At 55.9% G+C, this 130,879-nt stretch overlaps 3 protein-coding genes across 4 annotated transcripts; 2 read left to right on the forward strand and 1 right to left on the reverse strand.

Moving 5' to 3' along the window:
* Positions 1 to 273: 273 nt before the first annotated feature.
* On the forward strand, positions 274 to 36,311 carry GRIK5 (glutamate ionotropic receptor kainate type subunit 5). Its single transcript, XM_085564454.1, has 19 exons — positions 274 to 371; positions 2,432 to 2,596; positions 3,728 to 3,825; positions 6,009 to 6,174; positions 7,485 to 7,663; positions 9,619 to 9,672; positions 10,512 to 10,673; positions 14,363 to 14,515; positions 18,076 to 18,180; positions 18,843 to 18,950; positions 20,741 to 20,935; positions 24,155 to 24,268; positions 27,968 to 28,077; positions 30,256 to 30,429; positions 33,023 to 33,188; positions 33,961 to 34,186; positions 34,295 to 34,423; positions 35,065 to 35,186; positions 35,826 to 36,311. The coding sequence occupies exons 1-19, from the start codon at positions 368 to 370 to the stop codon at positions 36,294 to 36,296; spliced, it is 2,901 nt and encodes a 966-aa protein (XP_085420580.1). The 5' UTR covers positions 274 to 367; the 3' UTR covers positions 36,297 to 36,311.
* Positions 36,312 to 39,335: 3,024 nt separating this feature from the next.
* Positions 39,336 to 94,158, forward strand: ATP1A3 (ATPase Na+/K+ transporting subunit alpha 3). Of its 2 annotated transcripts, none has more exons than XM_077789801.2 (23): positions 39,336 to 39,509; positions 47,609 to 47,731; positions 49,029 to 49,088; positions 51,879 to 52,082; positions 54,622 to 54,735; positions 54,963 to 55,097; positions 58,118 to 58,235; positions 61,455 to 61,723; positions 64,594 to 64,792; positions 66,360 to 66,469; positions 68,431 to 68,565; positions 70,202 to 70,394; positions 72,724 to 72,899; positions 74,519 to 74,655; positions 77,249 to 77,399; positions 79,551 to 79,719; positions 81,226 to 81,380; positions 82,883 to 83,006; positions 86,304 to 86,449; positions 88,159 to 88,289; positions 90,737 to 90,838; positions 92,662 to 92,753; positions 93,630 to 94,158. In XM_077789801.2, the coding sequence occupies exons 1-23, from the start codon at positions 39,504 to 39,506 to the stop codon at positions 93,656 to 93,658; spliced, it is 3,078 nt and encodes a 1,025-aa protein (XP_077645927.1). In that variant the 5' UTR covers positions 39,336 to 39,503; the 3' UTR covers positions 93,659 to 94,158. The 2 variants fall into 2 exon arrangements, with proteins under 2 accessions (XP_077645927.1, XP_077645928.1); XM_077789802.2 differs by having other exon boundaries at positions 47,648 to 47,731.
* A 786-nt stretch (positions 94,159 to 94,944) lies between these two features.
* On the reverse strand, positions 94,945 to 104,504 carry RABAC1 (Rab acceptor 1). The gene is made up of 6 exons (XM_077789785.2): positions 104,459 to 104,504; positions 102,117 to 102,195; positions 100,569 to 100,766; positions 99,111 to 99,202; positions 97,847 to 97,948; positions 94,945 to 95,930 (listed from the first exon to the last, which is right to left on the reverse strand). The coding sequence occupies exons 2-6, from the start codon at positions 102,185 to 102,187 to the stop codon at positions 95,842 to 95,844; spliced, it is 552 nt and encodes a 183-aa protein (XP_077645911.1). The 5' UTR covers positions 102,188 to 102,195; positions 104,459 to 104,504; the 3' UTR covers positions 94,945 to 95,841.
* Between the last annotated feature and the right edge of the window lie 26,375 nt (positions 104,505 to 130,879).

Here is a 130,879-nt window from a genome sequence, read left to right on the forward strand (position 1 = left end):
TTTGGGCCCATTTTGGGCCCATTTTGGGCCCATTTTGGGCTCATTTTGGGCGCATTTTGGGGTTAATTTGGGGTTATTTTGGGCTCATTTTGGGGTTAATTTGGGCTCACTTTGGGGTTAATTTGGGGTTATTTTGGGCCCATTTTGGGCCGATTTTGGGCTCATTTTGGGCCGCTTTCGGGCCGGCTCCGGGGTCCCCCCCTGACCCTCGCCCCTCCCCCCGCGGTTGGCAGCGGCCGGAGCCCCCCCCGCCCCTCCCCCATGCGGAGGGGGCGATGCGGCGCCCCTCCCCCCCGCGCTGCCGCTGCTGCTGCTGCTCGTGGCCGCCAGAGGGAGCCCGGGCGCCGCCGCGGCCGCCGCGCTGCGCATGGGTGAGTTGGGGGGTTTTTGGGGGTTTTTGGGGGGGTTTGGGGTCATTTTGGGTGGTTTTGGTTTTTTATGGTTTTTTAATCGGGGGTTCATGCGGTTATTTTGGGTTATTTTGGGTTATTTTGGGTTATTTTGGGTTATTTTGGGGTTTTGGGGGGTTTGGGGGGGTTATGCGGCTCGTGGCCGCCAGAGGGAGCCCGGGCGCCGCGCTGCGCTTGGGTGAGTTTGGGGCGATTTGGGGTTTTTTTGGGGTTTTTGTGGGGTTTGGGGTCATTTTGGGTGGTATTGGTTTTTAATGGGTTTTTAATGGGGGTTCATACGGTTATTTTGGGTTATTTTGGGTTATTTGGGGGTTTTTTGGGGGTTTGGGGGGTTTTTGCCGTTTGTGGCCGCCAGAGGGAGCCCGTGCGCCGCGCCGCGCTTGGGTGAGAGTTTGGGGCGATTTGGGGTTTTTTTGGGGTTTTTGTGGGGTTTGGGGTCATTTTGGGTGGTATTGGTTTTTAATGGGTTTTTAATGGGGGTTCATGCGGTTATTTTGGGTTATTTTGGGTTATTTTTGGGGTTTTTGGGGTTTTGGGGGGGGTTATGCGGTTCGTGGCCGCCAGAGGGAGCCCGTGCGCCTCGCCGCACATGGGTGAGAGTTTGGGGCGATTTGGGGTTTTTTTGGGGGTTTTGTGGGGTTTGGGGTCATTTTGGGTGTTTTTGGTTTTTTATGTTTTTTTAATGGGGGTTCATACGGTTATTTGGGGTTATTTTGGGTTATTTTGGGGTTTTGGGGGGTTTGGGGGGTTTATGCCGTTTGTGGCCGCCAGAGGGAGCCCGTGCGCCGCGCTGCGCTTGGGTGAGTTTGGGGCGATTTGGGTTTTTTTTTGAGTTTTTGTGGGGTTTGGGGTTTTTTGGGTTATTTTGGGGTTTTTGTGGTTTTTTACTGTGGTTTTATACGGTTATTTTGGGTTATTTTGGGTCATTTTGGAGTTTTTTGGGGGTTTGGGGGGTTTATGCCGTTTGTGGCCGCCAGAGGGAGCCCGTGCGCCGCGCTGCGCTTGGGTGAGTTTGGGGCGATTTGGGTTTTTTTTTGAGTTTTTGTGGGGTTTGGGGTTTTTTGGGTTATTTTGGGGTTTTTGTGGTTTTTTACTGTGGTTTTATACGGTTATTTTGGGTTATTTTGGGTCATTTTGGAGTTTTTTGGGGGTTGGGGGGGTTATGCGGCTCGTGGCCGCCAGAGGGAGCCCGTGCGCCGCGCTGCGCTTGGGTGAGTTTGGGGCGATTTGGGGTTTTTTGGGGGGATTTGAAATGGAATTTGCGGGTTTTTAATAGGATTTGGGGTTTTTTTTGGTGGGATTTTGGGGTTTTCATGGCGGCTTTGCGGTTTTTGGTAGGATTTATGGGGGATTTGTGGGGTTTTATAGTGTTAATTTTGGATTTTTTTGGGGTTAGTTTGGGGTTTTGGTGGAGTTTTTGTGGGATTTATGTTTTTTTACTGGTTTTGGGGGTAATTTTTGGGTAATTTTTTGGGTTTTTTTTGGGGGGATTTTTGGGGTTTTGGGGTTTTTTGGGGTGCCTGACCCGTTCCTGCCCCCAGCCGCCATCCTGGACGAGCGGGGCGGCTGCGGGCGGGGGGATTTGGGGTGTTTTTGGGGGATTTTGGGGTGGGTTTTTTTGGTTTTTTGGGTAATTTTGGGGTGTTTTTTTGGGTTTTTGGGTTTTTTGGGGTGCCTGACCCGTTCCTGTCCCCCACAGCCGTCATACTGGACGAGCGGGGCGGCTGCGGGCGGGGGGCGGTCTCTGTGGTATTTGGGGTTTTTGGGGGATTTTTGGGGGTTTTTTTGGGTTTTTTGTCTAATTTTGGGGTGTTTTTTTTGGTTTTTGGGTTTTTTGGGGTGCCTGACCCGTTCCTGTCCCCCCCCAGCCGCCATCCTGGACGAGCGGGGCGGCTGCGGGCGGGGGGAGGTCTCTGTGGTATTTGGGGTTTTTGGGGTGGGTTTTTTTTGTTTTTTTGGGTAATTTTGGGGTTTTTTTTTGGGTTTTTTGGGGTGCCTGACCCGTTCCTGTCCCCCCCCAGCCGCCATCCTGGACGAGCGGGGCGGCTGCGGGCGGGGGGAGCGCCTGGCGCTGGCGCTGGCCCGGGAGCGCCTCAATGGCCCGGGCGGGGGGCGGCCCCCGGCGCGCCTGGAGCTGGAGGTGTTCGAGCTGGCCCGGGACAGCCAGTACGAGACCACGGACACCAGTACGGCCCGGGACGGACTGGGAGGGACTGGGAGGGACTGGGACAGACTGGGACAGACTGGGGAGCTGGCCCGGGACAGCCAGTACGAGACCACGGACACCAGTACGGCCCGGGACGGACTGGGAGGGACTGGGAGGGACTGGGACGGACTGGGACAGACTGGGACGGACTGGGAGGGACAGACTGGGACAGCCAGTACGAGACCACGGACACCAGTACGGACCGGGACAGACTGGGAGGGACTGGGAGGGACTGGGACAGACTGGGACAGACTGGGGAGCTGGCCCGGGACAGCCAGTACGAGACCACGGACACCAGTACGGCCCGGGACAGACTGGGAGGGACTGGGACAGACTGGGAGGGACTGGGAGGGACTGGGACAGACTGGGACAGACTGGGGAGCTGGCCCGGGACAGCCAGTACGAGACCACGGACACCAGTACGGCCCGGGACAGACTGGGAGGGACTGGGAGGGACTGGGACAGACTGGGACAGACTGGGGAGCTGGCCCGGGACAGCCAGTACGAGACCACGGACACCAGTACGGCCCGGGACAGACTGGGAGGGACTGGGACGGACTGGGAGGGACTGGGAGGGACTGGGAGGGACTGGGAGGGACAGACTGGGACAGCCAGTACGAGACCACGGACACCAGTACGGCCCGGGACAGACTGGGACAGACTGGGAGGGACTGGGACAGACTGGGGCAAACTGGGACAGACTGGGACAGACTGGGACAAACTGGGAGGGACTGGGAGGGACAGACTGGGACAGCCAGTACGAGACCACGGACACCAGTACGGCCCAGGCTAACTGGGACAGACTGGGGCAAACTGGGAGGGAACTGGGAGGGACTGGGGGGGCTGGGAGGGTTCGGGACTGGGATTGGGGGGGATTCGGGGGATTTGGGGCTCGGGGGGTTTTGGGGTTCAGATTTGGGGTTCCGGGGGGGTTTGGGGTCCCCCTGACGCCCCCTCCCCCGCAGTGTGCCAGATCCTGCCCAAGGGGGGTCAGGGATGAATTTGGGGGGATTTGGGGGGATTTGGGGCTCGGGGGGGTTCCGGGGGTTTTGGGGTTCAGATTTGGGGTCCGGGGGGTTTTGGGGTCCCCCTGACGCCCCCTCCCCCGCAGTGTGCCAGATCCTGCCCAAGGGGGTGGTCTCGGTGCTGGGTCCGGCCGCCAGCCCGGCCGCCGCGGCCACCGTGAGCCACATCTGCGGCGAGAAGGAGGTGAGCCCCAAAACCCCCAAAATACCCCAAAATCACCCCAAAAATACCCCAAAAAACCCCACCGTGAGCCACATCTGCGGCGAGAAGGAGGTGAGCCCCAAAATCCCCAAAATACCCCAAAATCACCCCAAAAATACCCCAAAAAACCCCACCGTGAGCCACATCTGCGGAGAGAAGGAGGTGAGCCCCAAAATCCCCAAAATACCCCAAAATCACCCCAAAAATACCCCAAAAAACCCCACCGTGAGCCACATCTGCGGAGAGAAGGAGGTGAGCCCCAAAAACTCCCAAATCACCCCAAAAACACCCCAAAATCACCCAAAAAACCCCACCGTGAGCCACATCTGCGGAGAGAAGGAGGTGAGCCCCAAAATCCCCAAAATACCCCAAAATCACCCCAAAAACACCCCAAAATCACCCCAAAAACCCCACCGTGAGCCACATCTGCGGCGAGAAGGAGGTGAGCCCCAAAAACTCCCAAATCACCCCAAAATCACCCCAAAATCACCCAAAAACACCCCAAAATCACCCCAAAAAACCCCACCATGAGCCACATCTGCAGGGAGAAGGAGGTGAGCCCCAAAAACTCCCAAAAACACCCCAAAATCACCCCAAAAACACCCCAAAATCACCCAAAAATCACCCCCAAATTGACCTGGGACCCCCAAAACCCAGCCAGGATCCCCCAGATTCAAATCCCCCAAAACCCCAAATGTCCCCAAAATGTCCCAAAATGTCCCAAATGTCCTTTTAGGGTGGATTTTGGGGCTGATTTTGGGGTGGATTTTGGGGTTTTGGGGTGGATTTTCGGGGTGGATTTTGGGGCCAGTTTTGGGGTGGATTTTTGGGATTCTGGGGCTGATTTTGGGGCTGCTTTTGGTGTGGATTTTGGGGCCAATTTTGGGGTTTTGGGGAATGTTTTGGTGCTGATTTTGGGGTGGATTTTGGGGTTTTAGGGATGATTTTGGGGCCGATTTGGGGCCCAATTTTGGGGCCGATTTTGGGGTGGATTTTGGGGTTTTGTGGCTGATTTTGGGGCTGATTTTGGGGTGGATTTTGGGGTGGATTTTGGGGTTTTAGGGCCAATTTTGGGGCTGATTTCAGGGGTGGGTTTTGGGGTTTTGGGGATGATTTTGGGTCTGATTTGGGGCTGATTTTGGGGTGGATTTTGAGGTTTTGGGGCAAATTTTGGGACCGATTTCGGGGAGGACTTTGGTCTTTTGGGGCTGATTTTGGGGCCGATTTTGGGGTGAATTTTGGGGTGGATTTTGGGGTTTTAGGGATGATTTTGGGTCTGATTTTGGGGTGAATTTTGGGGTGGATTTTGGGGTTTTGGGGCTGATTTTGGGGCTGATTTTGGGGTGAATTTTGGGGTGGATTTTGGGGTTTTAGGGCCAATTTTGGGGCTGATTTCGGGGAGGACTTTGGGGTTTTGGGGCTGATTTTGGGGCCGATTTTGGGACCGATTTTGGGGTGGATTTTGGGGTTTTAGGGATGATTTTGGGGTGAATTTCAGGGTGGGTTTTGGGCTTTTAGGGCCAATTTTGGGGCTGATTTTGGGGTGGCTTTTGGGGTTTTGGGGCTGAATTTGGGGCCGATTTCGGGGTGGGTTTTGGGGCCGATTTTGGTCTTTTGGGGCCGATTTTGGGGCCTATTTCGGGGAGGACTGGGCTTTTAGGGCTAATTTTGGAGCCGATTTTGGGGTGGATTTTGGGGTTTTAGGGATGATTTTGGGTCTGATTTTGGGGTGGATTTTGGGACTGATTTTGAGGTTTTGGGGCCAATTTTGGGGTGAATTTTGGGGTGGCTTTTGGGGTTTTGGGGCTGAATTTGGGGCCGATTTCGGGGAGGGTTTTGGGGCCAATTTTGGTCTTTTAGGGCTGATTTTGGGGCTGATTTTGAGGCCGATTTTGGTCTTTTGGGGCCAATTTTGGGGAGGACTTTGGGCTTTTAGGGCTGATTTTGGGGCCGATTTTGGGGTGAATTTTTGGCTTTTAGGGCCGATGAATTCGGGGTGGCTTTGCCCCTCCCCAACATCCCCAATCCCCCAATCCCCCCAAACCCCCCAAATACCCCAAACCCCCCAAATCCCCCAAACCCCCCAAATACCCCAAACCCCCCAAATACCCCAAACCCCCGAAATGTCCCAAAACCGCCCGAAATCGCCCCAAAACCGCCCGCAGATCCCGCACATCCGCGTGGGCCCCGAGGAGGCGCCGCGGCCGCCGCTGCTGCGCCTGGCGGCGCTGAGCCTCCACCCCAGCGACGAGGACGTGAGCCGGGCGCTGGGCGGGCTCCTGCGCAGCCTGCGGGCGCCGCCGGCCTCGCTGATCTGCGCCCGCCCCGAGTGTGAGTTATCGATCACCTATTGGTTATTGATCAGCTATCGATCGGGTATTGATTGGGGTTTAGGGGGCTCACCGGGGTTCCTCGGGCGCTGGGCGGGCTCCTGCGCAGCCTGCGGGCGCCGCCGGCCTCGCTGATCTGCGCCCGCCCCGAGTGTGAGTTATCGATCACCTATTGGTTATTGATCAGCTATCGATCGGGTATTGATTGGGGTTTAGGGGGCTCATCGGGGTTCCTCGGGCGCTGGGCGGGCTCCTGCGCAGCCTGCGGGCGCCGCCGGCCTCGCTGATCTGCGCCCGCCCCGAGTGTGAGTTATCGATCACCTATTGGTTATTGATCAGTTATTGATTATTGATTGGGAGTTTATTGGAGATTTCTTGGGGATTTACCGGGGCTGATTTTGGGATTTTTGGGGCAGATTTTGGGCGGATTCTGGTGCTGATTTCAGGGCAGATTTTTGGGCCAATTTTGAGGGTTTTGGGACAGATTTTGGGGCAGATTTTGTGGCCAGTTTTGGGGCTGATTTCGATGCCGTATTTGGGGTGTTTTGGGCTGATTTTGGGCCGATTTTTGGGATTTTTTTGGGCTGATTTCGGCCGATTTCGGGTCTCAGGCCTGCTGCGGCTGGAGGAGCTGGTGCGGCAGTTCCTGATCTCCCTCGAGTCCCTTTTGGGATTTTGGGGCAGATTTTGGGGCAGGTTTCAGGGATTTTTGTGGCTGATTTTGGGCCGATTTTTGGGCTGATTTTCAGGATTTTTTTGGGTTAATTTTGTCTCATTTCGGGTCTCAGGCCTGCTGCGGCTGGAGGAGCTGGTGCGGCAGTTCCTCATCTCCCGCGAGTCCCTTTTGGGACAGATTTTGGGGCAGGTTTCGATGCTGATTTTGGGGCAGGTTTGGGCTATTTCGGGGCAGATTTTTGGGATTTTTTTGGGCTGATTTCGGCCGATTTCGGGTCTCAGGCCTGCTGCGGCTGGAGGAGCTGGTGCGGCAGTTCCTGATCTCCCGCGAGTCCCTTTTGGGATTTTGGGGCAGATTTTGGGGCAGGTTTCAGGGATTTTTGTGGCTGATTTTGGGCCGATTTTTGGGCTGATTTTCAGGATTTTTTTGGGTTAATTTTGTCTCATTTCGGGTCTCAGGCCTGCTGCAGCTGGAGGAGCTGGTGCGGCAGTTCCTCATCTCCTGCCAGTCCCTTTTGGGATTTTGGGACAGATTTTGGGGCAGGTTTCGATGCTGATTTTGGGGCAGGTTTGGGGTGTTTCGGGGCAGATTTTTGGGATTTTTTTGGGCTGATTTCGGCCGATTTCGGGTCTCAGGCCTGCTGCGGCTGGAGGAGCTGGTGCGGCAGTTCCTGATCTCCCGCGAGTCGCTCTCGGTGCGCGTGCTGGACGCGGAGCAGGACCCGACGCCGCTGCTGAAGGAAATCCGCGACGACAAAGTGCCGACCATCGTCATCGACGGCAGCGCCGCCACCGCCGCGCTCGTGCTCGCCAAGGTCCGCGGCGCTTTCGGGGGAATTCTGGAAATTTTGGGCGATTTGGGGAGGTTTTGGGGGATTCGTGGTCATTCTGGGGAGGTTTCGCGGTGATTCGGGGGGTTTCGGGGACGGTTTTTGGACGATTTTTGAGAGCTCTGGGGTGGTTTTGTTGCGGCTTTTGGGAGGTCTGGGGTGGTTTTTGGGAATTTTGGGGTGATTTTTGGGAATTTTGGGGTGGTTTTTGGGGAGATTTTTGGGTTATTTTTGGGAATTTTGGGGAGGTTTTTGGGAATTTTGGGGTGATTTTTGGGAATTTTGGTGTGGTTTTTGGGGATTTTGGGGTGGGTTTTGGGAATTTTGGGGTGGTTTTTGGGAATTTTGGGGTGGTTTTTGGGGATTTTGGGGTGATTTTTGGGAATTTTGGGGTGGTTTTTGGGAATTTTGGGGAGGTTTTGGGGAATTTTGGGGTGGTTTTTGGGAATTTTGGGGAGGTTTTGGGGAATTTTGGGGAGGTTTTGGGGAGATTTTTGGGTTATTTTTGGGAATTTTGGGGAGGTTTTGGGGAATTTTGGGGAGGTTTTGGGGAGATTTTTGGGTTATTTTTGGGAATTTTGGGGAGGTTTTTGGGAATTTTGGGGAGGTTTTGGGGAATTTTGGGGTGATTTTTGGGAATTTTGGTGTGGTTTTTGGGAATTTTGGGGAGGTTTTGGGGAATTTTGGGGTGGTTTTTGGGAATTTTGGGGAGGTTTTTGGGAATTTTGGGGTGGTTTTTGGGGAATTTTGGGGAGGTTTTGGGGAGATTTTTGGGTAATTTTGGTTGATTTGGGGAGTTTTGGGGAGATTTTGGGGGATTTTTTAGGAGATTTTAGAGTGACCTTTTGGGATATTTTGGGGGGATTTTGGGGAGATTTTGGGTAATTTTGGTTGATTTGGGGAGTTTTGGGGAGATTTTCAGGCATTTTTTGGGAGATTTTGGAGTGGCCTTTTGGGATGTTTTGGGGGGATTTTGGGGAATTTTGGGGTTTTTTTTGGGGAGACTCTGGGGTGATTTTTTGGGGGGGCATTTTGGGACATTTCGGGGTGAATTTTTGGGCTGTTTTGGTTTGATTTTTTTGGGGGATTTTCGGAGGAGTTGGGGGATTTTTGGGGTGATTTTTTGGGGTGATTTTTTGGGGGGAATTTTGGGAGATTTTTGAGTGATTTTTGGGGGAATTTTGGGGAATTTTGGGGTTTTTTTTGGGAGATTTTGGGGTGATTTTTTTGGGGGATTTTGGTGTGATTTTTTGGGGGAATTTTTTGGGAGGATTTTGGGAGATTTTAGAGTGATTTTTTGGGGGGATTTTGGGAGTTTTTTTTGGGAGATTTTGGGTAATTTTTTGGGGGAGGTTGGGGGAATTTTTGGGTTAATTTTTGGGGGGATTTTGGGGTAATTTTTGGGCAGATTTTGGGATGATTTTTGGGGGACATTTTTGTGGATTTTGGGGTGATGTTTTGGGGGATTTTGGTGTGATTTTTTGGGGGAATTTTTTGGGAGGATTTTGGGGTGATATTTTGGGGAGATTTTAGTGGATTTTGGGGTGATGTTTTGGGGGATTTGGGGGTGATTTTGGGGGGATTTTGGGGGATTTTGGCGTGATATTTTGGGGAGATTTTAGTGGATTTTGGGGTTATATTTTGGGGGATTTGGGGGTGATTTTGGGGTGATTTTGGGGGATTTTGGGGTGATATTTTGGGGTGATTTTGGGGGATTTTGGGGTTATATTTTGGGGGATTTTGGGGTGATGTTTTGGGGGATTTGGGAGTGATTTTGGGGTGATTTTGGGGGATTTTGGCGTGATATTTTGGGGACATTTTTGTGGATTTTGGGGTGATGTTTTGGGGGATTTGGGGGTGATTTTGGGGTGATTTTGGGGGATTTTGGGGTGATATTTTGGGGGATTTGGGGGGGTCAGACCCACCCTGGTGCCCCCCAGGCCTCGGAGCTGGGGATGACGTCGACGTTCTACAAATACATCCTGACCACCATGGTGAGTGACCCCTGACCCCCGAGTGACCCCTGACCCCTGAGTGACCCCTGACCCCTGAGTGACCCTGAGTGACTCCGAGTGACCCCTGAGTGACCCCTGAGTGACCCTAAGTGACCACTGACCCCTGAGTGACCCCTGACCCCTGAGTGACCCTGAGTGACCCTGAGTGACCACTGACCCCTGAGTGACCCCTGACCCCTGAGTGACCCCTGAGTGACCCCTGACCCCTGAGTGACCCTGAGTGACCCCGAGTGACCCCTAAGTGACCACTGACCCCTGAGTGACCCCACTGACCACACGGTGACCCCACTGTCCCCAATTTACCCCCAGTGACCAAATGACCCCAAATGTCCCAAAATGACCCCAAAATGACCCAAAATGACCCAAAATGACCCAAATTCTCCCGAAATGCCGGCAGGACTTCCCGCTGCTGCGGCTGGACGCGCTGCCGGCCGCCCCGGCCACAGTGACCCCAAAATGACCCAAAATCACCCAAAATGACCCCAAATGTCCCAAAATGACCCAAAATCACCCAAAATGACCCCAAAATGACCCAAAATGACCCCAAATGACCCCAAATGACCCCAAATGACCCAAAATGATCCAAAGTTACCCCAAAACACCCGCAGGACTTCCCGCTGCTGCGGCTGGACGCGCTGCCGGCCGCCCCGGCCACGGTGACCCCAAAATGACCCAAAATGGCCCCAAATGGCCCAAAATGACCCAAAATCACCCAAAGTTACCCCAAAATGACCCAAAATGACCCAAATGACCCAAAATCACCCAAAATGACCCCAAATGACCCAAAATGATCCAAAGTTACCCCAAAACACCCGCAGGACTTCCCGCTGCTGCGGCTGGACGCGCTGCCGGCCGCCCCGGCCACCGTTTTGGGCTTCTCCATGTTCAACACGAGCCATCGCTTCTACCCCGAGTTCGTGCGCAGCCTCAACATGTCCTGGCGGGAGAGCTGCGAGCTGGGGCCCTACCCCGGCCCCGCGGTGAGCGCGACCCCAAAATACCAAAAATACCCAAAAATACCCAAAAATACCCAAAAAACCCGGGGGAATTGGGGAATCTGGGGCAGGGCACAGAAATCCCCCGGGGGAACCCAAAAAACCCCAAGAGGAACCCGGCCCTGCGGTGAGCGCGACCCCAAAATACCCCAAAATACCCAAAAATACCCAAAAATACTCAAAAATACCCAAAAATACCCAAAAAACCCGGGGGAATTGGGGAATCTGGGGCAGGACACAGAAATCCCCCGGGGGAACCCAAAAAACCCCAGCAGGAACCCGGCCCCGCGGTGAGCGCGACCCCAAAATATCCAAAATACCCAAAAATACCCAAAAATACCCAAAAATACCCAAAAATCCCCAGGGGGAACCTAAAATACCCAAAAACCCCAGGGGGGACCCAAAAATACCCAAAATCCCCAGGGGGAGCCCAAAAATCCCGGGGGGAACCCAAAAAACCCCAAGAGGAACCCGGCCCTGCGGTGAACGTGACCCCAAAATATCCAAAAATCTCAGGGGGACCCAAAAATATCCAAAAACCCTGCGGGGGACCCAAAAATCTGTGAGGGGACACAAAAATACCCAAAAATACCCCAAAAATACCCAAAAATACCCAAAAATACCCAAAAATACCTGGGGGGACCCAAAAATCCAGGGGGAATTGGGGAATCTGGGGCAGGATACAGAAATCCCCCGGGGGAACCCAAAAAACCCCAAGAGGATCCCGACCCCGCGGTGAGCGCGACCCCAAAATATCCAAAAATACCCCAAAATACCCCAAAATACCCCAAAAATACCCAAAAATACCCAAAAACCCCAGGCGGGACCCAAAAATACCCAAAAATCCCCAGGGGGAACCTAAAATACTCAAAAACCCCGGGGGGGACCCAAAATACCCCAAAATCCCCAGGGGGAGCCCAAAAATCCCGGGGGGAACCCAAAAAACCCCAAGAGGAACCCGGCCCTGCGGTGAACGCAACCCCAAAATATCCAAAAATCTCAGGGGGACCCAAAAATATCCAAAAACCCTGCGGGGGACCCAAAAATCTGTGAGGGGACACAAAAATACCCCAAAATACCCAAAAATACCCAAAAAACCCGGAGGGACCCAAAAATCCCGGGGGAATTGGGGAATCTGGGGCAGGACACAGAAATCCCCCGGGGGAACCCAAAAAACCCCAGCAGGAACCCGGCCCCGCGGTGAGCGCGACCCCAAAATACCCCAAAATACCCAAAAATACCCAAAAATACTCAAAAATACCCAAAAATACCCAAAAAACCCGGGGGAATTGGGGAATCTGGGGCAGGACACAGAAATCCCCCGGGGGAACCCAAAAAACCCCAGCAGGAACCCGGCCCCGCGGTGAGCGCGACCCCAAAATATCCAAAAGTACCCAAAAATACCCAAAAATACTCAAAAATACCCCAAAATACCCCAAAATACCCAAAAATACCCAAAAATCCCCAGGGGGAGCCCAAAATACCCAAAAACCCTGGGGGGGACCCAAAAATCTGGGAGGGGACACAAAAATACCCCAAAATCCCGGGGCGGGACCCAAAAATACCCAAAAACTCCCGGGGGGGACCCAAAATCAGCAAAAATCCCGGGGGGAACCCAAAAATCCCAAAAAATCCAGGAGGGACACCAAAAAAGACCCCAAAAACCTTGGAAAAAAACCTTAGAAAAAACGGGAAAAAAACTGACCAAAAAATGACAAAAAAATTGACAAAAAAAAGATAAAAAAAGATAAGAAATGGACAAAAAGTGACAAAAAATGACAAAAAAATTGACAAAAAATTGCCAAAAAATGATAAAAAATGGACAAAGATGGACAAAAAATGACAAAAAAATTGACAAAAAATTGCCAAAAAATTACAAAAAAGGTGACAAAAAAAAAAGACAAAAAAATGATAAAAAATGGACAAAGAGTGACAAAAAATGACAAAAAAATTGACCAAAAAAAAGACTAAAAAATTGACAAAAAAAAAGACCAAAAAATGATAAAAAATGGACGAAGAGTGACAAAAAATGACCAAAAAATTGACAAAAAAATTGACAAAAAATGGACAAAAAAAAAGATAAAAAATTGACAAAAAAAAAGACAAAAAATGATAAAAAATGGACAAAGAGTGACAAAAAATGACAAAAAAATTGACAAAAAATTGCCAAAAAATGACAAAAAATGGACTAAAAATTGCCAAAAAGTGGTAAAAAGTTGAGAAAAGGTGTCCCCGGTGGCGCAGCTGTCGGCCGCGCTGCTCTTCGACGCCGTGCACGTGGTGGTGGAATGGACAAAAAGTGACAAAAAATGACAAAAAAATAGACAAAGAATGGACAAAAAATGACAAAAAATGGACAAAGAGTGACAAAAAATGATAAAAGAATTGACAAAAAATGGACAAAAAAAAAGATAAAAAATTGACAAAAAAAAGGACAAAAAATGATAAAAAATGGACAAAGAGTGACAAAAAATGACAAAAAAATTGGAAAAAAATGACAAAAAAATTTACAAAAAAAAAGACCAAAAAAATGATAAAAAATGGACAGAGTGACAAAAAATGACAAAAAAATTGACAAAAAAAAGACTAAAAAATTGACAAAAAAAAAAGACCAAAAAAATGATAAAAAATGGACGAAGAGTGACAAAAAATGACCAAAAAATTGACAAAAAAAAAAGACTAAAAAATTGACAAAAAAAAGACCAAAAAAATGACAAAAAATGGACGAAGAGTGACAAAAAATGACCAAAAAATTGACAAAAAATTGCCAAAAAAATGACAAAAAAATGGACAAAAAAATGACAAAAAAATTGACAAAAAATTGCCAAAAAATGACAAAAAAATGGACTAAAAAATGACAAAAAGTGGTAAAAAGTTGAGAAAAGGTGTCCCCGGTGGCGCAGCTGTCGGCCGCGCTGCTCTTCGACGCCGTGCACGTGGTGGTGGAATGGACAAAAAGTGACAAAAAATGACCAAAAAATTGAGAAAAAATTGCCAAAAAATGACAAAAAACTTGCCAAAAAATGACAAAAAATTGACAAAAAATTGCCAAAAAATGACCAAAAAATGGACAAAAAAAGGCAAAAAGTGGTAAAAAGTTGAGGAAAGGTGTCCCCGGTGGCGCAGCTGTCGGCCGCGCTGCTCTTCGACGCCGTGCACGTGGTGGTGGAATGGACAAAAAGTGACAAAAAATGACAAAAAAATTGACAAAAAAAAAGACAAAAAATGGTAAAAAATGGACAAAGAGTGACAAAAAATGACAAAAAAATTGACAAAAAATGACAAAAAAATTGACAAAAAAAAGACAAAAAAAAGACAAAAAAATGATAAAAAATGGATGGAGAGTGACAAAAAAATGACAAAAAAATTGACAAAAAATTGCCAAAAAATGACCAAAAAATTGACAAAAAAAAGACTAAAAAATTGACAAAAGAAAAAGACCAAAAAAATGATAAAAAATGGACGAAGAGTGACAAAAAATGACCAAAAAAATGACCAAAAAATTGACCAAAAAATTGACCAAAAAAAAGACCAAAAAATGATAAAAAATGGACGAAGAGTGACAAAAAATGACCAAAAAATTGACAAAAAATTGCCAAAAAATGACAAAAAAATGGACAAAAAAAAGACAAAAAGTGGTAAAAAGTTGAGGAAAGGTGTCCCCGGTGGCGCAGCTGTCGGCCGCGCTGCTCTTCGACGCCGTGCACGTGGTGGTGGGCGCCGTGCGGGAGCTGAACCGCAGCCAGGAGATCGGCGGGCGGCCGCTGGCCTGCGCCGCGCCCGGCATCTGGCCCCACGGCACCAGCCTGATGAACTACCTGCGCATGGTGAGCAAAAACCAAAAAACAGCCCGAAAACGGCCAAAAAACGGCCAAAAAACAGCCGGGAAATACACAAAAAACAGCCCAAAAACGGCCAAAAAACAGCCGGAAAAACAGCCCGGAAAACAGCCAAAAAACAGCCTGAAAACGGCCAAAAAACAGCCAAAAAACAGCCGGGAAATACCCAAAAAACAGCCTGAAAACGGCCAAAAAACAGCCAAAAAACAGCCCGGAAAACAGCCAAAAAACAGCCTGAAAACGGCCAAAAAACAGCCCGGAAAATACCCAAAAAACAGCCCGGAAACGGCCAAAAAACGGCCAAAAAACAGCCAAAAAACAGCCAAAAAACAGCTGGGAAATACCCAAAAAACAGCCCGGAAACGGCCAAAAAACAGCCGGAAAAACAGCCCGGAAAACAGCCAAAAAACAGCCTGAAAACGGCCAAAAAACAGCCAAAAAACAGCCCGGAAAATACCCAAAAAACAGCCAAAAAACAGCCCGGAAAACAGCCAAAAAACAGCCTGAAAACGGCCAAAAAACAGTCAAAAAACAGCCCGGGAAATACCCAAAAAACAGCCCGAAAACGGCCAAAAAACAGCCGGAAAAACAGCCCGAAAACGGCCAAAAAACAGCCAAAAAACAGCCCGGAAAATACCCAAAACCAGCCTCAAAACAGCCAAAAAACAGCCCGGAAAATACCCAAAAAACAGCCCAGAAAATACCCAAAACTAGCCTCAAAACAGCCAAAAAACAGCCCGGGAAATACACAAAAAACAGCCTGGAAACAGCCAAAAAACAGCCAAAAAACAGCCCGGGAAATACCCAAAAAACAGCCTGAAAACGGCCAAAAAACAGCCGGAAAAACAGCCCGAAAACGGCCAAAAAACAGCCAAAAAACAGCCCGGGAAATACCCAAAAAACAGCCTGAAAACGGCCAAAAAACAGCCGGAAAAACAGCCCGAAAACGGCCAAAAAACAGCCCAAAAACACCCAAAAAACAGCCAAAAAACAGCCCGGGAAATACCCAAAAACAGCCTGAAAACGGCCAAAAAACAGCCAAAAAACAGCCCGGAAAATACACAAAAAACAGCCTGGAAACACCCAAAAAACAGCCAAAAAACAGCCCGGAAAATACACAAAACCAGCCTGAAAACACCCAAAAAACAGCCCGGAAACGGCCAAAAAACAGCCCGGAAAATACCCAAAAAACAGCCCGGGAAATACCCAAAAAACAGCCCGAAAACGGCCAAAAAACAGCCCAGGAAATACACAAAAAACAGCCAAAAAACAGCCCGGGAAATACCCAAAACCAGCCTGAAAACACCCAAAAAACAGCCCGGAAACGGCCAAAAAACAGCCAAAAAACAGCCAAAAAACAGCCCAGGAAATACCCAAAACCACCCTGAAAACACCCAAAAAACAGCCCGGAAAATATACTAAAAACAGCCCGGAAACGGCCAAAAACCAGCCAAAAAACAGCCCGGAAAATACCCAAAACCAGCCTGAAAAACCAAAAAACAGCCCGGAAAATACACAAAAAACAGCCCGGAAACGGCCAAAAACCAGCCAAAAAACAGCCCGGAAAATACCCAAAACCACCCTGAAAACACCCAAAAAACAGCCCGGGAAATACCCAAAACCAGCCTGAAAAACCAAAAAACAGCCAAAAAAACAAAAAACAGCATGAAAAACAAAAAAAAAAAACCAGCCAAAAAAACCAAAAAACAACCCAAAAAAACCAAAAAACAGCCAAAAAAACCAAAAACAGCCGGAAAAACCAAAAAACAGCATGAAAAAAAAAACAGCAAAAAACCCCAAAAAACAGCCCGAAAAAACAAAAAACAGCCCGAAAAAACAGCACGAAACAGGCTGAAAAAACGAAAAACAGCCGGAAAAACAAAAAACAGCATGAAAAACAAAAAACAGCCAAAAAAACTAAAAACCAGCCCAAAAAACAAAAAACAGACCGAAAACGGCCGAAAAACAGCCAAAAAACAGCCCGGAAAATACCCAAAACCAGCCTGAAAACACCCAAAAAACAGCCTGGAAAATACACAAAAAACAGCCCGAAAACGGCCAAAAAACAGCTAAAAAACAGCCCGGAACAGGCTGAAAAAACAAAAAACAGCCCGAAAAACAGCCCAAAACAGGCCAAAAATTGCCCAGAAAAATCAAAATATCAGCCCGAAAAACAAAAAACAGCCAGAAAAAACAAAAAACAGCCAGAAAAACAAAAAACAGCCTGAAAAAAACAAAAAACAGCCGGAAAAACAAAAAACAGCATGAAAAAACAAAAAAACAGCCGGAAAAACAAAAAACAGCATGAAGAAACAAAAAACAGCCCGAAAAACAAAAAACAGCCCAAAAAACAGCCCGAAACAGGCCAAAAAATGCCCAGAGAAATTAAAAAAACAGCCTGAAAAACAGCCCAGAAAAACAGCCTGAAAAACAGCCCAAAACAGGCTGAAAAAACAAAAAAAACAGCCCGAAAAACAGCCCAAAACAGGCCAAAAAACAGCCCAAAACAGGCCGAAAAAACCAAAAAACAGCCCGAAAAAGAGCCCCAAAACAGCCCGGAGAAACAAAAAAAAAACCAGCCCAAAAAACAGCCCAAAACAGGCTGAAAAATGCCTGGAGAAACCAAAACAACAGCCCGAAAAACAGTCTGAAAAACAGCCCGAAAAACCCAAAAAAACAGCCCGAAAAACAAAAAAAACAGCCCGAAAAACAGCCCAAAACAGGCCGAAAAATGCCCAAAAACCAAAAAAAAACCAGCCTGAAAACAGCCCAAAACAGCCCCAAAAATGCCCAAAAAATATCCCGGAAAAAAAAACCCTAAAAAACCCCAAAACAACCCCAAAAACAGCCCTGAAAAACCCCAGGAGCCTCCCTGCTGTTTTGGGGCATTTTTGGGCATTTTTGGGGTATTTTGGCTGTTATTTTGGCATATTTTGGCTGTTATTTTGACTGTTACTTTGGCTGTAATTTTTGGGTATTTTGGCTGGTTTTTTGGATATTTTTGGGGTGTTTTCAGCGGGTTTTGGGGGTTATTTTTGGGGTGTTTTGGGGAGGTTTTTGGGGTGTTTTCAGCGGGTTTTGGGGGTTATTTTAGTGCTATTTTGGGGAGCGTTTTTGGGGTGTTTTCAGCGGGTTTTGGGGCATTTTGGGGAGCATTTTTGGGGTGTTTTCAGCGGGTTTTGGGGGTTATTTTTGGGGTATTTTGGGGAGCGTTTTTGGGGTGTTTTCAGTGGGTTTTGGGGGTTATTTTTGGGGTATTTTGGGGAACATTTTTGGGGTGTTTTCAGCGGGTTTTGTGCTGTTTTGGGGAGCGTTTCTGGGGTGTTTTCAGCGGGTTTTGGGGTGTTTTGGGGAGCGTTTTTGGGGTGTTTTCAGCGGGTTTTGGGGCGTTTTGAAGGGATTTTTCAGGGTATTTTGGGGGTTATTTTGGGGTTTATTTTGTGCTATTTTGGGGAGCGTTTTTGGGGTGTTTTCAGCGGGTTTTGGGGCGTTTTGGGGAGGTTTTTGGGGTGTTTTCAGCGGGTTTTGGGGCGTTTGGGCCGTCCCAGGTGGAGTACGACGGGCTGACGGGGCGCGTGGAGTTCAACAGCAAAGGGCAGAGAACCAACTACAGCCTGCGGGTGCTGGAGAAGGGCCGGGACGGGCACCGCGAGGTGACCCCCGCGTGACCCCTGAGTGACCAATGAGTGACCCCTGGGTGACCAATGAGTGACCAATGAGTGACCCTGAGTGACCAATGAGTGACCCCTGAGTGACCCCTGAGTGACCAATGAGTGACCAATGAGTGACCCCTGGGTGACCAATGAGTGACCTTGAGTGACCAATGAGTGACCCCTGAGTGACCAATGAGTGACCAATGACTGACCAATGACTGACCAATGAGTGACCCTGAGTGACCGTGAGTGACCCTGAGTGACCAGTGAGTGACCCCGAGTGACCAATGAGTGACCCTGAGTGACCCCGAGTGACCCCTGAGTGACCCTGAGTGACCCTGAGTGACCCTGAGTGACTGTGACTGACCCCGAGTGACCCCCGAGTGACCCCGAGTGACCCCTGAGTGACCCTGAGTGACCCCTGGGTGACCAAGGGATAACCCTGAGTGACCCCTGAGTGACCAATGAGTGACCCTGAGTGACCCTGAGTGACCCCTCAGTGACCCCTGGGGGACCCCTGAGTGACCAATGAGTGACCCCGAGTGACCCCTGAGTGACCCCGAGTGACCTTGAGTGACCCCCAATGGCCACACCTGGTGTGGCCCCGCCCCTGACCACTGACCACGCCCCGGGCCCCGCCCCTGACCACTGACCCCGCCCAGGTGGGGGTCTGGTTCTCCAACCGGACGCTGGCCATGGACGAGGCCACGCTGGCCCTGAACGCCTCGGACAGCCTGGCCAACAAAACCCTGATCATCACCACCATACTGGTCAGACTGGGAGCACTGGGCGGCACCGGGACGGGGCGGGGGGGACTGGGAGGGGGTTTGGGGGGACTGGGAGGGACTGGGGGGGAACTGGGAGGGATTTGGGGGAACTGGGAGGGACTGGGAGGGACTGGGGCGGAGATATCGGGGACTGGGATGGACTGGGAGGGAGTGGGAGGGAACTGGGAGGGGACTGGGAGGGATTTGGGGGGACTGGGAGGGAACTGGGAGGGACTGGGAGGGACTGGGAGGGATTGGGGGGAACTGGGGGGAACTGGGAAGGAACTGGAAGGAACTGGGAGGGACTGGGAGGGACTGGGAGGGAACTGGGAGGGAACTGGGAGGAACTGGGAGGGACTGGGAGGGAACTGGGAGGGAACTGGGAGGAACTGGGAGGGAACTGGGAGGAACTGGGAGGGACTGGGAGGGAACTGGGAGGGAACTGGGAGGAACTGGGAGGGAACTGGGAGGGACTGGGAGGGAACTGGGAGGGACTGGGATGGACTGGGAGGGAACTGGGAGGGAACTGGGAGGAACTGGGAGGGACTGGGATGGACTGGGAGGGACTGGGAGGGACTGGGAGGGACTGGAAGGGACTGGGATGGACTGGGAGGGACTGGGATGGACTGGGATGGACTGGGAGGAACTGGGAGGGGACTGGGAGGGACTGGGAGGGAACTGGGAGGGAACTGGGAGGGAACTGGGAGGAACTGGGAGGGACTGGGAGGGACTGGGAGGGACTGGGAGGGACTGGTATGGACTGGGAGGAACTGGGAGGGGACTGGGAGGGACTGGGAGGGACTGGGAGGGACTGGAAGGGACTGGGAGGGACTGGGATGGACTGGGAGGGACTGGGATGGACTGGGAGGGACTGGGAGGGAACTGGGAGGAACTGGGAGGGAACTGGTTACCATCAGAGTGTCCCTGACCAATCCCACACCGCACTGACCAATCCCACTGACCATTCCCGTGTCCCACTGACCGATCCCAAATCCCAAACCTCGTATCCCAAATCCCTGATCCCGAATTCCAGGAGAGCGCTACGAGGGGTTCTGCGTGGACAGTGACCATTCCTGTGTCCCACTGACCATTCCCACTCCCCAAATCCCACCGACCGATCCCAAATCCCACTGACCGATCCCAAATCCCGTATCCATGATCCCGAATTCCAGGAGAGTGCTACGAGGGGTTCTGCGTGGACAGTGACCGATCCCACACCCCACTGACCATTCCCACCCCCCAAATCCCACTGACCGATCCCAAATCCCACTGACGGATCCCGAATCCCTGATCCCGAATTCCAGGAGAACCCGTACGTGATGCGGGTGGGCGGCGCGGGCGGCGCCGAGCGCTACGAGGGGTTCTGCGTGGACAGTGACCATTCCTGTGTCCCACTGACCATTCCCACCCCCCAGATCCCAAATCCCAAATCCCAAATCCCAAATCCCACTGACGGATCCCAAATCCCGTATCCCGAATTCCAGGAGAACCCGTACGTGATGCGGGTGGGCGGCGCGGGCGGCGCCGAGCGCTACGAGGGGTTCTGCGTGGACAGTGACCGATCCCACACCCCCCTGACCATTCCCACCCCCCAAATCCCACTGACCAATCCCAAATCCCGAATCCCGTGTCCCGAATTCCAGGAGAACCCGTACGTGATGCGGGTGGGCGGCGCCGAGCGCTACGAGGGGTTCTGCGTGGACAGTGACCGATCCCACACCCCACTGACCGATCCCACCCCCAAATCCCACATCCCTGACCCCAAATCCCGAGTCCCTGATCCCGAATTCCAGGAGAACCCGTACGTGATGCGGGTGGGCGGCGCGGGCGGCGCCGAGCGCTACGAGGGGTTCTGCGTGGACATGCTGCGGGAGCTGGCGGCGCTGCTCAAGTTCCGCTTCCACATCAAGCTGGTGGAGGACGGGCTCTACGGCGCGCCCGAGCCCAACGGCTCCTGGACCGGCATGGTGGGCGAGCTCATCAACCGGGTACGGCCCCGCGGGGGAACCCTGGGGAATCCGTAACGAAAATCCGGAACGAAAATCCCATTGGGGAACATCCCGTAACGAAAATCCCATTGGGAAAAATCCCATTGGGGAAAATCCCATAATGAAAATACCGTAATGAAAATCCCATTGGGGAAAACCCCGTAATGAAAATTCCATTGGGAAAAATCCCATAACAGAAATCCCATTGGGGAAAATCCCATTGGGAAATCCCATTGGGGAAAATCCCGTAACGAAAATCCCATTGGGGAAAATCCCATAACAGAAATCCCATTGGGGAAAATCCCGTAACGAAAATCCCATTGGGGAAAATCCCATAACAGAAATCCCATTGGGGAAAATCCCGTAACGAAAATTCCATTGGGGAAAATCCCATTGGGGAAAATCCCGTAATGAAAATCCCATTGGGGAAAATCCCGTAACAGAAATCCCATTGGGAAAATCCCATAACAGAAATCCCATTGGGGAAAACCCCGTAACGAAAATTCCATTGGGGAAAATCCCATTGGGGAAAATCCCGTAATGAAAATCCCGTAATGAAAATCCCATTGGGAAAAATCCCATTGGGGAAAATCCCATTGGGGAAAACCCCGCAATGAAAATTCCATTGGGGAAAATCCCATTGGGAAAAATCTCATAATGAAAATCCCGTAATGAAAATCCCATTGGGGAACATCCCGTAACGAAAATCCCATTGGGAAAAATCCCATAACAAAAATCCCATTGGGGAACATCCCATAACGAAAATCCCATTGGGAAAAATCCCATAACAGAAATGCCATTGGGGAAAATCCCATTGGGGAAAATCCCGTAATGAAAATCCCATTGGGGAAAATCCCATTGGGGAAAATCCCATAACAGAAATCCCATTGGGGAACATCCCGTAATGAAAATCCTGTAATGAAAATCCCATTGGGAAAAATCCCATTGGGGAAAATCCCGTAATGAAAATTCCATTGGGAAAAATCCCACAACAGAAATCCTTTTGGGGAAAATCCCGTAACGAAAATTCCATTGGGAAAAATCCCATTGGGGAAAATGCCGTAACGAAAATTCCATTGGGGAAAATCCCATTGGGAAAAATCTCATAATGAAAATCCCGTGATGAAAATCCCATTGGGAAAAATCCCATAACAGAAATCCCATTGGGGAAAATCCCGTAATGAAAATTCCATTGGGAAAAATCCCATAACAGAAATCCCATTGGGGAAAATCCCATTGGGAAATCCCATTGGGGAAAATCCCATAACAGAAATCCCATTGGGGAAAATCCCGTAACGAAAATCCCATTGGGGAAAATCCCATAACAGAAATCCCATTGGGAAAAATCCCATTGGGGAAAATCCCATTGGGGAAAACCCCGCAATGAAAATTCCATTGGGGAAAATCCCATTGGGGAACATCCCGTAATGAAAATCCTGTAATGAAAATCCCATTGGGAAAAATCCCATTGGGGAAAATCCCATTGGGGAAAATCCCGTAATGAAAATCCCATTGGGGAAAATCCCGTAATGAAAATTCCATTGGGAAAAATCCCATAACAGAAATCCCATTGGGAAAAATTCCATAACAGAAATCCCATTGGGAAAATCCCATAATGAAAATCCCATTGGGAAAAATCCCATAATGAAAATCCCGTAATGAAAATCCCATTGGGGAAAATCCCATAACAGAAATCCCATTGGGAAAATCCTATAACGGAAATGCCACTGGGAAAATCCCATAACGAAAATCCCACTGGGAAATTCCCACTGGGGAAATTCCCGCAGGGGAACCCTTGGGGAAATCCTGTATTGAAAATTCCCATAAGAGAAATCCCACTGGGAAAAATCCCACTGGGGAAATTCCCGTGTGAGAACCCCTGGGGAAATCCGGTATTGAAAATTCCCGTAAGAGAAATCCCACTGGGGAAAATCCCATAACGAAAATCCCACTGGGGAAATTCCCACAGGGAAAATTCCATTGGGGAAATTCTCATAATGAAAATCCCATCATGAAAATCCCACTGGGGAAATTCCCACTGGGAGAATCCCTGGGGAAATCCCGTAATGAAAATCCCGTAACAAAAATGCCACTGGGAAAATCCCACTGGGGAAATTCCCACTGGGAATTTTTTTGGGGTTCGGGGGGATTTAAATCCCGGGATATTTTGGGGTTCCAGGGGATTTAAATCCCAGGATATTTTGGGGTTCCAGGGGATTAAAATCCCAGGATATTTTGGGGTTCCAGGGGATTCAAATCCCGGGATATTTTGGGGTTCTGGGCTATTCAAATCCCGAGATATTTTGGGGTTCTGGGGATTCAAATCCCGGGATATTTTGGGGTTCCGGGCTATTCAAATCCCGAGATATTTTGGGGTTCCGGGGGATTCAAATCCTGGGATGTTTTGGGGTTCGGGCTATTCAAATCCCGGGATATTTTGGCGTTTGGGGGATTCAAATCCCGGGATATTCTGGGGTTTGGGCTATTCAAATCCCGGGATGTTTTGGGGTTCCAGGCTATTTAAATCCAGGGATATTTTGGGGTTCCGGGGGATTCAAATCCCGGGATATTTTGGGGTTCGGGGGATATAAATCCCGGGATATTTTGGGGTTCCGAGGGATTAAAATCCCGGGATATTCTGGGGTTTGGGCTATTCAAATCCTGGGATATTTTGGGGTTCGGGGCTATTTAAATCCCGGGATATTTTGGGGTTTGGGCTATTCAAATCCCGGGATATTTTGGCGTTTGGGGGATATAAATCCCGGGATATTTTGGGGTTCCAGGGGATATAAATCCCGGGATATTCTGGGGTTTGGGCTATTCAAATCCCGGGATATTTTGGGGTTCCGGGCTATTTAAATCCCGGGATATTTTGGCGTTCCGGGCTATTCAAATCCCGGGATATTTTGGCGTTTGGGGGATTCAAATCCCGGGATATTCTGGGGTTTGGGCTATTCAAATCCTGGGATGTTTTGGGGTTCCGGGCTATTTAAATCCCGGGATATTTTGGGGTTCCGGGGGATTAAAATCCTGGGATATTTTGGGGTTCCGGGCTATTTAAATCCCGGGATATTTTGGCGTTCCGGGCTATTCAAATCCCGGGATATTTTGGCGTTTGGGAGATATAAATCCCGGGATATTTTGGGGTTCCAGGGGATATAAATCCCGGGATATTTTGGCATCCGGGGATTCCAATCCCGGGATATTTTGGGGTTCCAGAAAGCCGACCTGGCGGTGGCGGCGTTCACCATCACGGCCGAGCGGGAGAAGGTGATCGACTTCTCCAAGCCCTTCATGACGCTGGGAATCAGCATCCTGTACCGCGTGCACATGGTACGGATCGGGAATTTGGGATTGGGAATTTGGGAATTTGGGAATTTGGGATTGGGGATTGGGGATCAGCATCCTGTACCGCGTGCACATGGTACGGATCGGGAATTTGGGATTTGGGAATTTGGGATTTGGGAATTTGGGATTGGGGATTGGGGATCAGCATCCTGTACCGCGTGCACATGGTACGGATCGGGAATTTGGGATTGGGAATTTGGGAATTTGGGATTTGGGATTGGGGATCAGCATCCTGTACCGCGTGCACATGGTACGGATCGGGAATTTGGGATTTGGGAATTTGGGATTTGGGAATTTGGGATTTGGGATTGGGGATCAGCATCCTGTACCGCGTGCACATGGTACGGATCGGGAATTTGGGATTGGGAATTTGGGAATTTGGGATTTGGGATTGGGGATCAGCATCCTGTACCGCGTGCACATGGTACGGATCGGGAATTTGGGATTTGGGAATTTGGGATTTGGGAATTTGGGAATTTGGGATTGGGGATCAGCATCCTGTACCGCGTGCACATGGTACGGATCGGGAATTTGGGATTTGGGAATTTGGGAATTTGGGATTTGGGATTGGGGATCAGCATCCTGTACCGCGTGCACATGGTACGGATTTGGGATTGGTATTTGGGAATTTGGGATTTGGGAATTTGGGATTGGGGATTGGGGATCAGCATCCTGTACCGCGTGCACATGGTACGGATCGGGAATTTGGGATTTGGGAATTTGGGATTTGGGAATTTGGGATTTGGGATTGGGGATCAGCATCCTGTACCGCGTGCACATGGTACGGATCGGGAATTTGGGATTGGGAATTTGGGAATTTGGGATTTGGGATTGGGGATCAGCATCCTGTACCGCGTGCACATGGTACGGATCGGGAATTTGGGATTTGGGAATTTGGGATTTGGGAATTTGGGAATTTGGGATTGGGGATCAGCATCCTGTACCGCGTGCACATGGTACGGATCGGGAATTTGGGATTTGGGAATTTGGGAATTTGGGATTTGGGATTGGGGATCAGCATCCTGTACCGCGTGCACATGGTACGGATTTGGGATTGGTATTTGGGAATTTGGGATTTGGGAATTTGGGATTTGGGAATTTGGGATTGGGAATTTGGGATTGGGGATCAGCATCCTGTACCGCGTGCACATGGTACGGATCGGGAATTTGGGATTTGGGAATTTGGGGATTTGGGATTGGGGATCAGCATCCTGTACCGCGTGCACATGGTACAGATCAGGAATTTGGGATTTGGGAATTTGGGATTTGGGAATTTGGGGATTTGGGATTGGGGATCAGCATCCTGTACCGCGTGCACATGGTACGGATCGGGAATTTGGGATTGGGAATTTGGGAATTTGGGATTGGGGATTGGGGATCAGCATCCTGTACCGCGTGCACATGGTACGGATCGGGAATTTGGGATTTGGGAATTTGGGAATTTGGGATTGGGGATCAGCATCCTGTACCGCGTGCACATGGTACGGATCGGGAATTTGGGATTGGGAATTTGGGATTTGGGAATTTGGGAATTTGGGATTTGGGATTGGGGATTTGGGATCAGCATCCTGTACCGCGTGCACATGGTACGGATCGGGAATTTGGGAATTTGGGATTGGGAATTTGGGAATTTGGGATTTGGGATCAGCATCCTGTACCGCGTGCACATGGTACGGATCGGGAATTTGGGATTTGGGAATTTGGGATTTGGGATTGGGGATCAGCATCCTGTACCGCGTGCACATGGTACGGATCGGGAATTTGGGATTTGGGAATTTGGGGATTTGGGATTTGGGATTGGGGATTGGGGATCAGCATCCTGTACCGCGTGCACATGGTACGGATCGGGAATTTGGGAATTTGGGATTTGGGATTTGGGATTGGGGATCAGCATCCTGTACCGCGTGCACATGGTACGGATCGGGAATTTGGGAATTTGGGAATTTGGGATTGGGAATTTGGGATTTGGGATTGGGAATTTGGGATTGGGGATCAGCATCCTGTACCGCGTGCACATGGTACGGATCGGGAATTTGGGAATTTGGGATTTGGGATTTGGGATTGGGGATCAGCATCCTGTACCGCGTGCACATGGTACGGATCGGGAATTTGGGAATTTGGGAATTTGGGATTGGGAATTTGGGATTTGGGATTGGGAATTTGGGATTGGGGATCAGCATCCTGTACCGCGTGCACATGGTACGGATCGGGAATTTGGGAATTTGGGATTGGGAATTTGGGGATTTGGGATTTGGGATTGGGGATCAGCATCCTGTACCGCGTGCACATGGTACGGATCGGGAATTTGGGAATTTGGGAATTTGGGAATTTGGGAATTTGGGATTGGGGATCAGCATCCTGTACCGCGTGCACATGGTACGGATCGGGAATTTGGGAATTTGGGAATTTGGGAATTTGGGATTGGGGATTGGGGATCAGCATCCTGTACCGCGTGCACATGGTACAGATCGGGAATTTGGGATTTGGGATTTGGGAATTTGGGATTGGGGATCAGCATCCTGTACCGCGTGCACATGGTACGGATCGGGAATTTGGGAATTTGGGATTGGGAATTTGGGATTGGGGATTGGGGATCAGCATCCTGTACCGCGTGCACATGGTACGGATCGGGATTTGGGGTTATTTCGGGGTTATTTTGGGTCAGTTTTGGGTCAGTTTTGGGGTTATTTGGGGTCAGTTTTGGGGTTAGTTTGGGTCAGTTTTGGGTCATTTTTGGGTCAGTTTTGGTGTTATTTGGGGTCAGTCTTGGGGTTATTTTGGGTCAGTTTTGGGTCAGTTTTGGGGTTATTTGTGGTCAGTTTTGGGGTTATTTGGGGTCAGTTTTGTGTCAGTTTTGTGTCAGTTTTGGGTCAGTTTTGGGTCAGTTTTGGGATTATTTGGGGTCAGTTTTGGGTGAGTTTTGGGGTTATTTGGGGTCAGTTTTGGGGTTATTTGGGGTCAGTTTTGGGTCAGTTTTGGGGTTATTTTGGGTCAGTTTTGGGTCGGTTTTGGGATTATTTTGGGTCAGTTTTGGGTCAGTTTTGAGGTTATTTGGGGTCAGTTTTGGGGTTATTTGGGGTCAGTTTTGGGTCAGTTTTGGTGTTATTTGGGGTTATTTTGGGTCAGTTTTGGGTCGGTTTTAGGATTATTTTGGGTTAGTTTTGGGTCGGTTTTGGGGTTATTTGGGGTCAGTTTTGGGGTTATTTTGGGTCAGTTTTGGGTCAGTTTTTGGGTTATTTTGTGTCAGTTTTGGGTCAGTTTTGTGTCAGTTTTGGGGTTATTTTGGGTCAGTTTTGGGTCAGTTTTGGGGTTATTTGTGGTCAGTTTTGGGGTTATTTTGGGTCAGTTTTGTGTCAGTTTTGGTGTTATTTGGGGTCAGTTTTGGGGTTATTTGGGGTCAGTTTTGGGTCAGCTTTGGGTCAGTTTTGGGGTTATTTTGGGTCAGTTTTGGGTCAGTTTTGAGGTTATTTGGGGTCAGTTTTGGGGTTATTTGGGGTCAGTTTTGGGTCAGTTTTGGGGTTATTTGGGGTCAGTTTTGGGTCAGTTTTGGGGTTATTTTGGGTCAGTTTTGGGTCAGTTTTGGTGTTATTTGGGGTCAGTTTTGGGTGAGTTCTGGGGTTATTTGGGGTCAGTTTGGGGCAGTTTGGGACCCCAGCGCGGGGGTCTCACTCGGCGTCCCCCCAGGGCCGCAAGCCGGGGTATTTCTCCTTCCTAGACCCCTTCTCGCCGGCCGTGTGGCTCTTCATGCTCCTGGCCTACCTGGCCGTCAGCTGCGTGCTCTTCCTGGCCGCCAGGTGGGCGGGGGCGCCCCGAAACCGGGCGGGGACACCCCAAAAAATGGCCCCGAGAAAGGGAGGGAGGAGGTGAAAATCCAGGGAAAACCCCCCCAGAAAAACCCAGCTCACAAAGGGGGGTTTGGGTGGTCCCAGATGGGTTTGGGTGGTTCCAGATGGGTTTGGGTGGTCCCAGGTGGGTTTGGGTTGTCCCAGTTGGGTCTGGGTGGTCCCAGGCGGGTCTGGGGTGGTCCCAGGCGGGTCTGGGTGGTCCCAGGCGGGTCTGGGGTGGTCCCAGGCGGGTCTGGGTGGTCCCAGGCGGGTCTGGGGTGGTCCCAGATGGGTCTGGGTGGTCCCAGGCGGGTCTGGGGTGGTCCCAGATGGGTCTGGGTGGTCCCAGGCGGGTCTGGGGCCATCCCAGGTGAACTCGGGGTGGTCCCAGTCGGGTTCAGGGTGGTCCCAGTCGGGTTTGGGGTGGTCCCAGGCAGGTCTGGGTGGTCCCAGTTGGGTCTGGGGTGGTCCCAGATGGGTCTGGGTGGTCCCAGGCAGGTCTGGGTGGTCCCAGGCGGGTCTGGGTGGTCCCAGTCGGGTTCAGGGTGATCCCAGATGGGTTTGGGTGATCCCAGATGGGTTTGGGTGGTTCCAGATGGGTTTGGGTGGTTCCAGTCGGGTTCGGGGTGGTCCCAGATGGTTCGGGGTGGTCCCAGATGAGCTCAGGGTGGTCCCAGTCGGGTTCAGGGTGGTCCCAGATGGGTCTGGGTGGTCCCAGGCGGGTCTGGGGCCATCCCAGATGAACTCGGGGTGGTCCCAGTCGGGTTCAGGGTGGTCCCAGTCGGGTTTGGGGTGGTCCCAGATGGGTTCGGGGTGGTCCCAGATGGTTCAGGGTGGTCCCAGTGGGGTTTGGGGTGGTCCCAGTTGGGTTTGAGGTGATCCCAGGTGGGTTTGGGTGGTCCCAGTCGGGTTTGGGTGGTCCCAGATGGGCTCGGGGTGGTCCCAGACGGTTTGGGGTGGTCCCAGATGGTTCAGGGTGGTCCCAGATGGGTCTGGGTGGTCCCAGTCGGGTTCAGGGTGGTCCCAGATGAGCTCAGGGTGGTCCCAGGCGGGTTCAGGGTGGTCCCAGTCGGGTCTGGGTGGTCCCAGACGGTTCGGGGTGGTCCCAATCGGGTTTGGGGTGGTCCCAGTCGGGTTCTGGGTGGTCCCAGGCAGGTCAGGGTGGTCCCAGGCAGGTCTGGGTGGTCCCAGTTGGGCCTGGGGCCATCCCAGGTGAACTCGGGGTGGTCCCAGTCGGGTTTGGGTGGTCCCAGATGGGTCTGGGTGGTCCCAGGCGGGTCTGGGGCCATCCCAGATGAACTCGGGGTGGTCCCAGTCGGGTTCAGGGTGGTCCCAGTTGGGTCTGGGGTGGTCCCAGTCGGGTTTGGGGTGGTCCCAGTTGGGTCTGGGGTGGTCCCAGTCGGGTTTGGGGTGGTCCCAGTTGGGTCTGGGGTGGTCCCAGGTGGGTCTGGGTGGTCCCAGGTGGGTCTGGGTGGTCCCAGGCAGGTCTGGGTGGTCCCAGTCGGGTTCAGGGTGGTCCCAGTCGGGTTCAGGGTGGTCCCAGTTGGGTCTGGGGTGGTCCCAGGCAGGTCTGGGTGGTCCCAGACGGTTCGGGGTGGTCCCAGTCGGGTTCAGGGTGGTCCCAGTCGGGTTCAGGGTGGTCCCAGGCGGGTCTGGGTGGTCCCAGGCGGGCCTGGGTGGTCCCAGATGGGTTCGGGGTGGTCCCAGATGGTTCAGGGTGGTCCCAGTGGGGTTTGGGGTGGTCCCAGTGGGGTTTGGGGTGGTCCCAGGTGGGTCTGGGTGGTCCCAGTTGGGTCTGGGGTGGTCCCAGGCAGGTCTGGGTGGTTCCAGTTGGGTCTGGGGTGGTCCCAGTTGGGTCTGGGTGGTCCCAGTCGGGTTCAGGGTGGTCCCAGTTGGGCCTGGGGCCATCGCAGGTGAACTCGGGGTGGTCGCAGTCGGGTTCAGGGTGGTTCCAGTTGGGTCTGGGGTGGTCCCAGTTGGGTCTGGGGTGGTCCCAGACGGTTCGGGGTGGTCCCAGTTGGGTCTGGGGTGGTCCCAGTCGGGTTCAGGGTGGTCCCAGTTGGGTCTGGGTGGTCCCCGTTGGGCCTGGGGCCATCCCAGGTGAACTCGGGGTGGTCCCGCGGGGCCGCGCCCCCCGTGTGCCCGCAGGCTGAGCCCGTACGAGTGGTACAACCCGCACCCGTGCGCGCGGGGCCGCCCGGGGCTGCTGCACAACCAGTACACGCTGGGCAACAGCCTCTGGTTCCCCGTGGGCGGCTTCCTGCAGCAGGGCGCTGAGGTGCTGCCCCGCGCCCTGTCCACGCGCTGCGTCAGCGGCGTCTGGTCAGCACCCCAATTTGGGGGATTTGGGGGGATTTGGGGGGATTTGGGGGGATTTGGGGGGATTAACGGGGATTTGGGGTGATTAACGGGGATTTGGGGTGTCCTGGGCTTCCTGCAGCAGGGCGCCGAGGTGCTGCCCCGCGCCCTGTCCACGCGCTGCGTCAGCGGCGTCTGGTCAGCACCCCAATTGGGGGGATTTGGGGGGTTTTGGGGGGATTTGGGGGGATTAACGGGGATTTGGGGTGATTAACGGGGATTTGGGGTGTCCTGGGCTTCCTGCAGCAGGGCGCCGAGGTGCTGCCCCGCGCCCTGTCCACGCGCTGCGTCAGCGGCGTCTGGTCAGCACCGCGGGATTTGGGGGGATTTGGGGAATTTGGGGGAATTTGGGGGGATCTGGGGGGTTTTGGGGGGTTTTGGGGTGATTAACGGGGATTTGGGGTGATTAACGGGGATTTGGGGTGTCCTGGGCTTCCTGCAGCAGGGCGCCGAGGTGCTGCCCCGCGCCCTGTCCACGCGCTGCGTCAGCGGCGTCTGGTCAGCACCCCAATTGGGGGGATTTGGGGGGATTTGGGGAATTTGGGGGGATTTGGGGGGATTTGGGGGGGATTTGGGGGGATTTGGGGGGTTTTTGGGGAATTTGGGGGGATTTGGGGGGTTTTTGGGGAATTTGGGGTGATTAACGGGGATTTGGGGTGCCCTGGGCTTCCTGCAGCAGGGCGCCGAGGTGCTGCCCCGCGCCCTGTCCACGCGCTGCGTCAGCGGCGTCTGGTCAGCACCCCAATTGGGGGGATTTGGGGGGTTTTGGGGGAATTTGGGGAATTTGGGGGGTTTTGGGGGGATTTGGGGGGATTTGGGGTGATTAACGGGGATTTGGGGTGCCCTGGGCTTCCTGCAGCAGGGCGCCGAGGTGCTGCCCCGCGCCCTGTCCACGCGCTGCGTCAGCGGCGTCTGGTCAGCACCCCAATTGGGGGGATTTGGGGGGTTTTGGGGGAATTTGGGGAATTTGGGGGGTTTTGGGGGGATTTGGGGGGATTTGGGGTGATTAACGGGGATTTGGGGTGCCCTGGGCTTCCTGCAGCAGGGCGCCGAGGTGCTGCCCCGCGCCCTGTCCACGCGCTGCGTCAGCGGCGTCTGGTCAGCACCCCAATTTGGGGAATTTGGGGGGATTTTGGGGAATTTGGGGGGATTTGGGGGGATTTGGAGCGGTTTTGGGGTGATTAACGGGGATTTGGGGTGTCCTGGGCATCCTGCAGCAGGGCGCCGAGGTGCTGCCCCGCGCCCTGTCCACGCGCTGCGTCAGCGGCGTCTGGTCAGCACCCCAGTTTGGGGGATTTGGGGGGTTTTGGGGGAATTTGGGGGGATTTGGGGGGTTTTTGGGGAATTTGGGGTGATTCACGGGGATTTGGGGTGTCCTGGGCTTCCTGCAGCAGGGCGCCGAGGTGCTGCCCCGCGCCCTGTCCACGCGCTGCGTCAGCGGCGTCTGGTCAGCACCCCAACTGGGGGGATTTGGGGGGTTTTGGGGAATTTGGGGGGATTTGGGGGAATTTGGGGCAGTTTGGGTGGGATTTAGGGAGTTTTGGGGGGATTTGGGGGGATTTGGGGAATTTGGGGGGATTTGGGGCAGTTTGGGTGGGATTTAGGGAGTTTTGGGGGGGATTTGGGGGGATTTGGGGGGATTTGGGGAATTTGGGTGGGATTTAGGGAGTTTTGGGGGGGATTTGGGGGGATTTTGGGGGAATTTGGGGGGATTTGGGGCAGTTTGGGTGGGATTTAGGGAGTTTTGGGGGGGATCTGGGGGGATTTGGGGAACCTCCACAGGCCACGTCAGCGGTGTCTGGTCAGCACCCCAATTTGGGGGGTCTGGGGGGGGTTTTGGGGGGAATTGGGGGGATTTGGGGGGATTTAACGGTGATTCCTGAGGGATTTTTGGGGTGAATTTTGGGGAATTTTTGGGGTGACTCCTGAGGGATTTTTGGGGTGAATTTGGGTATTTTTGGGTTGACTCATGAGGGATTTTTGGGGTGAATTTGGGTGTATTTTGGGTATTTTTGGGGTGACCCCTGAGGGATTTTTGGGTGAATTTTGGGTATTTTTGGGGTGACCCCTGAGGGATTTTTGGGTGAATTTTGGGTATTTTTGGGGTGACCCCTGAGGGATTTTTGGGGTGAATTTTGGGTATTTTTGGGGTGACTCCTGAGGGATTTTTGGGGTGAATTTTGGGTATTTTTGGGGTGACCCCTGAGGGATTTTTGGGGTGTATTTGGGTGTATTTTGGGTATTTTTGGGATGACCCCTGAGTGATTTTTGGGTGAATTTTGGGTATTTTTGGGTTGGCCCCTGAGGGATTTTTGGGGTGAATTTGGGTATTTTTGGGGTGACCCCTGAGGGATTTTTGGGGTGAATTTTGGGGATTTTGGGGTGACCCCTGAGGGATTTTTGGGGTGAATTTTGGGTATTTTTGGGGTGACCCCTGAGGGATTTTTGGGGTGAATTTTGGGTATTTTTGGGTTGGCCCCTGAGGGATTTTTGGGGTGAATTTTGGGGATTTTGGGGTGGCCCCTGAGGGATTTTGGCCCCCCCGACCCCCCCGCAGGTGGGCCTTCACGCTGATCATCATCTCCTCGTACACGGCCAACCTGGCGGCGTTCCTGACCGTGCAGCGCATGGAGGTGCCGGTGGAGTCGGCCGACGACCTCGCCGACCAGACCAACATCGAGTACGGCACCATCCACGCCGGCTCCACCATGACCTTCTTCCAGGTCAGCCCCGCCGCGCCGCGCCGTCCATCCGTCCAACCCAATGTTGTCAACTCAACCCAACTCAACCCAACCCATCCGGCCCAACCCAACCCAACCCATCCAACCCAACCCAACCCAACTCAACCCAACCTATCCCAAGCCAACTCAACCCAACCAATCCAACCCAAGCCAACTCAACCCAACCCAACCCATCCAACCCAAGCCAACTCAACCCAACTCAACCCAACCTATCCAACCCAACCCAACCCAACTCACCCAACCCAACCCATCCCAACCCAACCCAACCCAACTCATCCAGCCCAACCCAACCCATCCAACCCAACCCATCCAACCCAACCCAACCCAACCCAACCCATCCAACCCATCCAACCCATCCAACCCAACCCAACCCATCCAACCCAACCCAACCCAACCCATCCAACCCATCCAACCCAACCAACTCAACCCAACCCATCCAACCCAACCCATCCAGCCCAACGCAACCCAACCCATCCAACCCAACCCATCCAACCCAACCCAACCCAAGCCAACCCAACCCAACCCATCTGGCCCAACCCAACCCAAACCAACCCATCCAACCCATCCAGCCCATCCAACCCAGCCAACGCAACCCAACCCAACCCATCCAACCCAACCCAACTCAACCCAACCCAACTCAACCCATCCCAACCCAACCCAACCCAACCCAACCCAACCCAACTCACCCAACCCGCCCCCAGCCCCCCAGCCCCCGCAGCCCCCCAAGCCCGTCTCCCCCCGCCGCCCCCGGCAGAACTCGCGCTACCAGACCTACCAGCGGATGTGGAACTACATGCACTCCAAGCAGCCCAGCGTCTTCGTCAAGAGCACCGAGGAGGGCATCGCGCGCGTCCTCAACTCCAAGTACGCCTTCCTGCTGGAGTCCACCATGAACGAGTACCACCGGCGCCACAACTGCAACCTGACGCAGATCGGCGGGCTGCTGGACACCAAGGGCTACGGCATCGGCATGCCGCTGGGTACGGCGGGGCGCCGCGCCGGGCGGGGGCGGGCCGGGGCTGCCCCGCGCCCCGAAAAGCCGGTGGGACCCCCCCCGGTGTCGTGTCGCTCGTCCCTCCCCCCGGCAGGGTCGCCGTTCCGCGACGAGATCACGCTGGCCATCCTGCAGCTGCAGGAGAACAACCGGCTGGAGATCCTCAAGAGGAAGTGGTGGGAAGGGGGGCACTGCCCCAAGGAGGAGGATCACCGCGCCAAGGGTGCGCGGCGGGGCGCGGCCACGGTTGGGTTGGGTTGGGTTGGGTTGGATTCGGTTGGATGGGTTGGGTTGGGTTGGATTGGATAGAGTTGGGTTGGGTTGAGTTGGGTTGGATTGAGTTGGGTTGGGTTGGGTTGGGTTGGGTAGGGTTGAGCTGACAACGTTGAGTTGGATTGAGTTGGGTTGAGTTGGGTTGGGTTGGGTTGACTTGGGTTGACCTGGATTGGGTTGGGTTGGGTTGGGTTGAGTTGGGTTGGGTTGGGTTGAGTTGGGTTGGGTTGGGTTGCGTTGCGTTGGGTTGGGTTGGGTTGACTTGGGTTGGGTTGGGCTGACAATGTTGGGTTGGGTTGGGTTGGGTTGGGTTGAGCTGATAGTGTTGAGTTGGATTGAGTTGGGTTGACCTGGGTTGGGTTGGGTTGAGTTGGGTTGGGATGACCTGGGTTGGGTTGGGTTGAGTTGGGTTGGGTTGGGTTGGGTTGAGCTGATAATATTGAGTTGGATTGAGTTGGGTTGACCTGGGTTGGGTTGGGTTGGGTTGAGTTGGGTTGGGTTGGGTTGGGTTGTTTTGACCTGGGTTGGGTCACGTTGCGTTGACCCGGCCCCGCCATGCCGAGCTGAGCCGGGCCATGCCGGCACCGCCAGGGCTGGGCATGGAGAACATCGGCGGCATCTTCGTGGTGCTGGTGTGCGGCCTGGTCGTGGCCATCCTGGTGGCCGTCATGGAGTTCGTGTGGTCCACGCGGCGCTCGGCCGAGACCGAGGAGGTGGGGAGGAAATGGGGGAAATTTGGGGAATTTCCTGGAATTTGGGGGAATTTTTGGGAATTTCGGGGGAGTTTGGGGGAAATCTGGCAGGAACCTGGGGGGAATTTGGGAGAATTTGAGGGAATTTGGGGGGAATCTGGGGCACTTTTGGGGCAAATTTGGGGGAAATTTGAGGGGGAATTTGGGGGAGATTTGGAGGAACTTGGGGGATTGGAGAAAATCTGGGGGAATTTGGGGAATTTGGGGGGAGTTTGGGTGGAATTTGGGCAGAATCGTGGGATTTTGGGCAATTTGGGCAGAATTGTGGGATTTTTGGGCAATTTGGGGAAATTTGGGAGGAATACGGGGGAATTGGGAGGAACCTGGGGAGACTTGGGGGCAATTTGAGGGAGACTTGGGTGGATTTGGGGGAATTTGAGGGAAATTTGTGGGGGAATTGGGGGGAGATTTTGTGAGGGGAATCGAGGAGGGGTCTCAGAGGGGTTTGGGGGTCACAGAGGGGTTTGGGGGGTCCCATATTTTTTGGGTGGGTCCCAGCGAGACGCGGGGGGTCCATTTCGGGTGGAGACCCCCAAAACCCCCCAAAATCCCCCAAAACCCCCCAAAATCCCCGCAAAATCCCCCCAAATCCCCGCGCAGATCTCGCTGTGCGCCGAGATGCTGCGGGAGCTGCGCCGCGCCCTCTCCTGCAGCCGCCGGCCCCGCCCGCGCCGCCGCCGCCGCCCCCACCCCAAATTGGGGGTCCCGGGGGGCGCCCCCCACCCCCAGCACCCCCCCCCGAACCCCCTCCCCCACCGCGGCGGGCGGGAGATGCGCTTCAGCAACGGGAAGCTCTACTCGGGGCTGGGGGCGGGGGGGCCGCCCCAGACGGAGCTGGGGGGTGGTGGGGGAGGGGCGGGGGGGGTGGTCGCCCCTCCCCCCCCCTCCTCGGGCGCCCCTCCCCCGCCCTGCGCGCACGTGCGGGTCTGCCCCGAGTGCCGCCGCATCCAAGCGCTGCGCGCCGCCCCCCCCGCGCCCCCCCGCGGGGGAGGGGGAGGGGGCGGGGGGGGTGGGGGAGGGGCGGCCCAGCCCCCCCCGCCCTCCCCCACCCCCCCCAGCGCGGCCGATTGACCCCTCCCCCCGCCCGGCCTTGTACGCCGTGCGTACGGCGGGAAATGTGGGGGGGGGGAAATTTGGGGAGGGGGGGGCGACCCCTCCCCTCCCCCCCCATGCCCCTCCCCCCATCCGGATTTAAACCCCCCCACCCAAAAAAAAAAAATTGAGGCCCCCTCCCCCCCCCCAAATTGCACTGTGCCTTCCCGGGGGGGGGAGGGGAGGGGAGGGAAGGGGGGAGCCCCTCCCCCACCCCACCCGGCCCCTCCCCCCAAATTCAAGTGGGGACCCCCCACCCCTCCCCCACCCCCAGAGGGGCGCGGATTTGGGGAGGGGGCGTGAGGGGGGAGGGGCGTTCTCTATTAATTAATTGTTGTAATTAATGATTCCGCTTTGGTTTCGGTTGCGGGGGGGGGGGGGGGGTGCGGGGGATTTTTTTGGGTTTTTTTCCGGGGATTTTGGGATTTTTTTCTCTCCCCCCCCCCCCCTTCCCCCTTCGTCGGGTTCGGGGCGTGACGTCACCGTGCGCGCGCCCCTCCCCCCCTCCCCCCCCGCCCCCCAAAAAACAAAAACAAAAAAATAAAAACCCACCCGGACTTTTACGATGCTGTGCGAGTCTTGAAATGGCCCCAAATCCACCCAAAAATATCCCCCCCCACAAAAAATCCCACCCCAAAAATCCCTCCCAAAATTCAAATAAATCCCCCCAAAAATCCCGCAAAATCCCCCAAAAAATCTCCCCAAAAATTCCTTTAAGGATCCCCCCAAATTTCCCCAAAATCCCCCCAAAATCCCCTCAAATTTCCCCAAAATCCCCCCAAATTTCCCCAAAATCCCCTCAAATTTCCCCAAATTCCCCCAAAATCCCCTCCCCCGTCCCCGCCTGGCGGCGCTGCCGCTTCGCCGATGGGGGTATGCAAATGAGATGCAAATGAGCGGCGAAATCAAAGGGACCCCCCTCAAGGTCACCCCGCCCCCCCGGGGGTTGCCATGGCAACCGGACGTGACGTCACCGGGGAAACCCCCCAAAACCGCGGCGTGACGTCATCGGGCCTTAATTGGGGGGGGGTCCCCAAATTGGGGAGGGGTCCCGGTTGTTAATTTGGGGTTGGAGTGAATTTGGGGAGGGGTCGCGATTCCAGACCCGCCCCGATTTTTCCCGGGAATTTTCCCCGATTTTTCTCTGGATTTTATCCCGATTTTGGGGAAATTCTCCCCAATTTTCCCCGGGGTTTTTCCCCAGTTTTCCCGGGATTTTTCCCCAATTTTTTCCCGGGATTTTTCCCCAATTTCTTCCCGGGATTACTCCCGAGTTTTCCCAGGATTCTCCCCAATTTTTGGGGAATTCCCCCCGATTTTCCCCAGGAATTTCTCCCCGATTTCCCCCGATTTCTCTCCAGTTTTCCCCAGTTTCCCCCCGATTTTTCCTCGGGCTCCTCCCCAGTTTTCCCAGATTTCTCCCCAATTTCCCGGTTTTCCCCATCTTCCCCGTTTTTCCCCAATTTCCCGTGATTTATCACCCCCCAATTTTTCTCAGGAATTCCCCCCAGTTTCTCAGAAATTCTCCCCAGATTTTCCCCAATTTTTCTCCAATTTTTCCCCAATTTCCCCCTCCCCCGCCCCATTTTCCCTCGGATTTCTCTCCAGTTTTCCCCGATTTTTCTCGTTTTTTCCCAATCCCCCGGGATTTCTCCCCAGTATCCCAGGACTCCCCCCCAACCTTTCCCCAATTTTCCCATTTTTTCCCAGATTTCCCCCCATTTCCCCTCGTTTTTCTCGTTTTATCCCAATTCCCCCCGATTTTCCCCCCCAATTCCCCCATTTTTTCCCAATTTTCCCCCAATTCCCCACCATTTTCCCCATTTTTTCCCAATTTCCCCCCAATTCCCCCCATTTTCCCAAGGTCACCCCGAGCCCGGGGGGAGGGGGCGCGGTCCCCCAGCACCGCCCGTTGCCATGGCGACGCCGTTCCCACTACCCCCCGTTCCCATAGCAACGCCGTTCCCACCACCCCCCCGTTACCAAGGACCCCCCGTCGCCATGGCGACGCCGTTCCCACCACCCCCCCCGTCGCCATGGCGACGCCGTTCCCACCACCCCCCCCGTTACCAAGGACCCCCCGTTGCCATGGCGACGCCGTTCCCACCACCCCCCCGTTACCAAGGACCCCCCGTTGCCATGGCGACGCCGTTCCCACCACCCCCCCGTTGCCATGGCGACGCCGTTGCCCCGGAGACGCCGCGAGGATGCTGCGGCGGGGGGGGGGGGGGGCGCTCGTTAGGGATTAATTAGGGGCGGTTAATTAGCGCGCGGTTAATTATTGCGGGACGGGGGGGGGGGTCATTTTGGGGGCGGCACTGCGGTGTTTTTTTTGGGGGGGGGTCGCGTCCGCATTGCGGCGGGGGTTGCAATTAGGGAGGGGGGTAATTAGTTAATTAGAAGGGCTAATTCGGGGTGTGGAGGGGTTTAATTAATGGAGGGGGGTTTAATTAATTGACGGGGGGATCCCCTGTATTGTTTTTAATATTTTTAAGGGGGGAGTCGCATTGAGGGGTGGGGTTTTAATTAGGGAGGGAGTTAATTAGTTAAATAAAAGGGTTAAGTCTGGGTTGGGGAAGGTTTAATTAATTAAGAGGGGTTTAAATAATTAAGAAGGGGTCTCCCCTGATTTTTTTTTTTAATTTTTGGGGGGGTCGCATTGCGGGGTGGGGGGGAGGGGCCGCATTGCGGTGGGGTGGGGGGGGGGGCTGCGCCATCAGCGCGGGGGGGGGGTAATTAAGGGGGGGGCGTCAAATCTTTAATTGGGGGGGGGGGTCGCGCGCTGCCGCGGTGGGGGAGGGGTCTCCCCATCCCCCCCCCCCCCATTTTTCCCCATCTGGAACCCCCCCGAATTTTCCACCCCCCCCCCTCCGGATCCGCAGTAAAAGGGGCGGGGCCAGAGCAGGGTGGGGGAGGGGGGGGCGCCGGCGGCGGCCTCTGATTGGCCGCGCCCCGCCCCCCCCGCCCCCCCCCAGCCCCGAACCCCCCAAACCCAGCCCAGGCCTCGCCCCCCGCCCCAGAAGCGCCGCAGCCGCCGCCGGCTCCGCTCCCGCTCCGGCCCCGCTCCGGCCGCGGGACCCCCCCCCAAAATCCCCTCCGGGACCCCCCAAAAGCAGCGGCGGGACCCCCCCGGGACCCCCGGCCCAAACCCGCCCGCGGCCCGGCCGCCCCTCCCCCGCCGCAGCCATGGGGGTAGGTGGGGATGGGGAGGGGGCGAGGGGGAGGGAGGGGAGGGGAGGGAGGGGATGAGTGTGCAAGGTGTGCGAGGGGCTGGGGGGGTGAGGAGGGGTCCGGGGTGGGCGTGCGAGGGACCAAGATGAGCGTGCGGGGGTCCAGGTGGGCGTGCAAGGGTCCGAGGTGAGCGTGGCAGGGTCTGGGCGGGTGTGTGAGGGTCTGGGTGAGCGTGCAAAGGGTCCGGGTGGGCGTGCAAGGCTCAGGGGTGGGTGTGCAAGGGTCTGAGATGAGCGTGCAAGGGTCAGGGTGGGTGTGCAAGGCTCAGGGATGAGCGTGGAAGGGTCCGGGTGGGCGTGCAAGGCTCAGGGATAAGTGTGGAAGGGTCTGGGTGGGTGTGCAAGGCTCAGGGATGAGCGTGGAAGGCTCAGGGTGGGTGAGCGTGCAAGGCTCAAGGATGAGCATGGAAGGGTCCGGGTGGGCGTGCAAGGCTCGGGAATGGGCATGGACGGCTCAGGGATGGGTGTGCAAGGCTCAGGGTGGGTGTGCAAGGCTCAGGGATGAGCGTGGAAGGCTCAGGGTGGGTGTGCAAGGCTCAAGGATGAGTGTGGAGTGATCTGGGTGGGTGTGCAAGGCTCAGGGATGAGCGTGGAAGGCTCAGGGTGGGTGTGCAAGGCTCAAGGATGAGTGTGGAGTGATCTGGGTGGGTGTGCAAGGCTCAGGGTGAGCGTGCAAGGCTCAGGGTGGGTGAGTGTGCAAGGCGCCGCTGCGGTGCCGCAGGGGCGTGCAAGGGCCGGGCAGGGGCGGGGAAGGTGCTGGAAGGAGCCGGGGGGGCGTGCAAGGGACACGGGGGGCGTGCCAGGCGTGCCAGGCGTGCCAGGTGTGCCAGGTGTGCCAGGTGTGCCAGGGACACCCAAGGGACACCCAAGGGACACCCGGGGCTGCCAGGCCCCCCCGGCCCGGCCGCGAGGCGGCTGCTGCGTCACCCGGGGCTGCACACGCGTGTCCCCTGCGTGTCCCCGAGCGTGTCACGCGTGTCCCCTGCGTGTCACGCGTACCTGAGCGTGTCACGCGTGTCCTCTGCGCGTGTCCCCGAGCGTGTCACGCGTGTCCCTGCGGCCTTGGCCCCGCGCCAGTGATGCCACCAGGCCCCAGATTCCTGATGTCCCCAAACCCCCATGTCCCCAAATCCCTGTCCCTGTCTGCATCCCTGCGCCCGTGTCCCCATCCCGATGTCCCCGAGTCAATCCCGGTGTCCCAATCCCGGTGTCCCAAATCCCGGTGTCCCCGTGTCCTTGTCCCTGTGCCAGTGGCACTGCCAGGCCCCGAGGTCCCTGTCCCCATCCCTGTCCCCATCCCTGTCCTTGTCCCCATCCCCTTTTCCCTGTCCCCATCCCTGTCCCCATATCCCTGTCCTTGTCCCCATCCCCTTTTCCCTGTCCCCATCCCTGTCCCCGTGTCCGTGTCCTTGTCCCCATCCGTGTCCCTGTCCCCATCCTGGTGCCCATCCTGGTGTCCCCGAGTCAATCCCGATGTCCCCAATCCCGGTGTCCCCGTGTCCTTGTCCCTGTGCCAGCGGCACCACCAGGCCCCTGTCCCCATCCCCGTCCCCATCCTCGTGTCCCTGTGTCCCTGTCCTTGTCCCCATCCCCTTATCCGTGTCCCTGTCCCCATCCTGGTGCCGATCCCAATGTCCCCATGTCCCTGTCCCCGAGTCAATCCCAATGTCCCCAATCCCGATGTCCTTGTCCCTGTGCCAGCAGCGCCACCAGGCCCCGAGGTCCCTGTCCCCATCCCTGTCCCCATCCCTGTCCCCATCCCTGTGTCCCCATCCCTGTCCCCATCCCTGTGTTCCCATCCCTGTCCCCATCCCTGTCCTTGTCCCCATCCCCTTTTCCCTGTCCCCATTCCTGTCCCTGTCCCCGTGTCCCTGTCCCCATCCTGGTGCCCATCCTGGTGTCCCCGAGTCAATCCCGATGTCCCCATCCCGATGTCCCCGTGTCCTTGTCCCTGTGCCAGTGGCACTGCCAGGCCCCGAGATCCCTGTCCCCGTGTCCGTGTCCTTGTCCCCATCCCCTTTTCCCTGTCCCCATCCCTGTCCCTGTCCCCGTGTCCGTGTCCTTGTCCCCATCCGTGTCCCTGTCCCCATCCTGGTGCCCATCCTGGTGTCCCCAGATCAATCCCGATGTCCCCAATCCCGATGTCCCCGTGTCCTTGTCCTCGTCCTCCTTTCCCTGTCCCCATCCTCGTGTCCGTGTTCTTGTCCCCATCCCTGTCCCATCCCCGTGTCCCTGTCCCCATCCTGGTGCCCATCCCAATGTCCCCATGTCCCTGTCCCTGAGTCAATCCCGATGTCCCCAATCCCGATGTCCCTGTCCCTGTGCCAGCAGCGCCACCAGGCCCCGAATTCCCTGTCCCCATCCCTGTGTCCCCATCCCTGTCCCCGTGTCCCTGTCCTTGTCCTCATCCTCATTTCCCTGTCCCCATCCCTGTCCCCATGTCCATGTCCTTGTCCCCATCCCCTTTTCCCTGTCCCCATCCCTGTCCCTGTCCCCGTGTCCGTGTCCTTGTCCCCATCCGTGTCCCTGTCCCCATCCTGGTGCCCATCCCAATGTCCCCGTGTCCCTGTCTCCGAGTCAATCCCGATGTCCCCAATCCCGATGTCCCTGTCCCTGTGCCAGCGGCGCCACCAGGCCCCGAGGTCCCTGTCCCCATCCCTGTCCCCATCCCTGTCCCCATCCCTGTCCTTGTCCTCATCCTCATTTCCCTGTCCCCATCCCTGTCCCCGTGTCCCTGTCCCCGAGTCAATCCCGATGTCCCCATCCCGATGTCTCCAATCCCGATGTCCCCGTGTCCTTGTCCCTGTGCCAGTGATGCCACCAGGCCCCGAGGTCCCTGTCCCCATCCTGGTGTCCCCATCCCCGTGTCCCTGTCCCCATCCTGGTGTCAATCCTGATGTCCCCATCCCAAAGTCCCCATGTCCTTGTCCCTGTCCCCGTGTCCTTGTCGCCATCCTCATGTCCCCATGTCCCCATCCCTGTCCTTGTCCCCGTCCCCTTTTCCCTGTCCCCATCCGTGTCCCTGTCCCCATCCTGGTGCCAATCCCAATGTCCCCGAGTCAATCCCAATGTCCCTGAGTCAATCCCGATGTCCCCAATCCCGATGTCCCTGTCCCTGTGCCAGCGGTGCCACCAGGCCCTGAGGTCCCTGTCCCCATCCCTGTGTCCCCATCCCTGTCCCCGTGTCCCTGTCCTTGTCCCCATCCCCGTGTCCCTGTCCCAATCCCTGTCCCCATCCCTGTCCCCGTGTCCCTGTCCTTGTCCCCATCCCCGTGTCCCTGTCCCAATCCCTGTCCCCGTGTCCCTGTCCTTGTCCCTGTCCCCATCCTGGTGCCAATCCCAATGTCCCCGAGTCAATCCCAATGTCCCCGAGTCAATCCCGATGTCCCCAATCCCGATGTCCCCATGTCCCTGTGCCAGCGGTGCCACCAGGCCCCGAGGTCCCTGTCCCCATCCCTGTGTCCCCATCCCTGTCCCCATCCCTGTCCCCGTGTCCGTGTCCTTGTCCCCATCCGTGTCCCTGTCCCCATCCTGGTGCCAAACCTGATGTCCCCATCCCGATGCCAATCCTGATGTCCCCATCCCGATGTCCCCGTGTCCCTGTCCCCATCCCTGTCCCCATCCCTGTCCCCGTGTCCCTGTCCTTGTCCCCATCCCCGTGTCCCTGTCCCCATCCTGGTGCCCATCCCAATGTCCCCAGGTCAATCCCGATGTCCCCATCCCGATATCCCCGTGTCCCTGTCCTTGTCCCTGTCCCCATCCTGGTGCCAATCCCGATGTCCCCAAATCCCGGTGTCCCCCTGTCCCCATGTCCCCACCCTTGTGTCAATCTCGATGTCCCCAAACCCCATCAAAACCAGGGAAAATCCCCCAAAAACAGAGAAAATTCCCCCCAAAAGAGAGAAACCCCATGAAAACCAGGGAAACCCCATAAAAACCAGAGAACACCCATAAAAAACAGGGAAACCCCATAAAAACTAGGGAAACCCCATAAAAAACAGGGAAACCCCATAAAAAACAGAGAAATCCCATAAAAAACAGGGGAAATCCCCCCAAAACAGAGAAACCCCATAAAAACCAAGGAAAATTCTCCCAAAACAGGGAAACCCCATAAAAACCAAGGAAAATTCTCCCAAAACAGGGAAACCCCATAAAAACCAGGGAAAATCCCCCCAAAACAGAGAAACCCCATAAAAAATAGGGAAAATCCCGCAAAACAGAGAAACCCCATAAAAAAATAGGGAAAATCCCTCAAAACAGGGAAACCCCATAAAAAACAGGGAAAATCCCCCCAAAACAGAGAAAATTCCCCCCAAAAGAGAGAAATCCTGTAAAAAACAGAGAAACCCGATAAAAAAACAGAGAAATCCCATAAAAAACAGAGAAACCCCATAAAAAATAGGGAAAATCCCCAAAAACAGAGAAACCCCATAAAAACCAGGGAAACCCCATAAAAACCAGGGAAAATTCTCCCAAAACAGGGAAACCCCATAAAAAATAGGGAAAATCCCCAAAAACAGAGAAACCCCATAAAATACAGGGAAACCCCATAAAAAATAGGGAAAATCCCTCAAAACAGGTGAACCCCATAAAAAACAGGGAAAATCCCTCAAAACAGGGAAACCCCATAAAAAATAGGGAAAATCCCCCCAAAACAGAGAAAATTCCCCCCAAAAGAGAGAAATCCTGTAAAAACCAGAGAAGCTCCATAAAAAACAGAGAAACACCATAAAAACCAGAGAAACCCCATAAAAAAAAGTGAAACCCCATAAAATACAGGGAAACCCCATAAAAACCAGGGAAAATTCTCCCAAAACACGGAAACCCCATAAAAACCAGAGAGAATCCTCAAAGCCAGGGAAAATCTGGAACCCCAAAAACTGTGGAGACCCCAAAAATGGGAATTCCCTACCCCAAAAATGGGAATTTCCCCTCAAAAATGGGAATTCCCCCCCCAAAAATGGGAATTTCCCCCCAAAAAATGGGAATCACACCAAGAATGGGAATTTCCCCCCAAAAAATGGGAATCACACCAAGAAATGGGAATCACCCCAAAAAATGGGAATTTCCCCGCAAAAAAATGGGAATTCCTCTCCAAAAAAGAGAATTCCTCCCAAAAATAGGAAACCCCCCACCCCCCAAAAAAATTTGGGATCCCCCAAAACCGAGGGGGGGGGAAGGTGTGGAACCCCCCCCAAAAAAAGAGAAAAAATTCCCACCAAAAAACCCCAAAAATCAGGAAAATCGGGACCCCGAATTTCGCGGACCGCCCCCCAATTTTGGGGTCCCCTCCCCCACAGTTCTGGGGTCTCCTCCCCCACAGTTCTGGGGTCTCCTCCCCCCCAGGGCCCCTCCCCCACCCCCGCCCCTCCCCCACCCGGGGATTAACGGGAGCAGATGGCGGGGGAGGGGCGGGACCCCCCCAAATCCCCCAAATCCCCCAAAATCCCCCCAAAATCCCCCCCAGACCCCCCCGAGCCGCGCGGGGGGGGAGGGGCGGGGGGGGAGGGGCCGCGAGGGGATTTTGGGGCAGTTTGGGGGAGATTTGGGGGTTTTGGGGGGTCCTGGGGGGATTTTGGGGTGTTTCTGTGACATTTTTGGGGCGGTTTTGGGGTATTTCGATGCCATTTTTTGGGGGGGGGGTTTGGGTTATTTCTCTGCCATTTTGGGCTGTTTTTGGGGTGATTTCTCTTATTTTTTGGGGGTGTTTGGGTTATTTCTCTGCCATTTTGGGCTGTTTTTGGGGTGATTTCTCTTATTTTTGGGGGTGTTTGGGTTATTTCTCTGCCATTTTGGGCTGTTTTTGGGGTGATTTCTCTTATTTTTGGGGGGGTTTGGGTTATTTCTCTGCCATTTTTTGGGGGTGTTTCTCTGCCGATTTTGGGGTGTTATTTTCTGATTTTGGGGGGCTGTTTTGAGATGTTTCTGTGTTATTTTTGGCATATTTCTGTCTTATTTTTGGGTTATTTCTCTGCCATTTTTGGGGTGTTTGGGCTGGTTTCTCTGCCATTTGTGGGAGGTGTTTTTGGGTTATTTCTCTGAAATTTTGGGGATGTTTTTGGTGGGTTTCTCTGCCATTTCTGGGTGATGTTTTGGGTTCTTTTTCTGTCATTTCGGGCTGGTTTCGGGGGGTTCCTCTCTCGTTTTTGGGGTGTTTCTGTGACATTTTTGGGGGAACACTTTGGGTGATTTCTCTGCCATTTTTGGGGTGATGTTTTGGGTTTTTTCTCTGACATTTCGGGCTGGTTTTGGGGGGTTCCCCTCCCGTTTTTTGGGGGGTGTTCTGGGTGATTTCTCTGACATTTCGGGGTGATGTTTTGGGTGATTTCTCTGCCATTTTGGGCTGGTTTCGGGGGGTTCCTCTCCCGATTTTTGGGTGATGTTTTGGGTGATTTCTCTGCCATTTCGGGCTGGTTTTGGGGGGTTCCCCTCCCGATTTTTGGGGGGTGTTTTGGGTTATTTCTCTGCCATTTTGGGGGTGTTTCTGGGGTGATTTCTCTGACATTTCGGGGTGATGTTTTGGGTTTTTTCTCTGCCATTTTGGGCTGGTTTCGGGGGGTTCCCCTCCCATTTTTGGGGTGATGTTTTGGGTGATTTCTCTGCCATTTCGGGCTGGTTTCGGGGGGTTCCTCTCCCGTTTTTTGGGGGGTGTTCTGGGGTGATTTCTCTGCCATTTCGGGCTGGTTTCGGGGGGCTCCCCTCCCATTTTTGGGGTGATGTTTTGGGTGATTTCTCTGACATTTCGGGCTGGTTTTGGGGGGTTCCTCTCCTGTTTTTTGGGTGATGTTTTGGGTGACTTCTCTGACATTTTGGGCTGTTTTTGGGGGGTGTTCTGGGGTGATTTCTCTGACATTTCGGGGTGATGGTTTGGGTTCTCTCTCTGCCCTTTCGGGCTGGTTTCGGGGGGCTCCCCTCCCGTTTTTGGGGCGATATTTTGGGTTCATTCTCTGCCATTTTGGGCTGGTTTCGGGGGGTTCCCCTCCTGGTTTTTGGGGGGTGTTTTGGGTGATTTCTCTGACATTTTCGGGCTGTTTCTGGGGTGATTTCTCTGACATTTTTGGGTGATGTTTTGGGTTCTCTCTCTGCCATTTTGGGCTGGTTTCGGGGGGTTCCTGTCCTGTTTTTTGGGTGATGTTTTGGGTTCTTTCTCTGCCCTTTCGGGCTGGTTTCGGGGGGTTCCTCTCCCGATTTTTGGGGTGATGTTTTGGGTGATTTCTCTGCCATTTTTGGGCTGGTTTTGGTGGGTTCCTCTCCCATTTTTTGGGGGGTGTTTCGGGTTATTTCTCTGACATTTCGGGCTGTTTCTGGGGTGATTTCTCTGACATTTTTGGGTGATGTTTTGGGTTTTTTCTCTGCCATTTCGGGCTGGTTTCGGGGGGTTCCCCTCCCGTTTTTGGGTGATGTTTTGGGTGATTTCTCTGACATTTTTGGGTGATGTTTTGGGTTTTTTCTCTGCCATTTCGGGCTGGTTTCGGGGGGTTCCCCTCCCGTTTTTGGGTGATGTTTTGGGTGATTTCTCTGCCATTTCGGGGTAATGTTTTGGGTGATTTCTCTGCCATTTCGGGCTGGTTTCGGGGGGCTCCCCTCCCATTTTTGGGGTGATGTTTTGGGTGATTTCTCTGCCATTTCGGGCTGGTTTTGGGGGGTTCCTCTCCTGTTTTTTGGGTGATGTTTTGGGTGATTTCTCTGACATTTTGGGCTGTTTTTGGGGGGTGTTCTGGGGTGATTTCTCTGACATTTCGGGGTGATGGTTTGGGTTCTCTCTCTGCCATTCCGGGCTGGTTTTGGGGGGTTCCCCTCATGTTTTTTGGGTGATGTTTTGGGTGATTTCTCTGCCATTCTGGACTGTTTTTGGGGGGTTCCCCTCCCGTTTTTTGGGGGGTGTTCTGGGGTGATTTCTCTGACATTTCGGGGTGATGTTTTGGGTGATTTCTCTGCCCTTTCGGGCTGGTTTCGGGGGGCTCCTCTCCCGTTTTTGGGGCGTTCCGCCCCGTTTCGGGGCCCGCGGGCGCTGCGGGGCCGCCGGGGGTTTTGGGGCGCCCCAGTAACGGCCCCCCCCAGTTCGGCGGCTCCGACAGCTACCGCGTGGCCACCACGCAGGACAAGGGGGGCGACAAGGAGTCCCCCAAAAAGGGCAAGAGCAAGACCCGCGACCTCGATGACCTCAAGAAGGAGGTGGCCATGGTGAGACGCGGGGCGGGGGGATTCGGGGGGTTTGGGGGGAATTCGGGGTGAAATTTGGGGGTTTGGAGGGGAATTTGGGGGGTTTGGGGGGAATTCGGGGGGTTTGGGTGGGGTTGGGGGAGAATTTGGTGGGTTGGGGGGGTTTGGGGTGAAATTTGGGGGTTTGGGGGGGAATTTGGGGGATTTGGGGGGAATTTGGGGGGAATTCGGGGGGTTTGGGGGAGGAATTTGGGGGGGATCGGGGGGTGATTGGGGGGTTTGGGGGGGAATTTGGGGGGTTTGGGGGGAATTTGGGGGGTTTGTGGGGAATTTGGGGGGAATTCGGGGGGTTTGGTGGAGGAATTTGGGGGGTTTGTGGGGGGGATTGGGGGGTTTGGGGGGAATTCGGGGAGTTTGGGGGGATTCGGGGGGGTTGGGGTGAAATTTGGGGGTTTTGGGGGGAATTTGGGGGATTTGGGGGGAATTTGGGGGATTTGGGGGGAATTCGGGGGATCTGGGGGGAATTCGGGGGGTTTGGGGGGGAATTTGGGGGGTTTGTGGGGGGGATTGGGCGGTTTGGGGGGCATTCGGGGGTTCGGGGGGGAATTTGGGGGATTTGGGGGAAATCCGGGGGGTTTTGGAGTGAAATCTGGGGGATTTGGGGGGTTTGGGGGGTTTGGGGGGGAAATTGGGGTGAAATTTGGGGTTTTGGGGGGAAATCCGCGGGGTCTGGGGGGGGATCAGGGGGTTCGGGGGGCTTGGGGGGGGAATTGGGGTGAAATCCGGAGGTTTGGGAGGGGGATTTGGGGTGAAATCTGGGGGTTTTGGGGTGAAATCCGGGGGTTTGGGGGCTTTCAGGGGGGAAATTGGGGGATTTGGGGGCTTTGAGAGGGAAATTTGGGGGCTCTGGGGGGTTTTGGGGAGAAATTGGGGGGTTTGGGGTGAGATTTGGAGGTTTGGGGGGAAATCTGGGGGATTTGGGGAGTTTGAGAGGGAAATTGGGGGTTTGGGGGGGGGAAATCTGGGGGGCTTGGGTGGTTTTGGGGTAAAATCCAAGGGTTTGGGGGGTGTGGGGTTGAAATTTGGGGGGTTTGGGGGGAAATTTGGAATTTTTGGGGGGTTTTGGGGTGGGAATTTGGGGGGTTTTGGGGTGAAATGAGGGGATTTGGGGGCTTTTGGGGGTATTTTGGGGGTTCTGCAGGATTTGGGGGGTCCTTGAGTTAATTAATTCTGGGGAGGGGTCCCGGCGTTAATTTTGGGTGTGTCCCAGAATTAATGAATGAATTAATTAATCAATTAATGAACTGCCCCCCCCCAGACGGAGCACAAGATGTCGATCGAGGAGGTCTGCAGGAAGTACAACACCGACTGCGTCCAGGTGATTTTGGGGCCAGTTCCGGCGTTTTTGGGGTCCCTCGGGGCTCTGGGAATCCCAGGATGTCCCTGACCCCCTTTTTGGAATATTTGGGATTATTTTCAGACCATTTCTGGCTGGGTTTGGGTCCATTTTCAGGTCATTTTCAGGTCTTTTTAGGTCATTTTTAGGTCATTTTTCCCCATTCTTTCACCATTTTTGCACCGTTTTTTTGCACTAATGCCACAAGAATTTGGGATCCCAAATCCCCACGACCCCCGGGATGTTCCCGACCCCATATTTGGAATTATTTTAAGACAATTTCTGGCTGGGCTTGGGTCCATTTTCAGGTCCATTTTCAGGTCATTTTTTTGGTCATTTTTTGGTCATTTTTAGCTCATTTTTCAGTAATTTTTCAGTAATTTTTTAGTTCATTTTGAAGTCAGTTGTCAGTCATTTTTAGCTCATTTTTCAATAATTTTTCAGTCATTTTTCAGCCATTTTTCAGTCATTTTTTGGTCATTTTTCAGTCATTTTTCAGTCATTTTTCAGCCATTTTCAGGTCATTTTTAGCTCATTTTTCAGTCATTTTTCTGTCATTTTTCAGCCATTTTTTGCCCATTTTCCACCATTTTTAGCTCATTTTTAGCCCATTCCCCACCGTTTTTACCCCATTTCCCACCGTTTTTACCCCATTTCCCACCGTTTTTAGCTCGTTTTTACCCCGTTTCCCATCGTTTCTAGCCCATTTTTAGCCCATTTCCCACCGTTTTTAGCCCATTTTTAGCCCATTTCCCACCGTTTTTACCCCATTTCCCACCATTTTTACCCCATTTCCCACCGTTTTTACCCCATTTCCCACCGTTTTTAGCTCGTTTTTAGCCCATTTCCCACCGTTTTTAGCCCATTTCCCACCGTTTTTCCCTGTTTCCCACCATTTTTAGCCTGTTTTTACCCCATTTCCCACCGTTTTTAGCCTGTTTTTACCCCTTTTCCCACCATTTTTCTCCATTTCCCAGCGTTTTTAGCCTGTTTTCCCCCGTTTCCCACAGTTTTTAGCCCGTTTCCCACTGTTTTTAGCCCGTTTTTCCCTGTTTCCCACCATTTTTCCCCGTTTCCCACTGTTTTTAGCCCGTTTTCCCCCGTTTCACAGCATTTCTAGCCTGTTTTTAGCCCATTTCCCATCGTTTTAACCCCATTTACCACTGTTTTCCCCTGTTTCCCACCGTTTTTAGCCCGTTTTTCCCCGTTTCCCACCGTTTTTACCCCATTTCCCTCCATTTTTAGCCCGTTTTTAGCCCATTTCCCACCATTTCCCACCGTTTTTAGCCCATTTCCCACCATTTTTAGCCCGGTTTTACCCCATTTCCCACCGTTTTTACCCCATTTCCCACCGTTTTTACCCCATTTCCCACCATTTTTAGCCCATTTTTACCCCATTTCCCACCGTTTCCCCCCGTTTCCCCCCGTTTTTAGCCCGTTTTTACCCCTTTTCCCACCGTTTTACCCCGTTTCCCACCGTTTTTAGCCCGTTTTTCCCCGTTTCCCACCGTTTTCCCCCCTTTTCCCACCGTTTTTCCCCGTTTCCCACCGTTTTTCCCCATTTACCACCGTTTTTGCCCTTTTTTCCCCATTTCCCACCGTTTTTAACCCGTTTTTCCCCGTTTCCCACCGTTTTCCCCCCTTTTCCCACCGTTTTTCCCCGTTTCCCACCGTTTTCCCCCCATTTCCCACCGTTTTTGCCCGTTTTTCCCCCATTTCCCAGCGTTTTTGCCCGTTTTTACCCCCTTTCTCACCGTTTTTACCCCGTTTCCCACCGTTTTTGCCCATTTTTACCCCCTTTCCCACCGTTTTCCCCCATTTCTCACCGTTTTTAGCCCGTTTTTCCCCGTTTCTCACCGTTTTTAGCCCATTTTTCCCCTCTTTCCCATCGTTTTTGCCCGTTTTTACCCCTTTTCCCACCGTTTTTCCCCATTTTCCAGCGTTTTTGTCCGTTTCCCCCCATTTCCCACCGTTTTTCCCCCTTTCCCACCGTTTTTCCCCCATTTCCCACCGTTTTTAGCCCGTTTTCCCCCATTTCCCACCGTTTTTGCCCGTTTTCTCCCCTTTTCCCACCGTTTTTCCCCCTTTCCCACCGTTTTTGCCCGTTTCCCCCCTTTTCCCACCGTTTTCCCCCCTTTTCCCACCGTTTTCCCCCCTTTCCCACCGTTTTTGCCTGTTTTTGCCCGTTTTCCCCCGTTTTCCCACCGTTTTCCCCCCTTTCCCACCGTTTTTGCTCGTTTTTAGCCCGTTTTTACCCCTTTTCCCACCGTTTTCCCCCATTTCCCACCGTTTTCTCACCGTTTTTCCCCCATTTCCCCCCGTTTTTGCCCGTTTTTAGCCCGTTTTCCCCCCGTTTTTGCCCGTTTTTCCCCGTTTTCCCCCCTTTTCCCACCGTTTTTGCCCGTTTTTCCCCCATTTCCCACCGTTTTTAGCCCGTTTTCCCCCGTTTCCCACCATTTTTACCCCCTTTCTCACCGTTTTCCCCCTTTTCCCACCATTTTTCCCCGTTTTTCCCCCATTTCCCACCGTTTTTCCCCATTTCCCCCCTTTTCCCAGCGTTTTCCCCGTTTCCCACCGTTTTCCCCCATTTCCCCCCGTTTTTGCCCGTTTTTAGCCCGTTTTCCCCCCGTTTTCCCCCGTTTTTCCCATTTCCCCCCTTTTCCCACCGTTTTTCCCCGTTTTCCCCCCATTTCCCCCCCGTTTTCCCCCGTTTTTCCCCGTCCCCCCCTTTTCCCACCGTTCCCCGTTTCCCAGCGCGTTTCCCGCCCGCAGGGCCTGACGCACAGCAAGGCGCAGGAGATCCTGGCGCGGGACGGCCCCAACGCGCTGACGCCGCCGCCCACCACGCCCGAGTGGGTGAAGTTCTGCCGGCAGCTCTTCGGCGGCTTCTCCATCCTGCTCTGGATCGGCGCCATCCTCTGCTTCCTGGCCTACGGCATCCAGGCGGGCACCGAGGACGAGCCCTCCAACGACAACGTCAGCCGGGACACGGGGAAAACGGGGGAAAACGGGGGGAAAGGGGGAAAAACTGCGGGTTTGGGGAGAAAACGGGGGGAAAATGGGGAAAAACTGCGGGTTTGGGGGGAAACGGGGAGAAATGGGGAAATAATGGGGGTTTGGGGGGGAAACGGGGAGAAAATGGGGAAATAATGGGGGTTTGGGGGGAAAATGGGGGGAAAATGGGGAAAAACTGCGCGTTGGGGGGGAAAATGGGGAAATAATGGGGGTTTGGGGGGGAACGGGGCGGAAATGGGGAAATAATGGGGGTTTGGGGGGAAAATGGGGGGAAAATGGGGAAAAACTGCGGGTTTGGGGGGAAACGGGGCGGAAATGGGGAAATAATGGGGGTTTGGGGGGGAAACGGGGAGAAAATGGGGAAAAACCATGGGTTGGGGGGAAACGGGGGAAAAAATCATGGGTTTGGGGGGAAATGGGGAAAAACTGCGGGTTGGGGGAAAACGGGGGGAAATGGGGAAATAATGGGGGTTTGGGGGGAAACGGGGGAAAAAAACATGGGTTTGGGGGGAAAATGGGGGAAATGGGGAAAAACTGCGGGTTTGGAGAGAAAACGGGGGGAAAATGGGGAAATAATGGGGGTTTGGGGGGGAAATGGGGGGAAAATGGGGAAAACTGCGGGCTTGGGGGGAAAATGGGGAAAAACCATGGGTTTGGAGGGAAAATGGGGAAAAACTGCGGGTTTGGAGAGAAAACGGGGGGAAAATGGGGAAAAACTGCGGGTTTGGGGGGAAACGGGGCAGAAATGGGGAAATAATGGGGGTTTGGGGAGAAAACGGGGCAAAAAAACATGGGTTTGGGGGGAAACGGGGAAAAACTGCGGGTTTGGGGAGAAAACGGGGAGAAAATGGGGAAAAACCATGGGTTTGGGGGGAAAATGGGGAGAAAATGGGGAAAAACTGCGGGTTTGGGGGGAAACGGGGGGAAAATGGGGAAAAAACTGCGGGTTTGGGGGGAAACGGGGAGAAAAACATGGGTTTGGGGGGGAAATGGGGGGAAAATGGGGAAAAAATGGGGGTTTGGGGGGAAAATGGGGAGAAAATGGGGAAAAACCATGGGTTTGGGGGGAAACGGGGGAAAAACCATGGGTTTGGGGGGAAAATGGGGAGAAAATGGGGAAAAACCATGGGTTTGGGGGGAAAATGGGGAAAAACCATGGGTTTGAGGGGAAAATGGGGAGAAAATGGGGAAAAACTGCGGGTTTGGGGGGAAAACGGGGAGAAAATGGGGAAAAACCGCGGGTTTGGGGGGAAAATGGGGAAAAAACATGGGTTTGGGGGGAAAATGGGGGGAAAATGGGGAAAAAAACATGGGTTTGGGGGGAAACGGGGAGAAATGGGGAAAAAATGGGGGTTTGGGGAGAAAACGGGGAGAAAATGGGGAAAAACCATGGGTTTGGGGGGAAAATGGGGGAAAAAACCATGGGTTTGGGGGGAAAATGGGGAGAAAATGGGGAAAAACCATGGGTTTGGGGGGAAAATGAGGAAAAAACCATGGGTTTGGGGGGGAAACGGGGAGAAAACCATGGGTTTGGGGGGAAAATGGGGAAAAACTGCGGGTTTGGAGAGAAAACGGGGAGAAAATGGGGAAATAATGGGGGTTTGGGGGGGAAATGGGGAAAAACCCATGGGTTTGGGGGGGAAACGGGGAGAAAAACATGGGTTTGGGGGGAAAATGGGGAAAAAAACATGGGTTTGGGGCGAAACAGGGAGAAATGGGGAAATAATGGGGGTTTGGGGGGGAAATGGGGAGAAAATGGGGAAAAACTGCGGGTTTGGGGGGAAAACAAGGGAAATACCATGGGTTTGGGGGGAATACGGGGAGAAAATGGGGAAATAATGGGGGTTTGGGGTGAAAACGGGGAGAAAATGGGCAAAAAACGCGGATTTGGGGTGAAAATGGGGAATAAATCAGGGTTTGGGGTGAAAACGGGGAGAAAATGGGGGAAAATGGGGGTTTGGGGTGAAAACGGGGAGAAAATGGGGAAAACCCACGGTTTTGGGGTGAAAATGGGGAATTAATGGGGGTTTAGGGTGAAAATGAGGAAAAAATGGGAGTTTGGGGCAAAAATGGGGAAAAAACTGCGGGTTTGGGGTCTGGAGGAGAAAGATGGGAATTTGGAAGAAATTTGGGGAATTAGCAATTTTTTTTTTTTGGGGGGGGGGATTTTTTTGGAGGTGTTTTGTGGGGAAAAAGTGGATTTTGGGGGATTTTGGAGATTTTTATTTTCCTGGGGGGATTTTGGAAAGTGGCAGGGGTTTGGGGGGGTGGGAAAAGAAAAATCGGGGGATTTTGATGGAAATTGGGAAGATTTTGGCCTCTGGGGCTTTTTGGGGTGTTCTGGGTGGCTTAAAACCCCAAAATTTGGGGCAGAATGGGCGAAACCCCCACAAAAACCAGGCAGGGGAAGGTTTTTGGGGTGGGTTTTTGGTTTTTTTTTTAATTTTTTGGGGTGAAGACCCCAAAAGTGACCCCGGACCTGTTTTTTGGGCCCCCCCAGCTGTACCTCGGCATCGTCCTGGCCGCCGTCGTCATCATCACCGGCTGCTTCTCCTACTACCAGGAGGCCAAGAGCTCCAAAATCATGGAATCCTTCAAGAACATGGTGCCCCAGGTGGGGATTTGGGGCCTTTCGGGGCCTTTTGGCGATTTTGGGGCGGATTTGGTGATTTTGGGGTTCCCCCGGGTTGCTTTCGGGGCTCCGGCAGAGGAATTTTGGGGCTGGGAAATGCGGATTTTCAGCTGGAGGGGCGGGGCTCGGGCGGGGTTTTTGGGGGTTCCCGGGGGTCCGGCCTCCCGGAATTCCCGGAATTCCCGGAATTTGTGGAATTCTCGCCGCAGCAAGCCCTGGTGATCCGCGAGGGCGAGAAGATGCAGGTGAACGCCGAGGAGGTCGTGGTCGGGGACCTGGTGGAGGTCAAGGGCGGCGACCGAGTCCCGGCCGACCTCAGGATCATCTCGGCCCACGGCTGCAAGGTGGGGCCCGAAACCGCGGGAATTCAACCCAAAAATTCCGGGGAATTGGCCCAAAATATCCTGGGAAATTGCCCCAAAAATTCTGGGAAATTGGCCCAAAATATCCTGGGAAATCGCACCAAAAATTCTGGGAAATTGGCCCAAAATATCCTGGGAGTTTGTACCAAAAATTCCGGGGAATTGGCCCAAAATATCATGGGAAATTGCACCAAAAATTCCGGGCAATTGGCACCAAAATATCCTGGGAATTCGTACCAAAGATTCCGGGGAATTGGCCCAAAATATCATGGGAAATTGCACCAAAAATTCTGGGAAATTGGTCCAAGAATATCCTGGGAAATCGCACCAAAAATTCCAGGGAATTGGCCCAAAAATATCCTGGGAAATCGCACCAAAAATTCTGGGAAATTGGCCCAAAATATCCTGGGAATTTGTACCAAAAATTCCGGGGAATTGGCCCAAAAATATCCTGGGAAATCACACCAAAAATTCTGGGAAATTGGCCCAAAAATATCCTGGGAAATCGCACCAAAAATTCCGGGGAATTGGCCCAAAAATATCCTGGGAAATAGCACCAAAAATTCTGGGAAATTGGCCCAAAAATATCCTGGGAAATTGCACCAAAAATTCTGGGAAATTGGCCCAAAATATCCTGGGAATTCGTACCAAAAATTCTAGGAAATTGGCACAAAATATCCTGGGAATTCGTACCAAAAATTCTGGGAAATTGGCCCAAAAATATCCTGGGAAATTGCCCCAAAAATTCTGGGAAATTGGCCCAAAAATATCATGGGAAATTGCACCAAAAATTCTGGGAAATTGGCCCAAAAATATCCTGGAAAATCGCACCAAAAATTCTGGGAAATTGGCCCAAAAATATCCTGGAAAATCGCACCAAAAATTCTGGGAAATTGGCCCAAAAATATCCTGGGAAATTGCCCCAAAAATTCCAGGGAATTGGCCCAAAATATTCCAGGAAATTGCCGCAATAATACCAGGAAATGACACCAAAATATCCCGGGAAATTGTCCCAGAATATCCTGGGAAATCACCCCAAAAATCACCGGGAAATGGCCCGAAAATATCCCAGGAAATTGCCCCAAAATATCCTGGGAAATCACACCAAAAATATCCCTGAATCTCCCGGAATTTGCCCTGAATCCCCCGGAATTCTCCCGAATCCCCCGGAATTCTCCCAGATTTTGGAGAATTTCCCCAAATCCCCTGGAATTTCCCTGAATCTCCCGGAATTCTCCCAGATTTTGGAGAATTTTCCAAATCCCCTGGAATTCTCCCAGATTTTGGAGAATTTTCCGAATCCCCCAGAATTTCCCCGAATCCCCTGGAATTCTCCCAGATTTTGGAGAATTTTCCCAAACCCCCCGGAATTCTCCCAGATTTTGGAGAATTTTCCAAATCCCCTGGAATTCTCCCAGATTTTGGAGAATTTTCCAAATCCCCTGGAATTCTCCCAGATTTTGGAGAATTTTCCGAATCCCCCGGAATTCTCCCAGATTTTGGGGAATTTTCCCGAACCCCCCGGAATTCTCCCAGATTTTGGAGAATTTCCCCAAATCCCCTGGAATTTCCCTGAATCTCCCGGAATTCTCCCAGATTTTGGAGAATTTCCCCAAATCCCCTGGAATTTCCCTGAATCCCCCGGAATTCTCCCAGATTTTGGAGAATTTTCCAAATCCCCCGGAATTCTCCCAGATTTTGGAGAACTTTCCGAATCCCCCAGAATTTCCCCGAATCCCCCGGAATTCTCCCAGATTTTGGAGAATTTTCCGAATCCCCCGGAATTCTCCTGAATCCCCCGGAATTCTCCCAGATTTTGGAGAATTTTCCAAACCCCCCGGAATTCTCCCAGATTTTGGAGAACTTTCCGAATCCCCCAGAATTTCCGCAAATCCCCCGGAATTCTCCCAGATTTTGGGGAATTTTCCAAATCCCCTGGAATTCTCCCAGATTTTGGAGAATTTTCCAAATCCCCTGGAATTCTCCCAGATTTTGGAGAATTTTCCCAAACCCCCCAGAATTCTCCCAGATTTTGGAGAATTTTCCAAACCCCCTGGAATTCTCCCAGATTTTGGGGAATTTTCCAAACCCCCCGGAATTCTCCCAGATTTTGGGGAATTTTCCGAATCCCCCAGAATTTCCCCAAATCCCCTGGAATTCTCCCAGATTTTGGAGAATTTTCCCAAACCCCCCAGAATTCTCCCAGATTTTGGAGAATTTTCCCAAACCCCCCAGAATTCTCCCAGATTTTGGAGAATTTTCCCAAACCCCCCGGAATTCTCCCAGATTTTGGAGAACTTTCCGAATCCCCCAGAATTTCCCCAAATCCCCTGGAATTCTCCCAGATTTTGGAGAATTTTCCAAACCCCCCAGAATTCTCCCAGATTTTGGGGAATTTTCCCGAACCCCCCGGAATTCTCCCAGATTTTGGGGAATTTTCCCGAACCCCCCGGAATTCTCCCAGATTTTGGAGTATTTTCCAAATCCCCTGGAATTCTCCCAGATTTTGGAGAATTTTCCAAACTCCCCAGAATTCTCCCAGATTTTGGGGAATTTCCCCGAATCCCCCGGAATTCTCCCAGATTTTGGGGAATTTTCCCGAACCCCCCGGAATTCTCCCAGATTTTGGGGAATTTTCCCAAATCCCCCGGAATTCTCCCAGATTTTGGGGAATTTTCCCAAATCCCCCGGAATTCTCCCAGATTTTGGGGAATTTTCCCGAACCCCCCGGAATTCTCCCAGATTTTGGAGAATTTTCCCGAACCCCCCAGAATTTTCCAGAATCCCCCGGAATTCTCCCAGATTTTGGAGAATTTTCCGAATCCCCCAGAATTTCCTTGAATCCCCTGGAATTCTCCCAGATTTTGGGGAATTTCCCCGAACCCCCCGGAATTCTCCCAGATTTTGGAGAACTTTCCGAATCCCCCAGAATTTCCCCGAATCCCCTGGAATTCTCCCAGATTTTGGGGAATTTCCCGAACCCCGGAATTCTCCCAATGCAGGTGGACAATTCCTCGCTGACGGGCGAGTCGGAGCCGCAGACGCGCTCGCCCGACTGCACCCACGACAACCCCCTGGAGACGCGCAACATCACCTTCTTCTCCACCAACTGCGTCGAGGGTGAGCCCAAAATCCCGGGAATTGGCCCCAAAATCTGGGCAGGGATACCCCCTTTTCCCCCCCACGTTTTCCCGCTTTTTTCCCCTGTTTTTTCCTTTTTTCCCCATTTTTATTTCACTTTTTCCCCATTATTTTCCCATTTTAACATGTTTTTCCTGGGTTTTCCCATTTTTTCCCGTTTTTTCCCATTTTTTCCCATTTTCCCCCATTTTTTCCCCATTTTTCCTGATTTTTCCCATTTTTTCCCATTTCCCCCATTTTTTCCCAATTTTTCCCCATTTTCCCCCTTTTTTCCTCCTTCTTTCAATTTTTTTCCCATTTTCCCCCCATTTTTCCCTGTTTTTTCCCATTTTTTCCATTTTATCCTATTTCCCCCATTTTTTCCTGTTTTTTTCCCAGTTTTTCCCCATTTTTTCCTATTTTTCCCCATTTTCCTATATTTTCCCACATATTTTGCTGGTTTTTCCCAGTTTTTTTTCCCCATTTCCTATTTTTCCCCATTTCCCCCCATTTTCCCCCATATTTTGCCATTCTTTCCCATTTTTTTCCAAATTTTCCCATTTTCCCCCATTTTCCCCATTTTTTCCCCATTTTCCCCTGTTTTTCCCATTTTCCCCATTTTTTCCCCATTTTTCCTCTTTCTTTTAATTTTTTCCCATTTTCCCCATTTTTCACCCCATTCCCAGGCACGGCGCGTGGCGTGGTGATCGCCACGGGCGACCACACGGTGATGGGGCCACTGACCCCATTTTGGGGCCATTTTGGGGCCATTCTGGGGCCATTTTGGTCTGTTTTTGTGCCATTTTCTCACTTTCCCCCCATTTTTTCCCATTTTCCCCGTTTTTGGGCCCATTCCCAGGCACGGCGCGCGGCGTGGTGATCGCCACTGGTGACCGCACGGTGATGGGGCCGCTGACCCCATTTTGGGGCCATTTTGGGGCCATTTTGGGTCCATTTTGGGTCCATTTTGGGCAGTTTTGGGCCATTTTGGTGCCATTTTCTCACTTTTCCCCCATTTTCCCATTTTCCCCATTTTTTGCCCCATTCCCAGGCACGGCGCGCGGCGTGGTGATCGCCACGGGCGACCGCACGGTGATGGGGCCGCTGACCCCATTTTGGGGCCGTTTTGGGGCCATTTTGAGTCCATTTTGGGCAGTTTTGGGCCATTTTGGTGCCATTTTCTCACTTTTCCCCCATTTTTTCCCGTTTTCCCCGTTTTTCGCCCCATTCCCAGGCACGGCGCGTGGCGTGGTGATTGCCACGGGCGACCGCACGGTGATGGGGTCCCTGATCCCATTTTGGGGCCATTTTGGGTCCATTTTGGAGCCATTTTGGGCCATTTTGGTGCCATTTTCTCACTTTTCCCCCATTTTTCCCATTTTCCCCGTTTTTCGGCCCGTTCCCAGGCACGGCGCGCGGCGTGGTGATCGCCACGGGCGACCGCACGGTGATGGGGTCACTGACCCCATTTTGGGGCCATTTTGGGGCCATTTTGGGGCCATTTTGGGTCCATTTTGGGCAGTCTGGGGCCATTTTGGTTCCATTTTCTCACTTTTCCCCCATTTTTTCCCATTTTCCCCGTTTTTCACCCCGTTCCCAGGCACGGCGCGTGGCGTGGTGATCGCCACGGGCGACCGCACGGTGATGGGGTCACTGACCCCATTTTGGGGCCATTCTGGGGCCATTTTGAGTCCATTTTGATGCAGTTTTGGGCCATTTTGGTGCCATTTTCTCACTTTTCCCCCATTTTTTCCCATTTTCCCCGTTTTTCGGCCCATTCCCAGGCACGGCGCGCGGCGTGGTGATCGCCACGGGCGACCGCACGGTGATGGGGTCACTGACCCCATTTTGGGGCCATTCTGGGGCCATTTTGGGGCCATTTTGGTCCGTTTTGGTGCCATTTTCTCACTTTTCCCCAATTTTTTCCCGTTTTCCCCGTTTTTCGGCCCGTTTCCAGGCACGGCGCGCGGCGTGGTGATCGCCACGGGCGACCGCACGATGATGGGGTCACTGACCCCATTTTGGGGCCATTCTGGGGCCATTTTGGGGCCATTTTGGGCCATTTTGGTGCCATTTTCTCACTTTTCCCCCATTTTTTCCCGTTTTTCCCGTTTTTTGCCCCGTTCCCAGGCACGGCGCGTGGCGTGGTGATCGCCACTGGCGACCGCACGGTGATGGGGTCACTGACCCCATTTTGGGGCCGTTTTGGGGCCGTTTTGGGTCCTTTTTGGGGCCATTCTGGGGCCATTTTGGGGCCATTTTGATGCAGTTTTGGTCCATTTTGGGGCCATTTTCTCACTTTTCCCCCATTTTTTCCCGTTTTTCCCATTTTTTGCCCCATTCCCAGGCACGGCGCGCGGCGTGGTGATCGCCACGGGTGACCGCACGGTGATGGGGTCACTGACCCCATTTTGGGTCCATTTTGATGCAGTTTTGGGCCATTTTGGTGCCATTTTCTCACTTTTCCCCCATTTTCCCATTTTCCCCATTTTTTGCCCCATTCCCAGGCACGGTGCGCGGCGTGGTGATCGCCACGGGCGACCGCACGGTGATGGGGTCACTGACCCCATTTTGGGGCCATTCTGGGGCCATTTTGGGGCCATTTTGGGCCATTTTGGTGCCATTTTCTCACTTTTCCCCCATTTTTTCCAGTTTTTCCCATTTTTTGCCCCATTCCCAGGCACGGCGCGCGGCGTGGTGATCGCCACGGGCGACCGCACGGTGATGGGGTCACTGACCCCATTTTGGGGCCATTCTGGGGCCATTTTGGGGCCATTTTGGGGCCGTTTTGGTCTGTTTTGGTGCCATTTTCTCACTTTTCCCCCATTTTTTCCCATTTTTCCCATTTTTCGCCCCGTTCCCAGGCACGGCGCGCGGCGTGGTGATCGCCACGGGCGACCGCACGGTGATGGGGTCACTGACCCCATTTTGGGGCCATTTTGGGTCCATTTTGGGCAGTTTTGGGCCATTTGGGTGCCATTTTCTCACTTTTCCCCCATTTTTTCCCATTTTCCCCGTTTTTCGGCCCATTCCCAGGCACGGCGCGCGGCGTGGTGATCGCCACGGGCGACCGCACGGTGATGGGGTCACTGACCCCATTTTGGGGCCATTTTGGGGCCATTTTGAGTCCATTTTGGGCAGTTTTGGGCCATTTTGGTGCCATTTTCTCACTTTTCCCCCATTTTTTCCCATTTTCCCCGTTTTTCGCCCCGTTCCCAGGCACGGCGCGCGGCGTGGTGATCGCCACGGGCGACCGCACGGTGATGGGCCGCATCGCCACGCTGGCCTCGGGGCTGGAGGTGGGCAAGACGCCGATCGCGGTGGAGATCGAGCACTTCATCCAGCTGATCACCGGCGTCGCCGTCTTCCTCGGCATCTCCTTCTTCATCCTCTCCCTCATCCTCGGCTACACCTGGCTCGAGGCCGTCATCTTCCTCATCGGCATCATCGTGGCCAACGTGCCCGAGGGGCTGCTGGCCACCGTCACCGTGAGCGGCTGGGGCAGACTGGGGGGGACTGGGATGGAGATATTGGGGATTGGGATGGACTGGGATGGAGATATTGGGGACTGGGAGGGACTGGGAGGGAGATATCGGAGACTGGGATGGACTGGGATGGAGATATTGGGGACTGGGATGGACTGGGAGGGAGATATCGGGGACTGGGAGGGACTGGGATGGAGATATTGGGGACTGGGATGGACTGGGAGGGAGATATCGGGGACTGGGAGGGACTGGGATGGAGATATTGGGGACTGGGATGGACTGGGGGGGACTGGGATGGAGATATTGGGGATTGGGATGGACTGGGATGGACTGGGAGGGACTGGGAGGGACTGGGAGGGAGATATTGGGGACTGGGATGGACTGGGACGGAGATATTGGGGACTGGGATGGACTGGGACGGAGATATTGGGGACTGGGATGGACTGGGATGGACTGGGAGGGACTGGGATGGACTGGGATGGAGATATTGGGGACTGGGAGGGACTGGGATGGACTGGGGGGGACTGGGATGGAGATATCGGGGACTGGGAGGGACTGGGAGAGACTGGGAGGGTGATATCGGGGATTGGGATGGACTGGGATGGACTGGGATGGACTGGGATGGACTGGGATGGAGATATTGGGGATTGGGATGGACTGGGAGGGACTGGGATGGACTGGGATGGAGATATTGGGGACTGGGATGGACTGGGATGGACTGGGATGGACTGGGAGGGACTGGGATGGACTGGGATGGACTGGGATGGACTGGGATGGAGATATTGGGGACTGGGAGGGACTGGGATGGACTGGGATGGAGATATCGGAGACTGGGATGGACTGGGATGGAGATATTGGGGACTGGGATGGACTGGGATGGACTGGGAGGGACTGGGATGGACTGGAATGGACTGGGATGGACTGGGATGGACTGGGACAGAGATATTGGGGACTGGGATGGACTGGGATGGACTGGGATGGACTGGGATGGAGATATTGGGGACTGGGATGGACTGGGATGGACTGGGATGGACTGGGAGGGACTGGGAACAAACTGGCATAGACTGGGAGCAAACTGGGAGGGACTGGGACAGAGATATTGGGGACTGGGATGGACTGGGAGGGACTGGGAACAAACTGGGAGGGACTGGGAACAAACTGGGAGGGACTGGGAACAAACTGGGAGGGACTGGGAGGGACTGGGAGTGACCGGCCAAGGAACTGGAGCCATTTTTGAGGGGATTTTTGGGTCCACATCCCTCAAACCAAAGCCCCCAGAGCCCCCAGACCCATTTGGGACCCTCCAGAACCCACAAAAAACCTCAAAACCCCCAAAATCCCCCCCAAAAAACCCTAAAAAACCAAAATCCCCCAAAATCCCCAAAACCCCAGAATTTGGAGATCCCTCTACCAAAGGTTCCTCAAGGCGCCTTCAGCCCCAATTTTGGGCGAATTTCTCCGGGATTTTTGGGATTTTCGCTGCACCCACCCCCAGAACTGAATCCCCCAGACCCATTTGGGACCCCAGACCCATTTGGGACCCTCCAGAACCCTCAAAAAACCCCCAAACCCCAAAATCTCCCCCAAAAAACCCAAAATCCCAGAATATGGAGATTCTTCTACCGAAGGTTCCTCAAGGTGCCTTCAGCCCCAATTTTTGGGCAAATTTCTCCGGGATTTTTGGGATCTCCAAAACGAATCCCCCAGACCCATTTGGGACCCCCCAGACCCATTTGGGACCCCCCAGACCCATTTGGGACCCCCCAGGCCCATTTGAGACCCTCCAGAACCCACAAACTCCAGAATTCAGGTGTCCCTCTACCGATGGCGCCTCAAGGTGTTTTCACCCAAATTTTGGGCGAATTTCTCCGGGATTTTTGGGATTTTCGCTGCACCCACCCCCAGAACAAATCCCCCAGACCCATTTGAGACCCCAGACCCATTTGGGACCCCCGAGACCCATTTGTGGTCCCTCCAGAACCCACAGACTCCAGAATCCAGGTGTCCCTCTACCGATGGCTCCTCAAGGTGTTTTCACCCAAATTTTGGGCAAATTTCTCCGGGATTTTTGGGATTTTCGCTGCACCCACCCCCAGAACTGAATCCCCCAGACCCATTTGGGACCCCAGACCCATTTGGGGACCCTCCAGAACCCACAGACTCCAGAATTCAGGTGTCCCTCTACCGATGGCTCCTCAAGGTGTTTTCACCCAAATTTTGGGCGAATTTCTCCGGGATTTTTGGGATTTTCGCTGCACCCACCCCCAGAACAAATCCCCCAGACCCATTTGGGACCCCAGCCCCATTTGGGACCCCCCAGACCCATTTGGGGACCCTCCAGAACCCACAGACTCCAGAATTCAGGTGTCCCTCTACCGATGGCTCCTCAAGGTATTTTCACCCAAATTTTGGGCGAATTTCTCCGGGATTTTTGGGCTCCCCAGAACAAATCCCCCAGACCCATTTGGGACCCCAGCCCCGTTTGGGACCCCAGACCCATTTGAGACCCATTTGGGACCCCCCAGACCCATTTGGGACCCTCCAGAACCCACAAACTCCAGAATCCAGGTGTCCCTCTACCGATGGCTCCTCAAGGTGTTTTCACCCAAATTTTGGGCGAATTTCTCCGGGATTTTTGGGCTCCCCAGAACGAATCCCCCAGACCCATTTGGTACCCCAGCCCCGTTTGAGACCCCAGACCCATTTGTGGTCCCTCCACAACCCACAAACTCCAGAATCCAGGTGTCCCTCTACCGATGGCTCCTCAAGGTGTTTTCACCCAAATTTTGGGCGAATTTCTCCGGGATTTTTGGGCTCCCCAGAACGAATCCCCCAGACCCATTTGGGACCCCAGCCCCGTTTGGGACCCCCAGGTGTGCCTGACGCTGACGGCCAAGCGCATGGCCCGGAAGAACTGCCTGGTGAAGAACCTGGAGGCCGTGGAGACGCTGGGCTCCACCTCCACCATCTGCTCCGACAAGACCGGGACCCTCACCCAGAACCGCATGACCGTGGCCCACATGTGGTTCGACAACCAGATCCACGAGGCCGACACCACCGAGGACCAGTCTGGTGCGCGGGGCCGGACTGGGAGGGACTGGGAGCCACTGGGAGGGACTGGGAGGGACTGGGAGGGACTGGGAGGGACTGGGAGGGGAAAATGGGGAGGTTTTGGGGGCATTTTGGGGTGTTTTGGGGCCTTGGAGGGTGAACTGAGGGAGTTTTGGGGGCGCTGAGAGGGACTGGGAGGGACTGGGAGGGACTGGGAGGGACTGGGAGGGACTGGGAGGGAACTGGGAGGGAACTGGGAGGGACTGGGAGGGACTGGGAGGGAAATGGGAGGGACTGGGAGGGACTGGGATGGACTGGGAGGGACTGGGAGCCACTGGGAGGGACTGGGAGGGAACTGGGAGGGACTGGGAGGGACTGGGAGGGAACTGGGTGGGAACTGGGAGGGACTGGGAGGGACTGGGAGGGAACTGGGAGGGACTGGGAGGGAACTGGGAGGGACTGGGAGGGAACTGGGAGGGACTGGGAGTGACTGGGAGGGACTGGGAGGGAACTGGGAGGGACTGGGAGGGACTGGGAGGGAACTGGGAGGGAACTGGGATGGACTGGGATGGACTGGGATGGACTGGGAGGGACTGGGAGCCACTGGGAGGGACTGGGAGGGACTGGGAGGGACTGGGAGGGACTGGGAGGGAACTGGGAGGGACTGGGAGGGAACTGGGATGGACTGGGAGGGACTGGGAGGGAACTGGGAGGGACTGGGAGGGACTGGGAGGGACTGGGAGGGAACTGGGAGGGAACTGGGAGGGACTGGGAGGGACTGGGATGGACTGGGATGGACTGGGAGGGACTGGGCAGGAGAGGAGGGTGAGGAGGATGGGAATTCGGTGCAGTTTGGGGAGTTTTGGGGCATTTTGGGGAGTTTTGGGGAGTTTCAGGGCATTTTGGGGAGTTTTGGGGAGTTTTGGGGTGTTTTGGGGAGTTTTGGGGAGTTTCAGGGCATTTTGGGGAGTTTTGGGGTGATTTGGGGAGTTTTGGGGAGTTCTGAGGCAGTTTGGGGAGTTTTGGGATGTTTTGGGGAGTTTTGTGGTGATTTGGGGAGTTCTGGGGAGTTTTGGGGCAGTTTGGGGAGTTCTGGGTAGTTTTGGGGCAGTTTGGGGAGTTTTAGGGAGTTTTGCGGTGATTTGGGGGCAGTTTGGGGAGTTCTGGAGAGTTTTGGGGCGTTTTGGGGAGTTTTGTGGCGATTTGGGGAGATTTGGGGAGTTTTGGGGCATTTTGGGGAGTTTTGGGGAGTTTTGGGGTGATTTGGGGGCAGTTTGGGGCTGGAAACTTCACCGAACCGGTCCGTACCGATCTGTACTGGTCCGAACCGGTCCGAACTGGTCCGAACGGGTCCGAACCGGTCTGAACCGGCCGAACCGGTCCGAACGGGTCCAAACTGGTCCGAACCGGTCTGAACCGGTCCGAACGGGTCCGAACGGGTCCGAACGGGTCCGAACGGGTCTGAACCGATCCGAACCGGTCCAAACCGGTCCAAACCGGTCCGAACGGGTCCGAACGGGTCCAAACCGGTCTGAACCGGTCCGAACCGGTCCGAACGGGTCCGAACGGGTCCGAACGGGTCCCGCAGGCACGGCGTTCGACAAGAGCTCGCCCACGTGGGTGGCGCTGAGCCACATCGCCGGGCTCTGCAACCGCGCCGTCTTCAAGGGCGGCCAGGAGAACGTGCCCATCCTCAAGGTGCGCGGGGCGCGTGGAATTCTGGGGATTTGGGATTTTGGGAATTTTTGGGGATTTTGTTGGGATTTTTTGGGGATTTTTTTGGGTTTTTTGGGGATTTTTTTGGGATTTTTTGGGGATTTTTTGGGGATTTTTTGGGTTTTTTTGGGGATTTTTTGGGGATTTTTTGGGGATTTTTTGGGGATTTTTTTGGGTTTTTTGGGGTTATTTTGGGGGATTTTTTTGGGATTTTTTGGGATTTTTTTGGGATTTTTTTGGGATTTTTTGGGGGTTTTTGGGGATTTTTTTGGGATTTTTTGGGGTTATTTTGGGAAATTTTTTTGGGGTTATTTTGGGGGATTTTTTTGGGGTTATTTTGGGGGATTTTTTTGGGTTTTTTTTGGGGTTATTTTGGGGGATTTTTTTGGGATTTTTTGGGATTTTTTTGGGGTTTTTTGGGGATTTTTTGGGGTGTTTTGGGGTTTTTTTTTGGGGGGGAGTTTTTGGGGATATTTTGGGGGATTTTTTGGGGACTTTTTGGGATTTTTTGGGGATTTTTGGAGATTTTTTGGGGTTTTTTGGGGATTCTTTCTTTGGGGGGGAGTTTTTGGGGATATTTTGGGGGATTTCTTTGGGATTTTTTTTTGATTTTTTGGGGTTATTTTGGGGGATTTTTTTGGGATTTTTTTGGGATTTTTTTGGGATTTTTTGGGGGATTTTTTTGGGATTTTTTGGGGGTTTTTTGGGATGTTTTTGGGATTTTTGGGGGGGATTTTTTTGGGGTTATTTTGGGGGATTTTTTTTTTATTTTATTTTTTGGGATTTTTTGGGGTTTTTTGGGTTTTATTGGGATTTTTGAGGGATGGGGTGGGGTTTTTGTTGAGGGGATTTTGGAATTCTTGAATTTTGAGGCACAAACCACAAATTTCTGGTTTCCAGATTTTGGGTCACAAATTCTGTATTTTGGGTCACAAACTTCGTATTTTGGGTCACAAATTGCGTATTTTGGGTCACAAACTCCACATTTTGGGTCACAAATTGCGTATTTTGGGTCACAAATTGCGTATTTTGGGTCACAAATTGCATATTTTGGGTCACAAACTCCGCATTTTGGGTCACAAATTGCATATTTTGGGTCACAAATTCTGTATTTTGGGTCACAAATTGAATATTTTGGGTCACAAATTCTGAATTTTGGGTCACGAATTGCATATTTTGGGTCATAAATTCTGGATTTTGGGTGACAAATTCTGGATTTTGTGTCACAAATTGCATATTTTGGGTGACAAATTCTGGATTTTGGGTGACAAACTGCACATTTTGGGTCACAAATTCTGGATTTTGGGTCACAAACTGCACATTTTGGGTCACAAATTCTGGATTTTGGGTCACAAATTGCATATTTTGGGTCACAAATTCCGTATTTTGGGTCATGAATTGCATATTTTGGGTGACAAATTCTGGATTTTGGGTCACAAATTCTGGATTTTGGGTCACAAATTCTGGATTTTGGGTGACAAACTGCACATTTTGGGTCACAAATTCCGTATTTTGGGTCACAAATTGCATATTTTGGGTGACAAATTCTGGATTTTGGGTGACAAATTGCATATTTTGGGTGACAAATTCTGTATTTTGGGTCACAAATTCTGGATTTTGGGTCACAAATTCTGGATTTTGGGTGACAAATTCTGGATTTTGGGTGACAAATTCTGGATTTTGGGTGACAAACTCCGCATTTTGTGTCACAAATTCTGGATTTTGGGTCAAAAATTGCATATTTTGGGTGACAAATTCCGTATTTTGGGTGACAAATTGCATATTTTGGGTCACAAATTCTGGATTTTGGGTGACAAATTCTGGATTTTGGGTGACAAACTGCGCATTTTGGGTCACAAATTCTGGATTTTGGGTGACAAATTCTGGATTTTGGGTGACAAATTCTGGATTTTGGGTGACAAACTGCGCATTTTGGGTCCCAGCGCGACGTGGCCGGCGACGCCTCCGAGTCGGCGCTGCTCAAGTGCATCGAGCTCTCCTCGGGCTCCGTCAAGGTCATGCGGGAGCGCAACAAGAAAGTGGCCGAGATCCCCTTCAACTCCACCAACAAGTACCAGGTACCCAAAAACCCCCCAAAAACACCCAAAAAACACCCAAAACCCACCAAAACCACCCCAAAACCATCCAAAAAACACCCCAAAACACCAAAAACACCCAAAACCCCCCAAAAAACCCCCAAAAACCACCCAAAAATCCCAAAATGGACCGAGATCCCCTTCAACTCCACCAACAAGTACCAGGTACCCAAAAACCCCCAAAAAACACCCAAAAAACACCCAAAACCCACCAAAACCACCCCAAAACCATCCAAAAAACACCCCAAAAACACCAAAAAACCCAAAAACCCCCAAAAAACCCCCAAAAACCACCCAAAAATCCCAAAATGGACCGAGATCCCCTTCAACTCCACCAACAAGTACCAGGTACCCAAAAACCCCCAAAAAACACCCCAAAAACACCAAAAACACCCAAAAAACCCCAAAAAACCCCCAAAAACCACCCAAAAATCCCAAAATGGCCTGAGATCCCCCTCAACTCCACCAACAAGTACCAGGTACCCAAAAACCCCCAAAAAACACCCAAAAAACACCCAAAAACCACCAAAAAACCCCGATGAGAACCCAAAAATCCCAATAGGAACCCAAAAACCCCCAGGGGAACCCAAAAAAACCCAGGGGAACCCAAAAAATGCTAGGGGAACCTGAAAAAAACCAAAAATCCTGATGAGAACCCAAAAATCCTCATGGGAACCCAAAAACCCCCAAAAAACACCCAAAACCCACCAAAACCACCCAAAAACCCCCCAAAAACCACCCAAAAATCCCAAAATGGCCTGAGATCCCCCTCAACTCCACCAACAAGTACCAGGTACCCCAAAAAACCTCAAAAACACCCAAAACCACCCAAAAACCACCCAAAAATCCCCAAAAATGGGCCGAGATCTCCTTCAACTCCACCAACAAGTACCAGGTACCCCAAAACCCCCAAAAAACACCCAAAAAACACCCAAAAATCACCAAAAACACACAAAACCACCCAAAAAACACCAAAAATACCAAAAACACCCAAAACCCCCCAAAAAACCCCCAAAAAACACCAAAAAAACCCGATGAGAACCCAAAAATCCCAATAGGAACCCCAAAACCCCCAGGGGAACCTGAAAAAAAACCAAAATCCTGATGAGAACCCAAAAATCCTCATGGGAACCCAAAAACCCCCAGAGAAACCTGAAAAACACCCAAAAATCCCAAAAATAGGCCAAGATCTCCTTCAACTCCACCAACAAGTACCAGGTACCCCAAAAACCCCCCCAAAATACCCAAAACACCCAAAAACACCCAAAAATCCCCCAAAAATGGGATGAAATCCCCTTCAACTCCACCAACAAGTACCAGGTACCCCAAAAACCCCCCAAAATACCCAAAAACACCCAAAAAACCACCCAAAAATCCCGACAGGAACCCAAAAACCCGCAGAGGAACCTGAAAACCCCAAAACCCCCATTTTTCACCCCAAATCTCCATCCACGAGACCGAGCACCCCAAACGACCCCTTTAAAAATACCCCAAAAATTCAATTTATTCCACTAAAACTCCATATTTTCCCCACCCGGGTGCCCTGAACCCCCCACGAGGAACATCCCGAAAATCCCCGAAATTCACAAAAACCCAAAATCGCCGTTTTTCACCCCAGCTCTCCATCCACGAGACCGAGGACCCCAACGACAACCGGTACCTGCTGGTGATGAAGGGCGCGCCCGAGCGAATCCTGGACCGCTGCTCCACCATCCTGCTGCAGGGCAAGGAGCAGCCACTGGACGAGGAGATGAAGGAGGCCTTCCAGAACGCCTACCTGGAGCTGGGCGGGCTGGGGGAAAGAGTCCTCGGTCAGATTTTGGGGGAAATTCCCACGATTTTGGGTTTTTTTGCTGATTTTTACCATTTTCGGGTGATTTTTGGTGGTTTTTTGGGGGTTTTGTGGGGTGTGTTTGGAGGTTGGATGAAGGAGGCCTTCCAGAACGCCTACCTGGAGCTGGGCGGGCTGGGGGAGCGCGTCCTCGGTCAGATTTTGGGGGAAATTCCCACGATTTTGGGGTTTTTTGGTGGTTTTTACCATTTTTGGGTGATTTTTGGTGGTTTTTGGGGTTTTTTGGGGGTTTTGTGGGGTGTTTTTGGAGGTTGGATGAAGGAGGCCTTCCAGAACGCCTACCTGGAGCTGGGCGGGCTGGGCGAGCGCGTCCTCGGTCAGATTTTGGGGGAAATTCCCACGATTTTGGGGTTTTTTGGTGATTTTTACCATTTTCGGGTGATTTTTGGGGTTTTTTGGGGGTTTTGTGGGGTGTTTTTGGAGGTTGGATGAAGGAGGCCTTCCAGAACGCCTACCTGGAGCTGGGCGGGCTGGGCGAGCGCGTCCTCGGTCAGATTTTGGGGGAAATTCCCACCGTTTTGGGGGTTTTTGGTGATTTTTACCATTTTCGGGTGATTTTTGGTGGTTTTTGGGGTTTTTTGGGGGTTTTGTGGGGTGTTTTTGGAGGTTGGATGAAGGAGGCCTTCCAGAACGCCTACCTGGAGCTGGGCGGGCTGGGGGAGCGCGTCCTCGGTCAGATTTTGGGGGAAATTCCCACGATTTTGGGGTTTTTTGGTGATTTTTACCATTTTCGGGTGATTTTTGGTGGTTTTTGGGGTTTTTTGGGGGTTTTGTGGGGTGTTTTGGGAGGTTGGATGAAGGAGGCCTTCCAGAACGCCTACCTGGAGCTGGGCGGGCTGGGCGAAAGAGTCCTCGGTCAGATTTTGGGCGAAATTCCCACGATTTTGGGGTTTTTTGCTGATTTTTACCATTTCTGGGTGATTTTTGGTGGTTTTTTGGGTTTTTTTGGGGGTTTTGTGGGGTGTTTTTGGAGGTTGGATGAAGGAGGCCTTCCAGAACGCCTACCTGGAGCTGGGCGGGCTGGGGGAAAGAGTCCTCGGTCAGATTTTGGGGGAAATTCCCACGATTTTGGGGTTTTTTGCTGATTTTTACCATTTTCGGGTGATTTTTGGTGGTTTTTTGGGGTTTTTTGGGGTGTTTTGGAGGTTGGATGAAGGAGGCCTTCCAGAACGCCTACCTGGAGCTGGGCGGGCTGGGGGAAAGAGTCCTCGGTCAGATTTTGGGGGAAATTCCCACGATTTTGGGGTTTTTTGCTGATTTTTACCATTTTCGGGTGATTTTTGGTGGTTTTTGGGGTTTTTTGGGGGTTTTGTGGGGTGTTTTTGGAGGTTGGATGAAGGAGGCCTTCCAGAACGCCTACCTGGAGCTGGGCGGGCTGGGGGAAAGAGTCCTCGGTCAGATTTTGGGGGAAATTCCCACGATTTTGGGGTTTTTTGCTGATTTTTACCATTTTCGGGTGATTTTTGGTGGTTTTTTGGGGGTTTTGTGGGGTGTTTTTGGAGGTTGGATGAAGGAGGCCTTCCAGAACGCCTACCTGGAGCTGGGCGGGCTGGGGGAAAGAGTCCTCGGTCAGATTTTGGGGGAAATTCCCGCCGTTTTGGGGTTTTTTGGAATTTTTTTACATTTTTAGCGTTTTTTGCTTTTTTTTGAAGTTTTTTGTGGTGATTTTTGGGTGATTTTGGGGTGATTTTTGGGGTGGTTTTTGGGGTGATTTTGGGTTGATTTAAGGGGGATTTTGGGGGACTTGGGGACTCCAGGATTTCGGGGTATTTCCGTGCCTCCACAGAGGATTTTTGGGGTGATTTTGGGGTGATTTGGGGGGACTTGGGGACTCCAGGATTTCGGGGTTTTTCCGTGCCTCCACAGAGGATTTTTGGGGTGATTTTGGGGTGATTTGGGGGGACTTGGGGACTCCAGGATTTCGGGGTTTTTCCGTGCCTCCACAGAGGATTTTTGGGGTGATTTTGGGGGGATTTTGGGGGGATTTTGGGGGGATTTTGGGGGATTTGGTGACTCCAGGATTTCGGGGTTTTTCCGTGCCTCCAGAGAGGATTTTTGGGGTGATTTCTGGGTGATTTTGGGGTGATTTGGGGGGATTTGGGGACTCCAGGATTTCGGGGTTTTTCTGTGCCTCCAGAGAGGATTTTTGGGGTGATTTCTGGATGATTTTGGGGTGATTTTTGGGTGATTTTGGGGGGATTTTGGGGGATTTGGGGACTCCAGGATTTCGGGGTTTTTCCGTGCCTCCACAGAGGATTTTTGGGGTGATTTCTGGGTGATTTTGGCAGGTTTCTGCCACTTCTACCTGCCCGAGGAGCAATACCCCAAGGGCTTCGCCTTCGACTGCGACGACGTCAACTTCGCCACCGACAACCTCTGCTTCGTGGGGCTCATGTCCATGATCGACCCGCCCCGCGCCGCCGTGCCCGACGCCGTCGGCAAGTGCCGCAGCGCCGGCATCAAGGTGGGACCCCCGAACCGCCCCCGGGTCCCCCCGGACCCCCAAGTCCCCCCCGGGACCCCCAAATCCTCCCCAAATTCCCCCTGAGCTTCCCTGCCCTGTCCCGCTGCTGTCAGCACTTTGGGTACCCAAAACGCCCAAAATCTTCCCCAAAAACCCCAAAATCTCTCCCAGAGACCCTCAAGACCACCTCTCAAATCTCCCAGACCCCCGGGACCCCCAAACTTCCCCCCCAAATCCCTGCTGGCACCCCCAAATCCTCCCCGAATTCCCCCTGAGCTTCCCTGCCCTGTCCCGCTGCTGTCGGCACTTTGGGTACCCAAAACCCCCAAAATCTTCCCTGAAAACCCCAAAATCTCTCCCAGAGACCCTCAAGACCCCCTCTCAAATCTCCCAGACCCCCGGGACCCCCAAATTGCCCCCCCAAATCCCTGCTGGCACCCCAAAATCCTCCCCAAATTCCCCCTGAGCTTCCCTGCCCTGTGCCTCTGCTGTCGGCACTTTGGGTACCCAAAACCCCCAAAATCTTCCCTGAAAACCCCAAAATCTCTCCCAGAGACCCTCAAGACCCCCTCTCAAATCTCCCAGACCCCCGGGACCCCCAAATTGCCCCCCCAAATCCCTGCTGGCACCCCAAAATCCTCCCCAAATTCCCCCTGAGCTTCCCTGCCCTGTGCCTCTGCTGTCGGCACTTTGGGTACCCAAAACCCCCAAAATCTTCCCCAAAACCCCAAAATCTCTCCCAGACACCCTCAAGACCACCTCTCAAATCTCCCAGACCCCCGGGACCCCCAAACTGCCTCCCCAAATCCCTGCTGGCACCCCAAAATCCTCCCCGAATTTCCCCAGAGCTTTCCTGCCCTGTGCCTCTGCTGTCGGCACTTTGGGTACCCAAAACCCCCAAAATCTTCCCTGAAAACCCCAAAATCCTCCCCCAAAACCCCAAAATCTCTCCCTGACCCTCTCAGGACCACCTCCCAAAATCTCCCAGACATCTCAGACCCCCAAACCACCCCCAGAATCCCCCCCGGGACCCCCAAATCCCCCCCCGGGACCCCCAAATCCCCCCAAATTCCCCCTGAACTTCCCTGCCCTGTTCTTCTGCTGTCGGCATTTTCTGTACCCAAAACCCCCAAAATCTTCCCCAAAAACCCCAAAATCTCTCCCAGACACCCTCAAGACCCCCTCCCAAATCTCTCAGACCCCCGGGACCCCCAAACTGCCCCCCCAAATCCCTGCTGGGACCCCCGAATCCCCCCCAAATTCCCCCTGAGCTTCCCTGTCCCGTCCCGCTGCTGTCAGCATTTTCCATACCCAAAACCCCCCAAATCACCCCCAAATCCTCCCCAAAACCCCAAAATCTCTCCCTGACCCTCTCAGGACCCCCTCCCAAATCTCCCAGACATCTCAGACCCCCCACAAATTCCCCTCGGGATCCTCAAATCCCCCCCAAATTCCCCCTGAGCTTCTCCACCCTGTCCTTCTGCTGTTGGCACTTTGGGTACCCAAAACCCCAAAATCTTCCCCAAAAACCCCAAAATCTTCCACCAAAACCCCCAAATCCTCCCCCAAAACCCCAAATCCTCCCAAAAACCCCAAATCCTCCCCAAAACCCCCCGCAGGTGATCATGGTGACCGGTGACCACCCCATCACGGCCAAGGCCATCGCCAAGGGCGTGGGGATCATCTCCGAGGGCAACGAGACCGTGGAGGACATCGCGGCGCGCCTCAACATCCCCGTCAGCCAGGTGAACCCCAGGTGAGCCCCAGGTGAGATCTGGGGAGCCCCAGGTGAGCCCCAGGTGAGATCTGGGGAGCCCCAGGTGAGATTTGGGGAGCCCCAGGTCAGCCAGGTGAGCCCCAGGTGAGATTTGGGGAGCCCCAGGTGAGCCCCAGGTCAGCCAGGTGAGCTCCAGGTGAGCCCCAGGTCATCCAGGTGAGCTCCAGGTGATATTTGGGAGCCCCAGGTGAGCCCCAGGCCAGCCAGGTGAGCCCCAGGTGAGCCCCAGGTCAGCCAGGTGAGCCCCAGGTGAGATTTGGGGAGCCCCAGGTGAGCCCCAGGTGAGATTTGGAGCCCCAGGTGAGATTTGGGGAGCCCCAGGTGAGCTCCAGGTGAGATTTGGGGAGCCCCAGGCCAGCCAGGTGAGCCCCAGGTGAGCCCCAGGTGAGATTTGGGGAGCCCCAGGTGAGATTTGGGAGCCCCAGGTGAGCCCCAGGTGAGATTTGGGAGCCCCAGGTGAGCCCCAGGTGAGCCCCAGGTGAGCCCCAGGTGAGATTTGGGGAGCCCCAGGTGAGCCCCAGGTCAGCCAGGTGAACCCCAGATGAGCCCCAGGTGAGATTTGGGGAGCCCCAGGTGAGCCCCAGGTGAGATTTGGGGAACCCCAGGTGAGCCCCAGGTGAGATTTGGGAGCCCCAGGTGAGCCCCAGGCCAGCCAGGTGAGCCCCAGGTGAGCCCCAGATCAGCCAGGTGAACCCCAGGTGAGCCCCAGGTGAGATCTGGGGAGCCCCAGGTGAGCCCCAGGTGAGATTTGGGAGCCCCAGGTGAGCCCCAGATCAGCCAGGTGAGCTCCAGGTGAGATTTGGGAGACCCAGGTGAACCCCAGGTGAGATTTGGGAGACCCAGGTGAGCCCCAGGTGAAATTTGGGGAGCCCCAGGTGAGATTTGGGGAGCCCCAGGTGAGCCCCAGGTGAGATTTGGGAGCCCCAGGTGAGCCCCAGATCAGCCAGGTGAGCTCCAGGTGAGATTTGGGGAGCCCCAGGTGAGATTTGGGGAGCCCCAGGTGAGCCCCAGGTGAGATTTGGGGAGCCCCAGGTGAGCCCCAGGCCAGCCAGGTGAGCCCCAGGTGAGCCCCAGGTGAGATTTGGGAGCCCCAGGTGAGCCCCAGGTGGGGTCTCAGAGACATTTTCGGGGTTTCAGAGCCATTTTTGGGGTTCCTGTGCAATTTTTGGAGTTTCCAAGTCGCTTTTGGGTGCGGTTCCGGGGTTTTTGGGATTCCTGAGCCATTTTTGGGTGCGATTCCGGGGATTTGGGGATTCCTGAGCCGTTTTTGGGTGCGATTCCGGGGATTTGGGGATTCCTGAGCCGTTTTTGGGTGCGATTCCGGGGTTTTTGGGATTTCTGAGCCATTTTTGGGTGCGATTCCGGGGTTTTTGGGATTCCTGAGCCATTTTTGGGTGCGATTCCGGGGATTTGGGGATTCCTGAGCTGTTTTTGGGTGCGATTCCGGGGATTTGGGGATTCCTGAGCCGTTTTTGGGTGCGATTCCGGGGATTTGGGGATTCCTGAGCCGTTTTTGGGTGCGATTCCGGAGTTTTTGGGATTTCTGAGCCGTTTTTGGGTGCGATTCCGGGGTTTTTGGGATTCCTGAGCCATTTTTGGGTGCGATTCCGGGGATTTGGGGATTCCTGAGCCATTTTTGGGTGCAATTCCGGGGATTTGGGGATTCCTGAGCCGTTTTTGGGTGCGATTCCGGGGATTTGGGGATTCCTGAGCCGTTTTTGGGTGCGATTCCAGGGTTTTTGGGATTTCTGAGCCGTTTTTGGGTGCGATTCTGGGGTTTTCGGGATTCCTGAGCTGTTTTTGGGTGCGATTCCGGGGTTTTTGGGGATTCCTGAGCCGTTTTTGGGTGCGATTCCGGGGATTTGGGGATTCCTGAGCCGTTTTTGGGTACAATTCCGGGGATTTGGGGATTCCTGAGCCGTTTTTGGGTGCGATTCCGGGGATTTGGGGATTCCTGAGCCGCTTTTGGGTGCGATTCTGGGGATTTGGGGATTCCTGAGCCATTTTTGGGTGCGATTCCGGGGATTTGGGGATTCCTGAGCCGTTTTTGGGTGCGATTCTGGGGATTTGGGGATTCCTGAGCCGTTTTTGGGTGCGATTCTGGGGTTTTTGGGATTTCTGAGCCGTTTTTGGGTGCGATTCTGGGGTTTTTGGGATTTCTGAGCCGTTTTTGGGTGCGATTCCGGAGATTTTGGGATTCCTGAGCCATTTTTGGGTGCGATTCTGGGGTTTTTGGGATTCCTGAGCCATTTTTGGGTGCGATTCCGGGGTTTTTGGGGATTTCTGAGCCATTTTTGGGTGCGATTCCAGGGTTTTTGGGATTCCTGAGCCTTTTTTGAGTGCGATTCCGGGGTTTTTGGGATTTCTGAGCCGTTTTTGGGTGCGATTCTGGGGTTTTTGGGATTTCTGAGCCGTTTTTGGGTGCGATTCCGGGGTTTTTGGGATTTCTGAGCCGTTTTTGGGTGCGATTCCGGGGATTTTGGGATTTCTGAGCCGTTTTTGGGTGCGATTCCGGGGATTTGGGGATTTCTGAGCCGTTTTTGGGTACAATTCCGGGGATTTCGGGTCGCAGGGACGCCAAGGCGTGCGTGATCCACGGCACGGACCTGAAGGACATGAGCTCGGAGCAGATCGACGAGATCCTGCAGAACCACACCGAGATCGTCTTCGCCCGCACGTCCCCCCAGCAGAAGCTGATCATCGTCGAGGGCTGCCAGAGACAGGTGGGGGCACCCCAAAAACGGAGCCGGGAGCCCAAAAACAGAGCCGGGAGCCCAAAAACAGAGCTGGGACACCAAAACCAGACCCCAAACCCCAAAAACGGAGCCGGGAACCCAGAAACAGACCCCGAAACCCAAAAACAGACCCCAAACCCCAAAAATGGAGCCGGGAACCCAAAAACAGACCCCAAAACCCAAAAACAGAGCCGGGAACCCAAAAACAGAGCTGGGACACCAAAAACAGACCCCAAATCCCAAAAATGGAGCCGGGAACCCAAAACCAGACCCCAAACCCCAAAAACAGAGCTGGGACACCAAAAACAGACCCCAAACCCCAAAAACAGAGCTGGGACACCAAAAACAGACCCCAAAACCCAAAAACAGAGCCGGGAACCCAAAAACAGAGCTGGGACACCAAAAACGGAGCCATGAACCCAAAAACAGACCCCAAACCCCAAAACCAGAGCCAGGAACCCAAAACCAGACCCCAAACCCCAAAAATGGAGCCGGGAACCCAAAACCAGAGCCGGGAACCCAAAAACGGAGCTGGGACACCAAAAACAGACCCCAAACCCCAAAAACTGAGCCGGGAACCCAAAAACAAACCCGGGAACCCAAAAACTGAGCCGGGAAACCAAAAACAGAGTCGGGAACCCAAAAACAGACCCCAAACCCCAAAAATGGAGCCGGGAACCCAAAAACAGACCCCAAACCCCAAAACCAGAGCCGGGAACCCAAAAACAGACCCCAAACCCCAAAAACTGAGCCGGGAACCCAAAAACAGACACGGGAACCCAAAAACAGACCCCAAACCCCAAAAACAGAGCCGGGAACCCAAAAATGGAGCCGGGAACCCAAAAATGGAGCCGGGAACCCAAAAACAGACCCGGGAACCCAAAAACAGACCCCAAACCCCAAAAACAGACCCGGGAACCCAAAAACAGACCCCAAACCCCAAAAACAGAGCCGGGAACCCAAAAATGGAGCCGGGAACCCAAAAACTGAGCCGGGAACCCAAAAACTGAGCCGGGAACCCAAAAACAGAGCCATGAACCCAAAAAAAGACCCCAAACCCCAAAAACTGAGCCGGGAACCCAGAAATTGAGCCGGGAACCCAAAAACAGAGCCGGGACACCAAAAACAGACCCCAAACCCCAAAAACAGAGCCGGGAACCCAAAACCAGACCCCAAACCCCAAAAACAGACCCCAAACCCCAAAAACAGACCCCAAACCCCAAAAACAGAGCCCAAACCCCAAAAACAGAGCCGGGAACCCAAAAACAGACCCCAAACCCCAAAAATGGAGCCGGGAACCCAAAAAAGGAAATGGGACCCCAAAAATGGAGCCGGGAACCCAAAAACAGAGCTGAGATCCCAGAAATGGAGCCGGCACCCCAAAATCCCAAAAACAGCCTCTGGAAACCCAAAAATGGAGCCGGGACCCCAAAAACTGAGCCGGGAACCCAAAAATGGATCCAGGACACCAAAAACAGAGCCGGGACCCCAAAACCCCAAAAACAACCTCTGGAAACCCAAAACGTGCCCCAGGAACCCAAAAATTCCCCCAGGAACCCAAAAACTGCCCCCGGGACCCCAAAACCCCAAAAACTACCCCTGGGAGCCCAAAATTTGTCCCAGGACCCCAAAACTGCCCCCAACACACATCGATGTCCCCAGTCCCCTGATGTCCCCAAATCCCAAACGTCCCCAAATCCCCCAAAATCCCCCAAATCCCCCCAAACGTCCCCAAATCCCAAAATCCCCCAAATCCCCCCAAACGTCCCCAAATCCCAAAATCCCCCAAATCCCCCCAAACGTCCCCGCCGTGCGCCGGGCGCCATCGACATCGGCGTGGCCACGGCCCCAGCACCCCCAAATGTCCCAAAAATCCCCCAAAATAAAAAAAAAAAATCCCCCAAATCCCTCCAAAATTCCTGAAAAATTCCCCAAAAATTCCTGAAAAATTCCCCAAAAATCTCCAACGTCCCCAGCCCCAATTTCCCCCATTTCTCGGCCGTTTTTCACCCGATTTTCACCAAATTTGTGACTTTTTTCCCCGTTTTTCCCCGTTTTTTCCCCGTTTTTTCCCGTTTTTTCCCCGTTTTTTCCCGTTTTTTCCCGTTTTTTCCCTTTTTCGCCCCGTTTCGGCCGCAGGGCGCCATCGTGGCGGTGACGGGCGACGGCGTCAACGACTCGCCGGCGCTGAAGAAGGCCGACATCGGCGTGGCCATGGGCATCGCCGGCTCCGACGTGTCCAAGCAGGCGGCCGACATGATCCTGCTGGACGACAACTTCGCCTCCATCGTCACCGGCGTCGAGGAGGGTCCGGCGGGGCTGGGGGCGGCGTGGGGACATCGGGGGATTGGGGGATTTGGGACACTTTGGGGGGATTGGGGAAATTTGGGAGGAATGGGGAAATTGGGGACTTTGGGGACATCGGGGGATTGGGGGATCTGGGGACATCGGGGGGATTGGGGACATTGGGGGGATTGGGGACACTTTGGGGGGATTGGGGAAATTTGGGGGGAATGGGGGATTGGGGCATTGGGGACAATTTGGGGACATTGGGGATATTGGGGGATTGGGGGGATTTGGGACACTTTGGGGGGATTGGGGACTTTGGGGGGATTGGGGAAATTTGGGAGGAATGGGGGATTGGGGACAATTTGGGGACATCGGGGGGATTGGGGGATTTGGGACACTTTGGGGGGATTGGGGAAATTTGGGAGGAATGGGGGATTGGGGAGATTTGGAACAATTTGGGGACATCGGGGGGATTGGGGACATTGGGGATTGGGGGGATTTGGGACACTTTGGGGGGATTGGGGAAATTTGGGGGGAATGGGGGATTGGGGACTTTGGGGACATCGGGGGGATTGGGGATATTGGGGGATTGGGGGGATTTGGGGACATCGGGGGATTGGGGGATCTGGGGACAATTTGGGGACATCGGGGGGATTGGGGATATTGGGGGATTGGGGGGATTTGGGACACTTTGGGGGGATTGGGGAAATTTGGGAGGAATGGGGGATTGGGGACTTTGGGGGGATTGGGGGATTGGGGGATCTGGGGACAATTTGGGGACATTGGGGACATTGGGGACATTGGGGATTGGGGGGATCTGGGGTCAATTTGGGGACATTGGGGGGGATTGGGGGATTTGGGGACAATTTGGGGGGATTGGGGAAATTTGGGGGGAATGGGGGATTGGGGACTTCGGGGACATCGGGGGGATTGGGGGATTGGGGGATTGGGGGACATCGGGGGGATTTGGGACACTTTGGGGGGATCTGGGGACAATTTGGGGACATTTGGGACATTGGGGGATTGGGGGGATTTGGGACAGATTGGGGAAATTTGGGAGGAATGGGGGATTGGGGCATTGGGGACTTTGGGGACATTGGGGGGATTGGGGACAATTTGGGGGGATTTGGGGAAATTTGGGGGTATTTGAGGGCATTGGGGAGATTTGGGACAATTTGGGGACATTGGGGGCATTGGGGGATTTAGAACACTTTGTGGGGATTGGGGGAATTGGGGGATTGGGGAAATTTGGGAGGTTTGGGGGCATTGGGGACAATTTGAGGGGACTTGGGGACATTTTGGGGACATTGGGGGATTGGGGACATTTGGACGTTTTGGGGACATTGGGGGGACTGGGAGATTGGAGACATTGGGGACATCGGGGACACTTTGGGGGGATTTTGGGGACATTGAGGACACTGGGGACACTTTGGGGGGGATTGGGGACACTGAGGACAATTTTGGGACGCTGGGGGGGCTGGGGACACTTTGGGGACACTCTGGGGACATTTGGGCGTCCCCCCAGGGCGGCTGATCTTCGACAACCTGAAGAAGTCGATCGCCTACACGCTGACCAGCAACATCCCCGAGATCACCCCGTTCCTGCTCTTCATCATGGCCAACATCCCGCTGCCGCTGGGCACCATCACCATCCTCTGCATCGACCTGGGCACCGACATGGTGAGGGGCCCAAAAACCCCAAAATCCACCCCAAAATCCAGCCCAAATCCAGCCCAGAACTCCAAACCCATCCCAAACCCAAATCCACCCCAAAACCCACCCCAAATCCACCCAAAACCCCAAAATCCAGCCCAAATCCAGCCCAGAACTCCAAACCCATCCCAAACCCAAATCCACCCCAAAATCCACCCCAAATCCACCCAAAACCCCCAAAATCCACCCCAAAATCCAGCCCAGAACTCCAAACCCATCCCAAACCCAAATCCACCCCAAAATCCACCCCAAATCCACCCAAAAACCCCAAAATCCAGCCCAAATCCAGCCCAGAACTCCAAACCCATCCCAAACCCAAATCCACCCCAAAACCCACCCCAAATCCACCCAAAAACCCCAAAATCCACCCCAAAATCCACCCCAAAATCCAGCCCAGAACTCCAAACCCATCCCAAACCCAAATCCACCCCAAAATCCACCCCAAATCCACCCAAAAACCCCAAAATCCACCCCAAAATCCAGCCCAAATCCAGCCCAGAACTCCAAACCCATCCCAAACCCAAATCCACCCCAAAACCCACCCCAAATCCACCCAAAAACCACAAAATCCACCCCAAAATCCAGCCCAGAACTCCAAACCCATCCCAAACCCAAATCCACCCCAAAATCCACCCCAAATCCACCCAAAAACCACAAAATCCACCCCAAAATCCAGCCCAGAACTCCAAACCCATCCCAAACCCAAATCCACCCAAAAACCCCAAAATCCACCCCAAAATCCAGCCCAGAACTCCAAACCCATCCCAAACCCAAATCCACCCCAAAAACCCCAAAATCCACCCCAAAAACCCCAAATCAACCCCAGAGACCCCAAAACCCCCTCAGGGACCCCAAACCCACCCCAAAACACCAAAATCCTCCCCAGAAACCCCAAACCCACCCCAAAACCCCCTCAGGGATCCCCAGACTTTTGCAGTGCCCCCCACATTTTTAGGGTCACCCTCCCGTTTTTGGGGTGAGTCCCATTTTTGGGGTGACCCTCCCGTTTTTGGGGTGGGTCCTGTTTTTGGGGTGAGTCCCACTTTTAGGGTGAGTCCCGTTTTTGGGGTGGTTCCCGTTTTTGGGGTGGGTCTCGTTTTTGGGGTGAGTCCCGTTTTTGGGGTGACCCTCCGTTTTTGGGGTGGTTCCCGTTTTTGGGGTGGGTCCCGTTTTTGGGGTGGGTCCCACTTTTGGGGTGACCCTCCCGTTTTTGGGGTGACCCTCCCACTTTTGGGGTAACCCTCCGTTTTTGGGGTGACCCTCCGTTTTTGGGGTGGTTCCCGTTTTTGGGATGACTCTCCCATTTTTGAGGTGGGTCCCGTTTTTAGGGTGACCCTCCGTTTTTGGGGTGGGTCCCGTTTTTGGGATGACTCTCCCATTTTTGGGGTGGGTCCCGTTTTTGGGGTGACCCTCCATTTTTGGGGTGGGTCCCGTTTTTGGGGTGACCCTCCGTTTTCGGGGCGCCCCAGGTCCCCGCCATCTCCCTGGCCTACGAGGCGGCCGAGAGCGACATCATGAAACGGCAGCCGAGGAACCCGCGCAGCGACAAGCTGGTCAACGAGCGGCTCATCAGCATGGCCTATGGCCAGATCGGTCAGTGGGCACTCGGGGTCACTCAGGGGTCACTCACTGGTCATTTGGGGTCACTCAGGGGTCACTCAGGGTCACTCACTGGTCATTTGGGGTCACTCAGGGTCATTTGGGGTCACTCATCAGCATGGCCTACGGCCAGATCGGTCAGTGGCCACTCGGGGTCACTCGGGGGTCACTCACTGGTCATTTGGGGTCATTCATGGTCACTCATCAGCATGGCCTACGGCCAGATCGGTCAGTGGGCACTCAGCGGTCACTCGGGGTCATTCACTGGTCATTTGGGGTCATTCAGGGTCACTCAGCATGGCCTACGGCCAGATCGGTCAGTGGGCACTCACTGGTCACTCGGGGTCATTCGGGGTCACTCAGCATGGCCTACGGCCAGATCGGTCAGTGGGCACTCACCGGTCACTCGGGGGTCACTCAGGGGTCACTCACTGGTCATTTGGGGTCACTCAGGGGGCATTCGGGGTCACTCATCAGCATGGCCTACGGCCAGATCGGTCAGTGGGCACTCACTGGTCACTCGGGGTCATTCGGGGTCACTCAGCATGGCCTACGGCCAGATCGGTCAGTGGGCACTCACTGGTCATTCGGGGTCACTCACTGGTCATTTGGGGTCATTTGGGGTCATTCAGGGTCACTCATCAGCATGGCCTACGGCCAGATCGGTCAGTGGGCACTCACTGGTCACTCAGGGGTCACTCACTGGTCATTTGGGGTCATTCAGGGTCACTCATCAGCATGGCCTACGGCCAGATCGGTCAGTGGGCACTCACTGGTCACTCGGGGTCATTCGGGGTCACTCAGCATGGCCTACGGCCAGATCGGTCAGTGGGCACTCACTGGTCACTCGGGGTCACTCACTGGTCATTTGGGGTCATTCACTGGTCATTTGGGGTCATTCAGGGTCACTCATCAGCATGGCCTACGGCCAGATCGGTCAGTGGGCACTCACTGGTCACTCAGGGGTCACTCACTGGTCATTTGGGGTCATTCAGGGTCACTCATCAGCATGGCCTACGGCCAGATCGGTCAGTGGCCACTCACTGGTCACTCGGGGTCACTCACTGGTCATTTGGGGTCATTTGGGGTCACTCATCAGCATGGCCTACGGCCAGATCGGTCAGTGGGCACTCACTGGTCACTCGGGGTCATTCGGGGTCACTCATCAGCATGGCCTACGGCCAGATCGGTCAGTGGCCACTCAGCGGTCACTCGGGGTCATTCGGGGTCACTCATCAGCATGGCCTACGGCCAGATCGGTCAGTGGGCACTCACCGGTCACTCACTGGTCATTTGGGGTCATTCAGGGTCACTCATCAGCATGGCCTACGGCCAGATCGGTCAGTGGGCACTCGGGGTCACTCGGGGTCACTCACTGGTCATTTGGGGTCATTCGGGGTCACTCATCAGCATGGCCTACGGCCAGATCGGTCAGTGGGCACTCGGGGTCACTCAGGGTCACTCACTGGTCACTCAGGGGTCACTCACTGGTCATTTGGGGTCATTCGGGGTCACTCATCAGCATGGCCTACGGCCAGATCGGTCAGTGGGCACTCACTGGTCACTCAGGGGTCACTCACTGGTCATTTGGGGTCATTTGGGGTCACTCATCAGCATGGCCTACGGCCAGATCGGTCAGTGGTCACTCACTGGTCACTCGGGGTCATTCGGGGTCACTCATCAGCATGGCCTACGGCCAGATCGGTCAGTGGGCACTCACTGGTCACTCGGGGTCATTTGGGGTCATTCAGGGTCACTCATCAGCATGGCCTACGGCCAGATCGGTCAGTGGGCACTCGGGGTCACTCAGGGGTCACTCACTGGTCACTCACTGGTCATTTGGGGTCATTCACTGGTCATTTGGGGTCATTCAGGGTCACTCATCAGCATGGCCTACGGCCAGATCGGTCAGTGGGCACTCGGGGTCACTCAGGGGTCACTCACTGGTCATTTGGGGTCACTCAGGGGTCATTCGGGGTCACTCATCAGCATGGCCTACGGCCAGATCGGTCAGTGGGCACTCGGGGTCACTCGGGGTCATTCAGGGTCACTCATCAGCATGGCCTACGGCCAGATCGGTCAGTGGGCACTCACTGGTCATTTGGGGTCATTCGGGGTCACTCATCAGCATGGCCTACGGCCAGATCGGTCAGTGGTCACTCGGGGTCACTCAGGGGTCACTCACTGGTCATTCTGGGTCATTTTGGGGTCAGTTTGCGTCATTCTGGGTCATTCTGGGTCAACGAGTGGTCCCCTTGTGTCCCACCGGGTCCTGGTGACTCCCGCTGGGTGCCGGTGACTCCCGTTGCGTGCCAGTGACTCCCGTTGGGTGCCGGTGAATCCTGCCAAGTCCCGGTGACTCCCACTGGGTCCTGGTGACTCCTGGTGGCTCCCGTTGGGTGCCGGTGGCTCCCGGTGACTCCCATTGCGTCCCAGTGACTCCTGGTGACTCCCATTGGGTGCTGGTGGCTCCTGCTGGGTCCTGGTGACTCCCGGTGACTCCCATTGGGTGCCGGTGGCTCCCGCCGGGTGCCAGTGACTCCTGGTGACTCCCATTGGGTGCCGGTGGCTCCCATTGGGTCCCAGTGACTCCCGTTGGATGCCGGTGGCTCCCGTTGGGTGCCGGTGACTCCCATTGGGTGCCGGTGGCTCCCATTGGGTGCCGGTGGCTCCTGTTGGGTCCCGGTGGCTCCCATTGGGTCCCAGTGACTCCCATTGGGTCCCGGTGACTCCCATTGGCTCCCAGTGACTCCCATTGGGTCCCAGTGACTCCCATTGGCTCCCAGTGACTCCCATTGGGTCCCGGTGACTCCCATTGGGTGCCGGTGACTCCCGTTGGGTGCCGGTGGCTCCCATTGGGTGCCGGTGGCTCCCATTGGGTCCCGGTGACTCCCATTGGGTCCCGGTGACTCCCATTGGGTCCCGGTGACTCCCGTTGGGTGCCGGTGGCTCCCGCTGGGTCCTGGTGACTCCCGGTGACTCCCATTGGGTCCCGGTGACTCCCGTTGGGTCCCGGTGACTCCCATTGGGTCCCAGTGACTCCCGTTGGGTGCCGGTGGCTCCCGCTGGGTGCCGGTGGCTCCTGCTGGGTCCTGGTGACTCCCGGTGACTCCCATTGGGTGCCGGTGGCTCCCGCCGGGTCCCAGTGACTCCTGGTGACTCCCATTGGGTGCTGGTGACTCCCGTTGGGTGCCGCTGGCTCCCGATGACTCCCGCCGGCTCCCGGTGGCTCCCGCTGGGTGCCGGTGGCTCCCGCCGGGTGCCAGCGCCCTGAAGCCGCTGTGGCCGCAGGGATGATCCAGGCGCTGGGCGGGTTCTTCGCCTACTTCGTGATCCTGGCGGAGAACGGCTTCCTGCCCTCGTGCCTGGTGGGCATCCGGCTGCGCTGGGACGACCGCACCATCAACGACCTGGAGGACTCCTACGGGCAGCAGTGGGTGAGTCCCAAAAATGGGGATCCCGAAAAATGGGGATCCCGAAAAATGGGGATTCCCGAAAAATGGGGATCCTGAGAAATGGGGATCCCAAAAAATGGGGATCCTGAAAATGGGGATCCTGAGAAATGGGGATTCCTGAAAAATGGGGATCCCAAAAAATGGGGATCCCAAAAAATGGGGATCCCAAAAAAAGGGGATTCCCGAAAAATGGGGATCCTGAGAAATGGGGATCCCAAAAAATGGGGATCCCCAAAAAATGGGGATGCCGAAAAATGGGGATCCCCGAAAAATGGGGATCCTGAAAATGGGGATCCCGAAAAATGGGGATCCTGAAAATGGGGATCCCAAAAAATGGGGATCCTGAAAATGGGGATCCTGAGAAATGGGGATCCCCAAAAAATGGGGATCCTGAGAAATGGGGATCCCAAAAAATGGGGATCCCGAAAAATGGGGATCCCGAAAAATGGGGATCCCAAAAAATGGGGATCCTGAAAATGGGGATCCCCAAAAAATGGGGATCCCGAAAAATGGGGATCCCCGAAAAATGGGGATCCCAAAAAATGGGGATCCCGAAAAATGGGGATCCCCGTAAAATGGGGATTCCCAAAAAATCAGAATCCTGAAAATGAGGGTCTCTGAAAATGGGGTCCCAAAAAAACGGGGATGTCCAAAAATGGGAATCCTGAGAAATGGAAATCTCTGAAAATGGGGATCCCAAAAAATGGGAATCCTGAGAAATGGGGATCCTGAAAATGGGGGTCTCTGAATAAGGAATCCCAAAAAATGGGGATCCCAAAAAATGGGGATCCCAAAAAATGGGATCTCAAAAAATAGGGTTCCAAAAAAATGGAAATCTCTGAAAATGGGGATTCCCTAAAATGGGAATCCTGAAAATGGGGGTCTCTGAAAATGGGGATCCCAAAAAACGGGGATGACTGAAAAATGGGAATCCTGAGAAATGGGGATCCCAAAAAATGGGGATCCCTGAAAATGGAAATCTCTGAAAATGGGAATCCTGAAAATGGGGGTCTCTGAAAATGGGGTCCCAAAATACGGGGATGTCCAAAAAATGGGAATCCTGAGAAATGGGGATCCCAAAAAATGGGGATCCTGAGGAATGGGAATCTCTAAAAATGGGGGTCCCTGAAAATGGGGGTTCCAGAAAATGGGAATCCCAAAAAATCAGAATCCTGAAAAATGGGGGTCTGTGCACCCCAAATCTCGGGATTGGGGGGGGTCTGCGCACCCCAAATCCTGGCACGGGCTGGGGGCTGCGCACCCCAAATCCCGGGACGGGGGGGTCTTTGCACCCCAAATCCCAGGATTGGGTGGGGCTGCGCACCCCAAATCCCGGGATTGGGGGGGGGTCTGTGCACCCCAAATCCCGGGATTGGGCGGGGTCTTTGCACCCCAAATCCCAGTATGGGGGGGGGTCTGTGCACCCCAAATCCTGGGACGGGGGGGTCTTTGCACCCCAAATCCCGGGACGGGGGTGTCTTTGCACCCCAAATCCCGGGATTGGGGAGGGTCTTTGCACCCCAAATCCCGGGATTGGGGGGGGTCTGTGCACCCCAAATCCCATTTTTGGGGGGATTTTCCCCCCTTTCCCCCCCCACCCGCGGGAGGCTCACATCGGGGGGGCCGGGGGCGATCCGGGGGTCGGCGGCGGAATTTGGGGAGGGGTCCCTGACGCCCCCCGGCCCCCCCAGACCTACGAGCAGCGCAAGGTGGTGGAGTTCACGTGCCACACGGCGTTCTTCGTCAGCATCGTGGTGGTGCAGTGGGCCGACCTCATCATCTGCAAGACGCGCCGCAACTCCGTCTTCCAGCAGGGCATGAAGTGAGGGGCGCCCCGAAATCCCGGGCGGGTCCCCGAAATCCCGGGGGGGTCCCCGAATTCCCGGGGGATCCCCGAATTCCTGGGAGAATCGCTGAATCGCTGGGAGCGTCCCCAAAACTACGGGGAGGGGGATGCGGCATCAATAGGGCTGGAGGGGCTGGATTTGGGGGGGGTCCCCGAAATTCTGGGGGGGGTCTCCGAAATCCCGGGGGGTTCCTCGAATTCCCGGGGGGGTCCCCGAATTCCCGAGGGGGTCCCCGAATTCCTGGGAGAATCGCTGAATCGCTGGGAGCGTCCCCAAAACTATGGGGAGGGGGATGCGGCATCAATAGGGCTGGAGGGGCTGGATTTGGGGGGGGTCCCCGAAATTCCGGGGGGGTCCCCGAATTCCCGGGGGGGTCCCCTAATTCCCGGGGGGGTCCCCGAAATCCCGGGGGGGTCCCCGAATTCCCGAGGGGGTCCCCGAATTCCTGGGAGAATCGCTGAATCGCTGGGAGCGTCCCCAAAACTACGGGGAGGGGGATGCGGCATCGATAGGGCTGGAGGGGCTGGATTTGGGGGGGGGGTCCCCGAAATCCCGAGGGGGTCCCCGAATTCCCGAGGGGGTCCCCGAATTCCCGGGGGGGTCCCCGAATTCCAGAGGGGGTCCCCGAATTCCTGGGAGAATCGCTGAATCGCTGGGAGCGTCCCCAAAACTATGGGGAGGGGGATGCGGTATCAATAGGGCTGGAGGGGCTGGATTTGGGGGGGGTCCCCGAAATCCCGAGGGGGTCCCCGAAATCCCGGGGGGTCCCCGAATTACCGAGGGGATCCCCGAATTCCCGGGGGGGTCCCCGAATTCCATAGGGGGTCCCCGAATTCCCGGGGGGGTCCCCTAAATCCTGGGAGAATCGCTGAATCGCTGGGAGCGTCCCCAAAACTACGGGGAGGGGGATGCGGCATCAATAGGGCTGGAGGGGCTGGATTTGGGGGGGGTCCCCGAAATTCTGGGGGGGTCTCCGAATTACTGAGGGGATCCCCGAATTCCCGGGCGGGTCCCCGAAATCCCGGGGGGGTCCCCGAATTCCCGGGGGGGTCCCCGAATTCCTGGGAGAATCGCTGAATCGCTGGGAGCGTCCCCAAAACTACGGGGAGGGGGATGCGGCATCGATAGGGCTGGAGGGGCTGGATTTGGGGGGGGTCCCCGAAATTCTGGGGGGGTCTCCGAATTACTGAGGGGATCCCCGAATTCCCGGGCGGGTCCCCGAATTCCCGGGGGGGTCCCCGAATTCCTGGGAGAATCGCTGAATCGCTGGGAGCGTCCCCAAAACTACGGGGAGGGGGATGCGGCATCGATAGGGCTGGAGGGGCTGGATTTGGGGGGGGGGGTCCCCGAAATCCTTGGAGAGTCCCCGAAATCCTTGGAGGGTCCCCGAATTCCCGGGGGGGTCCCCGAAATCCCGGGGGGGTCCCCGAATTCCCGAGGGGGTCCCCTAAATCCTGGGAGAATCGCTGAATCGCTGGGAGCGTCCCCAAAACTACGGGGAGGGGGATGCGGTATCAATAGGGCTGGAGGGGCTGGATTTGGGGGGGGTCCCCGAAATTCTGGGGGGGTCTCCGAATTCCCGGGGGATCCCCGAAATCCCGGGCGGGTCCCCGAATTCCCGAGGGGGTCCCCGAATTCCTGGGAGAATCGCTGAATCGCTGGGAACATCCTCAAAAAAGGGGAGGGGGATGCGGCATCGACGGGGCTGGATTTGGATTTGGGCGGGGGTCCCCGAAATTCTGGGGGTGGTCCCTGAATTCCTGGAGAGGAGCCCCAGTTTTGGGGGGATTTTTGGGGGGAATTTAGGAGGAATTTAGGGGGAATTTTGAGGGGATTTAGGAAGTATTTTGGGGGAATTTGAAGCGATTTTGGAGCGATTTTCCAGGGATTTTTGAGGGAATTTAGGAGGAATTTGGGGGGATTTTTGGGGGGAATTTGGGAGGAATTTAGGGGGAATTTTGAGGAGATTTAGGAGGTATTTTGGGGGAATTTGAAGCGATTTTGGAGCGATTTTCCAGGGATTCTTGGGGGAATTTATGGGGAATTTTGAGGGGATTTAGGAAGTGTTTTGGGGGAATTTGAAGCGATTTTGGAGCGATTTTCTAGGGATTCTTGGGGGAATTTAGGGGGAATTTTGAGGAGATTTAGGAGGTATTTTGGGGGAATTTGAAGCGATTTTGGAGCGATTTTCCAGGGATTCTTGGGGGAATTTTGGGTGACCCCCAAAGCGATTTTTGGGGGCACCCTGTGTCCAACACCCCCAATCATCCCCCGCGGGGAAATCCGGGATTTTGGGGTGGATCCGCTCAGCTTTGGGGGCGCGGGGGTGGGATTTTGATTTAATTTAAATTTGATTTATTTCTTTGTGGGGAGGGGTCCCCGCTGACGGGATTTTGGGGGGTTTTCCCCCGTTTTTTGGCAGGAATAAAATCCTGATTTTCGGGCTCTTCGAGGAGACGGCGCTGGCGGCGTTCCTGTCCTACTGCCCCGGCATGGACGTGGCGCTGCGCATGTACCCCCTGAAGTGAGCCCGATTTGGGGAGGGGGCTGGGACCCCCAGAATTGGGGAGGGGGCTGGGACCCCCCCCAAAATAACCGGGACGGGGCTGGGACACCCAAAATTGGGGAGGGGGCTGGGACCCCCCCCAAAATAACCGGGACAGGGCTGGGACCCCCAGACCTGAGCCCAATTTGGGGAGGGGGCTCTGGGACCCCCAGAATTGGGGAGGGGGCTCTGGGACCCCAAACCTGGGACGGGGCTGGGACCCCCAAAATTGGGAGGGGGCTGGGACCCCCTGAAGTGAGCCCAATTTGGGGAGGGGGCTGGGACCCCCAAAATTGGGAGGGGGCTGGGACCCCCTGAAGTGAGCCCAATTTGGGGAGGGGGCTGGGACCCCCAGAATTGGGAGGGGGCTGGGACCCACCCCAAAATAACCGGGATGGGGCTGGGACCCCCAAAATAACCGCGACAGGGCTGGGACCCCCTGAAGTGAGCCAAGATTGGGGAGGGGGCTGGGACCCCCAAAATTGGGGAGGGGGCTCTGGGACCCCCCAAAGTGAGCCCAATTTGGGGAGGGGGCTGGGACCCCCAAAATCCGGGAGGGGGCTGGGACCCCCCCAAAATAACCGGGACGGGGCTGGGACCCCCAAAATTGGGGAGGGGGCTCTGGGACCCCAAACCTGGGACGGGGCTGGGACCCCCAAAATTGGGGACGGGGCTGGGACCCCCCCCAAAATAACCGGGATGGGGCTGGGACCCCCAAAATTGGGGAGGGGGCTCTGGGACCCCAAACCTGGGACGGGGCTGGGACCCCCAAAATAACCGCGACAGGGCTGGGACCCCCAAAATTGGGAGGGGGCTGGGACCCCCAAAATTGGGGAGGGGGCTCTGGGACCCCCCAAACTGAGCCCAATTTGGGGAGGGGGCTCTGGGACCCCCTGAAGGGGCGGGACCGGAGATTTTGGGGCGGTTCAGGCAATTTTTGGGGGATTTTTGAGGGATTTTGGGGGGTTTGAGGAATTTTTGGGGGTTGAGGGATTTTGGAGCGATTTTTGAGTGATTTTTTGGGGACTTTGAGCAATTTTGGGGAATTTTCAGCAATTTTTGGGGGGTTTCGAGTGATTTTTTAGGGTTTTGAGAATTTTTTAGGGTTCGGGTGATTCTCGTGGGGATTTGGAGGATTTTTTTCATGGATTTTGCCCATTTTTGGTGGATTTTCACCATTTTTGGGTGTATTTTGCCCATTTTATCATTTATTTGCACCATTGTTTTGGGAATTTTCATCACTTTTGGGAGGATTTTCAGCATTTCGTTATTTTGAGAACTTTCAGGGGTATTTTGCCAATCTTTTGGTGCATTTTCACCATTTTTGGTGCATTTTCACCATTTTGGGTGCATTTTCACCATTTTTGGGGTGCATTTTCACCATTTTTTGGGTGCATTTTCAGCATTTTGGGGGAATTTTCACCATTTAGGGATTTTGAGCATTTTCTGGTGTATTTTGCCCATCTTTAAATGTTTTTTCACCATTTTTCCACGTATTTTTCCTGTTTTTTCGCCGATTTTCACCATTTTTTGATCGTTTTTTCACCAATTTTCACCATTTTTTCACCAATTTTCGCCGTGTTTTGGGGATATTTTCAGCATTTTGGGGGAATTTTCACCATTTAGGGATTTTGAGCATTTTCTGGTGTGTTTTGCCCATATTTTTGTGTATTTTCTCCATTTTTTCACCGATTTTCTCCATTTTTTCACCGATTTTCTCCATTTTTTCGCCGTTTTTTCACCGATTTTGGCCGTTTTTGGGGTTCTAACCCCCCCTGACGCCCCCTCCCCAATTTCCCCAGGCCCAGCTGGTGGTTCTGCGCCTTCCCCTACAGCTTCCTCATCTTCGTCTACGACGAGATCCGCAAGCTGATCCTGCGCCGCAACCCCGGAGGTCTCGGGGCCAATTCCGCCGATTTTGGGCAATTTTGGGCATTTTGGGGGAATTTGAGACATTTTGGGGGGATTTGGGGAATTTTCAGGGGATTTTGGGGGGGTTTTGGTGGGATTTGGAGGGGATTTTCGGGGGATTTGGGAGGAATTCTGGGGGGATTTTGGGGAATTTTGGGGGGATTTTGGGGAATTTTGGGGGAATTTGAGAAATTTTGGGGGGATTTTGGGCAATTTTCAGGGGATTTTGGGGGGTTTGAGGGGGATTTGGGAGGAATTCTGGGGGGATTTTGGGAATTTTAGGGGAATTCTCAGGGCATTTTGGGGGGGGTTGGGGGATTTGGGGCAATTTTGGAATTTTTGGGGGATTTGGGGGAATTTTCAAGGGATTTTGGGAATTTTGGGGGATTTGGGGCAATTTGGGAATTTTTTGGGGTGGATTTTGGGGGATTTTTAGGGGATTTTGGGAATTTTGGGATTTGGGGCAATTCGGGAATTTTTTGGGGTGGATTTTGGGGGATTTTTAGGGGATTTTGGGGGGATTTGGAGGGGGATTTGTGGGGAAATTTTGGGGGATTTTTGGGGGAATTCTGAGGAGATTTGGGTGTTTTGGGGGGGATTTTGGGGGAAATTTGGGGATTTTGGAGGGATTTGGGAATTTGGGGGGAATTTTGGGGGGTTTTCTGGGTATTTTAGGGGGTTTGGGGGGATTTTAGGGGAATTTTGGGGGGAATTTTGTGGGAAACATGGCAGAATTTTTGGGGAATATTTTGAGAAATTTTCAAGGGGATTTGGGGGGAATTTTGGGGGGAATTTTGGGAGAAATTTCGGTAATTTTGGTTGCACTCACTTTTCCCCCTTTTTCCCACCTTTTTTCCAGGTTGGGTGGAGAAGGAAACCTACTACTGACCCCCCCAAAAAAACCCAAAAAACCCACGGGACCCCCCCCAAAAAACAACCGAGACCTCCCCCAAAAAATCCCTTTTCCTCCCCAAAAAAATCCCATTTCCCCCCCAAAAAATCCCCCTTTTTTCCCCCAAAAAATCCCCTTTTTCCTCCCCAAAAAATCCCTTTTTTCCTCCAAAAATTCCCCTTTTTTGCCCCAAAAAAGGGGAGGGGAGGGGTCGCACTGGGGATATTTTTGGGGGGGGTCTCCCCCTCCCCACCCCTCCCATCGTCGCGTGGAAAAAACAAAAACAAAAAAAAATTCAAAAACGGGGAAAAAAAAGGGGGGGAAATGAAGAAAAAGAAGAAATAAAAAAGAAATGAGAAATAAAGAAATAAATAAAGAAATAAATAAAGAAGTAAAGAAATAAAGAAAGAAATTTCCCCCCCAAAAAAAGCCAAAAACCCACGAAAAGCGGGAAAAAAATGGAATTTTCCCAAATAAAGCAGAAAGTGGAGCCCGAGTGGAATTTGGGGGGAAAAAGGGGGAATTTGGGGTAGAATTTGGGGGAAAAAGGAATTTTTTTGGGGGGAAAAAGAGGAAATTTGGGATGGAATTTTGGCAGGAAAAAGGAGGAACTTTTTGAGGAAAAAGGAGGAATTTTTTTGGGGGAAAAAAGAGGGAATTGTGGGGGGGAAAGGAGGAATTTGTCAGGGGAATTTGGGGGGGAAAAGAAGGAATTTTTGGGGAGAAAAAGAGGGAATTTGGGGTGGAATTTTGGCAGGAAAAAGGAGGAATTTTTGGGGGGGAAACGGAATTGTCGGGGGGAAAGGAGGAATTTTTGGGGGGAATTTGGGGGCAAAAAGGGGAAAACTGGGAGGGGAATTTGGGGTGGAATTTTGGGGAGAAAAAGGGAAAATTTGGGGGGGAAAGAATTTTTGAGGGGAAAAGGGGGGATTTGGGGTGGAATTTTGGGGAAAAAAAGGAATTTTGGGGGGGAGAAGGAAGGAATTTTGAGGGGAAAAGCGGGAATTTGGGGTGGAATTTTGGGGGAAAAAAGGAGAAATTTGGGGGAGAAAGAATTTTTGAGGGGAAAAGGGGGGATTTGGGGTGGAATTTTGGGGGAAAAAAGGAGAAATTTGGGGGGGAGAAGGAAGGAATTTTGAGGGGAATTTGGGGGAAATTGGGGTGGAATTTTGGGGGAAAAAAGGGGAAATTTGGGGGGGAAAGGGGGAATTTTGGGGGGAATTTTGGGAAAAAAGGGGAATTTTGGGGGGTTTCACAATAATTTGGGGGGTCCACACACAGGTTTGGGTCACGTGACTCCTTTATTCTGCTCGGGGGGTCCCGGACCCCAAAACTGGGGAGGGGGACCCCAAAATCGGGGGAGTTTGGGGAAATTTGGGGGAATTTGGGGATTTCTGAGGGATTTAGGGTTAGTTTTTGGTATTTTCAGGTAATTTTGGGGGGATTTGGGGGATTTTGGGGATTTGGGGTAATTTGGGGGGATTTAGGGGATTTTTGAGGGGATTTTCCTGATTTTGGGGATTTTTTTGGGTGATTTTGGGGTGATTTCAGGGAATTTGGGGGTATTTTGTGGGGTATTTTTGCGGTGATTTTGGGATGATTTTGGGGTATTTTTGGGGTGATTTTTGGGGTATTTTGGGGTGAATTTGGGGGATTTTGGGTCACACGGGCTCCATCTGCAGCTCGGGGCTCTCGGGGGGGATTTTTGGGGTGATTTCAGGGGATTTGGGGGTATTGTGTGGGGTATTTTGGGGGGTGTTTTTGGGGTAATTTTGGGGAGTATTTTTGGGGTATTTTTTGGTGATTTTGGGGTGAATTTGGGGTGATTTGGGGGGGTATTTTTGGGGTGAATTTGGGGTATTTTGTGGTGAATTAGGGGGATTTTGGGGTGAATTTGGGGGATTTTGGGGTGAATTTGGGGGATTTTGGGGTGAATTTGGGGTGATTTGGGGGGTATTTTTGGGGTGAAATTGGGGTATTTTGTGGTGAATTAGGGGGATTTTGGGATGAATTTGGGGGATTTTGGGATGAATTAGGGGGATTTTGGGGTGAATTAGGGGGATTTTGGGGTGAATTTGGGGGATTTTGGGGTGAATCTGGGGGATTTTTGGAGTGAATTACAGGGGGATTTTGGGGTGATTTTTGGGGTATTTTTGGGGTGAATTTGGGGGGTTTTGGGTCACACGGGCTCCATCTGCAGCTCTTCACTCTCGGGGGGCTCCAGCTCCCGGAACGCCGCGTGGGACCCCAAAAACACCAGGGCGGCTCCTGGGGGTGGGGGGGTCAGGGGGGCCCGAATTCAGGACCCCCCCCAAAACCGGGACCCCCCAAAACCGGGACCCCCAAATCCGGGACCCCCCCCAAAAACCGGGACCCCCCAAAAACCGGGACCCCCCCCAAAAACCGGGACCCCCCCAAAAACCGGGACCCCCCCAAATCCGGGACCCCCCAAATCCGGGACCCCCCCAAAACCGGGACCCCCCCCCCAAAACCGGGACCCCCCCCCAAATCCGGGACCCCCCCCAAAAACCGGGACCCCCTCCCAAAACCGGGACCCCCCCCCAAATCCGGGACCCCCAAATCCGGGACCCCCCCCCAAAAAACCGGGACCCCCCAAAAACCGGGACCCCCAAAACCGGGACCCCCTCCCAAAACCGGGACCCCCCCAAAATCCGGGACCCCCCAAAACCGGGACCCCCTCCCAAAACCGGGACCCCCCAAATCCGGGACCCCCCCCAAAACCGGGACCCCCCCAAATACGGGACCCCCCAAAGCTGGGACCCCCCCCCCAAATCCGGGACCCCCAAAACCGGGACCCCCCAAATCCGGGACCCCCCCCCCCAAAACCGGGACCCCCCCCCAAATCCGGGACCCCCAAAAACCGAGACCCCCTCCCAAAAACCGTGCGGGGGTCCCAGGGGGGGTTTGGGGGCAGATTTGGGGGGGTTTTTGGGGGGTTTTTGGGGGGTTTTTGGGGGGATTTTGGGGGGATTTTTTGCGGGTCCTGAGGGGATTTTTGGGGTGATTTCTGGGGGGTTTTTGGGGGATTTTTTGGGGGTTTTTTGGGGGTCCTGAAGGGATTTTTGGGGGGTTTTTGGGGGATTTTTTGGGGGTTTTTGGGGTGATTTTTGGGGGGGTTTTGGGGGGATTTTTTAGGGGTTTTTGGGGGGACTTTTTAGGGGTTTTTGGGGGGATTTTTGGGGTGATTTTTGGGGGGGTTTTGGGGGGACTTTTTAGGGGTTTTTGGGGGGATTTTTGGGGTGATTTTTGGGGGGGTTTTGCGGGGATTTTTGGGGGGGTCCCAGGGGGATTTTTGGGCGGGTTTTTATGGGGATTTTTGGGGGGATTTTTATGGGGATTTTTGGGGGGATTTTTGGGGGGTCTGGGGGGTTTTGGGGGGGTCCAGGGGGGGTTTTTTGGGGCATTTTTAGGGGGGACTTTTGGGGAGGTTTGGGGGGTCCCGGGGGGGGGGGTTTGGGGGGTTTTTGGGGGATTTTTGCGGGGATTTTTTGGGAGGTTTTGGGGGGGGTTTTGGGGGGATTTTTTAGGGGTTTTTGGGGGGATTTTTGGGGTGATTTTTGGGGGGGTTTTGGGGGGATTTTTGGGGGGTCCAGGGGGCGTTTTTGGGGAGGTTTTGGGGGGATTTTGGGGGGATATTTTGGGGGGATTTTGGGGGGATTTTTGGGGAGGTTTAGGGAGGATTTTTGGGGGGTCCCAGTGGATTTTGGGGGAATTTTTGGGGATTTTTTGGGGAGTTTTTGGGGGGATTTTGGGGGGATTTTTGGGGGGATTTTGGGGGGATTTTTGGGGGATTTTCGGGGGTTTTTGGGGGGATTTTTGGGGGGGCCCCGGGGGGATTTTGGGGGAGGTTATGGGGGAGGTTTTGGGGATTTTTTGGGGGGTTTTTGGGGGGATTTTGGGCGGATTTTTGGGGGTTTTTGGGGGCATTTTTGGGGGTTTTTGGGGGGTTTTTGGGGGGCCCCGGGGGGATTTTGGGGGGGATTTTTGGGGAGGTTTTGGGGATTTTTTGGGGGTTTTTGGGGGGTTTTTGGGGGGATTTTTGGGGGTTTTTGGGGGGTTTTTGGGGGGATTTTTGGGGGGCCCCGGGGGGGATTTTGGGGGGGATTTTTGGGGAGGTTTTGGGGATTTTTTGGGGGATTTTTTGGGGTTTTTGGGGGTCTCACCCAGCAGCCAGAAGAGCGCCGCCCCCGCCCCCGCCAGCCAGAACAGGGGCAGGGAAACCCCGGCGGCCACGCCCAGCTGGTGGGCGGGGCTGAGCTCCCGGCCTGGCGGAAACCAGTACGGACCAGTATGGACCAGTACGGACCGGTACGGACCGGTATAAACCGGTATGGACCGGTACGGACCAGTATGAACCAGTACGGACCGGTACGGACCGGTATAAACCGGTATGGACCGGTACGGACCAGTATGAACCAGTACGGACCGGTACGGACCGGTACGGACCGGTATGGACTGGTATGGACCAGTACGGACCGGTATGGACCAGTACGGACCGGTATAAACCAGTACGGACCGGTATAAACCAGTACGGACCAGTATGGACCAGTACGGACCAGTACGGACCGGTACGGACCGGTATGGACTGGTATGGACCGGTATAAACCAGTACGGACCGGTATGGACCAGTACGGACCAGTATGGACCAGTACGGACCGGTACGGACCGGTACGGACCGGTACGGACCAGTACGGACCGGTATGGACCAGTACGGACCGGTACGGACCGGTACGGACCGGTATGGACCAGTACGGACCAGTATGAACCAGTACGGACCGGTACGGACCGGTACGGACTGGTATGGACCGGTATAAACCAGTACGGACCGGTACAGACCAATATGGACCAGTATGGACCGGTACGGACCAATATGGACCAGTATAAACCAGTACGGACCAGTATGGACCAGTATGGACCGGTATGGACCAGTATAAACCAGTACGGACCGGTATGGACCAGTACGGACCAGTATGGACCAGTATGGACCAGTATGGACCGGTATGGACCGGTATGGACCGGTATGGACCGGTATGGACCAGTATGGACCAGTACGGACCGGTACGGACCAGTATGGACCGGTATGGACCAGTATAAACCAGTACAGACCAGTATAAACCAGTACGGACCAGTTCCTTCCCAGTTTCCCCAGTTTGAACTCCCAGTTTATCCCAGTTCCCTCCCAGTCCCCCCCAGTCCATCCCAGTCCATCCCAGTTCCTCCCAGTCCCCTCCCAGTTCCTCCCAGTTCCCTCCCAGTTCCCTCCCAGTTCCCTCCCAATCCCTCCCAGCTCCCCCCCAGTCCCTCCCAGTATAAACCAGTCCATCCCAGTCCATCCCAGTTCCCTCCCAGTTCCCTCCCAGTCCCTCCCAGTAACTCCCAGTCCCCTCCCAGTCCCTCCCAGTATAAACCAGTCCCTCCCAGTCTCACCCAGCAGCACCAGCGGCGTCTCCCGGGCCCGGAGCCGAACGGCGACGCCGAAAAAAACCCCGAGAGCGACGAGGAGCAGCGGGGAGCTCAAACTGGGAGAACTGGGAGTTACTGGGAGCACTGGGAGCTCAAACTGGGAGCACTGGGAGGGACTGGGAGCACTGGGAGCTCCAACTGGGAGCACTGGGAGTTACTGGGAGCACTGGGAGCTCCAACTGGGAGAACTGGGAGTTACTGGGAGCACTGGGAGCTCCAACTGGGAGCACTGGGAGTTACTGGGAGCTCAAACTGGGAGCACTGGGAGGGACTGGGAGCTCAAACTGGGAGCACTGGGAGGGACTGGGAGCTCAAACTGGGAGCACTGGGAGTTACTGGGAGCACTGGGAGCTCCAACTGGGAGGGACTGGGAGCACTGGGAGCTCAAACTGGGAGCACTGGGAGTTACTGGGAGGGACTGGGACAAACTGGGACAAACTGGGACAAACCGGAACAACGCCACAAAACCCCCCCAAAAATTCCCAAAAATTCCCAAAAAATTCCCAAAATTCCGCAAAATTCCCCAAAAATTCCCGAATTCCCGAAAATTCCCAAATTCCTCACAGGCAGCAGGCCAGCAGCGCCAGGAACAGCAGCAGGGAATTGCTGGGGAACAATGCCCCAAAAATGCCAAAAAATCCCCCAAAAACGCCCTGAAACCCCCCAAAATCGCTGTAGAACCCCCGAAAAATTCCCCAAAAATTCCCAAAAATTCCCAAAAATTCCCAGAATTCCCGAATTCCTCAGAGGCCGGAATTGCTGGGGAACGATGCCCCAAAAAACCCCCAAAAAATCACAAAAAATCCCCCAAAAACGCCATTAAACCGCCCAAAATCGCTGTAGAACCCCCGAAAAACTCCCCAAAAATTCCAAAAAAATTCCCAAAAATTCCCATAATTCCCGAATTCCTCAGAGGCCGGAATTGCTGGGGAACGATGCCCCAAAAAACCCCCAAAAAATCACAAAAAATCCCCCAAAAACGCCCTGAAACCCCCCAAAATCGCTGTAGAACCCCCGAAAAATTCCCCAAAAATTCCCAAAAATTCCCAAAAATTCCCGGAATTCCCGAATTCCTCACAGGCAGCAGGCCAGCAGCGCCAGGAACAGCAGCAGGGAATTGCTGGGGAACAATGCTCCAAAAATGCCAAAAAATCCCCCAAAAATGCCATTAAACCCTCCAAAATCGCTGTAGAACCCCCGAAAAATTCCCGAAAAATTCCCAAAAATTCCCAAAAATTCCCAAATTCCCAGAATTCCCGAATTCCTCAGAGGCCGGAATTGCTGGGGAATGATGCCCCAAAAAAACCCCAAAAAATCACAAAAAATCCCCCAAAAATGCCATTAAACCCCCCAAAATCGCCGTAGAACCCCCGAAAAATTCCCAAAAATTCCCAAAAATTCCCGAATTCCCGAATTCCTCACAGGCAGTAGGCCAGCAGCGCCAGGAACAGCAGCAGGTAGTTGCTCTGGAACCTCTCGGCGTTGTGGCCCAGGCGCCGCCAGAGCTCCCCCAGATTTTGGGGGACCCCGAAGCGCCGCTGGTCCAGGAAGGAGCCCCAGGGCCGCAGCCCCGCCCGGCGCGCCCCCAGCCAGCGCCAGGCCCAGCCGGGGGGGGACAGCCTGGGGGACCCAAAATCGCCAAAATTCACCCCAAAATCCAGCCCAAACTAACCCGAAAAACCCCGGCCCCAAAACAGCCCAAAAACACCCCAAAACCGCCCCAAAATCCACCCCAAAATCCACCCCAAAATCCACCCCAAAGCTGCCCCAGGGCCCCCAGCCAGCGCCAGGCCCAGCCGGGGGGGGACAGCCTGGGGGACCCAAAATCGCCGGAATTCACCCCAAAATCCGGCCAAAACTAACCCGAAAAACCCCGGCCCCAAAACACCCCAAAAACACCCGAAACTGCCCCAAAATCCACCCCAAAATCCACCCCAAAATCCACCCCAGGGCCCCGAGCCAGCGCCAGGCCCAGCCGGGGGGGGACAGCCTGGGGGGGACCCAAAATCGCCGGAATTCACCCCAAAATCCAGCCCAAACTAACCCGAAAAACCCCGGCCCCAAAACAGCCCAAAAACACCCAAAACTGCCCCAAAATCCACCCCAAAATCCACCCCAGGGCCCCGAGCCAGCGCCAGGCCCAGCCGGGGGGGGGACAGCCTGGGGGGGACCCAAAATCGCCAAAATTCACCCCAAAATCCACCCCAAACGAACCCAAAAAACCCCGGCCCCAAAACACCCCAAAACCCCCCAAAACCGCCCCAAAATCCACCCCAAAATCCACCCCAAAATCCACCCCAGGGCCCCCAGCCAGCGCCAGGCCCAGCCGGGGGGGGACAGCCTGGGGGGGACCCAAAATCGCCAGAATTCACCCCAAAATCCCCCAAATCCCCCGAAAATTCCACAAATCTCCCCAAAATTCCCCAAATCCCCCAAAACTCCCCAAAATTCCCCAAATCCACCCAAATCTCCCCAAAATTCCCTAAATCCCCCAAAACTCCTCCAAATCTGCCAAAATCTCCCCAAAATTCCCCAAATCCCCCAAATCTCCCCCAAATTCCCCAAAATTCCCCAAATTTCCCCCAAATTCCCACAAATCCCCCCAAAAGTCCCCAAATCCCCCCAAACTCTTCCAAATTCCCCAAAATTCCCCAAATCTCCCCCGAATTCCCCAAAATCCCCCAAATCTCCCCCAAATTCCCACAAATCCCCCCCAAAATCCCCAAATCCCCCCAAAACCCCCCAAAATCCCCAAATCTCCCCAAAACCCCCCAAAATCCCCAAATCCCCCCAAAATCCCCAAATTCCCCCAAATTCCCCCAAATCCCCCCAAAACCCCCCAAAATCCCCAAATCCCCCCAAATCCCCCCAAATCCCCAAATCCCCCCAAATCCCCCCAAAATCCCCAAAATCCCCAAATCCCCCAAATCCCCAAATCCCCCCAAATCGCCCCAAAATCGCGCCCCTCACCTGCCCAGCCCCCCCCTGGGGTCGCTCTCGGCCCCCGGCGGCTCCTGGGGGGGGGGCGCGGCCTCGGCCATGGCGGCGGCTTTGGGGAGAAACCGCGCGGTTTTGGGCAATTTGGGAAATTTGGGGAGAAACCGCGCGGTTTTGGGAATTTTGGGGAGAAACCGCGCGGGTTTGGGCAATTTGGGGAGAAACCGCGCGGTTTTGGGCAATTTGGGGAGAAACCGCGCGATTTTGGGCAATTTGGGGAGAAACCGCGCGATTTTGGGCAATTTCGGAAATTTGGGGAGAAACCGCGCGGGTTTGGGCAATTTGGGAAATTTGGGGAGAAACCGCGGGATTTTGGGCAATTTGGGAAATTTGGGGAGAAACCGCGCGGGTTTGGGCAATTTGGGGAGAAACCGCGCGGGTTTGGGCAATTTGGGAAATTTGGGGAGAAACCGCGCGGTTTTGGGCAATTTGGGGAGAACCGCGGGGTTTTGGGAAATTTGGGGAGAAACCGCGCGGTTTTGGGGGGATTTTGGGCAATTTGGGGAGAACCGCGCGATTTTGGGAAATTTGAGGAGAAACCGCGGGGTTTTGGGCAATTTGGGGAGAAACCGCGCGGTTTTGGGCAATTTGGGGAGAAACCGCGCGGTTTTGGGAAATTTAAGGAGAAACCGCGTGGTTTTGGGAAATTTGGGGAGAAACCGCGGGGTTTTGGGCAATTTGGGGAGAAACCGCGCGATTTGGGGGGATTTTGGGCAGAAACTGCGCGGTTTTGGGCAATTTGGGAAATTTTGGGGAGAAACCGCGGGGTTTTGGGAATTTTGGGGAGAAACCGCGCGGTTTTGGGAAATTTGGGGGATTTTGGGAAATTTGGGGGATTTCGGGGAATTCTTAAAGGTTTTTGGGGTCGTTTCGCAGATTTTGGGTCCCGCGGGGGATTTGGGGTCCCGGAGAGAATTTTTGGGGTTAAATCTGCAGATTTCGGTCCCGCAGAGGATTTTGGGGTCCCGGGGGGATTTTGGGGTTAAATTCGAGGATTTGGGGTCCGGGGAGAAATTTTGGATTAAATCCGCGGATTTTGGGTCCGGGGAGGATTTTGGGGTTAAATTCGCGAATTTTGGCGTCCCAGGAAGGATTTCGGGGTTATTCCGCTGATTTTGGGGTTAAATCCGGTGGTTTTGGGGTCCCGGAGAGGATTTAGGGGTTAAATCCGTGGATTTTGGGGTTATTCCGCTCATTTTGGGGTGAAATCCGCGGATTTTGGGGTCCCGGGGGGATTTCGGGGTTATTCCGCTGATTTTGGGGTGAAATCCGCGGATTTCGGGGTCCCGGGGAGGATATCGGGGTTATTCCGCTGATTTTGGGGTGAAATCCGCGGATTTCTGGGTCCCGGGGGGATTTCGGGGTTATTCCGCTGATTTTGGGGTTATTCCGCTGATTTAGGTGTTATTCCGCTGATTTTGGGGTGAAATCCGCGGATTTCGGGGTCCCGGGGAGGATTTCGGGGTTATTTTGCTGATTTTGGGGTGAAATCCGCGGATTTCGGGGTCCCGGCGAGGATTTCGGGTCCCGGGGAGGATTTCGGGGTTATTCCGCTGATTTTGGGGTTAAATCCGGTGGTTTTGGGGTCCCGGGGAGGATTTCGGGGTTATTCTGCTGATTTTGGGGTGAAATCCGCGGATTTCTGGGTCCCGGGGAGGATTTCGGGGTTATTCTGCTGATTTTGGGGTTATTCCGCTGATTTTGGGGTGAAATCCGCGGATTTCGGGGTCCCGGGAAGGATTTCGGGGTTATTCTGCTGATTTTGGGGTGAAATCCGCGGATTTCGGGGTCCCGGGGAGGATATCGGGGTTATTCCGCTGATTTTGGGGTGAAATCCGCGGATTTCTGGGTCCCGGGGAGGATTTCGGGGTTATTCCGCTGATTTTGGGGTTATTCCGCTGATATCGGGGTTATTCCGCTGATTTTGGGGTGAAATCCGCGGATTTCGGGTCCCGGGAAGGATTTCGGGGTTATTCCGCTGATTTTGGGGTGAAATCTGCGGATTTCGGGGTCCTGGGGAAGATTTCGGGGTTATTCCGCTGATTTTGGGGAGAAATCCGAGGATTTCGGGGTCCCGGGGGGGATTTCGGGGTTATTCCGCTGATTTTGGGGTGAAATCCGCGGATTTCGGGGTCCCGGGGAGGATTTCGGGGTCCCGGGGAGGATTTCGGGGTTATTCCGCTGATTTTGGGGTGAAATCCGCGGATTTCGGGGTCCCGGGGAGGATTTCGGGGTTATTTTGCTGATTTTGGGGTGAAATCCGCGGATTTCGGGGTCCCCCCGCCCCCGTTTCCATGGGAACCGCCCCCCCTCACCTGAGCCCGGAACCGCGGGAACGCGTGGCGGGGGCGGGGCCACGCAATGACGTCACAGTGGGTGGGGCTACCACCGTATGCAAATTTGGGGGCGTGGTTATGTCCATATATGGTTGTGGGCGTGGTCTAGACGCGCGTTTGCGAATTTTAACGAGGTGGGCGCGGTTTAACTGCCAGTATGCAAATTAATGGGCGTGGCCACGCCTTATATGGCAATGGGGCGGGTTGTGGGAGGGGCTATGCCCTTATATGGATATGGCGGAAGTTCGGGCTCCGTTTTGGGGGGGAAAAGGGGAATTTTGGGGGCGAAACGGGATTTTGGGGAGAAAAAGGGGATTTTGGGGCAGAAGAGCGGATTTTTTGGGGGAAACAATTGGGTTTTGGGGGAGAAAGGGGAATTTGGGCAGTGAAAGGGGGAATTTTGGGGTAAAAGGATTTTTTGGAGGTAAAGGGGATTTTGGGGGGAAAGGGGGAATTTTGGGGGGAAAAGAAGATTCTTGGAGAAAAAGGGGATTTTTGGAGGGAAAAGGGGAATTTTGTGGGGAAAGGGAATTTTTTGGGGGGAAAAGGGAATTTTTTTTGGGGGGAAAAGGGGATTTTTTGGGCGAGAAACGGCGTTTTGGGGTGCAGAAAGGCCATTTCTGGGTAAAAAAGGGCGATTTTGGGGATAAAGGGGGGGAAATCGGCGCTGTGGGGAAAAGCGGGGTTGATTTGGGGCAAAAACAAAAAAAAAAACGGAATTGGAGGGTGAAGAAAAGAATCAAAATTTCCCAGCCCCCTCCCCAAATTCCCAGCCCCCTCCCCAAATTCCCAGCCCCCCCCCATCCATCACCCGGCGCCGCCGAATGCAAATTCCCCAAATCAAAACATTTTACTCGTAAATGGGCCCGAACTAATTAACTCAAGTGTTAATTAACGCCGCGCCGCCGCCGCCATCCATCTTCGGGGGGGGGGAGGAATTGGGGAGGGGGGAGTTGGCGGGGGGGGGAGGGAATGGATGTGGGGGGGGGAGATGGTTTGGGGGTCCTCGAGTTGGGTTTGGGGGTCCCTGACCCGACTTGGGGGTCCCTGGGGGGATTTTGGGGGTCCCTGACCCGAATTTGGGGGTCCCTGGGGGGATTTTGGGGATCCCCGGGCGGATTTGGGGATCCTCGAGTTGGGTTTGGGGGTCCCTGACCCGACTTGGGGGTCCCTGGGGGGATTTTGGGGATCCCTGACCCGAATTTGGGGGTCCGGGGTTGCTTTTGGGGGTCCTCGAGTTGGGTTTGGGGGTCCCGGTGTTGGTTTTGGGGCTCCCTGACCCGATTTGGGGGTCCCTGACCCAAATTTGGGGGTCCCGGTTTGGCTTTGGGGGTATCCGACCCCTATTTGGGGGTCCCAGGATTGGTTTGGGGGTTCCCGGGGGGATTTTGGGGGTCCCAGAGGGAATTTTGGGGGTCCCCGGGGGGATTTTGGGGGTCCCTGAGGATGGCGGGAGTCCTTGGGGCGATTCTGGGGGTCCCGGAGGGAATTTTGGGGGTCCCCGGGGGTGTTTTGGGGAGGGGTCTCTCGGGGGTGGGTTTCCCCGTCCTCATCCCCGGGGGTTCCGATCCCGGGGGTCTCGCTGCCCCCCCGGTGCCCCCGGGGACCCCAGCCCCATTTCCCCCCGGTGCCCCCAACCCTTCCGGGGACCCCAGCCCCATTTCCCCCCGGTGCCCCCAACCCTCCCGGGGACCCCAGCCCCATTTCCCCCCGGTGCCCCCAACCCTCCCGGGGACCCCAGCCCCATTTCTCCCCGGTGCCCCCGGGGACCCCAGCCCCATTTCCCCCCGGTGCCCCCGGGGACCCCAGCCCCATTTCCCCCCGGTGCCCCCAACCCTTCCGCGGACCCCAGCCCCATTTCCCCCGGTGCCCCCGGGGACCCCAGCCCCATTTCCCCCCGGTGCCCCCCAACCCTTCCGGGGACCCCCAGCCCCATTTCCCCCCGGTGCCCCCAACCCTCCCGGGGACCCCAGCCCCATTTCCCCCCGGTGCCCCCAACCCTTCCGCGGACCCCAGCCCCATTTCCCCCCGGTGCCCCCAACCCCCCAACCCTCCCGGGGACCCCAGCCCCATTTCCCCCCGGTGTCCCCAACCCTCCCGGGGACCCCAGCCCCATTTCCCCCCGGTGCCCCCCAACCCTCCCGGGGACCCCAGCCCCATTTCCCCCCGGTGCCCCCGGGGACCCCCAGCCCCATTTCCCCCCGGTGCCCCCGGGGACCCCCAGCCCCATTTCCCCCCGGTGCCCCCCAACCCTCCCGGGGACCCCAGCCCCATTTCCCCCCGGTGCCCCCGGGGACCCCAGCCCCATTTCCCCCCGGTGCCCCCGGGGACCCCAGCCCCATTTCCCCCCGGTGCCCCCAACCCTCCCGGGGACCCCAGCCCCATTTCCCCCCGGTGCCCCCAACCCTCCCGGGGACCCCAGCCCCATTTCCCCCCAGCCCCCCCGGTCCCCCCCGGTCCCCCCCGGTGCCCCCCGCGCCCCCCGCCCCCGCCGCCCCCCATCCATCACCCGCTGACAGCTCCGGCGGCGGCGAATTAGCACCTAAATCGAATATTGATCAGCGGGCAGGCGACGGGAACCGGGAACGGAACCGGGAACCGGGAACCGGCACCGGGATCGGGACCGGGATCGGGACCGGGAACCGGGATCGGAACCGGCACCGGCACCGGGAACCGGGAACGGAACCGAGAACCGGCACCGGGAACCGGCACCGGGAACCGGCACCGGGATCGGGACCGGGAACCGGGACTGGGAACCGGCACCGGCACCGGGATCGGGACCGGGAACCGGGACTGGGAACCGGCACCGGGAACCGGGAACCGGGACTGGGAACCGGGAATGGCACCGGGAACCGGCACCGGGAACCGGGAACCGGCACCGGGATCGGGACCGGGAACCGGGACTGGGAACCGGCACCGGCACCGGGATCGGGACCGGGAACCGGCACCGGGATCGGGACCGGGAACCGGGAACCGGCACCGGGAACCGGCACCGTGACCGGGAACCGGCACCTGTGGCAAATTAGCACCTAAATCGAATATTGATCAGCGGGCAGGCAACGGGAACCGGGAGCGGGAACCGGCACCGGGATCAGGACCGGCACCGGGACCCCCTTCGGGACCGGGACCGGGACCGGGACCCCCTTCGAGACCGGGACCGGGACCGGGCCGCCCCCGGGATGAGCCCCCGCCCCCCGGTGTCCCCACGGTGTCCCCACCGGACACGGTGACACGGCGGGACTCGGCCCAGTCTGGGACAGGACCCCGGGGACACCCTGGGGACACCCTGGGGACACCCCGGGGACACCCCGGGGACACCGAGACATCCTGGATCACCCCGGGGAGCCTTTTGGCCCCCTCGGGGCCACCTCGAGGACCCTTTTGGCCACCTCAGGGACCCTTTTAGCCCCTTTAGGGACACCCTGGGACCCTTTTGGCCACCCCGGGGACCCTTTTAGCCCCCTCAGGGACACCCTGGGACCCTTTTGGCCATGTCAGGGACCCTTTTAGCCCCCTTAGGGACACCCTGGGACCCTTTTGGCCACCCCGGGGACCCTTTTGGCCACCCTGGGACCCTTTTGGCCACCCCGGGGACACCCTGGGACCCTTTTGGCCACCCCGGGGACCCTTTTGGCCACCCTGGGACCCTTTTGGCCACCCCGGGGACACCCTGGGACCCTTTTGGCCACCCCGGGGACCCTTTTGGCCACCCCGGGGACCCTTTTGGGCACCTCAGGGACCCTTTTAGCCCCCTCAGGGACACCCTGGGACCCTTTTGGCCACCCTGGGACCCTTTTGGCCACCTCAGGGACCCTTTTGGCCACCCCGGGGACACCCTGGGACCCTTTTGGCCACCCTGGGACCCTTTTGGCCACCTCAGGGACCCTTTTGGCCACCCTGGGACCCTTTTGGCCACCCCGGGGCGCCACCGGGGACCCCCCGCGATCCTCGGGGACCCCGCGTCTCCCCGGCCGCGTCTCCCCGGGCGCGGCGGCGGCGGCGGCGGCGGCGGCGACAGTGAGCGATGGGCGGCATTAGGCGCTTAATCCGCCTGATTGAATGTTTGGCTTCCTCCAAATTGAAACATTAAACAAGGCGGCGGCCGCACCGGGAGCGGCCCCGGCGGCGGCGGGGGGAGCCCCGGGCCGCGGAGCCCCCGCCGGGCCGGCCCGGGGCTCCGGGGCCGCTTTCGGTGGGGTTTGGGAGCGGCAGGAGTGCGGAGTGAGCGGGGACGCGGAGGCTGAAAACCGGCATTGAAACCCCCCAAAAAATCGGGTGTTGCACAGCCCAAAATCCGACATTCCAACCCCAAAAAATCGGGTGTTGCACAGCCCAAAATCTGACATTCCAACCCCAAATAATCGGATGTTGCACAGCCCAAAATCTGACATTCCAACACCAAAAAATCGGGTGTTGCACAGCCCAAAATCTGACATTCCAACCCCAAATAATCGGGTGTTGCACAGCCCAAAATCTGACATTCCAACCCCAAAAAATCGGGTGTTGCACAGCCCAAAATCTGACATTCCAACACCAAAAAATCGGATGTTACACAGCCCAAAATCCGACATTCCAACCCCAAAAAATCGGGTGTTGCACAGCCCAAAATCTGACATTCCAACCCCAAATAATCGGGTGTTGCACAGCCCAAAATCTGACATTCCAACCCCAAATAATCGGGTGTTGCACAGCCCAAAATCTGACATTCCAACCCCAAAAAAAATCGGGTGTTGCACAGCCCAAAATCTGACATTCCAACCCCAAAAAAAATCGGGTGTTGCACAGCCCAAAACCTGACATTGCAACCCCAAAAAATCGGGTGTTGCACAGCCCAAAATCTGACATTCCAACCCCAAAAAATCGGGTGTTGCACAGCCCAAAATCTGACATTGCAACCCCAAATAATCGGGTGTTGCACAGCCCAAAATCTGACATTCCAACCCCAAAAAATCGGGTGTTGCACAGCCCAAAACCTGACATTCCAACCCCAAAAAATCGGGTGTTGCACAGCCCAAAATCTGACATTCCAACCCCAAAAAATCGGGTGTTGCACAGCCCAAAATCTGACATTCCAACCCAAAAAACCCTGACATTCCACACCCCAAAACCCGACATTCCAACCCAAAATTCCAGCATTCCATACCCCAAACCCCAACATTCCACACCCCAAACCCCAACATTCCAGACCCCAAAACCCGACATTCCAACCCAAAAATCCCTGACATTCCACACCCCAAAACCTGACATTCCAACCCAAAAATCCCTGACATTCCACACCCCAAAACGTGACATTCCAGAGCCCAAAATTCCAGCATTCCACACCCCAAAGCCCGACATTACAACCCAAAAAAATCAGATATTACACAGCCCTAAAACCCGACATTGGAACCCAAAAAAATTAGATATTGCAGAGCCCAAAACTCGACATTCCAACCCAAAACCCCCCGATATCCCAGAGCCCAAAATTCCAGAATTCCAGAGCCCCAAACCCCGACATTCCAGAACCACAAAACCCCAACATTCCAAACCCCAAAACTTCAATATTCCAGATCCTAAAACGCCAACATTCCACACCCCAAACCTCAACATTCCAACCCAAAGCCCCCTGATATTCCAACCCATAAAACCCCAACATTCCAGCATCCCAAAATCCCAGCATGCCAAAATCCCAACATCCCAAAATCCCAAATCCCAAAGTCCCAACATCCCAAAATCCCAACATCCCAAAATCCCAGCATGCCAAAATCCCAACATCCCAAAATCCCAACATCCCAAAATCCCAAAATCCCAACATCCCAAAATCCCAACATCCCAAAATGCCAGCATCCCAAAATGCCAGCATCCCAAAATCCCAACATCCCAAAATCCCAAAATCCCAGCATCCCAAAATCCCAACATCCCAACATCCCAAAATCCCAACATCCCAAAATCCCAACATCCCAACATCCAAAAATCCCAACATCCCAAAATCCCAAAATCCCAACATCCCAGCATCCCAACATCCCAAAATCCCAACATCCCAAAATGCCAGCATCCCAAAATCCCAACATCCCAAAATCCCAAATCCCAACATCCCAACATCCCAAAATCCCTGCATCCCAAAATCCCAACATCCCAAAATCCCAAATCCCAAAGTCCCAACATCCCAAAATCCCAACATCCCAAAATCCCAAATCCCAACATCCCAACATCCCAAAATCCCAGCATCCCAACATCCCAAAATCCCAAATCCCAAAGTCCCAACATCCCAAAATCCCAGCATCCCAAAATCCCAGCATCCCAACATCCCAAAATCCCAGCATCCCAACATCCCAAAATCCCAAATCCCAAAGTCCCAACATCCCAAAATTCCAAATCCCAAAGTCCCAACATCCCAAAATCCCAACATCCCAAAATCCCAGCATCCCAACATCCCAAAATCCCAGCTCTGCAGCAGGGGAGATGTTGAGGGATGTGGGATTTGGGGTTTGGGATTTGGGAATCTGCAGGACGGGATTCGGGATTTTTGGGATTTGGGGTTTGGGATGCTGCGGGACAGGGGATGAGGGATTTGGGATGAGGGATGTGGGATTTGGGATGGGGGATGCGGGATTTGGGATGGGGGATGAGGGGATTTGGGATGCTGAGGGATTTGGGATGGGGGATGTGGGATTTGGGATTTGGGATGGGGGATTTGGGATTTGGGATGGGGGATGAGGGATGTGGGATTTGGGATGGGGGATGAGGGATTTGGGATGGGGGATGCGGGATTTGGGATGGGGGATGAGGGGATTTGGGATGCTGAGGGATTTGGGATGGGGGATGTGGGATTTGGGATTTGGGATGGGGGATTTGGGATTTGGGATGGGGGATGAGGGATTTGGGATGGGGGATGCGGGATTTGGGATTTGGGATTTGGGATGCGGGATTTGGGATTGGGGATGCAGGGTGGGAGATTCCGGGTGAGGAACGCGGGATGGGGAATGTGGGATTTGGGATCAGGAATGCAGGATCGGGAATGCGGCACCGGGGATTCAGGAATGCGGGATGGGGATCGGGAATGCGGGATAAGGGATTCAGGAATGCGGGATGGGGAATGCGGGATGGGGATTTGCCCCTCATCCCAAACCCCCCTTTTTCCCCCTCATCCCAAACCCCCCTTTATCCCAAACCCCCCTTTATCCCAAAATCCCCTTTATCCCGTCCCCCAGACCCATTTCCCACCCCCGAACCCCCTTTTCTCCCTGTCTCACATCCCCCAGACCCTTTTCCCACCCCCGAACCCCCTTTATTCCCTGTCTCACATCCCCCAGACCCATTTCCCACCCCGAACCCCCTTTTCTCCCTCTCTCACATCCCCCAGCCCCATTTCCCACCCCGAACCCCCTTTTCTCCCTGTCTCACATCCCCCAGACCCATTTCCCACCCCCGAACCCCCTTTTCTCCCTCTCTGCCGTCCCCCAGACCCATTTCCCACCCCGAACCCCCTTTTCTCCCTCTCTGCCGTCCCCCAGACCCATTTCCCACCCCGAACCCCCTTTTCTCCCTCTCTGCCGTCCCCCAGACCCATTTCCCACCCCGAACCCCCTTTATTCCCTTTCTCACATCCCCCAGACCCATTTCCCACCCCGAACCCCCTTTTCTCCCTCTCTGCCGTCCCCCAGACCCATTTCCCACCCCGAACCCCCTTTTCTCCCTCTCTGCCGTCCCCCAGACCCATTTCCCACCCCGAACCCCCTTTATTCCCTGTCTCACATCCCCCAGACCCATTTCCCACCCCGAACCCCCTTTATTCCCTTTCTCACATCCCCCAGACCCATTTCCCACCCCCGAACCCCCTTTTCTCCCTCTCTGCCGTCCCCCAGACCCATTTCCCACCCCGAACCCCCTTTTCTCCCTGTCTCACATCCCCCAGACCCATTTCCCACCCCGAACCCCCTTTTCTCCCTCTCTGCCGTCCCCCAGACCCATTTCCCACCCCGAACCCCCTTTTCTCCCTCTCTGCCGTCCCCCAGACCCATTTCCTACCCCCGAACCCCCTTTATTCCCTTTCTCACATCCCCCAGACCCATTTCCCACCCCGAACCCCCTTTTCTCCCTCTCTGCCGTCCCCCAGACCCATTTCCTACCCCCGAACCCCCTTTATTCCCTTTCTCACATCCCCCAGACCCATTTCCCACCCCGAACCCCCTTTTCTCCCTCTCTGCCGTCCCCCAGACCCATTTCCCACCCCGAACCCCCTTTTCTCCCTCTCTGCCGTCCCCCAGACCCATTTTCCGCCCCTTTCCCCCCTCCCGGCGCCCCCCACGCCCCCCTCTCTCTCCCCCCCATCCTTTGTCTCTCCCTCTCTCCCGCTCTCAAGTGTTTTCAATTTTATTCTGAGTGGAATTAACTACCCCTGATGTCAAATTGCCGCCGCAATCGATAATAATATCTTTACAAAAGAGGATATTCTTCTCTCGCTGAACGGCCCCTGAAAAATGGAAAATTTAGTCGAAATTGATTCATTACTTGACACTTGGGCGGCCGGGCCCGTATTGATCGGGGGCTGTCATGTCCCATCTGCCCTAATCGAGCCTGAGCCGCGCTGTCGATGGGCGAATTTTTCATAATTCCACCAGGCCAGACAGATACGAAAACACACGCGGCTCGCGCTGCGACCCCCCCGCCCCGGAGCCCCCCAAAACCGCCCCGAACCCCCCGAACGACCCCCAAAAACCGCCCCCGAACCCCCCGAACGACCCCCAAAAACCGCCCCCGAACCCCCAAAACACCACCCCGAACCCCCCGCCCCGGAGCCCCCCCGAAACCGCCCCGAACCCCCCCCACGACCCCCAAAAACCGCCCCCGAACCCCCAAAAACACCACCCCGACCCCCCCGCCCCGGAGCCCCCCAAAACCGCCCCGAACCCCCCGAACGACCCCCCAAAACACCACCCCGAACCCCCCAAAACACCACCCCGAACCCCCAAAAACACACCCACACAAACACCCCCGACCCCCCCGCCCCGGAGCCCCCCCAAAACCGCCCCGAACCCCCCGAACGACCCCCAAAAACCGCCCCCGAACCCCCCCACAACCCCCAAAAACCGCCCCCGAACCCCCAAAAACACCACCCCGAACCCCTCGCCCCGGAGCCCCCCCCAAAACCGCCCCGAAACCCCCCCACGACCCCCAAAAACCGCCCCCGAACCCCCAAAAACACCACCCCGAACCCCTCGCCCCGGAGCCCCCCCCAAAACCGCCCCGAACCCCCCCACAACCCCCAAAAACCGCCCCGAACCCCCCGAACGACCCCCAAAAACCGCCCCCGAACCCCCAAAAACACCACCCCGAACCCCCCGCCCCGGAGCCCCCCCGAAACCGCACCGAACCCCCCCCACGACCCCCCAAAACACCACCCCGAAACCCCCCGACCCCCAAAAACACCCCCCCACAACCTCACAACCCCCCTACCATCCCCAAACCCCCCCAAAAAACTCCCCCGACCCCCAAACCCCCCCCACAACCGCCCCCACAACCCCCCCGACCCCCGGCGCTTCCCCCCCACAGCCCCCCTAATCCCCCCCGACCCCCCCACAACCCCCAAACCCACCCCCAAACCCACCCCGAACCCCCAGCGCCCCCCAAAGCCCCCCCAAAGCCCCCCCAGACCCTCCCCACACCCCCCGATCCTCTGGGGAGCGGCCGCGGTTTCTCCTTGGAGACCCCCGGGCACCCCCAGACCCCCAAATCCCCCCCAAGGACCCCCACGGGCACCCCCAGACCCCAAATCCCCCCCATGGACACCCCCGGGGCACCCCCAGACCCCCAAATCCCCCCCAAGGACCCCCACGGGCACCCCCAGACCCCCAAATCCCCCCCATGGACCCCCACGGGCACCCCCAGACCCCAAATCCCCCCCAGACCCCCATGGACCCCCACGGGCACCCCCAAATCCCCCCCAAATCCCCCCCAAGGACCCCCACGGGCAACCCCAGACCCCCAAATCCCCCCCATATCTCCCCCCATGGACACCCCCGGGGCACCCCCAGACCCCCAAATCCCCCCCAAATCCCCCCCATGGACACCCCCGGGGCACCCCCAGACCCCCAAATCCCCCCCATGGACCCCCACGGGCACCCCCAGACCCCCAAATCCCCCCCAAATCCCCCCCAAATCCCCCCCATGGACCCCCACGGGCACCCCCAGACCCCCAAATCCCCCCCAAATCCCCCCCAAATCCTCCCCAAGGACCCCCACGGACACCCCCAGACCCCCAAATCCCCCCCAAATCCTCCCCAAGGACCCCCACGGACACCCCCAGACCCCCAAATCCCCCCCAAATCCCCCCCATGGACACCCCCGGGGCACCCCCAGACCCCCAAATCCCCCCCATGGACCCCCACTGGCACCCCCAGACCCCCAAATCCCCCCCAAATCCCCCCCATGGACACCCCCGGGCACCCCCAGACCCCCAAGGACTCCCCCCCGGACCCCGGCCCCCAAATCCCCCCCGACCCCCGATCAGGGAATGCGGCTCAGGAATTGGGGAGGGGTCCCCGGAGTCCAAAAATGGGGGGCGGCGGGGGGGAGGGGATATTGGGGTTCCCCCAAAATTAAAGTGGGGAGAGAGGGACCCCCCCCCCCCGGACCCAAACCAGGGGGGTCCCACTGCGGGGTGTCCCCCAGACCCCCAAAGGTGGGGAGACCCCTCCCCAAAATGCAATTCGGGGCGGAACGTCCCCAAATGACGGGGAGGGGAACATGGGGGGGGGTCCACGCGTGTTTCGGGGACACCTCGGGGGGGACACATTTGTGGGGGGTGTGTGGGGGGGTGACACCCCCGTGCCGCGGCATTTTTGGGGGGGATTCACGCGTTTTTTGGGGGGGGGGGGTTCCCGGGGCCATTTTTGGGGGTGTCCTCCCCCCGCCACGCGTGTCCCTCCCGCGGGGTGGGGGGTCCCCGGTGCCCCCCCCCCGATCGAAGCCCATTTCGGGCCGCGCCGCCGCAGCTGGTTTCAAATTTGATCAGCGATGAACTTTATTTTCCGAGTTTGAGGAAAATTATATCCATCGATCCGCCGGCCCCGCTCGGCCGCTACTTAAAGCCCCGGCGCCGGCCCGCGGCCCCGGAGCCTTCGTCCCGCTCCTCTTCCTCCTCCTCCTCCTCCTCCTCCTCTTCCCCGCTCCCTCCGGCTCCGCTTCCCGCCTTCCTCCCCTTCCTCCTCTTCCTCCTCCTGCTCTCCTTCCCTCCCTGCCCTTCTCCTCGTCCTTTCCTCCTCTTCCTCCTCCGCCGCTTTTCCTCCCTCATCCCCCTCTGCTCTTCCTCCTTCGTCTCCTTCCTCCTCCTCCTCCTCCTCCGCTTTTCCTCCCTCATCCCCCTCTGCTCTTCCTCCTTCGTCTCCTTCCTCCTCCTCCTCCTCCGCCGCTTTTCCTCCCTTATCCCCCTCTGCTCTTCATCTCCTTCCTCCTCCTCCTCCTCCTCCAGCCCTTCTCCCTCTTCCTCCGGACCTTTCTCCGCTCCCTCCATCCCTCCTCTCCTCCTCCTCCTCTTCCTCCCTCCTCCTCCCCCTCTGCCCCGTCCCTCTCTCCTCCCTCTCCCCTGCCCCGCTCCCACCTGCCCGCTCCGCTCTTCCTCCTCCTCCTCCTCCTCCTCCTCCTCCTCCTCTTCCTCCTTCCCTCTCTCCCACCCCGGACCCTCCGTTCCCGCATCCCGGCTCCCTCCGCCCCCCCCCGCCGCCCCTTCCCCGCTGTCCCGCTCCTCCCGCATCCCGGTTTTCCATCCCCGCATCCCGGTTTTCCATCCCCGTCCCTCCCGCATCCCGGTTTTCCAACCCCGCTCGTCCCGGTTTTCCACCCCTGCACCTCTCCCGCATCCCGGTTTTCCAACCCCGCTCGTCCCGCATCCCGGTTTTCCATCCCCGGACCTTCCCCGCATCCCGGTTTTCCAACCCCGCTCGTCCCGGTTTTCCATCCCCACACCTCTCCCGCATCCCGGTTTTCCATCCCCGGACCTTCCCCGCATCCCGGTTTTCCATCCCCGGACCTTCCTCGCATCCCGGTTTTCCATCCCCGCCGTCCCCGCTCCTTCCCTCTCTGCTCGCTCCGTCTCCGCCGTCCCGGCTCCCTCCGATCCCGCTCGCTCCGGTCCCGCTCCTTCCATCCCCGCCGATCCCGGCTCCATCCCCGCTCCGTCCATCCCCGCATTCCCGGTCCTTCCCTTCCCGTTCCATCCCCGCCGATCCCGCTCCCTCCATCCCCGCATCCCGGCTCCATCCCCGCCGATCCCGGTCCCTGCATCCCCCTCCGATCCCGCTCCGTCCATCCCCGCATTCCCGGTCCTTCCCTTCCCGTTCCATCCCCGCTCCGTCCATCCCCGCATTCCCGGTCCTCCCTTTCCCGTTCCATCCCCGCCGACCCCGCTCTTCCCTTCCCGACCCCGGGCGCTCCCTCCACGCCGTCCCGGCTCCCTCCGTTCCCGCATTCCCGCTCCCTTCCGATCCCGGTTCCCCCCGGGCCGATCCCTCTCCGACCCCCGGTTCTTCCCTCTCCCACCGACCCCGCTCCGTCCATCCCCGCATTGCCGGTCCTTCCCTTCCCTCCCTGCTCCAGCCCCACCGATCCCGGTCCCTCCATCCCCGCTCCCACCGACCCCCGGTTTCCCCGCTCCCACCGACCCCCGGTTCTCCCCGCTCCCACCGACCCCCGGTTCTCCCCGCTCCTTCCATCCCCGCTCCCACCGATCCCGGTCCCTCCATCCCCGCTCCCACCGACCCCGGTCCCTCCATCCCCGCTCCCACCGATCCCGGTCCCTCCATCCCCGCTCCCACCGACCCCGGTCCCTCCATCCCCGCTCCCACCGACCCCCTGTTCTCCCCGCTCCCACCGACCCCCGGTTCTCCCCGCTCCTTCCATCCCCGCTCCCACCGACCCCGGTCCCTCCATCCCCGCTCCCACCGACCCCCGGTTTCCCCGCTCCCACCGACCCCCCGCTCTCCCATCTCCCACCGACCCCCTGTTCTCCCCGCTCCCACCGACCCCCGGTTCTCTCCGCTCCTTCCATCCCCGCTCCCACCGACCCCCGGTTCTCCCCGCTCCCACCGACCCCCGGCTCTCCCATCTCCCACCGACCCCCGGTTTCCCCGCTCCTTCCATCCCCGCTCCCACCGACCCCCGGCTCTCCCCGCTCCCACCGACCCCCGGTTTCCCCGCTCCCACCGACCCCGGCCCCTCGACCCCGTTCCTTCCATCCCTTCCCCGCCGCTCTCGCTCCATCCCCGTCCCGCCGGTTCTTCCCGGCCTCTCCGTCCCTCTCCCACCGCCGCGGTCCTTCCCATCCCCATCCCCATCCCCATCCCCATCCCGATCCCGACCCCGGTCCCCGGTCCCGATCCCGCTCCCCGATCCCGACCCCTCCATCCTTCCATTCCCGCTTCTTCCCGCTCCTTCCATTCCCGTCTTTCCGTCCCTTCTGCCCGCGACCTCCGCTCCCTTCGGCCCCGATCCCACCGACCCCGATCCCACCGACCCCGATCCCACCGACCCCGATCCCACCGACCCCGGTTCTTCCCTCTCCCACCGACCCCGATCCCACCGATCCCGGTTCCTCCGATCCCACCGATCCCGGTTCCTCCGATCCCACCGATCCCGGTTCTTCCCGGTCCCACCGATCCCGGTTCCCCCGATCCCGCTCCCTTCCTCCATCCCTCTCCCCCAGACCCCCAATTTCTCCCTCTCCCTCCATCCCTCTCCCCCATCCCCAATTCCTGCCCCAGACCCCCAATTCCTCCCTCTCCCCATCTCCAATTCGTCCCTCTCCCCCAGACCCAATTCCTCTCTCCCTCTCCTCCAGACCCAAACCTTCCCTCTCCTCCGTCCCCAGTTCCTCTGTCCCCCAGACCCAATTCCCCCCTCTCCCCATCCCCAATTCCTCCCTCTCTCTCCCCATCCCAAATTTCTCCCCCAGACCCAATTCTTCTCTCCCCCATCCCCAATTCCTGTCTCTCCCCCATCCCCAATTCCTGTCTCTCCCCCCGACCCAATTCCTCTCCCCCATCCCCAATTCCTGTCTCTCCCCCCGACCCAATTCCTGTCTTTCCCCCATCCCCAATTCCTCTCCCCCATCCCCAATTCCTGTCTCTCCCCCAGACCCAATTCCTCTCCCCCATCCCCAATTCCTCTCCCTCATCCCCAATTCCTGTCTCTCCCCCAGACCCAATTCCTGTCTTTCCCCTATCCCCAATTCCTCTCCCCTATCCCCAATTCCTGTCTCTCCCCCAGACCCAATTCCTCTCCCCCATCCCCACGCCCCCCACCCTTTTCCCCACCTTTCCCTGCGGATGTCACGGACCTGCTAAAGAGGGGGGGGCGTAAAGTGGGGAGGGGTCTCTGCGACCCCGGCCCCGTCTCCGGGAGCGCCGCCGCCGCCGCCGCCCCGGGCCCGATGCGGGGCCGCCCCGCGGTGAGTTCCCAACTTTTCCCGAGGCTCCCGGGGGTCCCCCCGGCCGTTCGCGACCCCTCCCCAGGTCCCCGCGCCCCCTCCCCACATCCCCGAGCCCCCCCCCATCCCTTATCCCGACCCCCCCCCGGCGCTGCCGGCCCCGATCGAAGTTTCTGGCAACAAAGGGAAATAGCGAATCGATCGCGCCGGAGATTAAGAGACAAGTGCGGGAATCCATCAGCGCCGCGGGGACCCGGAGAGACCCCAGACCCACGGAGGGACCCCCGAGAGAGACCCCAGACCCACACAGAGACCCCAGACCTACTGAGAGACCCCCGGCCCCATAGAGAGACCCCAGACCCACACAGAGACCCCCACAGAGACCCCACAGACAGACTGAGTCAAGTGCGGGAATCCATCAGTGCCGCGGAGACCAGGAGAGACCCCAGACCCACGGAGAGACCCCAGACCCACAGAGAGACCCCAGACCCACGGAGAGACCCCAGACCCACTGACAGAGACCCTAGACCCACTGAGAGAGACCCCAGACCCACAGAGACCCCCGAGAGAGACCCCAGACCCACAGAGCGACCCCAGACCCACAGAGAGACCCCGGACCTACTGAGAGACCCCAGACCCACAGAGAGACCCCAGACCCACAGAGACCCCCGAGAGAGGCCCCAGACCCACGGAGAGACCCCAGACCCACAGAGAGACCCCAGACCCACAGAGACCCCCGACAGAGACCCCAGACCCACAGAGCGACCCCAGACCCACAGAGAGACCCCGGACCCACAGAGCGACCCCGGACCCACAGAGCGACCCCAGACCCACAGAGAGACCCCGGACCCACCGAGCGACCCCAGACCCACAGAGAGACCCCCAGGCTCCATAGAGAGACCTCAGAGGGAACCCGCAGACCCCGCAGAGACCCCAGACCCACGGAGAGACCCCAGAGAGAGACCCCAGACCCACAGAGCGACCCCAGACCCACAGAGACCCCGTCCCCCCACCTGCCCCACCTGTGCCACCGGCGGGGGCTGCGGCCGGGGGGTCCCGAGGCGGTTTTTGGGGATTTGGGGTTTTCGGGATTTCGGGGTTTTGGGGTTTTCGGGGTTTTGGGGTTTTCGTGATTTGGGGGGTTTTGGGGATTTTGGGTTTTGGGTTTTTTTGGGGTGTGTCAGGGCATGTTTGGGATTGCACACGCGTGGGGGTGGGGGGGGTACATGGACAGGTGTGGTCGGTGCACACGTGTGCAGGTGTGTGCTCTGTGTGTGCTCACATGTCCCTGCACACGTGTGTGCTCTGTGTGTGCTCTGTGTGAGCTCACATGTCCTCACACACCTGCACACGTGTGTGCTCATGTGTCCCTGCACACCTGTGCAGGTGTGAGCTCTGTGTGTGCTCTGTGTGTGCCCTGTGTGTGCTCACGTGTCCCTACACACCTGCACACGTGTGTGCTCTGTGTGTGCTCACGTGTCCCTGCACTCCTGCACACGTGTGTGCCCTTGCAGCTGCGCGTGCTCTGCGCGCCCTCACGTGCGTTCCCCCCCGTGCACGTGTCCTGGCACACCTGTACACGTGTGTGTCTGCACACCTGTACACGTATGTGCTCTGCACACCTGTACACGTGTGTGTCTGCACACCTGTGCACAGGTGTGATCTGTGTTGGGGCACACCTGTTCCCTACACACCTGGGCACACCTGGGCACACCTGGGCACAGTCCTGGGCACACCTGGGCACAGCTGGGCACACACCTGGGCACACCTGGGGGCACATCTGGGCACACCTGGGGGTACCTGGGGCTCACCTGGGCACACCCGGGCACACCTGGGCACACCTGGGGGCGCACCTGGCACACCTGGGTGCGCTGTCCTGAGTTTTTGGGGTCACAGGGATGGGACATCGGGGTCCTCCCCTGGGAGTGAGGCCAAGGGGCCGCACCTGTGTGGGATCCATGGGGGATCCGTGTGGGATCCATGTGGGATCCGTGTGGGATCCGTGTGGGATCCGTGTGGGATCTGTGCGGGATCACTGTGGGATCCGTGTGGGATCACTGTGGGATCCGTGTGGGATCTGTCTGAGATCTGTGTAAGATCCGTGTGGGATCCGTATGGGATCTGTGTGGGATCCATGTTGGATCCATGTGGGATTGCTGTGGATCTGTATGGGATCGCTGTGGGACCGGTGCAGGATCGGTGCCGTTCCCGTGTGGGTTCGGTGCTGGTTTGGTGCAGATTTGGCACAGGTCTGGGCCCATTCCCGTGTGGATTCGGTGCCATTCCCGTGTGGATTCAGCGCCATTCCCGTGTGGATTTGGTGCCATTCCCGTGCCGGTTCGGTGCCATTCCCGTGTGGATTCAGCGCCATTCCCGTGTGGATTTGGTGCCATTCCCGTGCCGGTTCGGTGCCATTCCCGTGTGGATTCAGTGCCGTTCCCGTGTGGGTTCGGTGCCATTCCCGTGTGGATTCGGTGCCATTCCCGCGCCGGTTCGGTGCCGTTCCTGTGTGGGTTCGGTCCCATTCCCGTGTGGATTCAGCGCCATTCCCGTGTGGATTTGGTGCCATTCCCGTGCCGGTTCGGTGCCGTTCCCGTGCCGGTTCGGTGCCGTTCCCGTGTGGGTTCGGTGCCTTCCCGTGCCGGTTCAGTGCCATTCCCGTGCCGGTTCGGCGTAGGCTCGGCTCACGTTCGGTTCCGTGTGGGTCCAGTGAGGGTTGGGTGCAGGTTTCGGTCCATTCCCGTGTGGATTCAGGGTGGGTTTGGTGCAGGTTCGGCTCCGTTCCCATCTGGTACCGTCCCTGTGCAGGTTCGGTGCGGGTTCGGTGCGGGTTTGGTGCGGGTTTGGTGCGGGTTTGGTGCAGGTTTGGTGCGGGTTTGGTGAGGGTTTGGTGCAGGTTTGGTGCGGGTTTGGTGCCATCCACGTGCAGGTTCGGTGCAGGTTCGGTTCTATTCCTGTTTGGTGCCGTTCCTGTGCCGGTTCGGTGCCGGTTCGGTCCCGTTCCTGTATGGGGTTGGTGCAGGTTTGGTGCGGTTTTGGTGCCGTTCCCGGTCCCGGTTTGGTGCTGTTCCCGTGCGGTTTCGGCCCCGTTCCCTGACAGGTTTGGTGCCGGTTTGGTGCCGGTTCGGTTCCGTTCCCGTGCGGTTTCGGTGTGGGTTCGGTGCCGGTCCGATCTCATCCCTGTGTGGGTTCATTGCGGGTTTGGTGCAGGTTCGGTTTCAGTCTGCACACGGTTCCGGTCCCGTTCCCGTGCCGGTTCGGTCCCATCCCGGTGCCGGTTCGGCTCCATCCCTGTTCCGTTCCCGGTGCCGGTTCGGTCCCATCCCGGTTCCGTTCCCGGTGCCGGTTCGATGCCGGTTCGGTCCCGTTCCTGTATGGGGTTCGTGCAGGTTTGATGCAGGTTTGGTGCGGTTTCGGTGCCGTTCCCGGTCCCGGTTCGGTCCCGGTCCTGTCCCGGTGCCAGTTCGGTCCCATCCCGGTTCCGTTCCCGGTTCGGTTTCCGGTCCCGTCCCGGTGCCGGTTCGGTGCCGTTCCGGTGCCGGTTCGGTCCCATCCCGGTTCCGTTCCCGGTTCAGTCCCATCCCGGTTCCGTTCCCGGGTCGATTCCCGGTCCGGTCCCGGTGCCGGTTCGGTCCCATCCCGGTGCCGGTTCGGTCCCATCCCGGTTCCGTTCCCGGGTCGATTCCCGGTCCGGTCCCGGTGCCGGTTCGGTCCCATCCCGGTTCCGTTCCCGGTTCAGTCCCATCCCGGTTCCGTTCCCGGGTCGATTCCCGGTCCGGTCCCGGTGCCGGTTCGGTCCCATCCCAGTGCCGGTTCGGTCCCATCCCGGTTCCGTTCCCGGTTCGGTCCCGGTCCCATCCCGGTACCGGTTCCGGCCCGCTCGGGCTCGCTGCCGCCGCGAGTCGCGCCTGTCACGGTAACGGATGGATCCATCGCGCCTGATCGATGGCGGCGGGAGCGCCGGGCTCCGCGGGACCCCCGAACCCCCCGAACCCCCCGAACCACCCCGAACACCCCCCGAACCCCTCCGGTACCGCCGGAACCCCTCCGGTACCGCCAACATACCTCGGCACTGCCGGGACCCCCCGAACCCCCCCGGTACCGCCAACAGCCCCCGGAGCTGCTCCGGGCACTGCCGGGACCCCCCGAACCCCCCCGAACCACCCCGGTACCGCCAACAGCCCCCGGCACTGCCAGGACCCCCCGAACCCCCCCCCGAACCTCCCCGAACCCCCCCAGAACCTCCCGAACCCCCCCGGTACCGCCAACAGCCTCCGGAGCAGCTCCGGGCACTGCCGGGACCCCCCCGAACCCCCCCGGTACCGTCGGAACCCCCTCGAACCCCCCCGGTAGGGTTCACACCCCTGGAGACCCCTCGGAACCTCCCCGAGCCCCCCAGAACCCCCCGAACCCCCCGATCCCACCCGAGCCCCCCGAACCCCCCGAACCCCCCCGATCCCACCCGAACCCCCCGAACCCCCCGAACCCCCCGATCCCCCAGAACCCCCCGAACCCACCCGAACCCCCCGAACCCCCCGAACCCACCCGAACCCCCCGATCCCACCCGAACCCCCCGAGCCCCCCGAACCCCCCGATCTCCGGGATTTGGGGGGCGGGGGGGGTGTCCGGGGGGGTCTCCCCGCCGTTCCCCCCCCATTTCAATTTTTCCCCCTATTTTATTATTTTTTTGGGGGGGGGCGTCACCCCTTTCCTCCCCCACCCCCGTCATTTCCCCAATTTCGGGGGGCGACTCCCCACCCCCCCCGATTTTATCCCCGTTTTTGGGGAGGGGTCCCCGCTCTGTCCCCCCCCCCCAATAATTAAATTTATCCCCCTAATTTCAGAGGGGGTCACCGCTTTTCTGCCCCCCCCGCTCATCCCCAAGTTTCGGGGGGCAACTCCCCCCTCCCACGCGTGTCCCCGATTTCTGGGGGGGTCTCCGCTCTGTACCCCCCCCAGATTTAATGTACCCCCCTGATTTTGGGGAGGGGTCTCCGCTCTGTACCCCCCCCAGATTTAATTTACCCCCTGATTTTGGGGAGGGGTCTCTGCTCTGTACCCCCCCAGATTTAATGTACCCCCCGAATTTCGGGGAGGGGTCCCCGCTCTGTCCCCCCCCAGATTTAATGTACCCCCCTGATTTTGGGGAGGGGTCTCCGCTCTGTCCCCCCCCCAGATTTAATTTAGCCCCCGAATTTCGGGGAGGGGTCTCCGCTCTGTCCCCCCCCCAGATTTAATTTACCCCCCGAATTTCGGGGAGGGGTCCCTGCTCTGCTCCCCCCCCCAGATTTAATGTACCCCACTGATTTTGGGGAGGGGTCCCCGCTCTGTCCCCCCCCCGATTCAATTTACCCCCCTGATTTTGGGGAGGGGTCTCCGCTCTACGCCCCCCTCCCCGCGCTCCGATCAGAAATTCAGAAGCGGCGCCAGCCCCAAAGTGGCTCCAAATGAAGAAAAATGAAGAAAAATGGAGCCGGGGCCGGAGCGCGGCGGCCGCGGGACCCCCGGGACCCCCGGAATGGGGAGGGGGCTGCGGGACCCCCGGCAGGGCCAGATCTGGGGGGGTCGGGACCCCCGGGCTGGGGAGGGGGCTGCGGGACCCCCGGCAGGGGCAGATCGGGGAGGCTCGGGGGTCTTTGGGACCCCCGGGAGGGGCTCGGGCTGGGGAGGGGGCTCCGCGACCCCCGGGAGGGGCAGATCGGGGAGGCTCGGGACCCCCGGGACCCCCGGAATGGGGACGGGGCTGCGGGACCCCCGGCAGGGCCAGATCTGGGGGGGTCGGGACCCTCGGGACCCCCGGGAGGGGCTCGGGGTGGGGAGGGGGCTCCGGGACCCCCGGGAGGGCCAGATCGGGGAGGCTCGGGGGTCTTTGGGACCCCCGGGCTGGGGAGGGGGCTCCAGGACCCCCGGCAGAGGCAGATCTGGGGGGCTCGGGGGTCTTCGGGACCCCCGGAATGGGGAGGGGGCTGCGGGACCCCCGGGAGGGGCAGATCGGGGAGGCTCGGGGGTCTTTGGGACCCCCGGAATGGGGAGGGGGCTGCGGGACCCCGGAACCCGCGGGGGGCAGCGCGACCCCCGAGCGAGTTTGGGGGGGCAGCACCGCGACCACCAGGAGGGGATTTTGGGGGGCGTTTTGGGGCCGTTTTGGGGCAGTTTTGGGCAGTTTTGGGGCCGTTTTGGGGCAGTTTTGGGCAGTTTTGGGGCCGTTTTGAGGCAGTTTTGGGGGGCGTTTTGGGGCCGTTTTTGGGGCGTTTTTGGGCCGTTTTGGGGGCGTTTTTGGGGCCGTTTTGGGCAGTTTTGGGGCCATTTTGGGGCAGTTTTGGGGGTCATTTTTGGGGCCGTTTTGGGGCGTTTTTGGGCAGTTTTGGGGCAGTTTTGGGGCCGTTTTGGGGCGTTTTTGGGCCGTTTGGGGCCGTTTTGGGGCAGTTTTGGGGGCCGTTTTGGGACAGTTTTGGGGGTCGTTTTTGGGGCCGTTTTGGGGGTGTTTTGGGGCAGTTTTGGGGCAGTTTTGGGGGTCATTTTTGGGGCCGTTTTGGGGCGTTTTTGGGCCGTTTTGGGGCAGTTTTGGGGCCGTTTTGGGGCAGTTTTGGGGGTCGTTTTGGGGGCCGTTTTGGGGCAGTTTTGGGGGCGTTTTTGGGCCGTTTTGGGGTCGTTTTTGGGCTGTTTCAGGGTAGTTTCTGGGGCCATTTTGGGGGTCGTTTTTGGGACCGTTTTGGGGCAGTTTTGGGACCGTTTTGGGGCAGTTTTGGGGGTCGTTTTTGGGGCCGTTTTGGAGGCGTTTTGGGGGCCGTTTTGGGGCAGTTTTGGGGCCGTTTTGGGGCAGTTTTGGGGGGCGTTTTGGGGGCGTTTTTGGGCCGTTTTGGGGGCGTTTTTGGGGCCGTTTTGGGCAGTTTTGGGGCCATTTTGGGGCAGTTTTGGGGGTCGGTTTTGGGGCCGTTTTGGGGGCGTTTTGGGGTCGTTTTTGGGGTCGTTTTGGGGACCGTTTTGGGGCAGTTTTGGGGGTCGGTTTTGGGGCTGTTTTGGGGGCGTTTTGGGGGCGTTTTGGGGCCGTTTTGGGGACCGTTTTGGGGCAGTTTTAGGGCCATTTTGGGGCAGTTTTGGGGGTCGGTTTTGGGGCCGTTTTGGGGGCGTTTTGGGGCCGTTTTGGGGTCGTTTTGGGGACCGTTTTGGGGCAGTTTTGGGGCCATTTTGGGGCAGTTTTGGGGGCCGTTTTGGGGTCGTTTTTGGGGCCGTTTCGGGGGCCGTTTTGGGGTCGTTTCGGGGCCATTTTTAGGGCCGTTTCGGGGTCGTTTTGGGGGCCGTTTTGGGTCGTTTTTGGGCCATTTTGGGGGCCGTTTTTGGGGCCGTTTTTGGGGCAGTTTTGGGGGCCGTTTTTGGGGCCGTTTTGGGTCGTTTTTGGGCCGTTTTGGGGGCCGTTTTTGGGGCAGTTTTGGGGTCGTTTTTGGGTAGTTTTTGGGCCGTTTTGGGTCGGTTTTGGGCCGTTTTTGGGGCTGTTTTGGGGTAGTTCGGGGCCGTTTCGGGGCCTCAGCGTTGGGGGTGATTTTTATTTGGGGTGGGGGTCCTTGTGGGGGTCTCGCACCCACGCACAGCCCCCGCAGAGGTCCGGGGGTCGCCGCTCCCCTTCCCTTTAACAACCCCCACCCCAACATTCACCGCATTAATCACCCGCTAATTGCTCATTAGCGCCGCCCCCTCCCCCTCCCCAAGACCCCCTCCCCAAATCCCCCCAAGACCCCCCCGGGAGCCGCGGATCGCAAACAGCCCCGAAACCGCCCGGAACCGCCCCAAAATGCGGAGCCGCCCGCGGGCGGCGGCGCCTTTGAAGTGGCGGCCCCGGGACCCCCCGGGACCCCCCGGGACCCCTCCCCACATCCCCGGCCCCTCCCCCACCCCCCACACCAAAGACCCCTCCCCAAATCCCGCCCCCCCACCGCCTCCTGCGCGGAGCTGCGGCTGCGGCGGAGGGGCCGGGGGACCCCAAAATCTATAGGGGGATGGAGAGACCCCAAAATCCCACAGAGACCCCTCCCCAAATTCCACAGAGACCCCCAAAATCTTACAGAGACCCCCAAAATCTATAGGGGGATGGAGAGACCCCAAAATCCCACAGAGACCCCCCCCAAATTCTACAGAGACCCCCAAAATCTATAGGGGGATGGAGAGACCCCAAAATCCCACAGAGACCCCTCCCCAAATTCTACAGAGACCCCCAAAATCTTACAGAGACCCCCAGAATCTATAGGGGGATGGAGAGACCCCAAAATCCCACAGAGACCCTCCCCAAAATCTTACAGAGACCCCCAGAATCTATAGGGGGATGGAGAGACCCCAAAATCCCACAGAGACCCCTCCCCAAATTCTACAGAGACCCCCAAAATCTTACAGAGACCCCCAAAATCTATAGGGGGATGGAGAGACCCCAAAATCCCACAGAGACCCCTCCCCAAATTCTACAGAGACCCCCAAAATCTTACAGAGACCCCCAAAATCTATAGGGGGATGGAGAGACCCCAAAATCCCACAGAGACCCCTCCCCAAATTCTACAGAGACCCCCAAAATCTTACAGAGACCCCCAAAATCTATATGGGGATGGAGAGACCCCAAAATCCCACAGAGACCCCTCCCCAAATTCTACAGAGACCCCCAAAATCTTACAGAGACCCCCAAAATCTTTAGGGGGATGGAGAGACCCCAAAATCCCACGGAGACCCCCCCCAAATTCTACAGAGACCCCCAAAATCTTACAGAGACCCCCAAAATCTATAGGGGGATGGAGAGACCCCAAAATCCCACAGAGACCCCTCCCCAAAATCTTACAGAGACCCCCAGAATCTATAGGGGGATGGAGAGACCCCAAAATCCCACAGAGACCCCTCCCCAAATTCTACAGAGACCCCCAGAATCTTACAGAGACCCCCAAAATCTATAGGGGGATGGAGAGACCCCAAAATCCCACAGAGACCCCTCCCCAAATTCTACAGAGACCCCAAAAATCTTACAGAGACCCCCAGAATCTATAGGGGGATGGAGAGACCCCAAAATCCCACAGAGACCCCTCCCCAAATTCTACAGAGACCCCCAAAATCTTACAGAGACCCCAAAATCTATAGGGGGATGGAGAGACCCCAAAATCCCACAGAGACCCCCCCCAAATTCTACAGAGACCCCCAAAATCTATAGGGGGATGGAGTGACCCCAAATCTCACAGAGACCCCCCCCAAATTCTACAGAGACCCCCCAAAATTCCACAGAGACCCCCCAAAATCCTACAGGGGGTCGGGTTGGACCCCCCGCCTCACAGCCCCGCCCCTCTCCGCCCGCGCTGTCGGCGCTGTTAATGACGATCAATTAATTATCAATTAATGATTATTAATTACTCCCCGCCGCCGCCGCCGATTGCGGGCACGGGGGGGGGGCTCTGGGGGGGCTCTGCACACCTCACAGACCCCCAGAACCGCCCCACGGACCCCCAAAACCGCCCCACGGACCCCCAAACTGCCCCACAGACCCCAAATCCACCCCATAGACCCCAAATCCACCCCACGGATCCCAAATCCACCCCACGGATCCCGAAATCCATCCCACAGACCCTAAACCCACCCCACAGACCCCAAATCCACCCCACAGACCCCAAATCCGCCCCATAGACCCCAAATCTGCCCCATAGACCCCAAATCCACCCCACGGACCCCCAAATCCACCCCACGGACCCCAAATCCACCCCACAGACCCCGAAATCCACCCCATAGACCCCAAATCCGCCCCACAGACCCCAAATCTGCCCCATAGACCCCAAATCCACCCCACGGACCCCCAAATCCACCCCACGGACCCCAAATCCACCCCACAGACCCCAAATCCGCCCCACGGACCCCCAAAACCGCCCCACGGACCCCCAAAACCGCCCCACGGACCCCAAATCCGCCCCACGGACCCCAAATCCACCCCACAGACCCCAAATCCACCCCAAAACCGCCCCACAGACCCCAAATCTGCCCCACAGACCCCAAATCCACCCCAAAACCGCCCCACAGACCCCAAATCTGCCCCACAGACCCCAAATCCACCCCACAGACCCCAAATCCACCCCACAGATCCCAAACCCGCCCCACGGACCCCCAAAACCGCCCCACGGACCCCAAATCTGCCCCACAGACCCCAAATCCACCCCACGGATCCCAAATCCGCCCCACAAACCCCAAATCCGCCCCACGGACCCCCAAAACCGCCCCACGGACTCCCAAAACCGCCCCACAGACCCCAAAACCGCCCCACGGACCCCAAATCCACCCCACAGACCCCAAATCCGCCCCACGGACCCCCAAAACCGCCCCACAGACCCCAAATCCGCCCCACAGATCCCAAATCCACCCCACAGACCCCAAATCCACCCCAAATCCACCCCACAGACCCCAATTTCCCCCAAATCTTCCTTGAACCGCCCCCAGACCCCAAAGCCTCCCCACAGACCCCCAAAGCCGCCCCCCAGACCCCTCCATCCTCTCCTAACGGACCCCCCCCAGACCCCCCCAGACCCCCCCAAGCCCCCCCAATCCCCCCCGCCCCCCCCGCCGGGATCAAAGCGGCCCCATTGATCCCCCATCGATCGGGGCCGGGGGCTGGGGGGGGGTCGGGGCCGCTTTTTGGGGGGGGGTCTCTGGCGGGGGGGGGTCGGGGCTTCGCTGCCATCGCCGCGGGTCATGAAACAACGAGGCGGCGCGCGCGGGCGGTAATTGGGGCTCATGAATAATTCATGAGGGGCGGCCGGGCCGGGGAGGGGGGAGGGGCCGTGGGAACGGGGGGAGGGGGTGGGGGGGAATTTGGGGGGATTTGGGGGGAGGTTTGGGGAGGATTTGGGGGGTTTGGGGGAGTTTGAGGGGATTTGGGGGAGTTTGAGGGGATTTGGGGGAGTTTGGGGGGAGTTTGAGGGGATTTGGGGGAGTTTGGGGGGATTTGGGGTCTGTAGTTAGGGGGTTTTGGGGTAGGATTTGGGGTCTGTGGGGGTTTTGGGTTGGATTTGGGGGGGTTTGGGGTCTGTGGGGGGGTTTGGGTTGGATTTGGGGGGGTTTGGGGTCTGTGGGGGGGTTTGGGTTGGATTTGGGGGATTTGGGGTTTGGGTTGGATTTGGGGTCTCTGGGGTCTGTTGTGGGGTTTGGGTTGGATTTGGGGGGTTTTGGGGTCTGTGGGGGGGTTTGGGTTGGATTTGGGGGGGTTTGGGGTCTGTGGGGGGGTTTGGATTAGATTTGGGGTCTGTGGGGAGGGTTGGGTTGGATTTGGGGGATTTGGGGTTTGGGTTGGATTTGGGGGATTTGGGGTTTGGGTTGGATTTGGGGTCTCTGGGGTCTGTTGTGGGGTTTGGGTTGGATTTGGGGGGTTTTGGGGTCTGTGGGGGGGTTTGGGTTGGATTTGGGGGGGTTTGGGGTCTGTGGGGGGGTTTGGATTAGATTTGGGGTCTGTGGGGAGGGTTGGGTTGGATTTGGGGGATTTGGGGTTTGGGTTGGATTTGGGGGATTTGGGGTTTGGGTTGGATTTGGGGGGTTTTGGGGTCTGTGAGGGGGTTTGGGTTGGATTTGGGGTCTGTGGGGGGGTTTGGGTTGGATTTGGGGTCTGTGGGGTCTGTTTGGGGGTTTTGGGGGGACGCTGTGCATTTAAGGGGGGCGATGAGGGCCGTGCTTGTAGGGGGCTGAGTCTATAGGGGATGCGTGTCTATAGGGGATCCGTGTCTATAGGGGATTTGTGTGTGTTTGTTTTAGGGGATTTGTGTGTGTTTTAGGGGATCCGTGTGTGTTTTAGGGGATTTTTGTGTGTTTTAGGGGATCCGTGTGTGTTTTAGGGCTCTGTGTGTGTTTCCAGGGCATTTGTGTTTATAGGGGATTTGTGTCTATAGGAGATCCGTGTGTGTTTTAGGGGATTTGTGTGTTTTAGGGGATTTGTGTGTTTTAGGGGATTTTTGTGTGTTCTAGGGGATCCGTGTGTGTTTTAGGGGATCCGTGTGTGT

Source organism: Lonchura striata, chromosome 33, assembly GCF_050655825.1.
Source record: "Lonchura striata isolate lonStrDom1 chromosome 33, ASM5065582v1, whole genome shotgun sequence".
Classification (NCBI taxonomy): Eukaryota; Metazoa; Chordata; class Aves; order Passeriformes; family Estrildidae; genus Lonchura; species Lonchura striata.

Coding starts and splice junctions, on each gene's coding strand:
- ATP1A3 (XM_077789801.2), top strand. Junction 66,470..68,430: donor AGAACGTGCCCATCCTCAAG/GTGCGCGGGGCG, acceptor TTTGGGTCCCAG/CGCGACGTGGCCGGCGACGC. Junction 74,656..77,248: donor GTCAGCCAGGTGAACCCCAG/GTGAGCCCCAGG, acceptor TTCGGGTCGCAG/GGACGCCAAGGCGTGCGTGA.
- GRIK5 (XM_085564454.1), top strand. Junction 18,181..18,842: donor GCCGGGACGGGCACCGCGAG/GTGACCCCCGCG, acceptor GACCCCGCCCAG/GTGGGGGTCTGGTTCTCCAA. Junction 34,187..34,294: donor CGGCATCGGCATGCCGCTGG/GTACGGCGGGGC, acceptor TCCCCCCGGCAG/GGTCGCCGTTCCGCGACGAG.
- RABAC1 (XM_077789785.2), bottom strand. CDS start 102,187: ATGGCCGAGGCCGCGCCCCCCCCCCAGGAGCCGCCGGGGGCCGAGAGC. Junction 99,203..100,568: donor GCGCTGCTGGCCTACTGCCT/GTGAGGAATTCG, acceptor CAGTTCTCCCAG/TTTGAGCTCCCCGCTGCTCC. Junction 95,931..97,846: donor GGCGCTCTTCTGGCTGCTGG/GTGAGACCCCCA, acceptor CCCCACCCCCAG/GAGCCGCCCTGGTGTTTTTG.